Source organism: Tachysurus vachellii, chromosome 13, assembly GCF_030014155.1.
Source record: "Tachysurus vachellii isolate PV-2020 chromosome 13, HZAU_Pvac_v1, whole genome shotgun sequence".
NCBI classification, from domain to species: domain Eukaryota; kingdom Metazoa; phylum Chordata; class Actinopteri; order Siluriformes; family Bagridae; genus Tachysurus; species Tachysurus vachellii.
In genome coordinates this window covers 6260915-6405093 of record NC_083472.1, presented here as the reverse complement: position 1 = coordinate 6405093, position 144179 = coordinate 6260915, and the positions used below count along the sequence as shown (strand labels likewise).

Genomic DNA, 144179 nt, shown 5'->3' with positions numbered 1-144179 from the left:
GTGTGTTTGCGAGAGAGAGAAAAGTGTGTGTGTGTGTTTGCGAGAGAGAGAAAAGTGTGTGTGTGTTTGCGAGAGAGAGGAGAGAAGTGTGATTGTGTGTGTTTGCGAGAGAGAGGAGAGAAGTGTGATTGTGTGTGTGTGAGACAGAGAAATGTGATTGTGTCTGCGAGAGAGAGAGAGAGAAGTGTGATTGTGTCTGAGAGAGAGAGAGAGAAGTGTGATTGTGTCTGCGAGAGAGAGAGGTGTGATTGTGTCTGCGAGAGAGAGAGAGGTGTGATTGTGTCTGAGAGAGAGAGAGGTGTGATTGTGTCTGAGAGAGAGAGAGAGAGGTGTGATTGTGTCTGCGAGAGAGAGAGAGAAAACGAGAGAGAGAGAGAAGTGTGATTGTGTCTGCGAGAGAGAGAGAGAGAAGTGTGATTGTGTCTGCGAGAGAGAGAACGAGAGAGAGAGAGAGGTGTGATTGTGTCTGCGAGAGAGAGAACGAGAGAGAGAGGTGTGATTGTGTCTGCGAGAGAGAGAACGAGAGAGAGAGAGAGAGAGAGAGGTGTGATTGTGTCTGCGAGAGAGAGAAAGAGAGAGAGAGAGAGAGAGAGAGAGAGAGAGAGAGAGAGGTGTGATTGTGTCTGCGAGAGAGAGAGAGAGAGAGAGAGAGAGGTGTGATTGTGTCTGCGAGAGAGAGAGAGAGAGAGAAGTGTGATTGTGTCTGCGAGAGAGAGAGGTGTGATTGTGTCTGCGAGAGAGAGAGGTGTGATTGTGTCGGCGAGAGAGAGAGGTGTGATTGTGTCTGCGAGAGAGAGAGGTGTGATTGTGTCTGCGAGAGAGAGAGGTGTGATTGTGTCTGCGAGAGAGAGAGGTGTGATTGTGTCTGCGAGAGAGAGAGGTGTGATTGTGTCTGCGAGAGAGAGAGGTGTGATTGTGTCTGCGAGAGAGAGAGAAGTGTGATTGTGTCTGCAAGAGAGAGAGAAGTGTGATTGTGTCTGCAAGAGAGAGAGAAGTGTGATTGTGTCTGCGAGAGAGAGAAGTGTGATTGTGTCTGCGAGAGAGAGAGAGAAGTGTGATTGTGTCTGCGAGAGAGAGAGAAGTGTGATTGTGTCTGCGAGAGAGAGAGAGAGAGAGAGAGGTGTGATTGTGTCTGCGAGAGAGAGAGAGAGGTGTGATTGTGTCTGCGAGAGAGAGAGAGAGGTGTGATTGTGTCTGCGAGAGAGAGAGAGAGAGGTGTGATTGTGTCTGCGAGAGAGAGAGAGAAGTGTGATTGTGTCTGCGAGAGAGAGAGAAGTGTGATTGTGTCTGCGAGAGAGAGAGAGAAGTGTGATTGTGTCTGCGAGAGAGAGAGAAGTGTGATTGTGTCTGTGAGAGAGAGAGAGAGAAGTGTGATTGTGTCTGCGAGAGAGAGAGGTGTGATTGTGTCTGCGAGAGAGAGAGAAGTGTGATTGTGTCTGCGAGAGAGAGAGGTGTGATTGTGTCTGCGAGAGAGAGAGGTGTGATTGTGTCTGCGAGAAAGAGAGAAGTGTGATTGTGTCTGCGAGAGAGAGAGAGAAGTGTGATTGTGTCTGCGAGAGAGAGAGAGAGAGGTGTGATTGTGTCTGCAAGAGAGAGAGAGAAGTGTGATTGTGTCTGCGAGAGAGAGAGAGAGAGAGAGGTGTGATTGTGTCTGCGAGAGAGAGAGAGGTGTGATTGTGTCTGCGAGAGAGAGAGAACGAGAGAGAGAGAGAGGTGTGATTGTGTCTGAGAGAGAGAGAGAGGTGTGATTGTGTCTGAGAGAGAGAGAGGTGTGATTGTGTCTGAGAGAGAGAGAACGAGACAGAGAGAGAGAGGTGTGATTGTGTCTGCGAGAACGAGAGAGAGAGAGAGGTGTGATTGTGTCTGAGAGAGAGAGAGAGAGAGAGGTGTGATTGTGTCTGAGAGAGAGAGAACGAGAGAGAGAGAGGTGTGATTGTGTCTGAGAGAGAGAGAACGAGAGAGAGAGAGAGGTGTGATTGTGTCTGCGAGAGAGAGAACAAGAGAGAGAGGTGTGATTGTGTCTGCGAGAGAGAGAGAGAGAGGTGTGATTGTGTCTGCGAGAGAGAGAGAAGTGTGATTGTGTCTGCGAGAGAGAGAGAGGTGTGATTGTGTCTGCGAGAGAGAGAGAAGTGTGATTGTGTCTGCGAGAGAGAGAGAGGTGTGATTGTGTCTGCGAGAGAGAGAGAGAGAGAGAGAGGTGTGATTGTGTCTGCGAGAGAGAGAACGAGAGAGAGAGAGAGAGAGAGAGAGGTGTGATTGTGTCTGCGAGAGAGAGAACGAGAGAGAGAGAGAGAGAGAGAGAGGTGTGATTGTGTCTGCGAGAGAGAGAACGAGAGAGAGAGAGAGAGGTGTGATTGTGTCTGCGAGAGCGCGAGAAGTGCGCGTGTGAGAGCGCGAGAAGTGCGCGTGTGAGAGCGCGAGAAGTGCGCGTGTGAGAGCGCGAGAAGTGCGCGTGTGAGAGCGCGAGAAGTGCGCGTGTGAGAGCGCGAGAAGTGCGCGTGTGTGAAGCCTGTGTAGTGTAATAATAACCGCAGAACTGATATTTATTTTATTTATTTACTTTTTTATTTATTTAGCTCCTGCTGCTTCTTGTTTTTATTATTGTTGAGCAACTCAGTGAACAGTTTAGTTTTTATCACCTGCTCTCTACACAGATATGTTGTGATTTAAAATAAAATAAAGAGTTCAGGTTTCACTCATGTGCACAAGAGCTTAAAGGGGAAGTGTGTAATAAAAAAAAAGGTTTCACATGCTTTGAGATTCAGGCTCATGTGAGCCGTTTTCCTGTGAGCGATTCAACGAACTAGAATTGATTCATTTCTTCCTGTTTGTAGTCTGAGCATCATGTGAGTGTGTGACTGTCAGAATTCACAAAGTAGACGTTTGTGCATGTTTATTTACCAAATACATGCAAAAGTTTCTGGCTGTGACTGGAACAATGATCATCTCTCATTAAAGAGGCCAAACGAAGCCCAAAGTTTCTGTTAAATGTAGTTGTTATGATGGTGGCCACTAGAGGGCAGCACGTCTCTAAAAAGTGTTTTTCTGCAGCGTAGTGAAGTTCGAAATCAAAAAGCAGACACATCTATTGTCTTGACTGAATCGTTTCAGGGATAAGAAACTTATTTTCAGATATCTGATTAAACAGACTGGAGTTCATTTATGAGGATGGTTTATGAGGATCCACCCAGATGAGGATGGTTTCCTCTCAAGGTTTCTTCCTCATATCATCTCAAGGAGATTTTCCTCAACTGTCACCTCAGGCTTGATCAATTAGAACAAATCATTTCTATCCTGAATTGACCTGTTCATGTAAAGCTGCTTGGTGACAATATCCATGCTTTACAGCACTATGTGAATAAAATAAAATAAAATAGAATTGAATTTCATTGAATTGAATTTACCCAGACATTTATTCCTGTTTATTCAGAGTTCTTCATTCAGATTGTAGCTTTATTTGCATTAAGCTGTGACTTCAGGCAATGTAAAGGCTCCCACATGTTGTGTGTTTCAGGGACGATGACGACATCAACGACGTGGCGTCCATGGCAGGCGTGAACCTGAATGAAGAGAATGCTCGTATATTAGCCACAGGCTCTGAGCTGGTGGGTACGCAGATCCGCTCCTGCAAAGACGAGGCATTTCTGCCAGCGAATCTGCTCCACAAGCGCATCCTCGAGATCGGTAGGGAACCCCAAAGTGCACACACTCATTAATATCCAATAATTAGAGTACGCAGTGCATGAATATATACATTTATACATCATAGCAGCTGAAGCCTGGAGCTGCTGATACACAGGTGAAACAATAAGACTGGATCACTGAGCATTAAGAGCGAATGAAATCATTTTAACTGAGCCTGAGGTGAAGCGTTTGTAAACAGCACAGCATCTGTCAGATCTCACACAAAAGCTCGATCAATGGTGACGTGTGCTTTGAAAGAGAACCTTATTGATGCACATCCAGAGTATTTAACCCCTGTCTAAAACAAGACATTGCTGTTTTGAGCCATAGTAATGTATAGGGCATGTTTGTACTGTGTCTAAAATGGAGATTTACTTCCCTGTTTAGTTTGTATCCTGTCTGTGTTGCTGCAGTTCAGTGCTTTATTGCTTCCAAAGCTAAGCCCTCCAGGATTTGGCAGTTTTGCACAAAATTACTCAAGCTCTGCAATATTTGGAGGAATACTTTACATTTCTGCAGGTTTGGGCCGAGACATATAGATTTTCATGATCACAACACGCATCCAGTCAAAACCCTCTTCGATTCATGGGTGTAGAACATGACTACAGCTATCATAGAAAATAATTCAACAGTCATAAAATCTTAGAAGGACTGAATAACGTTTTGCTACAGTTCCTCTCTTAAACTCTGTCAGGTATTAAAAATTTCTTAGCATATAACAAGGTTATATTGTTGACGTTCACTTGTACTGCTGCTTTCTTGATCCTGAGTGGTCAGAAGTTGCCAAATAATTGTCTGAACATTTGTTTTTCCTGTAAGTCAAATTACAGGTTTTTATTAATGAACTTGTTCTAGCAGGCTGTTGTACATTTCAATTGTAGCCGCTATTACACACACACACACACACACACACACATATATATAATTTTTTATATTAAATAGCGATATATAGAGAATGTTGATTCAGCATTAAATAGATAAGTTGTATGATATGATTCATTAATAAATATTAACAGTAGTCCCTTGCAGATTGCTGTGGAGTGTTGTGCTGTTAATGAAGAATAAGTCCACTTTGGGGTGTTAACAGTAAAACTGCTTTGCCCCTTCCTGATTTTTTTATATTTTTGCATGTTTGTCACATTTTAATGTTTCAGATCATCAAACAAATTTACATATTAGTCAAAGATAACACAAGTAAACACAACATGCAGTTTTTAAATTAAGGTTTTTATTATTACGGGAAACCAAAATCCAAACCCACATGTGTGTGAAAAAGTGCCCCCTAAACCTAATAACTGGTTGGTCCACCCTTAGCAGCAAGAACTGCAAAGTTGTTTGCGATAACTTTCTAATGAGTTTGTTACAGCACTGTGGAGGAATTTTAAAAACATTAAAGTGTGACAAACGTGCAAAAAGAAAATCAGGAAGGTGGCAAACACTTTTTCACACCACAGTAGGCAGTATGAGAATTATATAGGAATACAGAATATGTGACAGATCAGTAATGTAAACATAAAGTGAGAGTGTGTGGTAGTGCAAACAAGAACTTCTTTAGAACTTCTGTGCAATATACAGCAGCAGTAGTGTGTAACATACGGATGCTGTGATGACTAACAGTTCCGATAATGCAGTACTTATAGATATGAAGCAGGGAATATAATTATGGTGAGTTGTTAATCAGGGTGATTGTCTGGGGAAAGAAACTGTTCCTGTGTCTGGAAAGAATTAGTGTTAGTGCAAATAATGTTGCATCTGTCATATTTACTGTATCAACAGCATTAACGCATCACACACTACAAGTACTGACAGTCTACATGAACACAGAATGCTCCCTGTTTACCTGTGTTTAGCCTCTCTTGAGTCCACTACGCTTCTAGTGCACTTGTGCTGGCCTTGTGCTCCCTCTCTGAGTCTAATGAGTGCTTGGTGTAGTGGCATCCTCAGGCTGTGTATGAATACTTTATGGGCCTCCCTCTGATGCCTCTCTGTCAGTTTGTCATGTGTGCCGGACCAAGAGAAAGCCTCTGGCCGTCTTCCCGACAAGGTCGCCTCCAAAACGTGCCCTACATGCCAGCGAGCGAAGAAGAAAACGGATTACTGTGAATTTACAAACAAGACAAAACACACGTTGCCAGAATTACACATTCACACGTTACCTGTTTGCCTACAAGGCCTACAGTAATGTGTGAGAGAAGTCTTGTTTATGATTATATGAATTATATCTATATTCTAGTTCTCAGTTCTCATCATTGGGCTTACATGGTTTTATAACTACTTGATTGATAATTAATTTTATAATCTTGTTTTTAAACATGTCCATATTACATGTGTACTCGCAGTAATGGAGGGCTGTGTTGTGTAAGTGCCTAGCTCACATGATCCTCCACAAGGGGGAGCTGTTTCTCAAGTAGCATTTAGCACTGGGCAGTGTGCCGAAATAATAGAAGAGCCTCCAAACTTTCCACAGTACACAACAGGTAGCATGATGTATCTTTTTTCTCAGGGCAAAGCATGAAAATAGCACAAGATGTACAGAACAACAAAACAAGGAAGAGAAATTAGATCCCTAAAGCCACTTTGTAACACTTTACCCATGTCATAGGCACGTCATAACACTTTACCCGTGTCATAGGCATGTCATAACACTTGACCAATGTTTTATAGCCATGTTATAACGTTGTACCATGCTATAGCCTTATAGACATGATATAAACCTGTACATATGTTAGAATGCTATACTCACCTTATAGCCCTTAACCACATTAGAACCCCACAGCAAAAACTCTCTAGAATTTAACAATGTCTCCATCCAGGTTGTTTTCAACCACAAAATACACTTGTGCTGAGCTCATGGCTTAAATAATGTTTTTTTTTTTTAATGAAATACATTTTCGAATCAATTTGTAAGTTTGTGTATTTAATGTGCTTTAATAACAACTGAGTGCTTTAATGGTTTAACCGTCACTATACAAATGAAAAGGCCAAATGTGTTCATCTTTTCAGCTGCTTGCTAGGTTGAGGTGTAACAGGGAGCGGTGGAAACTTGTGTTGTTCAGAAATAACACTGATTTCCCTCTTTTATGCCCACTATTTTTTAAAATTTAAAAAAAAAAAAGGGTTTTATATCTGTTTGTTTATGCCCTCTCTCTCTCTCTCTCTCTCTCTCTCTCTCTCTCTCTCTCTCTCTCTAGCACGTAGCTTCGGTGTGAACGAGGTGATGGCAGATGTGGTGAGTTTGGTGTCCCACGCCACCGAGGTCAGACTCCGTTCCACGCTGGAAAACGTGTCTGCTCTCGCACGGCACCGCACAGAAGCCAGCAAGGTAGGAACCAATCACGGTCCAGCCATTGGTGGGCGTGTCCCTCTGGGCAAGATAGGCAGGATCTGAACACAATTCTCACACTGTTTAAGCTACTATGTGGATCAAAATTGTGCATATATATGCAATCTGGTACCCTTCTTTAGTTTCTCTTGCCCCTGGGTCTTAAAATGCTCAATTTCAAAAGTACTTGCAGAAACAAAAGGGCGAATTAAATAAAACATTGTGGAAAATCAGGCAGATGTGGCAGTTTAAATGCATTTGTTACAGATTAAATGCATTTGATAATACATGATTTCGTTTTGGACAGCACTTTGTCATCCTGAAAAGAAAAAAAAAAGAAGAAAGAATGGAGAAGCTTCTGGAAGTCATGGAATTTCATTTTGATTTTATGTTTGAACTCCAAGCCTGATAATAGCCAGGAGTCGAGTCGGCTTCATTATTGTTAAATGAATGCAGTGAAAATGTCCTGTGTTTATTCTGGTGTTTTTCCTCTCAGCATATACAGTAGCTACTTAGCTTGTGCTGAAGCAACTCTTCCTGAAAAAGCTCTGCTTAGCGTTTAAACACTTTCTAAACTTCCTACAGTAAACACTCTTACCTCTTCATCCTAGTGACACTTTTAATGATCTCACCTGAAGTAGCAATTCATCTGTCTATATAGGAAAACTAGGAAAATGATTTAAATGAGGTTATAGTCACTCACAAACAAGTAAAAAACTTCTCCCTTATGTGTGTGTGTGTGTGTGTGTGTGTGTGATGAATGGAGCGTGTTTTCTAGTTTATGGTTTTGTAGTTGACTGAAAGGAAAGTGCCGAGAGAGTTGAGTCATTTACCTGTGCTTCAAAAGCAGGGCGCACTCGAGCAGTGACTGGAAAACTTGCCCTAGTAGCGAGGCACAGCCACCACACACACACACACACACACACACACACACACACAGAAGCAGATGAGAGGAAGAGAGAAGCAATGTTACTGCTGCTAACGGGCTACAGCCTCAGAAGTGTGTATGTGTGCGTTCATCTGTGTGCCGCCTGGCTTTGGTCCTTATACTGATTTAAGTGGGAAGAAAGAACAGAGCCTTGGCAGCGAGCGTGTCAGGGGCTGCCTCCGAGATGCTCTGCGAAACAAACAATTATCCCATTAACTCAGGGTGACCTACTAACTTCTCCTCACTTCAGTCGCACGACAGAGAAAAATCAGTGCTAAGTTTGGAGCAGAAGTTAAGGCGTTAGATGAAAGCGTATGCGATGTGGAGGTGGAGTGTGTGCGTGATGATAAGGAGCTCTTTGTCGTGTCTCCCCACCCCACCCCACCCCACCCCCCTTTCCCCTGCTCCAGGATGAAGAGCACCACGAGCAGACGTCGGATGTGAGGGCGCAGCTGAAGTTCTTCGAGCAGCTGGAGAGGCTGGAGAAACAACGCAAAGACGACGAGGAGAGAGAGATCCTGCTGAAAGTGGCCAAAGTAGGTCCAGTGTTTGTTTGTTTTTGTTTTATTTATTTATTTTTTTATTTTTTTATTTTTTTAAATAAATAACAAAAGAGGCCATTCTGAGGTCATGGAATAATAGACATTATAGTGTTTAGATTCTTTTAAACAATACTTCAGCATTTTTCAACAGATCTCAATATAACACCTACTTGTTGAATGCACTTTTAAGCATAACGCAAATTCACATCAGTGACCATGTAACAACAAACTCTAACCCATGCTGAAATCCTGACTGTAATTCAGGTCACAGTGCAGTCACTGTAGCTAATGCTACTGTTTCTATAGTAACCACGCTAATTGGGGTTTTAGACAGGTCTTATTATTATTTTTATTGTTATATTATTACTATTATTATTATTTTTGAAGGAGTCTCCAGTCTCAATGCTTTGTAACCATCAGAGGTAAAGCTCTAACAGAACAGGAACATCTATGGACTCCTGACCTTTGCAACCATATGTGGGCCTTCATCTAAGCACAAAGTTTGACGTTTTATATGCTAAAGCGTTATTATTTCCCTTCACTTAACTTAAGATTCCAGCTTGACAATGAACCTGTGAACAAAGCACAGAGCTCTATGAAGACACAGTGTGATAAGATTTGAGTGGAAGATCTCGAGTGTCATGCACGGAGCCCTGACTCTGACTCAACCCCACTGAACACCTTTTTGATGAACTGGAACAATGACCGTACCCCAGAACTCCTCACTCAACATCAGTGCCTGATCTCAGTAATACTCTTACAGCTCACCTTTCACAAATCTTCAGACACGCTCCAAAATCTAGAGAAATCCCTCCCAGAAGACTGGAGGATATTATAACTGCAAAGGGGATTCAATCTGGATTTGGATCCTCAACAAGCTCATATGGATGTAGAGGTCAAGTGTGTCACATGAGTGAAAAGTGATCATGATATTCAACAACAGTAAATATAGATTTAAAAAAAATCTATACACAATGTAAGTTGTAATATTTACTGAACTGTTGTAGATTAGAGGATTAATGGCATTGGGATGTGCTGTTATTAGCAAATCTTCCACTTCAGGTTGATAAAGCCACAGTGACTTCACTTCACTTCACACCATACAACTTACAAATGCTGGAATGGACAACAAAAAGCATCCACATCTGTAAATACCAACTAAAAATCTCAAAAGTTTTTGAAATTCATTTACAAATACCTTTTGGATGAATCACACAGCTAGCTGCAAGTTTCCCAGCATGCATTTCAAATCAGCAAGCAGCTAGCATTAAATCTCCCAGCATGCCTTCCTCCACTTAGGTTTTGCTCCATAAACTATGTCAGGGGGTGGTCTGGGATTCTCCACAGGAGAAGGCGTGCGGCATGAACGAGAAAGCAATTAGTCGACTTAAACAGCAGTGACGACGAGGACGTGAGGACGCTGGCGTCCCGATCCTCAGCCTCCTTCATAACACCCCCAGCTCTCGTCCCTCTTCTAATTAAGCAGTCGGCTAATTAAGCTGTCAGGCTGGAAAAAATTGCTCTTGTGTTGCACTTTGCTGTTTGTTTGGGAGTTCAGCTGACCTATACCCACACAACAGACTTAATTATAGCAAGGTTTCTTCTGAAGTCAGACTTCCTGACGGGTTCGAGTCACTCAACTTCAGACCTAGAAGACTCGTAACAACAGTGTCAAAATGTTAGATCAGCTCCCGAAGACCTGAATCAGAATAATAAATCCGTGCCTCTAATGCAAACGTTGTTTTCCGCAGAGTCGCTCCCGGCAAGAAGACCCTGAGCAGGCTCGGCTAAAGCAGAAAGCTAAAGAGGTGAGTGTGTGCTGTATAGACTGTCTGTGTAAATATAGCATGTGTGGGGGGGCAGTGTGGGAAAAATCACTGGATTAAAAAAAATAATAAAATAAAATAAAAAACTAGATGCCTTAATCTGGTTTTGTACAGAAATTGAATTTGGGAAAATAGGTTGACGGGCTAAAGTGCTCCCAAATGAACTGGAAAATACCATTTAGAAACCTGAAGATGCCTTTGGAATCGCCAACAAATCTTTTTGCTCCCAAATCTCCATCAGTGAGCAGTTGATAACTTCATGTTCAAAATAGAGTGAATTTCCTGGTGACACGGTCACATTCATTGACCATATAGTCCACAGTTAGAGAAGGAAAATAATTTATCACACTTTCCGGTGTCGCACTTATCAGCTCGGCTTCCCTTTTGCATATGGATCCTCTTAAATTTTCCTCCTCGTAATTGTCTCAGGGAGATTTTTTCTCATCACCGTCACCACCTGACTTGCTCAATAGGGATAAGTTAACAAATGTATTATTTATATGATGCTTTGCGATCAAGTCCAATGTTAAAATCACTTTACAAATGTGAACATTTTAAATATTACTATTTAATCCCTGCATTATCAGCAAGTTCATCTATATAATATCATAATTCTATCACTAGGAAAGCAAGCTATGATCAGATTTTACGCTCGTATCCGATCGGTCAGACATTGCTCGTTTTCGTATTTCAGGTATCTCTTAATGCACTAGATGGCTTTTATAGAGTAGACGGTAGAAACACATTAAAACAAACCTGACACTCATAAATAAATTAAAATAGAAATCCTACCATTGGAGAGCTGTGCCATTATTCACCAGTAACACTTAATTAAGCTGATTTTACAGTTTCAGGGTTTTTTTTTTTTATTCCAGTCTGATCTTATTTCCTTCTTCAGTGAACATAATTACTATGTTGTGAGCATAATTTCAGAAAAACAAGGCACATGAAATGAGTTGTCTAATATTTGACTGTTTGGTCTGCTGCCCACAGAGATTATGGTGTCCTCAGACACGTTTCTGATAACAGTTTTAAAATAAATAAATAGAATTTTCTCAGGATTTTTGTGTGAAGCCTTTGTAGGGCTGGAAACATGGTGCACGTGGTGAGAGTGTGGGCTGATATGTGCTTCAGCTGATGCTACATTCGCACACAGCGACTTGCACCGACAGATCATTCATTTTCAGTAATAGCTCCTGACTTACTGTGGCTTGAGCAACAGCTACTGTTGATGTCTGGATTTGGGCGTGGGAAAAGTTGCGATGTGGAAAGTTGATCTTTATGCAAATACAGAGCGACTCAGCGCAAGCAATTATAAACGGGAATGAAGACAATAGAGCACACACCACTCCTCCCTCATCTCCTATCATATGATCCTGATATATACACACACTGCTGAATTTTATATACAAACATCAAATGTTTCATTTCAGTGACAAGTTACGTGTCATCCAATGATAAACATTATTAACTGTTACTATGGCAACCAGTAGTAGCAACTAGAGACACCACAGTAGAGCGACTGGTGACTTGCAGCAATAAAACCACTGTATGTGTGAACGTAGCTTGAAACGCATCGTCGGTTATCACATCTGTTTAAATTTGCCCTCTTCCTCATTCTTCAGCTCACACATGGCCACGACTGTTATTCTGATTGACAGCAAAGAAAGCACAATGTCCCCACAAAAGGTCATAGGCTTTCATGAATCCTCCATATTGACTGATATTTATTCAAAAACGTATTTCAAATAATTGACAGTTGTGTTTATTGTCTGACTAGTTGTGGATAAACGGCCTAGTTTTATTAATGTGCTTCTCAGTTGCCTCTTTCTCGGTTGTACTGATGGTTTCGGCACTCTGTCTCGTCTTCGACTTGAGGCCATGCTGTGATGGAAAAAGAGTCGAACGCTTCATGAAGCCTCCTTGGCTCTTTTTGTTCTTTGGTGGTGTTTTTTTGTTTTGTTGTTGCAGATCTGAGCATGAGCTGGAACTAGCTCATAGCTAACTAGAATAATGAGACATTAAAGTGTTAAATCTTCTAGCCTAGACCAGGGCTCGCTACCTGGCAAACTGCCGGCCAGCTGCAGATCCTGAGTCTCATCCCTTGTCTGAACTGAGCGCTGGAAAAAATTGTTTAACAAAACCAATAAACATATAAATTGGTCCCTGAAAGAATTTAGATTTTTTTTTGTTTTTTTTTTCTGTGGAATTGAATTGGTGAAATCGCACAGGATTTCCACTTTTAATCTCCTACCAGTTAAGACATATGTCCTTTTGAATATGAATACCTTTTGTGATAGCTGTACTATGTTTGAGTTAGTTTGCATAACATTGCAGAAATTCCTTAATTTTGTGAGAATTTCTGCATTCACAAAACCATGAAATTTTGGCAGAGTGAATTCCTGGACTCAAAAAAAAACACTCAAAACCCAGCACCAGCATGATTATGACAAATTTTTAAAGGATCTCTGTGATCCTTTTTGGTTCACAAGGCAAATACAAGGTTATAAAAACACTAGTAGCCTGGACATAAGCTCTGCTTGTTCCAGGCATCCGGTCCCAGGTATTTGTTTGTCTAGTCCCTGGCTCAGAACGAAATCGCTGTCAAACTGACTGAAATCAATTTTTTGAGGTTGGTCCATCTCTACTTTGCTGGCAGAGAAAAGCATACCCGTATTGAATTCTGCTACCTTTGTGTAATGGTGGCTCATTTGGGAGTCACCTTGCTAATCAGAAAAAGACAGACAACCCCTAAAGGTCCCTAAAGTGCCCCGAAGCAAGCACTTCCCACACTAATATCAGCCGCACACCCAACAATCCCAGACCGATGTCGGCGTTGCCATCGGACACACAGCTCTTCAGTCTTCATGTCCTTGACTTCAGTCAGCCGTCCTAATTGAAGTGCTGCGTTCAGCGCTCTCCTGCACGTTTATTAAGCTCTCGCTCTGGGGCCAGTCATTGTGGAGAGCTGGACAGCAGATAAGGATCAATAAGGGTAGAGAGCAGCGCTGGCGGCGTCGCTCTCTCCCTCCACTGACCTTTTGGAAATGATTAGAGATTACAAGCATTTCTCTCTCTGTCTGCATCTGTTACTCTCACTCTCGCTTCCTGTCCCTTCTCCTCCTCCTCCTACTCTCTCTGTCTTTCCATCCGTTAATGATGTACGTTCTCTTATTCCGAGTAGGAAACCTTGGCGTTTACGTTCAATCGGTCGCATGCAGGGATGAGAGGAGACTGAAAATTGAGCTTTGTGATTGAGGTCGGTCATTAAAATGAGCTTCAGAACGTAGGGTTGGAGGAAGCAGAGCTCTGGATTACAGATGGCGTGACTAGGTTCCCCTTTCACTCCTCATCAAATAAATGAATATGAAAGCAATGCGCCACTCTGGCTGCGGGAGCTGAGGAGATCGGCTCTGACACCAAGCAGTCTCTCAGCTTCCAGAACCTTCTGTTTAGCGTTAATAGAGCCGCTGAAATGTTTGTGTGGCGAGACTTCATACTCCACCACCTCAGGCAGCATCATCCTTACTGTAGCTATCAGAGACGTCTCGGAGTTCAGTCACGCAGCCAGCAAAGTCACGTATAATCTGCGTGTGTTGTCTGATTCCTTCAGGGCAGCCATGCATGTGCATGCATTGTGCATGACTTCCCCTTAGATTAGCATAACCCCTGAGTTAATTAGCATGCAAACGTTGCCTTGAATTAGCTTTTAGTCAGTTCCTAGACTTAACGGTAGCTCTGTGTTTTGGAGAGGAAGAAAGGGGCAAATATTTTGAGAAATGTCTGCAGTTTAATTGTCTGCAGGTGTGTTTTTATTATAAGGTTTATTATTATTATTATTAGTGGGTGATGTGTAGGACAAGAATACAGTGTCTGGATATTAAAAACTCCAATCAGAAACTAATATCAATATACTAAGCCTAGGGTTTGACTGTGAGTTGAAGTTACTGATTGAGTTCCACATCTCCTCCTTGTGTCTGTGTTTGGGTGCCTTTATTTTCTATCATTGTCAGCTCCTCTCTGAATTGGTTGCTTTATATTCCCTTCTCTTTTTTTCCATTTCATTTTAAACACACACACACACACACACACACACACACACACACACACACACACACACACACAGTTATTGGGAGGTCATAGCCACTGTAGTGTTGGTATGACCGTAAGTTTCTGTCAGCTGTATGTACTCATCAGTAGCTGAGCTGAGTGAGGATCGTCCTCTGGTTTGGCTGTCTGTCAACGGCTGCTAGAGCAAGATGGCTTCACCTGCAGGCTGTGCTTTTAAACCTCTGTTTTTCTCTCTCTCCTATTCTTATTCTCTCTCTCTCTCTTCTCATTCTCTCTCTCTCTCTTTCCTTCTTTCTCTCTATCATGCTCTCTCCTCTCTCTTTCCTTCTTTCTCTCCATGTCCCTCTCTCCTTCATTATCATTTTATTTAGATATATATATATCCCCTTCTGGTGCATGTATGTATGTATGTATGTAATTTTAAATTTTTTAATCTACACTCATGTGTATAATGTTGACTCTTGATGCACATGTTTCTCCCAGACCTGTATTTGTGCTGTATACAACAGACAGTATTTGCACTAATGTTGTTTCTCTAGTGATGGACATTTTTTGTTTTTTTGTTTTTTTAAATGCTCCATTCAGATGCAGCAACAGGAATTGGCACAGATGAGACAGCGTGACGCTAACCTCACTGCGCTCGCCGCTATAGGGCCACGCAAAAAACGCAAACTGGACTCTCCCGGGGCTCCCGAGGTAAGTGTATTTACCTAATGACTGATGGTTTGGATTTAGGATTTGGGGAATATTGCAGAGATAACACATTAGAGAAAAGGCCCAATTATCAGCACTAATTAATCGACACATTTTCTCATTAGAGCAGTATAGACATGTTACTGCACGTCAGAACGCCAGGGAGAAATTTGCAATTGCCACAAAGAGTTTAGTGCTCAGTATATAGTATACACCACACGGTACACAGTTATAGAAGGGAACTGATTTATAATCACATTATTTAGTGTAACACAGATGAGCTTGGATTTCCTTTTGAGTCTGGTTCCTCTCAGGATTTGTTCCTCATATCGTCTCAGGGAGTTTTCCCCTCTATAATTTCTATTCTGAATGTATATGTTTTTGTTAAGCTGCTTTGTGAAAAGGTTCAGTGTTCTAGGTTCAGGTATAGTGCACTATACAAATCAACTGGGATGTGACCCCTTACAATGCCTCATTAACACACATGAGCTGCAGTATTAATGAGTTTATCTATATAATATCACTCTGTCACTAGGAAGCAAGCAAAGATCGCATAAGTCTAACAAAATAAAACAAAAAACAGGACATTGTTATACGGATCAGTGCTTTATTAATGTGAAACAGTTTCAGAGGTTAGGCAGTAGGGGGCATAAATTCAAATTGAAGTTCATTTCAGTTTGTTTTAATGAGTCACTTAAACTGCATCAGATGCTTTCATATCTCCAGTGCAGTGTCAGTGTGGCACTACCGTGCGTATCCTTTCCACTGACAGACAAAGTAGACGAGACTGATAGAGAGCAATAAAAGGGTTCAACACAGTGGCAACACAGTGTTTCATAGTTTATCAAGTTCATTTTCAGTTTTGCTCTGTTGTGTACTGGAATGTTTTAATACCTGAATGTTTCCATATAATGCAGACCTACAACCTGAACCTGAATCTGGACAAGAATAGTTTATACTATTCAAGTGAGAGGGGGATCAATATATAATCCAAAATGATTTAAAAATAAAAAAAAGTCTTCAGTTTAAAAATGGTCCCCATTGAGGCCCTGCATAAAGACAAGGGACAACTTTAAACTGGTCAGAATAAAATAAAGATGGTCATTTAATCCAATTGGGAGCTGCATTTCAGATGACTGACATTTCAGCTACATAAAGTTCTCTTTTGAAAGAGAAAAAAGGCTCCAGATTTTAAATTAGTCCGCTATACGATCAAACGCATGTGGACGCCTGACTGTGAGCCCTTAACTGTCAGCCTTCCCTAAACCTTTGCCACAAAGTGTAGAGCACATTGTCTCTGTATGCTGTACGTTTCCCTTCAGTGGAACTAAGAGGCTCAAACCTGTTCCAGCATGACAGTGCCTCTGTGCACAATGTGAGCTCCATGAAGATATAATTTGCCATGTTTAGAGTGGAGAAACTTAAGTGTTCTACACAGAGTCCTGACCTTAACTCTACTGAACACCTTTGGATGGGTGGTATTCTTTCAGGACATCAGCGCTTGATGTCACTAATGCTCTTGTAGCTGAATGAACACCAATCCCCACAGCCATGCTTCAGAATCTAGTAGCGTGGAGGCTGTTATACCAGTGAAATGGGCACTCCTTAGAAATGCAATGCCTGTAAAAAAGGATGTTCAATTGGTGTAGAAGGTTGTGCCATTTGCTGACAAATATTTCAACCGTTGCTTTTATGGATAAAAAGAAGTTAGGATGTTGTTTACAGGGTGCCATCCTAACCGTCTGTTAGCAGTGCCAATCTGTACCCATGTACACACATGTACACATTCAAACGCATACAAATATAGCCAAAGCATTTTAACAATAATTTGAGGCGATAAACAGGTTCTGTAGTATGTCTGTCATCATTTCAACTTTTCTTTAAATGGAGCAATCAGCCATATTTGCATTTACACCAACTTGTGGAAAATGGTCTGATTTCCTATGCAAATTACACTGGAAATACTAAAAACCTATGGCTCTGAGTCACTAAGTAGATTACAGTCCATATCTAAACAATAATTATTCCAACACTAACAAGCCTGTGCATATTTATTCACTTAGCCACCATTTGTCGTCTAACCGACACAGTTAGGGTTTAAGTCTGCAAGGACCTTTAATTGCTCTCCTAATGTTTTGGGTGTAAATAGTAATAAAAGCAGTGAGATAGTGACTCAGAAGGTAGTGTTGGTGTAAGTGTCTTAGAGGAGAAATAATGCCTTTATTTAGTTATTCATACTTTTTATACCCGAGTGCGCTGCTTAACGATTTAAAACAAACAAAAAAAAAACAAAGAAATGCAATTATATAAAGCTGCATCTACAGTTCTGGTCTTTTTCTGATGTTCTAGTTTCACTTGGACTTTTTGCGAATGACGCATGAACATGTATCAGAAGCGAAGGCAACGAAGCAATCTTTCTCTTCATTTTCGCCTCACCACGTTTCAGTCTTTCACATCCGCCTCAAAAGTGCCTTCGGCAATTCTTTTTTTTCCCTTCCATCTCTGGCTCTCCATTCTGTCTCCATCCCCCCTGTGGAGTTAGGTGAATGTGACTTTTCTAAAGGGGTCAGCACTGGCCTTGAGGGCTGTAGCTCAGGCCGCTCTGAAGGGGCCAGTCAGACATTTCATCTCCACAGTTATGTGCCTGAGGCCCTGTGCGGCCTGGAGCGCCAGCTACCCTGCCAGGTGGCCAGCTGCGCTATGAAGGCTCCACTGTTCTTCTACTGCAGCTTCCTGAAAAAGGAAAAAAAAAACACTAATTCTTTGGAACAACAATTCTTTGGAAATGCGGATTACAGTGTCATTGTCGGGATATGTGCTGAGCAATAGCTTTGATCTACAGCCTTGTGTAGTGTCAAGTGAAGGTGACTGAACTCCTTGTCATGATCCTGGTCATTGGAACACCAATTCTTAACTTGCCAGGAATTTAAAATGATCTGCAGGACTAAAATCGCCGTGAACAAAATCCTCTTGGTTGCGTGTGTATTCAAAAGAAGGTGGTATTTTTTTGCCATGCCCTTTGTTCAAGCCCCAAGCCCTCTGGGCATTTTCTATCTGATTGCCAGTCAGGAACAGAGCTGCTATCTCAGACTTGATGAGCCGTTGAGGCTGAAGGCCAGGCCTGAAGCAGAGCCTGTGGAAAGATTAGTCATAGAGCAGGTGATGAGGGCGTTCCTCAGAGGTGAGTTCTAGGCCCAACTTTAATAAAAGCTGCCGAATGGCCGTGGGCACGCATACCAGACTGAGCCTACGGCGTGACAGCACACAGAGCCACATATTAACATGTCCTTTCCACTTTGGAGGCCAGAGGGGCTGCGGTAAGGAAGGATTGAGATGAGAGGAGGAAAAAAGACTCTGGAAAGAAAAGAATAGGGTATGACAGAAAAAAGAAGGGAGGAGGACTTAGTGAATATGCTGTCTGGTACACGCTCGGATCGCACCCTTTTATCTTTAATGACTGTAGAATAATAGACGCTGGTATGTGTCAACTTTTTTTTTTTAAACCCAGATCCTTTTAGAGCATTGCTTTTTGCCATTAACTTTGATTTAGTCAGCACAGATGATCAACAAGAAGTGGAAAAATCGAGGGATCGAGAAGACAGCAAAGCGATAGGGTAGAGAAAGGGAAAGAGAGGGAGAGCTATACACTTGCCCTTCCCTGCAGCAGAATTAACAAGGCATCACATGGAAAACTATCTGAGGCTGGCAATGAAAGGGAGGGGGGAGAGAGGAGCCATTAAAAGCAGCCTGGAGGGATGGACTGCACCCAATATCACTAAAGCAAGTTCTCTCAGCCACCGAAGCAAGGGCTCGCTTACAGGCAAAAAAGCACGCCGAGTTCTATAGCCACAATTAAAACCTCCCCTTCTGCCAGATGAGCCTGAGGCAAGGGAGATGGCAGTGGGGGAAGGGACAGCCACGGAATACCAAAGGCACACTGAAACAGCCAGTAATGAGCTCTACCAAAGCCGTGTTTTTCCCAAACAGGAGCGCAGTTACGTCACCAGTCACGACTTTTACAAACAACGTCACCAGTCACGACTTTTAGAAGCCAGCGCGTATGCTGCATGTTCTTTCCCAAGCATGCTTGACTTTATACATTAAAACAACTTGCATGTTGTTATTGAAGCTTACTTGTTGCCTTTTTTGTATAAAGACTTTAGTCGAGTCTCTGTGACCTTTGAAGTTCCAGCGCTTGAAGTTCCTTTGTTTTGTAACTGGTTTTCAGCTGGCAGGCTTGTACGGTCATTATTGTCGCATCAATAAAATTTTAGCTGAATTCTATAACTCAGCTGTTTGAGAGCATGTTCTCAGTGACCGTTTATAGGACGAAAGTCCCCTAACGAAAGACCTGCGATTACAGAAAGCTACGCGTTAATCAACGTGATTCAGGATCATTCTGAAAATGCAGTCACAGAAACGAGCCCACAGCGTGGCAGCAAAGTTATGAGAAGATAAAACATGTTTAGAGGAGTTTGGAGGCATTTAGGAATTGGTGAAAGAAGACATTTTTCTCCCAGCATCCACAACTCAAACACCTATTTCTTACATTTCTCCAGGTTTTGCTGGTGATTAGCTGTTCCCATATTTGTAGCTATTTTGATTTTCATAGTTCTCCTATGCCATTCAGTTTGCAGCGTTTAATAAAGGGTCATAACTGTACAGCCTCAAAACCTTCGACTGTTTTTCATCTCAACGCCATTGTACTCACCTATTGCATTATAAGACAGCCAAACTCAGCTCATTAATAATAAAAGCATTTTAGGATGTCCACTTATTGGGCAAAAATTGTCCAGTATAGTCTCACATACCCAGACCTTCAGACTGACAGCAGAAGGTCTTTACTACATAACAGCTTTGATTGACCAAAGACTTGGCAAGAGGGTGTCTGACATGTAAAGCAGCCAATCACAGCTTGTTTTGTTCAGTGTCATGAAAATATGCAATCATAGATCGTTCTCAGGCAAATGAATGAGTTTGTGCCATGCACCTCAGATCATTTGGAAACTCCGGTGTTTAGCCGATCCTCATAGGCTCTGAGTCGCAGCTGTAAACACGATAGCTAACTTCTGTGTGAGAAGTACAGCGTCACGATGGCTTCGTTTCCAGGACCATTAAAACACGTCACACACTTCTCCCGATATTTGAGTAGAATCCAACCAATCCGATGACGACTTTGAAACTCCTGAAGCGTTTCCAATTTTGTTTGCCGTATACTTCATATGTTCAGCCAGTGGTTCGTGGGCATGATGTCTGAGGCTGAAACTATGTCCAGTGTGAATGCAGCTGAACATTGTGCATATTATTGTAATTGTACAATGCTATTGTATTTTGTGCAGGCACATAACTTGTGTTACTGCAAATAAAAAAATACCTAGAATTAGAGTTGTGTATAGTAACTGAAAATAACAAATCAGCTACAGAGACGAGTAAACATTTAACTCTAACAACTTCTTCAGCTCCTGATGTTTCTTCCACCGTTTTCTTACTGACTCGCCCCTAATTCAGAAACACAGAGCTCAAAAAAAAAATTCCCACTCGTAATTCCAACACCATGGTGATGTTCAAACGCATTCAGTTTCCAAATACGATCTCCAGCCTGACTTGAATGAACCGTCTGACATGGCATTTGTTAAAGCCTGAACAAATTCTTCCTTACTCTGAGCCACTTTCAGCTACATTATTTTCACACGTACATGCGAATGGCCCCAACGGATAAGCCAAAAGTCACCTGGTGTTGCTGATCTACACAGTTTTCATGTTTTAGCTCCAGATCTGGCCAGTCCACCTGTTGACGAGGTCAAATTTATACCTCTGACATACTTTACCTGATAATTTGTGAAGGTTCAGTTTAATTTGTTTTTCACTGGCACACCATTTTAGCTCATGCACTCGATAAAACCATGGCTCAATGACTCCTTTATGGAGGCATCCAGTGGAGGCAGGTGCATGTTATTAGCATATAAACAGGAAGGTAGTTCATTAACTGGCCAGTGTAGAAGAGGAAGGAAAAAATATAGCACATTGTGCTTCAATTTTTGTAAACATGCATGTTTGTTTCTCGTTTTAACCCCAGGATAGTGCAATGTTGGAGGAAGAGAAAGAATTTTTTGTAGGACAGACACATTAGAGGGACACATGGTTACCTGTAGTTTTCCTTCATCATCTTTCCTTTGTGAAGATGTGCCTCAGATTGTACCTTCATACCCCAGTCAGATGTGTTGCATGGCTGTAAATATAGTTTCTTCTCCATGTCTAACGTTGCCCCTCAGTACTCACCTACATCGATGAACAACACTTTCAGCTCCAGCAACAAAGTCGGCCCTTCGGCGCTTTTAAGATGCCCATCTCAAGGAAATTAATTGCCTCCCTTGTTAATCTTGGCTAATTAAGAAACATTTGTGAGCAATTGTGAATTATTTTTAGTCTCTTTCCTGGAAAAAAATGATGATAATTAAACCGAAAACTACCCTTTTTTTTCCGAGAGAAGCTTTTGTAATCAGTCAGACAGCCAAGACACTTTAAACCCCGATTGAAACAATACTGCCTTGTACTACAGCTCCTCTTATCCGGCCAGGTTTAATCACACTGTTGTATTCCTCCTGTTTCCAGAGCGTTTGATCCTTTGGGAGTCGCTCTAGTCGGAGTCATAATTTGCTACAGACCTTGTGTACATGTAGTCTAATCCATTAGTGTTGAGAGGTTATTGGCTTCCTTTCTGCAGCTGAAATAGAAGCCCATTAAGAGAGGTAATGTGTGCCTGCAGCATGGCCAGCAGCCCAGGCAGCCAATGGAGGGTGTATTTCACACAGCACAGCACACACTCGGCTTAAATAGACCGAGAGTGTCGAGAAACTACAGATCGCTTTCATTTGCTCTCTTCCTTTTGTTCTCCTGCTTCTTCTTCTCGCTGATCTAACATTTAGTCCTTGCTCATTCTGTCATTGTCTTCATCACTTTCACACACACACTTCTCTCTCTCTCTCTTTAGCTTGCTTTCTGGCACAGGCTTGGGCACAGTTTCACATTGATCTGTGAAATGCCCTGCAGGTGATTTTATAAAATATTAAATCCAAGTCACACACTAGCACTTCACTCTCTTCCTTCCAATCTCACGCTCTCAAACTCTCTCTCAATCTCGTTCTTTTTCTTAACTTCACGCCCCTCACTGCTCTGTTCCTTACACTTTCACTAATACTTTTACTCATCGCACTCATCCTTTTGAACACCGAAGCAACTCACTCACTTCATGAAGAAGATAAACTCCAGGTTTCATGAAACATCTGAGATCTTTTAGACCTTTTCTAGACGTGACTCAAAGGAAAACTTCACACTGTTTGTCTGTACCTCTTTGTGGTGTGTTTAATTATTGCGCTGTTCCTGTGAGAAATTAGCTGTTGCGTGTCACACTGCTGGCACGAAGGAGGACAATTTCACAGATCACAAAATCTGATTATCCCTTATCGGCTCCTCCCAAAAAAAAAAAAAACAGCTACATTCAGTATTAGTGAGAAATTAAACAGAATTAGAGACACAACTACATCCAAGACTTACAAAATATTCACAGTTTTGATAGAGATGCTTATTTCTGGGTTTATTTTTTCCAAATCTGAAAGAAAATAGCATGAAATGGCAGAGAAAGTGGTGAACGTTTTTCTGATGATTTCAGCCTTAAGGACTAAAGTGCTGCTGCAACGCTCACAATAAGTCCTTAAGCAATGACTGAAATCCCATGACATACCCCAAATAGTGTGTAGTAGAACAGCATTGTGGGTACTATAAGCGAATAGTCATGCCGTCATGTCGATGAAAGAACTAAAAAAGTGAGCTCAGAATTTCAAAATAAAACTTTGACTCCATTTAAGATCACGTTACCTTTCAAGATTAACACACTAGTAGTTCAGGGTGGATTTTTTTTCTTTTAAGACGAACCCTTATCATATTTCGAGACACGAGGCTTTAAGGCGTCGCAGTTTATTTGTTGACGGTTGAGCGAAAAAGCTAGTTAACGCGTTGTTAAGAAGATAATGACTGCTTTTGGATCTTTTGTGTTTCTGGTGAAGCATGATCGAGGTGTCACCACTATGGGCAGTTGTGTAAGTGATTCCATCTGATATTACCACCACAGTCCTCAGGGTGTGTGTGTGTGTTTGGGGAGAGAAAGAGAGAGACTGTGCCAGGGGGCATTTGGCTACATTTCAGCCTGCCTGACTAATATTACGGCTTCTTGTGCTGGTTTTACAGCATATGCTGCTTCTTCGTTGAAATGGAGACGCGATTAGCGCTCGTGGTTTTGCTGAAGGCCGACATGAAGATCGTTTACATCAATCTATTTTAAACATCAGAAATTAAGCTAAGCGCTCACTGCATGGTTTGTCTTCATGCATGCTTTTGTTTTGTATTCTGAAGACTTTTTTTTTTTCCCCCAAAATGCAGGGGATTTTATTCTTCACTTTTTTAAATGCTAACATCTGAGTGGATGCATTTGTGTTCCACTATCACTGTCTTTCCTTTTGTGTTTGTACAGCATGGCCCTGGAGCTGAGTGCATAGCCTATAGCCATGTGCTACACACACACACACACACACACACACACACACACGTACACACACATGCACATTTTAGTGAACATAGAGTGGGAAAGCTGTTTGAGTTGCAGATGGAGTCGGAGTGTGTGTTCACCTTGAGGCCCAGCTTCCAGCAGCCGAGCTTTTTGTGCTAAAAAAGTGAGAAAAGCCAGAGAGAGAAAAAAGAGAAAAAAAAAGAGAGAGAGGGAGAGCAAGAGCTAAGGTTCTTCTAAAAGGCTTTGACTGTTAACAGACTTGAACAGAAATACTATAATCATGCTCTTGTGTAGAACAAGCAAACATCTTGCTTTCAAGTCCATGTGGAGGCAGTGATTGCTGCACTATATAAAAAAAGGTGTTTGCTCTTTCTGATTAATCAGACTTTTTTATTTTTGGGCTGTCTGGAGGAGATGCTGGAACTCCCACGGCCGAGTGCTGCATGAATCACCCTGTATGTTTGATCCTCTCACTTTTACCTTCTCTGACCTCTGGGTTTGATAAACAGTCGGCTGTGACGATCGCTGGAGCGGCTCTGGCCTGAGGATTTATTATCGCTGTTGAGCTTGCATAAGAGAAAAAGCATGTGATTAGCACTGATACTCTGTGTCTGTTTTGGTGCTTATAAGCTTTTTTGCCCAGCTCCCATTTTTTTGGAGGTGGGGGGGCCCACAATTGCTTAGAGGTTTCATGTTTGACTCGCACCTCCGAGGTTGGGGGATTGATTCCCTCTGGGTACTCCGGTTTCCTCCTCTCCTCTAAAGACATGCGTTATACTGTGATCGTCATCGCTAAATTGTCTCTAGCGTGATATGCCCTTGGTCCCCAGGGTTGGTCCCCTGTCCAGGGTGTCCCCCATGCTTCATGTGCCTCAAATCCCCTGGGAGTGACTGTGTTGATGGTTCACATTCGTTATTGTAAGTGACCCGTATCTGTCATTAAGTCCCAGGAAATACCACAGTTCCCCCTTAACATTTAACATTAGCTACCTCACCAATCTTGCCATTCTTCAATAGAATATAGTCTCTCTCTCTCTCTCTCTCTCTCTCTGAAGGTAGAAAGTTGGCTTTGTGTCACTTCTGTTGTTAACGAGAATGTAGCTGTACTTTTGTTGCTCCTCACCAAGTTTAATAGTGACGAAATCATTGTACTACAGTGATTGCTAAGCAAATAATGTACATTTATAACATTAGGCAGATTCCTGTATCCAAGATGTTAAGCAAATATGCTACTACATGCGTTGAGTAGTAATGAACTACTGAATAGTGCCGAATAAACACATAGCCAAACAGTGACACTTTCCACTTCTGACTTGTCTTCACACATTGATAATTATTTGTGTCTGAATCTGAAAGAGGATTTGATCAACTATATCATACATTAGCAGAGATATTGTCCACTGCCTCTGTCTGAATGATAAAGCAGTTTTTTTTTATGCTTTGTATCTCCAAACACCACTCTGAGCTGTCATTGAGTTGGAGGCCTGACTTTCATCATAGTTCTTTAGCACAGCCTCTCGGCTCTGACTGCAAGCCAGGGAACTTCAGCTTAGTCAATACCGCACTAATTAGAAAATCCTCCAGCCTTAAGCAAGACATTTTAATTAGTCCTTGTGTCAACTAGTTACAGATTGGGTCCATGGTTAAAGCAACAAACCAAACTGTGAGCCAGGATTGTATTTGGACTGAGCGATCGTACCTGTCTCCTCCAGCTTTCACCGCTTAATTCATATTCCACTTCTCAAAGGGGACTGGGCTTATGTTCTTATTGACATTTAGTGTGATGGGAGTCAAGAGTCAAGACCAGTCTCACATCAACCTTCATAGGTCCAGGGCTGTATTTCCTAAATGTAGAACACCTGAACACATTTCATTAACATTTACATTTATGGCATATGGAAAATGCCCTATCCAGAGTGACTTACATTTATCTCAATCACACAGCTGAGCAATTGAGGGTTAAGAGCCTTGATAAGAGGCCCAGAAGTGGCTCAAGCTCGAGCTCACAACCCGGGGATCGAGCTCACAACCTTCCGATTAGTAGTCCAACAACTTAGCCACTGAGCTACCAGGCTTCGTTGGGCCTGTCATGAATGACTTTGGGACAGGAATAGTAATTTACTAATGCACTGCATGGCCCTAGCTTTGTAGACACCTGACTGTCACACCCATATGTGGTTCTTTCACAAACTGTTGCTACAAAGATAAAAGCACACAATTAGAAATATAGTCTTTATATGCTGCAGCTTTAGAAATTTCCTTTTACTGGATCTATGGTTGGAGTGGAAGAACTGGAGTGTCCTTAAAGGCAGGGTCTCCGATTTCTGAAAGCCAATGTCGACATTTGAAATCACCAAAACAAACACACCCCTAACCCAAATGGGTCCCACCCCTGTATTGATAGCTCCGCCCAAACATGCATACGTAACCCAGGCAACTAATGGAAAGAAATGTGTCTTTATCATAGCTGAAGGGAAGAACAATACGATTGCAGATAAACAAAAAAGGAAAAAAAAAGACACACAAGCATAATCATGCAAAAGACGGCATATATTAGTTCTGTGTAACAAAGCAAAACCAACGTTACTCACCTATCGAGAAGGAAAAAAGCGCCTCGGCGTCTTAAGTAAAGTTGAGTTTCCCGAGTCAATAATTCCTGAGCTAAACGCTGTTACTACACAAAACGCAGTTGTAGCTGCGTCTCTACATTACTACGATAGAAAAGAGGTGTTATTTGTGTAGTAACAGCGTTTAGCTCAGGAGTTATTGACTCAGGAAACTCCAATCTGTGAATATGCGCCAACTTCCCGCTCCTTCAGTTCTCTCCAGCGCTGGAAAGCTGATCCTATATTAACACGTCCTACTTCTTGTCTTATCATAAGTCTTTCTTCGCTTTCTTTCTTTGTTTTGCTCATTGTTTTGCTCATTTCGCTCCTGTCTGCTCATTGGCTACACGTTTGTTTTGAATTTTGTTTTTGATTTTTTTTGTTATTCGGCCCGACTCAGTTTTCTGAAGCATTTCTCAAAAATCTGAGACCCTGCCTTTAACAGAGCCCTGCCTCTGACTCAACACCACTGAACACCGTTGTTCAAATTATAAATTAGGTCTCTGACTGTGTAACGTAACTTCTCACCTTACATTGTTGTTAATGCCCTCGTGGCTGAAGCATTTCTAAAATCTAGTGCAAATCCTTTCCTTAAAGAGTGGAAATAGAAAACTTTAGAGAAGAACTTTGAGGACTAAGAACTTTAGAGTTATTTTCTATCAAGAAAAAGACCTGTGCAATGCATTTAAAGTGTTCTTTTATCGATGCTTATTAACTGCCTGGTCAGAGTCATGATGATTTAAATTAGCCTGCTAGTTTTTTATATTTTGTGTAATAGAACCAATCAGTAAAATTGGAGACTAGTCATGAACCTGAGATGTCAGAGCTAGACATCACACTTCTTGGCGTTTGTTTTTATCTCCGGTGTTTGGAGTCGTCATGGTGATGGGCTCCATATTCAACTTTGGTTTAAGCCACACACACTTGTAATTCAAATCCGGATGTTTGGAGCATATAGTAGCACTGTGTTACACCGCTAGGGCTCTTTAACCTTTCTTTGAATGATTTGAAGCTTTTTTCCATCCTTATGTCATTTGTAATCCAACCATCTGGACCAATTTTTGTTACTGTGCTAAAAATGGGAGACGGCATGACGTCGGGATCGGCCATTTGCCGTTTATCCGGCGACAGTTACCTGCACATGTTGAGCTTTATAGTTAATATGGCAAAATAAGAGAGGAGAGAAAAACAGGAGTTTTCAGTTACTGCCCCGGGTGTAGAAATGCTCACATCGGTAATGTATTCATCCACATCTTAACACATTTATGCAAGCTTAACAAGCCCGTTCGGAGCGCAGTGGTAGGATGGTGGCAAAAAGCCTCCAGCATGTTCACCCACACATGTTAACTGTGAAACGGCATCTTTCAACCTTTCAGTGTTTGAAACAGTTTTCAGTGCTAACTAAACGATAGTGTTGGGCTTACTTTGCATGTGGGATTTGTGTAATGAGGATGATATTTTAATGACGGTATCAACACATGTTCTGTAAATAAGTGATCCTTTGTAGACACTCGCTCTGCTGTTCCTCAGTGCAGAACGATAACAAAGCAAGCATTTAGTTACCGTTTAAATTGATTGCTCCTTAAACGTCTCTTCTTCCAAACATCAGGATTGTGGAAGACTAAGCAGATAGAGCTTTCAAAAGATTGTAGAAGGTAAATGTTTAATTTCCAGTATGTTTATTCCATTTTAGCCCCATTTATTCCTCACTGTACTCATCCCTAAGTCAGCAGAACATCTGGACTCTTAGGGTGTAAGGCAGTAGCGCTCACTGGAACGGTTTAATTCTCCAAAATATCTGTATCTGTATTCGGATTTATCTGTATCTGTATTCACCTTATGCACATTTTGCGTATTTGTACTCATCTAAAACATAATTGCAACCTAGTTCATCCCCACATTGTGTCAGCAATTCTCTTGAGGCATTGAGGCACATGGTGAACGTTTAATTTGTCACACTCAGGTCTAGGTGTGTTTTATCTAAAAATCCAACCACTACAAGTTGATAAGATAATAATCCAGGCCCCACTGAGTCTGTCTGTGTGTTGTCTGTAAGCAGAAGCCAAACAACAGGTAGAGCACGACGTCCAATCCTAAACCTATTCATATAAATGAGTCTTGTCTCTCTTCAAATAATAGCGTCATTTTGCCAGAACAGATGCGATCCGAAGACCACGCACTAACATGCCTGAATAAACACATCAGAGAATATGATTCGTGTCAAGAGAGACTTCATGGGAATTTGGGGAGTGTTTGGGTGTGTATAAGAACCCTTGTTGCTGTAGGGTGTTCCTGTAGGGTGTGGTGTGTGTTGTGTGCCCAGAGGCTGTCTGGCACTTCTATCACACACTCCTCTCGCTCCCTCTCTCTCACTCTCTCTCTGTCCTTTGGAAAAAAAATCTTCTAATGGCCCTCATTATCTGAGTAACATTACAACAATGATACAAGGATGACACGCATTTCTCGTTCTGATGATGTGTAGTTTGAGGACCAGGAGTTTTCTCATCCTTGTTCTTTCTTCTTCTGGTTTAAAAGAACCTGTGTTAGTCTATTAATGGCTGTTAGGCTGCAGGCACAGGTATGGCTCTGTAGCCCAGGGCAGTCTTTCATTAATAGGTGTGGACATAAATTCACAAACTTATACACACACACACACACACACACACACACACACACACACACAAGCCTCAGCTGGCTCGATTTTTCACACTGTAAATCTCCATAAGTCCACTACAGGCTTGCTTAAAGCTGTAGCATGTTTTAAAAGGTTTGAAAACTCAAAATGTCCCACACATCATCATCATCATCATCATCATCATCATCATCATCACAGTCTATCAGATATCATGAAGGCAATGAGGAGTGAAACTGGTTAAGTAGAATTGCAGCGTGTCTCACAGCTAGAGAAAGCGACCGTAGGATTTATACACTATACAGCCACCAAGCGAGCTTCATGAAGACATGGTTGGCCGTGAGTGGAAACACTGTCATGTCCTGCACTGAGCCCTGACATCAACCACAATGAACACCCTTGGGATGAACTGGAACGTTGACCTCACATACCTCTGAACCTTCTATTTCATTCAGGGGAGGATGAGGAATTGTGCTAAATAAAATCATTGCATCACCTGTTTGGTTTGGATTTTGATGTGCTGACGTATTTTGGTGGATGCCAGACAGTAGTAGGAGCAGTGATGGCACAATCTCCTCACGTTAACATCCTCGTGTTAACATTTCTATGTAGATTAAGAAAGCGTCCTGTGATTAAAGCAACATTATAATGAGTGCAGCTCGCTACTTCTCAAACAGTAACGGACAGGAAATGCTAAAGGTGCATGAGTTCATCCTGTTTCTCAGTTCGTAGCAGCTGGTATCAAGTAAAATGTGATTAAACTTTCTTTGGCTTTGTTTAGGAATGTTATAATAGAGCAGTTACTGCAATGTTGTTTCACACACAATCAGAAAAGAAGCCAAAGGAGCAAAATCAGCCGTTCTGTCTGGGTAAGAGTGTGTGTGACAATGAGAGAGCGCAAGTATGTGTAAGATGGCTGAGAACACTCTCGTCTTGGAAGCACTTAATAAAAGCACCCGAGAGGTTCTGGTGACAAATGGAAAATAAGTATGTAAAAACATGTAAAGCTGAGAATTGATGATGATGATGATGATTTTAAAGCGGTCACTTCTTAGTGTTGCCACTTCTTAAACACCAGAAATCTGCTCCTGTGTTCAGGAGTGCTGAGATAGGATGGGATGAGACGTGGGTAGTTGTGGATTTGTATTTGTAGTGAAACAATGCTGTTATCATTGAGCCTAGTGTACTGGTGATGGATCAAAAGCTTCCTGCAGTTTCCTTTGTGATTGATGCATCATGAACATGAAAATGTTGATTTTTTTTTTCGTCTATGCAGTAATTGTTCTTTGCATGGTCTTATGTTCCAGGCTTCAGGAAGCTCCTCGGGCTCAGCCAGCGCCTCCTCATCCTCCACTCGACAAGTGAGGCAGCGGATCACGCGTGTTAACCTCAGGGACTTGATCTTCTGCCTGGAGCAGGAGCGCTCCACGGCCCGCTCGCTGCTGCTCTACAAGGCTCTGCTCAAGTAGGACCTGGTCCAGGCTGGAACTGCACCTCCATTTCTCCTCATCCTTTGCGCAGGGGGTGAACGTTGGTCCGTCTAGGAGTTCAAAACCCAACCTCTCTCTCCCTCCTCCTCCTCCTCTTCCTCCTCCCACCATCATTTGATTTGCAAGGTCTTTTTCTTCCCATGCCTCATGCATCTTTCTTTGTGCCTTCAGGCAAAGCTGGGACATAATCAGTAAGATCCTGTCTTTGCTTTAAGAGGAATGCATGAGGTTTTCATGCTCTAAACACACCTATATATTCAGGAAGTGAATGAAAGCCATGAAGAAAGAGAAAGTCGTGCATAAACGCAGCATTTGTTTCCTGTTACCGTTCAATGCCGTCTGGGCCTTTGGAACAGGAGCCAGCATATAGGAAAAAAAACTCATTTTGACTTCATTTTGTGAAATATTTGAATCTGTTTTGATTTTTACATTGGAGGATGACTTTCCTATGGTGGCATCAAGCGTGACGGGACTCAAAGCTCAGTTTTTAACTTAAATGCCTCATTTGCAATATGGACACTGGAAGTGTGAATGTATAGTTTTTGGGGATTTTTTTTTTTTTTAACAGTCTAACAAATTCTTAAATATTTTAATAACTTATGACTTTTATACCTCCAGTACATACATGGTTTGTTTAGATCTGGATTTTGTTTCAGTAAAATTATGCAAATGAAGGATCCGTGCTGTCCTTCATCATGTCACATGCCATTTTGTAATTCAGAGACAGTATTTTCTCATGCTCGTGTGTGTGTGTGTGTGTGTGTGTGTGTGTGTGTGTGTGGGAAGAATGGGGAGGTAATAGTTAAATGTGCTGTGAAGAATTATGGTGTAGGAGGTGGCACGATGCCATCTGTACTGAGAAAGCTGCCGTAAATTCACCCTAAACGATGACGCATGAAAAAGATTTTTTAGTTTTTTTTTCCCCTTCATGTTTCCCTCATCAAATAAACTGTAGACTAAGATCACATCATAGAAACCGATAACGTTTTGATCTCCTTTAATCAGCCTTGCACTGTAATTTTAAAATTCATGTTATTGATCAGCTCTGAGAAATAAGGCCATGTAGATAAAAAATATTTCTCAGACTGCTTTTGATTTCTTTTGGAGCAATTTTTGAGTGTGGTTTTAAGCCCCCCAGCAGGACCTGTAGTGGACATGAAGTTTTTATTAGCCTTGTCTTTGCCTTTCAAGAACAGTACACCGTTATGCAGACATTGGTTCAGACGAACATGGCCTCAGATTCGGCTCAGTGGTCTGCTGCGAGGCTGACTGTCGTATCGAATGATGTACCTGCACACGACGGAGCTCAGACAAGCCAGCGCTTCTGGTGAGAGGGTCAGGGCTTTTGATTATTTCTATGTTGTATTGTCTACAAAGACCATATATCTATTGTAAACTCTATATTTTTTTGGTAAATTTAACAATTTTTAAATGTTTGGCTGGTTTGAAAAAGTGTTCATCTCTATCAAATTTGTACTATTTTGTAAAAGAATAAAGTTGCTTACTTACATGTTCCACTGTTTCATGAAATGCCTTTCATTATCTTTTAACTCACTGCAACATCTGAATTGCGACATTATCCATCGTCATGTTGCTCCCAGTTTGTTTTTCCTGAACATTGTGGTTCCTGCTACCATTGTTCTTGTAAATTTGTTTTTTTTTTTTGTCCCTTTGTGGATAATACCAGCGTTTCCCGTTATCACACCTCGCTCAACTGAACTTGTGCCTTAAGCAAGATCTCATTTGCATGATGATCTGCCAGCACACTTTCAGGTGTGTGTGGGCAATGTTTTTATATCGCAGTAAGGGAAAAAAATTGTCCACAAGACAAAGAATGTCTGGCAGTTTTGACCTTGTGGGAACATTTGCCTTCTTTCCAAGAGGGACAACAAAAATATCCAAAAGTTAATGAACTGATAAACGCTCCTCAGAAGGATGTTCAACTAAAGTTAATGTAAATTTACTCCGAGTTTCGATCTAGATATTACATTTTGTTTCAAATGTGTAAAACTTTTGTAAAAGTTATTATATTTAATTAAAAATGAAATAAAATTGTTAATTAGATAAAATTACATTTACATAAAATTCATTTATTGAAAGAACACGTCTGCAACAGTCCGATGATTGTCCGTTAACAAAAAGTTGATTTTATTTAAATAATGTACATAAATTTTCACCTTACTGTAATTATACATTTGACACAACACCGATTAAAAGAGCGTTTAAATAGAATTTCGTTTTCCCGCAGTTGGAAGTCCGAGGGTGAGCTCCCAGATCCGCTTCTGAGGCTGTGGTTAAGAACTGTACAGCTGGAGTAAAGATTTATTTTGTGTATTTGCTAAAGGGCTTCATCAAGCCGCCAAAACATCCCACACGATCGCAGAGATAGAACAATTTTGAAGAATAACAAAGCATAACGAGCTCCCCGGTCTCAGCAGTTCATTCTGTCTTTCTGCTCTAACACTCAGCGTGTGATCGTGTAGTGTGTGTTGGCATTTCGCTGACCTTCGCCCCCGCCGTCCGTTTCTGTGGAGAACGCCCTGAAAAACATTCTGTTTATTAAATGTGTACTTTTACAACACATTAAGCATCATCCGGTGTTTTCCTGCCACATAAGTAACCTTTCCTGATTATTCTTCCCCCACATCGTGACTGGGCCTTTGTTAGCCTGGGGAGGATTGGCTGACTAAATGGATTGTGGGAAAGTGACCTCGGCTCCTGGGGGGTGTTCGGAAGAGGAGGTTGGCTTCTCTCTGACCCGTGGTTTTTCTCCCGGAGCCCTAAAGAAGCCTTGAGCTGCACACTAATCCCTGTACTGCTGCAGTAGAGTCAAGCATTTGTTTAGTGAACAGAATTATCCACCTAAAGCTGCCTCCATCAGGAGAACGTACAGGCAAGTGCGTCTCCAGAGGATGTTTGGTTGTGGTCTCGCCAAGCAGCATGAGCATGTTGTTCCTTTCTTTGTTTGAATACACAAAGCTGAAAGAGGGAATTTGAATTTCAGGGAGCCACCTGATTGAAACGGCTGTTATCATCGTAGTTACGTTGACTCATGGCTTTTATCATGTTCTGGGCCGTAGAAAGTAGCCAAACTTGCCAAAATAAATAATCCTGGGTTACTGATTTCATAGCCAGAGTACTGACAATCTAGACTACTTGCAATAATTCTTGCATACTCTGGGACCTTTAGGGCAGCAATGAAGAGATCCATCATGCATATTTTTCTATGGATCATTAAAAGCTAATTTTATGCCATTGTCAAGTCCTACATGCTATATTCATGAAGCCAGCGCATCTTTTCATAATTGCTGGGTGGCTGAACACACTCGGAGATCACTAACTGCCCTCTGATGCGTACAAGATGGCTCACTATTGGCTAGTATGGCTCTGATTGACGTGGCTGAGAGTAATTCTATCCCTTCCACCCAGAGAGAGACCATGCAATTTGTTGGTCTCTCGATATTAGAATGCCTGGGAACCATAATCATCTATGTTTTTAATATGAAATCATTAAATATGATGGAATATGAAACGTGCAACAACTACTATAAGTAAGATTTGAAATCGCTTAAACCACATAAAAAATGTTGGGTAAATCTGATTGGACCAAATCGTTGTGTTTTTCAGACGGCTAACACACTTTCCTGCAGGATCGATGTTTGCTGTTGGATGTAAGCTGTTGCTCTGGGCGTAGGTTTAGACACACTTTCCTGTGGCTGTGTTGTAAGCAGTCCCTCTCCTACCTCTGAACTACAGATGTACCAATACACATGGCTTGGATGATTATTGAATTGGATTTCTGTAAAGTGTAGATCTGTGTGACGTGACACACACATCTAGAACACTTCAGGTAAAGCATTCAGGAACTATTCCTGTCATGGTGAAGGTCACTAAGCAGCAGGAGATTAGAAGGAAACGCTCCATCGCAGTGAGGATGTCGCTATTGCAGCATCAGAGGATAAAGAAAAAAAATATGACTATGGAATATGGCTTTGCCCACAATACCAGCCAGCCAGAAAGCACTTCTCCACTCCACAATCATCATAAAAATGCCTCTGCTCTTGGAAAAACATGCAAGGATCTGATTTACAGAAGACTGGAGCAGGAGATGGTCCACAGTGGAGATGGAAAAACTGGAACGTGGATTATTGTGTAAAAAGATTTTTGTTTTAAACACAAACAAGGTCATGACTGAATATTATACCAACAGTGTTAATGGGAGTGGAAGACCAAATTATACAGTATGCAATCTTGGCCTTTTAAACATGTCCCTCTACTGAGGCTTGAGTTCAGTCAAGTCGAGTTGTATCGAGTTCCATCACAATGGGCTCCTAAAAGTAGTCCACTGAGCCAGCGGAGAAGAACACACCCAGCTCCCAGTCCACAGCAGATCTTCTGACGGAGGAGTTAGTTCTAGTCCAACGGCTCCTGTTTTATCCGGATGGGTGTGTGGATGCTCTGACAGCGTCTGTCCTCCCGACTGAGGATGTACTCGCTGAACTGAGACGAGTCCACACCTCCGCCACACGATGCCACCATGGTGAAGCCTTTCTGGAACAATCTCTCCAGCACCTGAATAAAAACAGTGAGGCTAATATCAGCGAGGATAATTCAGTCAATCCATCCATAAGTTTCATGTTCTCCAGAACATTTAGATCAATTAATGGATTATGAGGTTATTTTAACTAATAAATGACTCAATATTATCTTGAAATGTGTGACTTAGGAACATTTCTGATGTTTGAGATCATTGATGTGATTTTTGTACCCAATATGTGCAAAAAAGAGAATGATGTGCTACCAGTAAACTTTTAGCTGCAGCCAGTTATTAGCTAGCTAACTTAATATTAGTGATTAATTCAATACAGCAGTTTTTTATTGTTGGTGTATATTTAACTTATTTGTTAATAGGAAATGACTAAAGTAGTAACTAGGAACATCTATATACCTTTACACAGATTCCACAAATACAAGCGTTCAAACTATTTAGTTTTCTAGCAAACTAGTAATGCTTTCATGGTGGTGTTTTTGGTAGGAGTTTTCATTAGCTGTGTTTCAGCTTGTATCATGATGTTTCCAGTGAGTTAGTTAACAGTACACAAAGCAGCAAATAGTGTGTTCATCACTAGCATTAGCTAACTTAAATAGCTAGCTGGCTAACTAGCCTCTGGTACTCTCTCTGTCTCGCACCTTTATTACAGATGCAAGCTGGATTTCATATTCTGGGTCTAATTTTACAGTTTTATCAGAGTGATTTACTTAATCTGCCAAAATATACCACAACAATCCGAATTCTTGTGTTTAATTTATAGTTATAAGTGAGCTAAATGAATGCGCATGACCTATAGATAGCAGTTTACAGGTAGGTACATCATTCTCTTATTTTGGACTTGATGTTAAGCTCCTTTTATGTTACTCTGCTCATAAGTAACGCACACAATCTGTATTTCTAAGAAAGTCTTTGTTACAAGTAGAAAAGGGATCATTTTGTGCTTGACCCAAATGCTTCAGTCTGCTCTCCAGTTTCTCTGTAACATGTCAAGCTGAATTTCTTTGTTATCGTCTTGACAAAAGCAGCCTGGTGAGGGAACAACCATGTAATAGTCATATAATGCCAGTGATTAACAGGATGATCTAATGTTGTGGACATTTAAATGTAAGCAAAAATGGATAAAAATTGCGTTCTGTTCATTAAAAAGCAGATTGCTGTGGTATAAGAGCAATAAAACCTTTTTTCAGAATGGATTAAAAGGATGCATTACAGCAGCCTGTTCTTGACTGTTTTCCTATAATGACATGCCGCCATATATTTTATTTTGTTCCTTATTTATAAAAGGTTATATATATTTTATTATTAATATATCAAGCTTTTTTTTTTTTGCCTGCAACATTTCCCTCTTCAGACAGTCCAGTAAAGATGAGAGCTCAGACTCTCCCTGGAGCTGTTTACTGGAGTTTGATGAGGAGTCAAAAGCGAACCGTTTCCCCGTCTGACAACCGAAACCAAATCAGCCGCTTCTTTTCCTGCAACCTTGACAACACAATCGCACTCCGCCAACGTCAGAGATCCACAGGCAGGCGAGCTCTCTGCAAACCCTGTCACTTGCTCGTCCACAGATCACTGACATGTTTTATCTGGCACAGTACTTGTAGATTTTTTTGAAATTCAACACATGCAGTCTGGAGTATTCACTCACTCCTCCACTTCTTTCAAGTATGCTTCACATGAAAATGAAAGTTCTGCCTCAAGGCAAGTAAGCCAGATAAAAGTTCCTCCAACGAAAAAAAATAACACACAGTCGAATCATGGGGCTGCGAGTAAAATGTCCACCCTTCTCCTCTCTCTAGAATCCTCTAGCAGAATTTCAGTAAGTAGTAGAGGGGAAATGAATTCATCTGCTGGTCCTCAGTGAGAGGAGAAGAACAGATGAATAGGTGACGCAATCAGTGTATGCGACTTTCTAAACTTTACTGAATGACAACAGCACCAAAATGAACACGTGCTTTACAGAAAAAAAAAATGAACAGACTGAAACCTTTGAAACACTCACAGCCATGACTCAGAAACCTGCATCACTGTGTACTCGCTTCTACGAATCTATAGCTCTCTCCCTCTCCTTCTCTCTTTCGCTCTCTGTATCTCTGACTCTGTAACTCTAATTCTGTCTGTCTCTCCTTCTTTCCCTCTCTCCGGCTCTGTATACAGTATCTCTTACACTCTAATTCTCTTTGTCTTTGCCCCTCTTCTGTTTGTTTCTCTCTATATGTCTCTCATGTTCTATTTCTTTCTGTCTCTCTCTTTCTCTCCATCTCTCTCTCTAACCCACTCTTTCATTTTGTTTTGGTCTCTGGCTCTGACTCTTAGTCTCTCTGTCTGAATCCGTCTCTCTCTCGCTGTCTCCTTAGTTAATTCATCTGTTATTTATTTATTTATTGCTTTCTTGTGTTCCTCATGACAGGTTGGGCTTCAGAGCACCTGACCTGGCAAGCAAGGAAGAAAGATCTGCACCTCTAGCGTGATACGAACAGTCGGGTCTGCAAGGGCAGGAAAGCGGAGTTAGCAGATGCAGCGATTAGTTATACTGTAAGTCAATTAAGCGTGTGTAAAAAGGAGCGTAAACCAGTTTAGGTTGTTTAAAGAAACCAAAGTAGGTATTAAAAATGTAATATGTGTGTTTAAACCGCTGCAGGCACATACGCTGGAGCGCTTTTTAAAAAAGAAGGGATTTGTCTTGAGGATGAGTTAAAAATAAATTATGCATATCATTTTCCCCTCGATTTCTCCCTTCATTTACGACTCTCTGTATCCCTACGTTTAGAGGCGCCCTACATTACTGCGTGCGTGCGCGTGCACTCACACTAAAAGGTAATAGCACTTCATGAACAGGTACATGCTGGCGATTAGGGACAAGCAGATTGATCCTGAATTTACCAAATTTCTGTTCATTTTTTTAAATTAAATGCTAATATACATATATTTTTTAAATCTCACCAGGATATTGTAGCACTGTAACTCAGAACTGCTGTAATCATAGAAATCTATAATGCTTACTCTGAATGTGCATCGTTTTAATACCTAGTGCTGTCTGACTTTATAACATGCAGCTGTGGATGTGTAATAAATAGTTTGTTACTATCGGTTGTCACTCAGAAACCAGGCTATTGTGTTCCTTAGAGTCAAGATTCATGATGTGTCAAGGAGTTTTTCCTTGTCTGTCACATCTGGCTTGCTCATTTAGGATCGAAATCAACATCTGGATTTATGCAATGCTTCTATTGCAATGTCTATAGTTTAAAGCAATATACAAATAAATAGCATCAAATTGGAATTGTATAATGAGGTAAAAGCAAGGAATAATGTTTCAGAGGGGGATTAACTGCTAATTCTACAGTATCCATCTGTCTGCTGACAGAACAGAAAAGCAGGACAATGTATTTATACACTATATTTATATGGTTGATTTCTGGAATTAATTTAAACCCACACATTCAAACAATCATATCATTAATATCCATGTATGAAAATTCTGCCTGAAGACATTTCCTGTTTTTCTCTGCACAAGAGCACTTCTCTGAGTTTTAGCACCAGGATTCTAATGTTCTACTTGGTACTGGGTCGAAAATAAAGTGAGTGGTAATTAATGGTATTGTCTGTCCCTATGGGGGCTGTAATAACATCTCATGGGGCAGAACTGCACCTTTGCAGCTGTGTATCTACACCTTTATCAACACCTGCCAGCATCATCCTCTCTCCCTCACACCGTTTATCTCCGTCTACTTCTTCCTGTGCGACACTCTTGCCCCAATCCTGCTTTCTAACATTCTTTCAGCATCTCAAACTTTTCAGTGAACACAGTTTGCTTCCTGATCACGCATCTCATCTACACATATCATGATGTGCAGTGAATAAAGACAGGGACATAAAGAGTAAAGGGTGTGTGTGTGTGTGTGTGTAAACCAGCACGCCTGACATTACCCTGTATGGCTGTACTACTGTGCTTCTGCACTTTAACCATAAATGGATGAAATGAAACAAAGAATACTCAGTACAGCAATCATTTTTAGTGGTGAAAATGATTGATAGTGTTCTGGTGGATAATAATGCTAGCTTGTGCTAGTTACCTTCTTACACTGGTATTTTTATCTGGTAACTGTGTAAATCTGAAGATGTAGACATTGGATAGGCAAGTTAGCCAACTGCTTGAGATCCCTGAGATTTAAGTATTTGTAAATATTTAAATAAAGTGCAGAACTCCTCAAAGCCTTAGATGGGGACATTAATGAGGGCTAATCATTAATCATTTTTTAAAAATGAAGACAACTTACATGACTGGAAAACAATAAATCTGTGGTAGAAAGAATCTAATAACCAAATAATGATGGATTATGGATTTCTATAGGCTAAGGCATAAAGCTAAATAATGCTAGTCAAGCAAACAAACAAGCAGCTAGCTAGATAGGAGCTGGAGTGTGGTTTGGAGCAAGTAATGCTAACCCTTTAACTAAATCTTTAACTTTTTAAAGATAGCTTGGTCATATTGAATTGTATACAGTGTATAAAAGCCAACATTTTACCTCAGGTTTTCTATTGCAGCCTACGTTATCTAATGATGATAGTTACTGTAATCTAATTGCAAAGCTTGATCTCGCACATCTACATCTAGCATATATAAAACACTGTTAATACTCAGACAGTTATCCTATAGCTGATAATAAAGCACATTATAAATCTGATACATTCCAACCATTTAGATAAGTTCACTTCAATTTTTTTTACTTATATCTTGCCATTGCTGCTTGTATAATTAGAGATCGATTAAATACACAGGGAAATATACACTTGCATTCGTCTGTCTTTGGGCCTACAGAGTCAGTCACACATTAGTACATTTCTGTTTTCTCCCAGATAAGTCAGTCAGATGTTGGGAAGCTGTTGTACGCTTCATTAACTATTTACATGATCAGCAAAAGTCTGATATTGATACTGTAGAATCTGATCAAACCACACAAAAGTACAAAATACACAGAAAACCAGACTGCATTGGGATATCACCTCCTGATGCTTTCTGTGAAAAATAAAAATCAGTATTTGTGATATCAGAAACCATCCCTGGACATACAACTTCCACTTGCAGTACTACCCCCATGTGCTTTAAATCAGTTTTACTGAATTAATTTTTATAGCAGCGTACTCACTAGAGTGAAACTCTTCAGGATGAAACTGTAGGGACTCTGAGTGGATGACTAAAGAACGATTTATTCATGGCAGGGAAGGCTGGGTGTGAAACGTGGAACTCTACATGAGGAACTGTACCTGTACGGAATTGAGTCTGCAGTATCCGTTCAGGGGAAAGCGAATAACGTGAGTCGGGTCCTGGTTCCAGCCAGCGTTGACAGAGTTGCACATGACATCGCCCGTCTCAGGGAAGATCTCCTCGATGAGAGCTTTGTCTCCACTCAGCGCGATCCTCTCGCCAAGATCAGGGGTCACACGCACCACCAGGCATTCACAGGGCTGACCCTTACGCCGCTGCTCTCGCTCCTGCTTCCAGCGCTCCAGCTCTTTCACCATAGGACTCAGCTGGTAATAACGTGCCTCCTCATACAGCAGCTGGAACTCCTACACAACCCACAGAGCAGCTTTCAGGGAGTATACAGACAATGTACAATCGTGTCTGGATAAAGAAATGTATGCTAACATCAGGAAGGTGCCTTTAATAGCAAATACATGGTGGTGCTGCTCAAGCAAAGAAATCTCTTAAATCATCTTCCTGATCTGTTCCAATTATTTGTTCAGTTAAAGTTAAGGCCTATATATCATGCTGGTTAACTAGATACGGTTAGCTAACTTGAGCAGCGGCTCCTGCAAACAATGCAGCATAGCTTATAGATTAGCTGATGACTAACATTTTATTAGGTCTCATTAGATTGCATTAAAATTTGGAGTCAAACCACATGATGTTCTAAACAGTAAATAAGTTAGCATATCATCATTAAGGTCAAGCATTGTGAAACTTTGCTGTGTCAGATTTGTTGAAACTGTTATTTATTTACTCTTTAACGTAATTTGGCATTTGTTATCTTTGTTGCCTGCCTCAGTATTACTGCCCTAAAGGTTGCCAGGTCTTGAAAATACAACCAGACATTATAAAAACCAATCTAAAGCCAATTCCAAATGTTAAAAATTTCCAAAAACATGCCAAATATATTATATAATTTACAAAACAACATTGATACATTTTCATGTAGTACAAAAAACGTATGACTCTTTTATAAACATCAATCTCCTACAATGATTTTTTGTTTCTTATTATTTTATACATACTGTATGTGGTGATGTTCTAAAACTTCACATAGTAAAATTTTAGATATGTACTTTTGTATGTATTTCAACCACAACAAAGTTCTAGCATTTTTAAATCTGTTTGCTCTCGAAAGTGTAAGTTGTAAATTTTGTGGATTTGGCCACAATTTTGCAGCCAGAATTAACATCAATGCTAAATGACACATGAAACACACAACATCAATAACAACATGTGGCTGTTCACAGGTTTAATTATTACTTTACTTTATTGTACTTTACTTTAATTATTAATTATTAATTCATTATTACTTTATCATTATTAATTATTACTTTATTAATGAATTAATAATGAAGGAGTTCTGTGGGTGTAAATATGTCCAAGACTACTATTATTGGAATTTTTTGTTTTTCATCACTGTTATTAATGTCTGAGCCATAGTTTAAAACATTCTACCATCAAGTCATATTGATCTATCGATACTAATGTAGCCCTAGTGAGTATTTATGATGTTATATCTGACAATGAGAAAACACATGAGAAGCATCCTGGTCCCAGTCATAGGTCTGACCTACACATTACACCTTAGATGGAATATACTTGCAAGAAAGCCACAGGTTCTTCCCTGAGATTCAAAATGGTACCAATGAAATCAGTAGTTTTCCAATCACTGCACTGCTCAAGCCATACTAACTCATAGCACCATGTAGGTCTGCAAAATTGCTCATACTGTGGTACACACACACACACACACACACACACACACACACACAAACTCTCTGGTTTGGCAGCACAGATTGTCTGTGTTGCCCTGAGGGTCTTTGTGCCCTAAAGCCACTTCACCCCAGCACTCTTACCCATACTATCTTCCACTAGACCAGATGGCACTGCCACTGACTTATAGCATTAAAACAACATAGTCGAAAACCCACTCATTTAACAATAGAGAGATCGGTTTCATATGAATATCAGAGGAATAGATGGAGAAAAACAACATGGCTATAAGCAAGCATCCTTATTAAGACCATTTTCTAGTATTAAACTAATACTACTGCTGCTACTGCTAATTCTTTTGCTACTACTATTACTTCTGCTGCTAATATTTCTACTTCTACTGCTGTCGCTACTATTACTACTATTAATACTGTTGCATTTACTACTACTACCTCTGCCACTATTCTACTGTTAACTCTTCTACCATTACTACTGTTACCTCTGCTACTATAACTACTGTTACTACTGTTATCTCTACTACTACTGCTACTATTACTACTATTATCTCTAGTACTACTGTTGCTGCTACTGCTACTTCTATTACTATATACTGTGTATATATATATATAAATCGTTCTTTAGTCATCCATTCAGAGTCCCTACAGTTTCATCCTGAAAAATTTCACTCTAGTGAGTACACTATAAAAATTATTAATTATTATTATTATAATTATTATATAAAAATTAATTTGAAATTAATTTTAAACTGATTTAAAGCACATGGGGGTAGTACTGCAAGTGGAAGTTGTATGTCCAGGGATGGTTTCTGATATCACAAATACTGATTTTTATTTTTCACAGAAAGCATCAGGAGGTGATATCCCAATGCAGTCTGGTTTTCTGTGTATTTTGTACTTTTGTGTGGTTTGATCAGATTCTACAGTATCAATATCAGACTTTTGCTGATCATGTAAATAGTTAATGAAGCGTACAACAGCTTCCCAACATCTGACTGACTTATCTGGGAGAAAACAGAAATGTACTAATGTGTGACTGACTCTGTAGGCCCAAAGACAGAAGAATGCAAGTGTATATTTCCCTGTGTATTTAATCGATCTCTAATTATACAAGCAGCAATGGCAAGATATAAGTAAAAAAAATTGAAGTGAACTTATCTAAATGGTTGGAATGTATCAGATTTATAATGTGCTTGATTATCAGCTATAGGATAACTGTCTGAGTATTAACAGTGTTTTATATATGCTAGATGTAGATGTGCGAGATCAAGCTTTGCAATTAGATTACAGTAACTATCATCATTAGATAACGTAGGCTGCAATAGAAAACCTGAGGTAAAATGTTGTCTTTTATACACTGTATACAATTCAATATGACCAAGCTATCTTTAAAAAGTTAAAGATTTAGTTAAAGGGTTAGCATTACTTGCTCCAAACCACACTCCAGCTCCTATCTAGCTAGCTGCTTGTTTGTTTGCTTGACTAGCATTATTTAGCTTTATGCCTTAGCCTATAGAAATCCATAATCCATCATTATTTGGTTATTAGATTCTTTCTACCACAGATTTATTGTTTTCCAGTCATGTAAGTTGTCTTCATTTTTAAAAAATGATTAATGATTAGCCCTCATTAATGTCCCCATCTAAGGCTTTGAGGAGTTCTGCACTTTATTTAAATATTTACAAAGACTTAAATCTCAGGGATCTCAAGCAGTTGGCTAACTTGCCTATCCAATGTCTACATCTTCAGATTTACACAGTTACCAGATAAAAATACCAGTGTAAGAAGGTAACTAGCACAAGCTAGCATTAGCTATTATCCACCAGAACACTATCAATCATTTTCACCACCAAAAATGATTGCTGTACTGAGTATTCCTTGTTTCATTTCATCCATTTATGGTTAAAGTGCAGAAGCACAGTAGTACAGCCATACAGGGTAATGTCAGGCGTGCTGGTTTGTTCACACACACACACACACACACACACACACACACACACACACACACACACACACATATATATATATATATATATATATATATATATATATATATATATATATACTATTACTGCTACTCTTCTACTATATATATATATATATATATATATATATATATATATATATATATATATATATATAATTAATTTACACACACCTGCAGAGATGATGTTGGATAAGGAGCCAGTTTAATAAGGTGCTAAAATGTCTAAAACTCTTGCCAGATAAGTGTGATATCCACACACAGTGTCAGGAATGTCAGGATTTTATAAAGTTGCTGGAAAGCAAAACAGACATTTTTAAACAGAGTCTAATAAACTCAGTTTGTAATCAGACACTGGCTATGAAAATGTGTGCAGTACTCTTGTGAAACCACCAGAAAAACCTTTAAGAACCTGAAAACCTGGCAACCTTTAAGACACTAATACTGAGGTACTGAAGGTAGGGAACAGTCAGAAATTCTTCTGTTTTTAGTCTTCTCTCTCTGTCGCTTTGTCATTAAACTCTGTGATCTGTTTCCAGTTGAGTTGCTTGTGTAACACCAAGCTCTTTCCACCCTGCATCTCCTAAAAGTTAGCTCTTCATCTCCACCCTGTATGAACTACTTGTTTTCCTGCAGGCTACGCCACAGTGAACAATAACATCCAGCGTCTAAGTCGCCATACCTTCAATGTGCACACAAAAAGAAGCTGCATTTGCTTGCCTCTTGCCCCACCCCGTCTGCCTATTTCTCTCTCTCTCTCTTTCTCTCTCTCTCTCTCTCTCTCTCTCTCTCTCACTCACTCTATGTCAGCATGCATGCTAAGACTTCAGGCCTTGAGGCTTGGAGTAATTCAAAGGGAAATATAAGTCTTAAGGTGCTATTCATCCTGGCTCTGTAGCAAGGGTTAGATATGTCGAGACTTCCACAAGGCAACTTTCTGAAAACCTAATCCAGTAAATACAGAGAACTATAAAGGAAGACTACTGAATAGCTTCTCGTGATAGCTGCAGCGCTTTGAAGCTGGTCCTAGACAAAGAAATTGATAAAAGCGCTGTGAATTGAATTTCCATTAGCAGAAATAGTCAGAATTGTGTTTGACACTTTACAAAATTCCCCTCAAGCGACAAGCAACTAAGTATATATCTGAAGTAACAAGTTCCTCAGTCGGGGAATGAATTACAGCTTTCACTGTCGTAAATTTGCAAACATTTTCAAAGAGTGAAAGAGCTGATGTGTGAGTCGGTGCCATTTGGATACGCTATGAAGGCAAACAGATTGATCTTGTGAACCCAGCATGTCAGTCACGTGCCTGGCACAATTAAAGCCCTCCAGCATTTCGAAGGGGCTGCAAATGATGATCAATTCAGTCAGTCACTGTTATTTGCATATTTCCCAGCTTGCAGTGGGTGAAGTGTGTGATGGCAGAACTGTGAGGCTTGACTGTAATGAGATGTAATGATTTGAGCTGCTGTCTATGCATCGTTTCCAGAAAAATCCAGAAGGAGCCGGGGATTCTGGTGGAGACGGTCCTGACTGGCCTTAATGATGAGGACGTGTCAAATGTTGGGGAAAAAGCTGCTGAAATTTCACTACACAATTCTGTCCAGTCTGATTCATGTTGTTTGCTGGATGCTAGTTTGAACCTAAAGCTTGGCTGGCTGGGTAACTGTAACGTTTTTTAAAACAGGCCTAGGAGCAACTCTACGAATATTCAACTCTATATTCAATATTCATGATTTCGCATTTTAGAAAATACCACCTTCTTTTAATTCAACTAGCTAGTGGCTAGCAAACAGTAGATTCACCTGTATTTGCCTAGATACTGAGATTTCTGATTAATCCTATCCTCAGTACTTAGCAGTAGTCAAAACTGAAAAAACATACGGTAACATAACACCTAGCAAACTAACATTAGCTAAGTTAGTAAACTAGCTTGTCACATATAGACAATTTTTGTGTGTCAAATATACTGGTAGCTAATTCTGTAAAAATATAGCAAAGATATTTATTAATTCAGTAACCTTAACTAAGTTGTATAGCCACTAGGGTCAGTGATAGTAAGCTAGTTTCAATCATACAGTCCTGAATGAACTTTCAGTAAATAACTCCAAAGGCTACTTTGTTAGACACTAATATTAGTTAAGATATCTAGCTGAATTAGTGCACAGCGATTATGTTATGAATTATATTATTTATTTGTGTTATAATGTTATTATATTATGATGTTATTATATTATATTTATAATGTTATTATATTATGAATTAGTGCACAGCTAATCTGACTTTTGTGGAACACCAATCTGTATAATTATGTAGAAAGAGATCTTTTATCTTTTATGATGTGGTACAGTAATCAGTTATAGCCTTCAAACTCTTGAAAAATGCAGATCTTTAAAATAATATAAATTTAGTTCCTTTTTTAATTTTTATTATTTAGGATTTTAGAGATTTTCCTTGAAAGAAAATCTTGCAAAGTACTTGTATGAGCTGTAGTATTGTAATACATGAGCTGTATAGATCTATATATTCCGATAATAATTATATATTTGTATCTTATTTATTACGGTAGATTATTAATGTAATATTTTTATAATAATTATTTTTTTTTTATATTGAAATTTTTGGTATTTACATTTTTTCTTTTATTTTAAGGGGTTGGACTTTTATATTTTAATAATTACTCTGAAAATCTCAGTATTGAATTTTCTTATTTTGAAAATCAATTCAAGTGATCTTCAAATAAATGAATAAATAAATATCCTCTTAATTGTGAAATAAACAATCATCATGTTTGAATTCTTGGGCACCATATTTACCTTGAAGTCTTCAGGAAGGAGCAGTTTGCTGGTGCGAAGGTAGCTGAGAATGTAACGGAAAATCTCTCCATCCCGGTCAATAAAGTAGTGCTGTTTCAGACTGTCCAACACGATCGGCTCGGTGCCGTTAAACAGCCGACTGATTCTGACGAGGACAGAACAATAAACAGCACATGAATTCAACCTTGATGCGGAGGCAGACTAATAATCACAATCCTGTAACAAAACTGCAGAAAAATGACAATTGGAAATGCAGTAAGAATAATCGAGTTTTATTGTTTAACCTGGTTTGAAGAATGAGGTCGAACATTTGGTTTCATGTCTTATACTATTTCTGCTCTTGTGTTAAATCAACTTAAATCTTGTCATTGCAAAGATGTTCCCATTTCATTTCATGTTCTCTCTCTCTCTCTCTCTCTCTCTCTCTCTCTCTCTCTCTCTTTCTCTCTCCCTCTCTCTCTCTCTCTCCCTCCCATTCTGGAAACTGATGCAAAACACTTAATAAGAAAACCAATTCCCCCTTTTGTGCCTGCGGTGCTTCTTTTCTCATATGGTCTTGCAGTTCCCCCAGTTAGAATTTCACCATATAGCTTCAGGCAATCTTAGTTTTTCATCTCAGTTTCTTTTTTTTCTTTTTTTTTCTCTAAAAAGCAATTAAAATGCTGCCTGCTTTCCCCCCGCTTCCCCTATGCTGCTCTCCTCCTCCTCCCTGTCTCTCTATCTACATTATTAAATCAGAGGAGGCCATGGCATGTGTTAAGCTGAGCAGATGTGAGGGTGTGCTCTCCTCATGCTCTCCTCATCCTCTCCTTTTTCTAACAGGTGGTGCACTTTTCCACCTGCCTCTCGTGGGGGACTGAATGATCAGCAGGACCTCTGAGGATTGAGGTTGAGAAGCAGCAGGTAGGAATTTCACCACACCACAAGTGGGAACTCTGCTCCTTTTTATTTGTCTGATCAACCCAGACTTTTTTTTATTTACAATGCAGAAAACAAGAATATCAAGAATATAAGATAATATAACAAGAATATAACAAGATATCAAGAAACTATAGACAACCTCCGAATTAACTGAAGCATGTATTTCCCTGAAATTAACAAGATGCACCGCAGCCATGACGTGGTATCATTAAACACTCATCGGCTTTTCTACGGAATAGTGATTTTTGTCTCAGTGAGTTCAGCATTTCTGCTAATAGCTCTGTTAGTCAGGGGCAGATACTGAGACAAATATACTGAGGATGAGAATGAGAGGAAGAATTTTAGAGATGCACTCCTGAACCGTCTTCATAGCTACTTGTATTTACAGCAAGACTGCAGTGAACCATGAGGTCTTAATTGACAAAACCCCCAAACACCCACCAGTTCAAACCTTCACCAGACTTTAAATCTCAAAAATAATCTCACAACAACACAGACAACATCCAAAGAACTCATTGTCATTAAAGTTCTGTGGTCATTAAAGGAATGCAAGAATTTACAACCCAATATCTTATACAGGTCTGGTCTATATATGATTACCACAAACAAGAGGTTTCCCTGTAATTAAAAAAAAAGTAAACCCTCTCTCTTGAAACTCATTTATTAATAAATCTTTTTTTTTTGTCAAATGTCTTCATGCATGCTTACTCAAATCACATTTAATGTATATATAATGTATGTATGTTTAATGTTGGTTTAAATCATCCAATCAGACTTATGGATAGCCAAGTGGAGCTGACAGGAAGTGCAACATTTTTTTTTTACTTTACTACTTTACTCTTTTAAAATTCCATGAGTTGAATTTGATATGTATAGTTAGATATTTGAAACTTTTTGTTCATTCATTCATTTATTCATTTATTCATCTTCAATAAGTACCTTATCCTGGTCAGGTTCACACTAAATCCCAGGAATACTGTGTGATGCAGGAATACAGAGTAAAGTCCATTGCAGGACGAGCAGCACACACATCTACACTTTAAACATTGCCAGACCACCTACAGGCTTGTTTCTGTAAGTTGGGAGGAAATCTGGGAATCACGAGGAACCCACGTGGACAGGACCCAAACTCAAGCTCAGGATTAAACTGAGTATCCTGGAGTTTTGAGCTGGCAATGCTATCTGCTTCACCACCCAGGAAAATGTATAGAAATACATGTTAGTCTTAAACACACAAGTTATGTGTGAGATTTGTTTGAATATCACTGGACTATTCCTTTAAGAACCAAAAAAGTCAGATTTATTTATAGACAAATGCTTGAAGAGAATTGTGTGTAGGCAAACCATGATAGTGGGAACATCACATTCTCTCCAAGTTCTCACTCTCTTCCAGCACAGATGATAAAAGCATCCTACCTTGAATCTGGATACTTTGTGAGTGTAGCCAAGCTGCTGGTGTACATGTGTCCTCCTACATCGATGTGGACGGGGGCATTGGCTTTAGTCAGCTGAGCAGGAAGAGGGATGCCCTGTGCAGCCAGAGGAGACACTGGAGAGCGGGTCAGAGACAGGCGAGACATGCTTCTTCCCTCCTGCAGATCAGCGCACACAAAACACACTCTCAGTAGAGCACACAGAACACACACACACACACACCTGCAGCACTGCTGCTCCGAATCTCCCTCCTGATTCCATGAGCGTAAATACATACTCCGGGCCTGTCAACACCTATGAGATTACTCTTACATCCACCTCGTTCCACATTTCGATCAAGAATTAGTAGCACACCTCTAATTAAGAGAATTTGCATTGCGTTTCTTTTCCCCCAGAACCGGAGGGCAGGAAAGGATGAGGCTTATTAACGAGCACCAGAGAGGGAGAGAGACAGAGAGGGGTAGATTGTACTGTAGGTGTCTACCTTCAGGGAACACTGAGAAAGTGTAAACTTCTAATTAAAGGTAGTGGGAGCGAGTGTGAGTGTGAGATGTGAAAGGTTTGCTGACATCCAACTATTTAGTTTGGAGCCTAATATATCTGCATCTGTGGGTGATGTGGAAAAGTAAGTAAGTAAGAAAATTCCTAATCAGAAAAGACTTTCTTATTGGCTCCGAAGTTCTTGTGCATTGCTCACTGTGGTGTGGGTCAGGATTTAATGTAATGTTATTGTTAAAGGATGAAAGTCTAAGAAGTTGTTAACACCTGGATGGATAAATCAGGATTAAATCAAAGAGAAAGTAATTCAGAATGAACAGAACTGGTACTGAGACTGAAACTCTGGATCAGATGTATTTCATTAAACGTTGACTAACTCAATACAGAGGTTGCATTAAACACAGGAAATAAACCGTCTTAAAGCCGGTCACCATTATGCCTCTGATGTATCACATCATAAAATTGGATCAGTATCAGATATCAGCTCACAGCTCGGATATCATTATTGTATTTAAAATGGAAAATGTGTGAACAGTGCCGTCTGACAAATAATGATAGCTCTTCAGCTGGTAGCAAATCAGCATTAGAGTGAACACTGTAAGTCTTCATTAAAGCACAGTGTGAATCCAGTACAGTAGATGTTCATTCAACATGGTAGATCTTTTTTTGGAAAGATGTCTGTCATTTACAGTTGCACCCTTTCAGAAATGCCATTGTGGGGTTAAAAATTGCTGTTATATGAGACGACTGTAAACGTTAAGCAGATGGTTTAAGGCTGCTTTGCTCGGGGCACAGTGCTGTAGGCAGATCGTGTTCATTCATTTTCATCTGCATGCTGTACTTAGATAACAACACAAATACAAACATGGGAAGATTCAGATTTGGAGGTTTTGGACAGCTCACCTCAAAGACATCCAAATAAATGCTGGGTCAGAGGTAAAGCAGGCTAATCTGAGAGCTAGACTAAAATCTTTACACACTTGTTCATGCTCTATTAAAATTATATAACACTACACAATGAAAATGACTGGTTTTTAAGAACTACAGATACTGCAAAAAAAAAAAAAAAAAAGTCATTTTAACTCAAAGGACCGTTCAAATCTTCAAGGAATCTTTTTCCCCATTACAGTTAGATTAATACAGTGATAAAAAGCTGACTGTTTTTTACATTACAATTCTAACTCCAGTTCCACTAGACAACAAGCCAAAGGTGAATGAGTGAATTAGTGAATGAATGGTTCATCTCCTGTACTATACTATTAAAGTCTGAAATACTTTCAAAAACACATATTACACTACTGAAGGGTCAAAATAGGAACTACACCAAATTGCGCATTTAGGGATCTTACATTTGGACACATTAGTCTTTAGAGAAGGCTGGAACTGCTTATGTCGCGCTTCCTGTAATGCCATCAAATCACACATAAATCACTACTTAGTATATCAGTGTACTATTTAAACTATGAAATAATGCCACATCCACCATATCTAGTGCACTAAATATCCAGTATTCAGTCGTTTGCATTGCGGCCAGAGCAGCTCACGACGCGGTGATGACAAACTAATAATATAGATTCACGTGTTTATAAACAAATCTATATAACATTAATAGAGTTAAAGGTTACCGTCTCAAACATTTTAGGATGTCCGATGCAATCTGATCAGGAACTCTCTCTCTCTCTCTCTCTCTCTCTCTCTCTCCCTGTGTGTGTGTGTGTGTGTGTGCGCGCGTGTGTGTGTGTTCGAGGAGATCTCTATTCCTTTAGAAATAACTTTCCGAAAATGTTCAATGCTTCCCGGATTTCACAAGAAAACTAACACGCCGAATTCCGCAAGACGTTTAAATCCGCAAGAAGTAAAAGCATCTCCGCGCACACATCAGCGGCGGCGTGTGTGTGTGTGTGTGTGTGTGTGTGTGTGCGTGAGGTCGCTGTGGCTTTGAAAGTCGCTTTATACAGAGAGGAGATACAGAGAGTTTGCACAAAAAGCAGCTCCATGGGGAACGAGGCGCGCGCTTACCTTGGAAGTCATGGCTCAATCGGCGTCGCTCTCTTTACAACATCAGATCGATCGTGTCTCGGCCTCGGTTGTTTTTTTATATGTATCTTTTTTATTTTGCTTCACAGACCGTTTTTAGTTGGAGTGAGACACAGGAAGAGAATGCACTGAAGCCAGAGATCCTTCCCGAATAACAGTGGAGGAGACTGAACAGGAATTCTGGCTCGGGGCTCTGAAAACGGCCCCGGGGGGAAAAGGATTAGGGCTCCAATCAGCTCCTCTCTGCCCGCCTCACCACATTAACATCTCATCCTGTGGGGCACGTGTGCAAAAGCTCTGTCATTCTTTATGCTCGGATTTATTTCAATTTATTTTTATTTTTGTTTCAGCAAGCAGTATGTGTGTGCGCAGCGCTGGCGCAAAATCTCAGTGTGTGTGTGTGTGTGTGTGTGTGTGTGTGTGAGAGAGAGAGAGAGAGAGAGAGAGAGAGAGAGAGATGGACATAACGGTTTAGATGGTTACAATAACTAACTTCACCTCGGTCGCCCACCTGAGACGACTATTTAGAGTTAGTTTAATCTATGATGATGATGGTGGGATGGTGATAAAAGAGCACCATGAGGAAGGCTGATGATCTTTCCGATGATGCATCTATTCTAAATAAAGCTAAAAGTCTGAACATTACATCGTATCCTTTTTCTCAGCATCTCTCCTACGTTTTGTCGCTATATGTCTCCTGTTCTGTTCCTTTAGACCGGAGTGACGCGGATCGGCTCGCGCCGCACGACAGAGCACTAAGCGCTCCAGGCCACGCGCGCCATTTCAATTACAGTGCGCGTCTGGATGGACGCGACCGACTTTAATGGCATGTGTTCGGGAAGAGAGAGAGAGAGAGAGAGAGAGAGAGAGAGAGAGAGAGAGAGAGAGAGAGAGAGATTTTTCTCGAGGGAGACAGACAGGTCCATCCCGAACAGCAGGTTCAGCCCGCAGTGGAAAATAAGCAGATTTTAGACAACACAGAAGGCGAAAGTGAGCTTTGACAGAACGCGCGCGCACTTTGAACTCAACACTTGACCCACGTGTTAACAATTTCCCCCAAAGTGGAGACGTGGCGCCTACCAGTGACCACAGCACAGCAACAGCCTGTTTATACGGTTACAGCATCTGAACTGTTCGGACAAGTAAAGCAGATAAAGGCTTATTTGTTTGGTGGAGTGTTTTTGCACCAGAGATGTCCTGCTTCTTTTATAGGCATCACTGATAGGTGTCACGTGATAAAGACAGTGATCCCTAGAATATGTGAACATCACTGCAACTGAAGCCCAGCAACTAAACTTAACTAAAAAAATATATAGAACTTTGAAATGAAATCATGGACAGGAATGTGTAGGTTTTACACCATCATTATAGGCAGCTGTCATGGTGCACTTTGGGTTAAACGTTCTAGACAAAATAATGTAGTCAAGGTCACGTGACATTGTTGATTGATTTATGTAGCGCAATTAACCAAATGTCAGTCAGTGCGATTTATTGCATGGAATAGTTTAACTGGAAAGATTAACCTACTAATGATTTCCATTTCCCTTTAAAAATGACGTGAATCAAAGGTGTCAGAGTGCCAGGTTTTATAGTTTAAACTCTACATGCGTGTGTTTTAAGGAAAGTTCTACATCTTAGTCCATTTCTCTACCCCCAAAGTTTCCCAAAACATAAAGCAAACACAATACTTTGCATTTGCATTAAAAATTAGGCTGTGTTTCAAATGATTTGGACTAAACGATATTGCAAACTGATTCCCTTTTTTTCCCCCTCGCCTTTGGCTCAAATTAGTTTCCCTCGTCAGAGCAAAGCAGCAGGAAGACAAGATATTTTTGCTCAATTAAAGCAGCAAGCCCGGAGTTAGTTCAATTACTTGAGGCAAGAGAAAGATGTAAATTTAAAGATTTAAATAGCTTAGGATGTCGCCTCGAGCGCCCGCACTTAATTTCCTTCATTTACGGGGGATGTGAGAAAGAGATGGGAATAAACGTGTTATCCAAATGATGTGCATCCCAGTAACATAGCCTCTGTGTAGATAGAACACTATCTATAGCCCCATGTTGCAGCTTCCATTCAAGTTCATGGAAATTGCCTGGGGAAAAAAACCCAAACCAAACAGCATCCCTCTTGCTGAGATTTTGGAACAGCATAAGTGTTTTAAGAGATCTTTGTAAACCTGTATGAAAACTAGGTTGCATGCTCTACATACACATGATCACATTTCTTCCCCCAAAATTAAGCTTGTAGTTTACAAGGCATAACGTTTAATTAAAATATGGTCTAAATATGGGAGAATTATTGCAACATAAGGAATTCTTTATTTTAATGGCATATCTTTAAATGTTTGGTTTTTTTATTTAAAGTACGATTTTAGGAACGAAATCTATGCCATTAATAAATGCAATATTCATATATATATATATATATAAATATATATATATATATATATATATATATATATATATATATATATATATATATATAATCCAGGTCATATATATTTATATATATTTTTTATATATAAAAAAGAATACAAAAATGAATGATCACATATTTGATTGCGCCCTCCGACATCTTCACGACATACGGTGACATCTGCTGGAGGTTATTGGTATTACACATCTTGATATTATTTATATCGCCAGCTCACGTGAATCTGCACCTGTTCCGGAAGTACCACAAACTGGCCAGAGTGACACAGGAAGTACACACGTGCCTGAATATATCTTATGATATCAATTAGCAATACTTTATTATATAATACACTCTACTACAGTGATATCTAATCAGAGCTTTGGTGATTATATGAGCATAAACCTCCCTAAATATTTTTTTTTGTTTAGTCAAATCAACTGATAATTGTAGATGCAAATACAATTTAAACCATAATGCATTAGTGCATTATGCATTACTTCAACAGTGTCCTGTCAGTCCATGCTTGTGTACGGTTGGGTCACATCGTCACTTCCTACCTTTCTTATTCAACAGTCTGTGGTGTGGTGTGTGATTCTTTAGATAGATATCTGGCCCACTGGCTTACTCGCTGTGTTTAACTACAAACACCACGCAGACCGAGAGGCATTTCTGTATTGTAAGATTCTAAGAAACAGAAGAGTTTTACATTTCTTTGTTCTGTAACCTTGATGACAAATAGCAGCTGATTTGATGTGCCCTTTGAGTGCCACAATCTGAGATGTCAGAGCCTGAGGCTGTCCCTCAGAGAGAGACAGAGGCAGCGAGATGGAGATTGAGGAAGGGGAAATAAGAGGGGTGTGGGGTGAAAATGCCCTGAATGCCCCAGGCAAGGGGAGAGGGGACAGGCAACTGTATCGGAAAGGGGGAGGGAGTGAAGCAGATCTCTGCTGATGTAGAGAAACAACAATAACTTTGCAAAAAGAGGCTTTCACATACATTCATAATTATTAAAATATAGCTTTAGTTATAGTTGTTGGAATTGATCTTATAACATATTATTCTGGGTGGGAGTTTAAGGGGTTAAAATGACTATGGGCCATAAATGAGATAACAGTAAAAACATTAAAACACTGAGCAGTTGTTACAATGCAGCACAATCTATAACAGAAGCCAAACAAATCTGTTGGATTACACCATCTTAAAACCAGTTTATTTGGTTAAAATTTGGTAATCCACCTCCCTGTTATAATTTAAATAATCTAATCCGAATACATTATAATCAACAGTAAAAAAAAAAAAATTCAATGGCACATAGATATTATACATTCAACTTTGAAATTAAGACAGCGTCATTAACTTTGTGAGGTACACACGCTTTTTTTTTTATACATTATGTTTTCCTTTAAACTGAAACATTCCCAACAAGTAAAAATGGAGATAAGTGCTGACCGGCAGTATGCTGTAAGGCTAAAGGCATGCTACACTGTGTTTTATGGGCTGAATAGAACACCAAATCACACCAGACATCCACATCATACACTTCAAACATCATCATTCATCTATGGCTCAATAACAGTGTGTGTTTAAGCTACTAGTGGCATCAAGACACAAAAACTGTGCAAACTGAGAAACATTCAAGGCAATAAATTAAAGGTGAAATGAATGATCAATGTTTAGTACTTCATTGACATCCTAAAAATTGTAAAGGTTCATTTGAACCTAAATAAAGTCAGGCTTGTGTAATATTGATTTATCCCTGTGTGTAATTTTTGCCATTTATTTAAAAAAAAAAATCACAATAATTTATTCATGCAAAACAAAAAAGGTCAGGAAAATGAACATTTCTACAATTTCATGTTTAAGGAGAGTAGAGACAGCTTTGAAACGTCAGCTGGTGAAAAAAAAAAAATCCAAGGGACATGACCGGATTATTCCTAATGTATTTCTGAGGAGCAAAAATATGCTCTTTTGGTTGTATTTTCAGATGATACTAAAATATAATATTTAAATGGAACAAGTGTTGTTTAACTGCTGAGCTCTTAGTGTAAAGGTAAAATGTAATATAATAAAATTGAGTAAACATCACTGTGTTCATTGTGGCAGTGTAATATCATGTGGCACTGAAGAAATCATTATATTACACAAGAATGCTTAATAATTGTGAGCAAATATTTGGAAAAAAATTATATTTTTATATATACTGACTGAATATATATATATTTCAGTCAGTTGTTTATTCATCATTTATGATAGAAGACTTCATTCAGTCTGAGTGCTCTGAGTCAAAACTTAAGATTTAAGTCTAAGTTTGTTTTCCGTTGTTGGAAAGTCTTTGACACAGAGGGTTTTGTGCTTTTTTTTGTTTGTTTGTTTCTTACTAATTTCAACTGGGATTAAAATAGAGGTTAGATTAGGGATCAACTGCCATTCTAATGAAAGTGATAACAGCAGCGATCCTGCTTCGCAGACATTACACCTTAAGTGTATACTGTATACTGTATACTGTAAGAGGAACACTTTGAAACGTGTTGTTTAAAAAATCACACAGCACGTGACCCAATTGTAAACTGTTTTTCTATAAAAGCACACCTCATTACAATGCTTTATTCCTTCATAATATCACGTTTAAGCTCTGAGATGATTAGCATTTCATCCAAGATGTATTTCCTGACACATTCCCATTGTTCTCAGGATATGCTCTGGATTCACAGCGACCCTGATCTGGATAAAGCGGTCACTGAAATTGAGTGAGAGAGAGTGAGTCATAATGAGCATATTTATGAGATCTGACAGAGTTGTGTACGCTCGTACAAACCTTAATAGGTATGCCTAAGCCAGATAAAATAGGCTGATGAATTACAGTAAAAAGAGAAATAAAAAAACAATTAGACTGAAAAACACAAACAATAGACCAGCGATTGAAAAGGTTCTCAGTCTATACATTCATAAACTTCTCAGTGCAAATCAGGGAATGGCGTGGAATAGTTGAACAATAGATAATCCATATAGAAAAAGTCGTAGGTTTTCTGTCTCTCGTTTAAAGTCAGCTGAGAAAAATACTCCTGTGTAATGCGTGAAGTCGTTCTGGCTGCATTCGGGTTCCTGTCTTTAAAGCTGGGGAAAGTCAGGTTAGCAGGTGCACCGATTTGCCTGAGGAGGAAATTGGCTTCCTCTTCAATTGTCTCAAACTTGCCAATGAAGTTGTAGTCTATAAGGCAGGGGCTGCAGAGCTGCACCACACGCTCCCAGTGAATATCCATCCCCACAGGACGCCGAACATCCAGCAGGTACTGTATGAACTCTTTGAAGGTCACACCTTCTCCGGTGAGCAGGGCTGACCTTGACGCGTTAGCACGGTACTTGGCGATGATGGGCTTCCCAAACACTGGGTGATAGTATGAGTTCGGGCTCTCAAACTTGTCCCGGAAAGCTGAGACAAGCCTCTCGAAGGGCTCCCTCAGAAAGAGCACTTTGGTGTAGGTTTTCAGGCGATGGGCAATCTGTTTGACGTCGAAGGAGTCCAGTCGCTTTAAGTGGTTTGCATAATGCACCTGTTTAAAGAACAGTAAGAAAATAAAGAGCAGAGAAATGTAAAATGAAATAAAGAGAAATATGAAATGAAGTATAACCACTGACATAAAAACCAATTCCAGACAAGTACATTAGTAGGTCTTTACAAAAACGAAGACTAAACTATAATTGATGAATGCACCTGTTCATGCCGAAGTTCCTTCGTGGAGGACGCCTGGCCCTGTAGGACCATCAGCACACGCTTCCAGTTGGAGCAGCCCGCCTTGGGCACCTCACAGTACAGGAGCTTGTGTGTGTCCTCTACGTAGATGCGGGACACCTGCCTGCGGGTTATGGTCCTCGTGAGGCTTCTGTATTTGGCACACATGTCTCTCATCAGCTTGCGGCGGGACTGCTGTATTTGGGTCAACCGGTGGATGTGTTTGGATCCCTGGCCAGCAGGAGTGCTGTTGAGCTGCCGGAGCAGGGCCGAGTTCTTCAGGAGGAGCTTGCGATAGTTCTTGGTGATATGAGGTGCGTTGCGTTTGGGGTGATAGACAGGAGCACGAGGATTCCAGAGAATTACTGGGCGAACACTACTCAGCTTTTGGCTATCTTTTGGACTAGAGGTGTGTGTGTTATTGTCTTGACAATAAGGGCACTGATCCTGCAAAGAAAATGATGGTTTAATTAGTGAAGTGTTATAAAGTAGCAGAAAACCAGAATGAGTACTTGAGCAGTAACTGAAACAATCACATGTTTAATAATTATAATAATCATCTCCATTTCAGATGTAGATGATGGTGTGGAGAAACAAAACATTACTAAAATGATCAGAAATGTTTACACAGAGATTCAGCAGACTTTTGAAGTCTATATAGTCGATTTATCATGTATTTATATATCTGTACAGCAAAGCACAGGGCGTATGTATGTTCATGGCTAAAATTATAATCAGGATCTTAAGCACAAACAAGTTTGATTACATTCATTCATTCACTCACTCATCTTCTACCGCTTATCCGAACTACCTCGGGTCACGGGGAGCCTGTGCCTATCTCAGGCGTCATCGGGCATCAAGGCAGGATACACCCTGGACGGAGTGCCAACCCATCGCAGGGCACACACACTCTCATTCACTCACGCAATCACACACTACGGACAATTTTCCAGAGATGCCAATCAACCTACCATGCATGTCTTTGGACCGGGGGAGGAAACCGGAGTACCCGGAGGAAACCCCCGAGGCACGGGGAGAACATGCAAACTCCACACACACAAGGCGGAGGTGGGAATTGAACCCCCAACCCTGGAGGTGTGAGGCAAACGTGCTAACCACTAAGCCACCGTGCCCCCTAGTTTGATTACACTTTTTCCTTATTTCATTATTATAATGCTTCTTTTGTATCCAAGGCAAATTTCTTACTTCTATAAAAGCTCTTGAATTTCATTCGATTATGTGATATTAATTGGAGAAGCTAAAATAAATTAACATATGAAATATGATACATATAAATTCTGGTGGCTGAAAGCCATAGAGTATAACTGACATCACTTTGGAGGGGGTAATCCTAAGAGACCACTAGGGTTTAAGGGTTAAGGTTATAAAGGTTTCATTATAGGATAAAGCTGATCATTTCCTTCTGTAGGAACAACTGGATTCAAAGCATGCTAGCAAAATAAATAAATGCCCCCCTTTAGCTCAGCATAAAAGAGAAAATGTTCCTCTTCTAATTTGATGTTTTATTTGTTTGAACACAACCACAATGTGGCGCTCTTGTGCAGGTTTTCGGTCTGCTAGTTCATTTAGAAGAAAAAGAACACTTTTAAACTGAGGTGATGGGATTATTACCTGAAATTTGATTCTAATAAGCAGAAAATGTGAGCTTAATTTACTCACCGGCTGCTGTTGTGGGAACATGAGCTTTCTACCTACACGAGAAGAGAAACAGAACAGTTTTTTAATTTAATACCTTTCTCACAGTGAATAAAAGACTCCAGCTTAAAGCAGTGAGGTGTATCTGAACCAAAGCTCTTAAAGAATACCAAACTCTCTCTCTCTCGCTCTCGCTCTCTCTCTCTCTCTCTCTCTCTCTCTCTCTCTCACACACACACACACACACACACATACATACACACAGGTATGCATTTGTACATGCATTTCCTGCTCTATATATCCTAGAGATATAGTGCAGGAAAATGGTAAGGTGACGTGGGCAAGTGTATGGAAGAGAGAGGCAGAAGGAGTCTGACTCCCACAGCCAGCACTAATGTTTATGCCATTGCTCACTGCAGCATCCAGATGGCAACTCAGCAGCGTCAGGAACATCATTAACACTAAGGTTTATATATGCAAAACATATAGGTGTGTGCAAGAAGAATAAGAATTTATCATAAGCAAAAAAAAAAGAAAAACAACCAAAAAACAACAACAACAAACTGCCCCAGTCAGCATCATACACTATAAATAATAGCAAAGCAAGCCCTATGAGAGTGATGCACCTATTAGTTACAGGCAAGCAGGGATTTAAAAAAATAATCTGTGCTGCTTTAAGGTTTTGCAAGTGTGCCTAAAAACTAGCGCAGAGTGATGTCTCACTAGTGCCGAGTTTGCAAATTATTGACAGCTGAGGTTTCTCCCCAGCTGCTCCTCACTAGCAGAAGCAGCTCCGGTCTCTCCAGCATACAGCAGAGATTAGACCAGGACATGAGTCACACTCAGACAGGCTTGGGCCTGGATGAGGTGTTTGAGCGCTTTGATACTGGACATACAGTGGGCTGGAAATGTCATATTACAGAGTAATCACCACGTTGAAGAGATTAGTAAGGAAACTGGATCTGGACCATAAACTTCATAATTATCTTTTCATCTGCTTATTCTTCTGATCTAATTACCTTCAGACTGCTTCTGAGCGACCTGGTTTACTGGATCTCAACAGACCTTCGTCAATAATAATAATGTCCTGCTCTAATATACATATAAAAAAGAAAGGCCCTCACCAGCCACTTTAATAACACTCGCTCAAGCATGCAAATTTATGATATTATGCAGTTAAGAGGTCAAAAGCTTCAGTTAATATTCACATCAAACATCGAAAAATGTGAACTGTGTAATCTCAGTGTCTCTTAGCGTGACATGGGGTGTTGGTGTCAGATGGGAAGGGTCGAGTATTTCAATTAGCATTTCATGCAAAACACAATAATGTGAAAGGCTACTACATGTAACCTGTACCATACTGACCATCCCATTTTATTGCCTCTTCTTACTTCTTCTTCTTATTATTTCTGTTCTTTTTTTTTGGCTTAAAAAAGATTCTTAAATTGAATTTATTAATATGCACATTCTAAGAGGAGTGGCCTGGTTTTTATTTCACTGCATGTTGTATACTGTATAACTGTGTGACAAATAAAAAGCTGAAAGGAGAAAAGTCAGGATTCATATTCAACCTGACCGGAAGGTTCCGGTAACTCAAATGATCACTTTTTTTTTAACTATGTCGAGCAGAATAGCATCTCAGAACGCACAAAACATCAAAGCATGAGGTGAAAGATCACATCGTCCTTCATGGACGGTTAAACTTATTACCAAAAAGATGAGTGAAAGGTAAATGTCTTCTTTACAAAGCTCTAAACCAGCATTAGATACTCCACTTATGATAATTAGGACACTGTAAATCTAAATACTGATGGAACCACAGCCATTTGAACCAAACGTTTCCCAAACGCATCATAAAATTAAGATCGTCACAACTTTTAAGTTTTATGTCATGCTTAAAAACTCTCGTCTAACAATGAACTCTGTGCTATGATGCCTTTGGGGAGCTCCACTCAGATCTGAGCGACACTAGCATCTGTGATTTCAGGAGCTAATCAGTACTGCTCTTCTTCTTGCCTACCGTTTAGCTAGCATTGAGGAATGTGTTGGATTGTAGATGGCACTTCATTACGGCAGTTTCCAGATTCTTACGTATAGTTAAAGGATGAAAGATAAAGAATTTAAGATATTTATAGTGAAAATAATCTTTACATCTTTGCATCATTTCTTAATATAATATAGATATAATTTATAAACAATTCTCTAACACCTTTACTCATTCTTAGTCCTTATGCATGCCTCTAATATTTTACAAAACTTTTAACAGCCTTTGTATTTCACTTTATTCTATAGAATGCTGGGAATGCAAAGTTTTGCACATTTATTTAATTAACCCTCATGGTGTCATCTACTACTGAGTGTGCTTGTACGGTTAACTGAACGAAATCACACAAGTCATGTCAGGCCTATCACAGATGTAAACGATATATAACTATCACTACATGCTGCAGTTACAAGTTCATGATCTTTCTAATAAGACGAAACAATAAAGATTAATAACACCAACGATAATGACCTTTTTGAGTTGAGCACATGTCTGTGATCTCTACTGAATACTTCTTCTGTGTGCATGATTGTTTAAGTTCCTTGATTATGATTTTAATGATTATATGTTTCTGCTCCTAAACAATTCAAAAGCATCTGCATGAAGCAGGCGCTTGAAGAGTTCATAAAGAAAAGAGATTCTGAATTGTAAACATATTCCACAACATATTCATTATGCCTCCTCTCTTTTTTTCATAGATGTGGAACCCTGCTGATGTGCCTGGGATTCAGCATAATATTTGTCCCCACATGGAGCTCAGCTTTAGGCTCATAAAGAAAGCAGAAAGCAGGATAATTGTTGCGTCTGCCGACTCCATGCGCCAAAATGATACGATATGCCAACACGACTGTCTGTAATGACCGCTACCTGAAACCGAAGCTTGAATCCTAACTGTTGTGCATTTTAATTTAGGTTATGAAAGCGAGAGAAATAAATGAGTTTTCTGCAGCCGTTACAGAGCAGTGTGAAAGGTTCCTCGACACTAAACTGCCATGTACAAGCAACATTAGGAAGAAATAAAGGAAAATGGAAGCAGAGAGGAAAAGTACAGATCATCTGCGTTAAATGGCTAAATGTTGTCAGTGAGCTCTCCTCCCTACAGGACCTGGCACATCTCTCAGGTCTATTAGATCAGAGTCATGGCACAGACAGGCAGAATAAACGACACGACTCGGAGCTGGAGAGCAGCACGTCAGCACAGTGGGAGCTGGCAAAGATAGAGCACTGCACACGATGCTCTGACTCAACTCGCCTTACAGCCTTCAGGATAACTAAGAGTTCTGTGTGGAAGAACCCGTGCCTTGGTAAAGGACTCTGTAAATCTAAAACAATAAGCAGTATGGCCTGGATATAAGGAATAAAGCATTTGGGGGTGTGCTATAATAGATAAATAATCATTAATGGGAAGGTGTGATAAGGGCAGGTTACTGTATCCACTCTAACGATGACCTTTTCCAATGAAAGTACACGCCAAATTGCTTATAAATACTACAATAATTTTCCAAAAAGTACAACTGTTTGTATTTTATGACACTGTAGTTTTTTAAACAATCGTTCCACAACCTGCATTTTCCTTACTTTTAAGAGCAAAGAAAAAATTCCATCATACTATGTTAAAATGAAAAAATAAAAAAAGTTAACTGAAGAATTTTTTTGTGCTGGAAAACATCAAGCTACAGCTTTAGATACTTCAGATTTGCTTCATCTTCATTTTCACGTTCATGCAGTTATCTAATCAGCCAATCATGTGGCAGCAGCATAATGCAAATAAAATTAAAAATAAATCCCGCTGATTCACGTCAAGATTGATTTTGACTGTGACATGGTTGATGGTGCCAGACGGGCTGGTTTATATATTTAAAAAACGTCTGAGATTTCTGTCACTGTACACTAAACGGTGTGAAACATCCAGTAAAAACATCCAGTAAAAAGAAATGAAAAAGATCAGAGGAGAATAGCCAGTATGCTTCAAGCTGAAAGGAAGGTTATTGTAAATCTAAATACCAGTCTTTACAAGTGTGCTAAGCAGAACAGCATCTCAGATGAGCTACAGCATGAGGATATGATATATCATGAGTGAATGAGCTACAGCAGCAGAAGTTCACATCAGGTTCCATTGCTGTCAGCCAAGAACAGGAATCCGAAGATCGGGAAAAAAAAGGACTGGTGTCAGGGTTTGTGTAACGCTGATATTCTCACTGCAGAGATCTGGGACAGGAAGGCATCAGACGCATCAAGCAACGAGCTCCTAAAAACAACACTCTAGTTAATTTTAGCTGTTATCATCTATCAGTGCCTAAGCTGACAGGTGTGTATAAGCCAAAGTAGGGCACAGACACAGGCGTATTCATGAGTGAAAAAAACCTGTCATTGTGGCACAGCTGATTTACATTCCAGTCCTGACATGGGAAGAATCAAGTGCTCACCAAAACAAGCAGACTTTAGTTAGCGAGTAATAACGTTAGACAGAACATTATCCAGTTCATGCACATGATCAAAATTAAATAAACCTCCAAATGTTAAATCAATATAAGGTCATATGTGGTATCGGTGGCTAATTGCACTCATAATTACCGAAGCAAAGCAGATGGTGTCATGGATTATTTCACACACACCATACTGCGACGGCTCCTGCGAAGACTGAGCCTAATCTTAGCTCCGACTGCCAGTTTCAGTGTCTCCGACTCGGCAGTGTGTGTGTCAGCATGGGGGCCGATCTCCATGTTCCTGAATCCAAGAATGTGTTTCAGAAAGTGTTGCTTCATGGATTGTGTGTGTGTGTGTGTGTGTGTGTGTGTGTGTGTGTCAGGTAGCTCTAAAAAAGGAAGCTGTAGGAAATAATCCAAATTGGTGTTATCTCAACAATACCAGCGATTGTATATTAAACTAGATTTGTAAAGTTTGTCGCGACAAACTTTGATGTTGGCTTTGACGAGGCAAGTATTCGCAAAGGCTGGTGCTTTTTGGAGGCAAGTGGACATAAGGGTCAGTGTTACTTTTGGAGGCAAGTGGACAGAAAGATAGGGTGCCAAAACATTTGGAGGCAAGTGGAGACGAGCATGTGACGTCATCCGAATACTCCTGAGGAAGTTCCCCTCATTGGGCTGAGTGTTTTGATATGTCACATGTCAATGTTGTAAAAAGTTTTTTGATTTTGCGTATTTTTTCGGGCGGGGCTGCAGGACAATCGAAAAGGCCAGTCGGTACACCAATTTAAACCTTTGTTCAGAGTATCACCCTAAAGGAGCTGGCCGTGTTTGCTGTAGATAGTTTAAAAGCTTGCCGAGTTACAAACCTCCAAATTTTATAATGGGAGTCTATGGGAAAAAAGGCCATTTTGAGACCCGGTACCGGGAGTACCGGTACTCGGATCGCTTAGAAAAGTAATAGCAACAAACTTCAGACCAGGGTCAACAACATATCCGAATTTGGTGCATGTGGCTCGAAAGCCCTAGGCCGCATTAAATTTTATAAATTTTTGTCTAAGCTTAAATAGGAAAACAGAATGTTGGCTTCTACAAAGCCAACATAAATATAAGAGAACAATAACTATAACTATAACTATAACTATAACTATAACTATAACTATAACTATAGTCCAGTTCTGGAAGAGTTTGTGCTTTGGTGTTGTGTGGTGTTAGTTTTCAGTTCATCCTCTGTACAAGACCAGATGCTCTTTCTATCACCTTATCTCACAGAAATCTTTAGATTTAAATCCCATCATTTAAATATCCTGTGTGCAGATGTGGACAAATTGATTACACGGGCAACTGGGAACAGCAACTTGCAACTATTCAGTTTTTCAGTGGAAAAGCAAAATGAGTAAACGGTTACCATAACAACCAATAAGATTTTTTAACTTCACATGTTCAACAACTGGATAAAGAAAAAGCTCTACCTCGTTGTCCTTTCTCATCGGTGCACATGTGAATAGGAACTATTTTTTGCTAAGAATATTAATTAGTTTGAATGGATTTTTTCCCCCCCAAAATTTGGAATACAGCTGGATCTAGAATACTCTGAGGAAACTACACCACAAAATCTGTAATAAACACACAGCCAGCTCACATTTCAAAAATGATGACATTAACTAGACGCAGTCTTTACTTTACAACAGCTAACAGACCTGACACAAACGAGACGCTTTATCACCAGAGACATCATCACGAGACATCGGAGACTATGGCTACATAAAACAAGTACTCGCTTATTGTCTCCAGTCTGTTTTAATGCATATAATGAGCTCATCATGCTTTGGAGTTACAGCTATAAAGCTATAGAGTACAGCTATAAACAGTTGTTCCTGCACCAGACTCTCTTAAAGTTAATCGGTTTATCAGGAGTGTCCACCATACAAGCTCCTGTGTCCCTGCTTTCTCTCTGACTTTATCTGATCTCAGCTATGCTATACATCAATATTTATATCTCTTAGACAGAAGACTGAGGAAAAGTAAACATGTCTAGGCACCAAAGCCGACGGTGGGGAAAAAAAGTTAATGTATGGTGATAAAAAGGCTTTTGTGTTTGTGTCACTAAATGAGTGAGTGGTTTAGGGGTGGATGGATGGATGGATAAATGCAAAGATAGATGGTTGGATAGAAAGCTGCCTCAGTGCTGTTCTCCTACCAGACGCCAGACTATTTACAACACAATTCAAAATGCAGGAGAATACAACACCTTTCCTCGCCCTTCACTTCTCCCCCCAAAAAAATCCTTTCAAATACACTTTGGGAGTGTGAAAGTCTGCAGCAGTCTGGTCTTTTATTTAGAGTCTGTCTCCTCATTTATTGTAAGGCACTTCACTTGTTTACTCCTGTTGTGTTAGCAGACCCCCTGATGCTGCCGCCGTCTGTTGTGTACTGCTGTGCTGAAAGTCAGAAAGTGTGTGTTTCCTCATCAGTGTGCTTCAGAGTGCTCTGCCCCCTACACACCCACGACGAGCCTGCATGCTCTCCAGCTCATCATTAACTTTATTAGCATGCATCTTTCTCCCTTACTTCAAAGTTTTCAAACTCTCTAAAGTGTAGAGGGTTGGTATTTACGTGATAGACACCTTGCAGCATTATGATTATGTAGAAGAAAAGCAAACATGATTACGATGATTAGGACACTGTATGGAAACCCTAGGACATGATAAATTGGTTAAAATCCAAAGATAAGCATTAGTGAGTAAGTTTATTACATCAGACCAAGACTAAAACATGTTCAATGAGGAATAAACACCTGCTATGGGGCTCATGCTACATGTTTATAGCTATCCAGTGTTTATCAGTCAGGTCATGTATGATGTACACCCAGATTTTTATACAGTCAAAACTTGACTCTTTCTATATACCGTACTGAACTGACTCAAAAAGACGAACACTCTAGTAGCACTGAAGACAGAAAACTGAACTCATTGCACGTGTATAAACAAGAACAAATATTAAGCAAATGATGTCATTTAAATACCTTGTTAAATCATGTTTCATGTATCATGATCATTTGTGTGTGTGCTTGTGTCCAACACTTTATAAATCTATACAGCAGCCCTTATGGCCCAAAAGAAAACATGGCCTAGATCAAATGACATACATTTATTTCTATTATGATCTGCAAAACCATCCATTACTGCAAAGCCATTAATTACTAACTACTGATTAGAGTAAAAACAAATTGTAGTAGGATATGTATACCCTGTCTCTCTGTTACAGGAGCGTCCGTTGTTCATGGACATATCAGCGGGAGCAATCACTCGCAGTCGGAAACCTGAACTGCAGGTGGCTTTGTTGTGTACGCTCTGTCCACACTTTCTTTTGTTGCTACACATCTCCTTCATTTGCATGGAAGTGGAGGAGATGCCGTTCTTTAACGTTCTGTCGAATCTTTTCACTCCGTTATTATCTTGTTTAGTGCAAGCGTAAGCTGTGCGTCATTAATTGTTATAATAGATATTCATGATAATGTACCCAGTGGGTGAGTTCCTGCTTCACTGTGGACAGACTTGTTGGCAAGACATGTGCTGGCTGGCTGGAGTAAATGGATTGGACAGGATTGGATCTCATCATCAAGGGAGATACCTGGCTGGAAAGGAAAATAGGAACAGATGGGGCTAGCCCTTAGAAAGCATGAGACACGGGTTCATGTAGCTCTGCCATGCATAAAGTCTACCTGGTAAATGAGGTGCTCTGACCAGTAATTGTGTCTCAGTCATTTCTGTCCAGAGCCTGTGGTTAATCTTTGGTGATCATGTTTAACCTCCAAAAAAGACTGAAGCTTAATATATATCACTGGTCTATAGTGGTTAGGCTACAGTATAAGTAAGTAGCAAAGACCTGCAGTTGCTCGGTATCATCCTGACACTGTCAGAAAACCACATCCATTGCTTTAGATAACATGCTGGCAGTAAAGAATGGTGGAAGCTGACAGATCAGGTATGTACAATCTTATCCAGAAAGGGCCAGTGTGGGTGCAGGTTTTCATTCCATCCAAGCTGAAGCCACAGAATCAGGTTTGGCTCCTGTTTGGAAAGAAAACCTGCACCCACACCAACCCCTTGCAGATAAGACTGGACACTCCTGTGACAGATGGAAGGCTTCGGCACGCTCTATGTAGTGAAAAAAATGGCATAGGCTATGGGGATTTGGAGAACGAAGCATGGGTAATATGCAGAATCCCAACAAGATAAAACAAACCTTATTAGCACAGATGGATTCTGATAAGAGTGCAGTTGTCAGGATCCAACCCAAACTTTTTGTGTAGGTTCTGTGTCACGTGTCTGCCCCGCCCTTGTTTATTCCTCCCCGCCTCTGCACACCTGTTCCTGACGTGTTGATTGTTGTGTATTTAAGCGTATTTGCATATAGTGGCGCGGAATCCTCGCCTTGTGTTACGTCCTTGTCATGGCGTCTTTTGTCCTGTCTTGTCCGGTCTGTGTTTCTTTTATTTAATATTTTAGCTATCCTGCATTTGGGTCTGTTTTTATCCCCACATCGCTGACAGCAGTGATGCCCTCAACTGACAGTCAGAGTGCATATAACATGTGCTACAATGTCATGGAGATATTTATCATTCTGACCCTGCCAGAAATAACTACAGACATCTCCTTCGGGAAGTAGCTGCAGGAGAGAGAAAAGGCACACCTGTATTTATAAAGTAGTACAGAGCAGCAAAAGAGGTCATGTAACAGAATGTTAACCTTGGCAATCTAGGGGACCCTTGGAAGACAAAAGAGGGCAAATGATGTGTACAGAGTAAGTCCATGACAAGTGACCAAAAAAGAGTATATGTTATAAGTATATTGACATTTAAGAGAGTCGTTAACTCTTTATAACAGAGGCCAAAAAAGAGACTTTGTGCCTGTATTTGGGTTGCCCATGTTTTTTATCACACCCCAAAGTGGTGCTTTAAGAATGTCTATGGCAAATGCTTCTATCTTCAAAGTAAATGGCGATATCAAACCCAATTCTGCTAAACGTGCTAGTTCATAAGCATTTAAAATGTGAAGGTGTTTATCTTCAACCACTAAAATTCTGTGTAAGTTTGTCCAACATCGGAAAAAACACACGTCTCACACTGAAAGCCAACAGACTCCTGACTCATTTTATATCAGACCTGTAGCCATAACATAATTCATTTGTTTATACTGATTGAAAATGTCTGTATTCATCCAGTCTGAACTGATACAGAAAGAGTTTCTAGTTTCTACCTACTCACTGATGTTCTGAAGATGCCTTCAAATGTAACCCACAGTCTCCATGCTTGTTCTTTGGCTGTTCTTTGCTTGTAACTATCATCTGCATTGGGGTAATGGTTCTTGTGCCACTGTATGGAGATGATATACAGTGCTGAATCAAGTTGTATGCATTTCAAGGAAGGTAGATCATTTAATGGCCAAATTGAGGAGGACAAAATTAAAATGACATTGCAAGTAGACTTGGTTGTTGAGTGCTCTGCATTTCTTACTAGGCAGGCATCACACACCAGAAGCAATTTCTCGCAGATTTTATTGCCCAGCGTGTCTTCAATGACCTGATCAAATATCACAGGGATCTGCAATCTTATAAGCAATGTGTTGGTTTGTACTGCAGGTTTTCATTCCAGCCAAATCTAAGCTACACCTCACGGTCTTTTAAAGACTCGATAGATTAAAGCAGTAGAATTAGGCTGACTTCTGCTTGAATGGAACGAAAACCTGCAGCCACACTGGTCCTTTATGGGTAAGTTTAAAGGCCACTTATATTGTGTATTGAAACGACACGGCTTGGCTAGAACGTGTAATTCAGCCATATAAGGTTGAATCAGTCCATTGGGTCTTTGATGGCGTTTTCTTTGATGGAGTCTGTAGTGCTGTAGTAACACTCTCTGCTCGCTAGCAAAGTGAGCCGTGAAAAGCTTGCAGCACTGAATGTTATAGCCTTGCTTAGTGCCCAAAAGATGCATTGCTCTTGTGCCCTGGGGAAGTCAGTGAGAATGGCAGTTTGTCAGGTTGCTGCTCTGCTGATATTTATATCAATGAACATTAAAACGGTTAATGCTCCAAGTATTGCATAATGCATCTGTTGTATTTAGTTTTAAAACCCATATAAGTATGGATAAAATTGGATTTTTTTAAGTAAATAAATATGAATCCTACCACTCGGCTCATAAACACTGGAAAGCACTAGGGTGGAAAAACCCAGACATGGAAATGCCAGCACTGTCAGTGTGATGTATGATATCGACTCTTGACACTTCCTCAACCTCATATCACTTGATATATGGGTCGAAAACCTTTAAAAAATAAAAAATAAAATAGAATAAAAAATGTAATCCCATTCATGAATTAAATTGGCTCTAGTTCCCAAAACATAAAACAAAAAAGTAGCCTAATTTAAACCACCATGACCCAGACTAACTTACCAAGGACATTAATGTTAATGAATATCTTCTATATAGTTAATGAATATAGTTTTTAACTTGCTCACAAATAACAGCTTCCTGCTCATGTGGAATTTTGTAGCATTACTCAGGTTTAACATACAAAGTGCAAAGGGATAGGGATATTTAAAAAAAGGCACTAGGCAATCTTAATTGGAAATTGTTTGCAGCTTTTAACAAGGTTTAAACATCTCCACACTTCTTTACATCTGTTTACACTTATATTCGTTTAACATGACCCTGAAGATGCAGCATGTGAATACGGCATGAATCTTTACAAAAGTGATTTTAAATAGTTCTCTGCCTGGCAAGTTATTGTGCTCACCTGTCTCATATCCCACCATGCATGCAGTACAGAGCTGTGTGCATGATTCATTGCTGAGTCACAAGCAGCTGGAAGTTGGTTCCCTCCTGGGACACCACTGAGAGCTCGGCCTGATTCTCACGCACTGGCTGAGATGAAGAGGTTCAGAGCGAGTGAGCTACTGCGTGCCAGAGGCTGTGAATTGTGTGAAAATATGCTGTATATCTCATGCACTGATACTGTTTATGCTGCCACATATTACAGCTCCTGGTATTTCTCTGTATTTGAATGCACAGTATTGCTATGAAATATGATATTGGGAAGAAATGAATGTAGAGATTTCTTTCGAATATTATTGTGGAGTGAAGCAAAAGGTCACTTGGCGCTTGGCACAGATCCTCAGAAGACATGATGTGCAGTAAGCTAATACTGAGGCTGAACAAACAATTTAAAAGCCATCACTTCTTTTAACTCCAGTAATAAGCTCCGATATTGTTTCCCGGATGCTTGACACGACCTTCTTCCTAAAGTAATGATGAGGCTGCCGTGTTCCACCTTTTGTTTGTGTAGATTCATCTTAAGATATAATGAAAATGGATTGCTCTTCAGAATGAAAATCCAGGTCAGCCCACAAACAAGATTGTGCGAGTGCTGTGCTGCAAGGGAGAGAGGATTTGAGCGTTTTTCAGTGTCTACAAGTGGAGCAGAAATGTGTGCCGATCTACCTGTATTGATCTTCAGAGCTTTCCTAGGGTAATAGAGCACTCTGTCCTGTAGCTTTGCCAAGCTTTTCTGTATTCTACACGGCTGCGTTGACATTGAAAGTCTTTTCCTTGCACAAAACTCTTTCACATTCTGTACTGAAAACCTTTGATAACTGAGGAATCTTTGTAATGAGATGAATGAAAAGAACTGAATCGGGAACACTCGTGCAGCAACAAATACCTTGGGAAAAAGAAACCGTTAGGTTTGCCAAAGCTGAGCCAAAGAGAATCAGAAATGAATCCAGAAAGTAGAATTACATTGGCTCAAGCAAACAAAATCTAAAAGCCTATAATTCTAAAAAGTTGTTTCTGAGCACCTTGCACACACCCTCACCTCAATGTCCTCTTCATAAAAAAAAAAAATATGATACAAGCTGTGGTAACAATTACATCCAGTTCTCCAGTTTTATAAAAACTCACCAAAGAAGTACATTTCTCTACAGCAGCCACAAGATTGTTCTGTTAACTGGACTCTTTATGGGTCTCCAGTCATTTCATTTGTGGGCACTCTACTGGAATAGCACATGCTGACCCAAAAAGAATGAGGCATATGAAGGTTTCATTGACAATATCTAGAGAAGGGAAGAAATCCAATACAATGAGACTTTTGTGAATTATTGTAAAGCAAGTAGAAACGGACAAAAACAGAAACTATACAACATACAATGAACTGAATTGATTTGTTTTGCCTGTGTGTCTAAATAACCTTCTAAGCTTCTTTGTTGTGTACTGAACTATGGTGTATATTTTTGAAGAACACAGAATCGACAGTGATTTCTACACACGGCATTTCTGAACCGTGCAAAAACCTATTCAAACAAAAAAATGTGTGTATAAAGATTTCACTGTAAAATATGTGATTAAGTCAAATCTAAGCTTAGATTTGTGCACATATTTTGACAATAGTTAAAAAGCCATAGGTGTAAAAAGCTCATCAAGGAGTGCTTTAAGTAAGTTAAATCATGGGCCAGGTATCATTGTTCAACATAAATAAGCTTGTGGTTATGCTCAAATCCCAGCAACGGCTAAAGGATATGTTAGGGCATGTTAATAAATGCAGAATGGCTTATCTCTTTCTGTTGGAGGATGTTACACACTGTGGCATTCGGAAAGGGATGACACATTTTTTTCAGATGAAAGCTCTGAGGTTTAGATTAGTACAACATGTACTGAGTCACAACACCAGTACTGATAAATGAATGCTATTAGCTAGGGTCTATTTTTTAAAGAGTTACCCAGGCACAAAAATTTGATACCTGTGCTATGTGAGTATTTAAGATTTTGGACCTTCATTGAGAAGAGGCCAACCATATGAGGATCCTGAGGCATCTAGAGATGTACCAGCTCCAGTTGGACTCCGTTTCATGAAGTATTCCGACATTCTAACAGGAGATGCCAACTCCACGTGGTCTTTGAGGACAACAACCTCCTAATCAATACACAATTGTCAGACTGTATATTTATAATAACACCCTCCAGTGTCACCCAAATGAGGATGAGGTTCCCTTTTGTGTCTGGTTCCTTTCAAGGTTTCTTCCTCTTCCATTTAAGGGAGTTTTTCCTCACCATAGAGGATTGAGGATAAATACAAACACGTTTAAATATAAGTATAATATTAATTTTTGTATTATATTAATCTTTGTATAATATTACATTTCTTGTATTATGTTTCTTATGTTCTGTAAAGCTGCTTTGAGACCATGCATTTTTAAAAACGCTATACAAATAAAAGCGCTATACAAATAAAATTTGAATTGAATTGATTTGAATGTGTCCTTTTAACCTTTTGTGTCCTTTTAACCTTTTTAAAGCTACAGTCACGTTCAACAGAGAAATAAGACATTTCGTGGTTATTTCCCAATCAGAGAGTAGGATTATACCTGCAGTTTTCAATGCAATCATTTTTTATCTAGTTCTTAAAAAGGCCCACCGAGGAAAGACTCACAATATCCCATCCTCGCACTCTGAACTTTTTTTTAGAGAAGGAGGAGCATTAGACTGACCAGGTTGCCAGTTAGAAAAAAGAAGCAAATAACCATAAATTAATTTTTTTTTTCATTCAAAAAGAAACAAACAAACAAACAAACAAATAAATAAATAAATGTCACGAATTTCCAGGACAATGTACAGGACAATTTCTACCATAAGGGAAGTGGAAAGCAGGAGGAGCATTAGACTGACCAGGTTGCCAGTTAGAAAAAAAGAAGCAAATAACCATAAATTAATTTTTTTTTCATTCAAAAAGAAAGAAAGAAACAAACAAACAAATAAATAAATAAATGTCACGAATTTCCAGGACAATGTACAGGACAATTTCTACCATAAGGGAAGTGGAAAGTAGTAAAAAGAAGAAGAACGTGTCTTCCTGTGTCACTTTTCCAGTGCCCAAATATTTTGTGCTAGTTTCGGGGTTTTGTATGATTTTTAAGAGGTTGTTTTAAGGGCTGAATCTAAATTTTTAATTCAGAAAAAAATAGATTTTTGCATATAAGCCTTCAAAGATTTATTCATAAGATGCTTTTCAAAACCTTTTCTACAAAAATGAGACAAATGGGAGCTCTGGTCTGAAGGGACAGTACAATGCTGCTTCTCCAGACCTTATCATATAATCGGCATGAGCCTTACGAGTCGAGTCAGGTTTGTGAATTCAGAGCCATGCTTAAGCCTGGCGGAATTCGGTGCTTTCTTCTGCATCTCATCTAAAGCTTTCACCTTTCTATCCACTCATATCAGCTTCTCTCGAGGTCAAGGCCATAAATAAGAGCCAGAATGTATGAGGAAGAGAGGATGACTCATTGTGACTCATTAGGTCACCGCTGCCACATAATCAAGGCCGAACTGATATATGACACATATTTGGGTCACACTGAGACGAATACCATTTTACAAAGTCACTCATTAAGACAGATTATTCAGGATGATTGATGGAGTAATTGGCATATTTATTTACCCTGATATCAGAATTGAAATGGACGTAATATCTCACTCTATATGTCCTGTCATTAACCAGCTGGCTCACAGAAGCCTGACAGTGTTAAATGCTCAAGAGACAAAATGATCAGCATCACATCAACATCTCAGTGAGGACAATTACTAGAAAAGACAGAGAGCAGTGTTGTTAGAAGATGTTGACCCATATATTCACTCATTTGTCCATCTGGTAGTATCTCTACTCTGCATGACATGTGGTCCCTTTCCAGAACTGTCTGTCCCTCAGTGGTGGTCTATCAAAATCAGACCTCGGTTACTGACAGCAAAATCCATCACTATCTTCAGGAAATGGTTGAAGACCCACCTCTTCTTTATATGAAAAAAACCCTGCACACTTACACCACTACTCTGTGCACCTCGGCCCTTTAGCGCTCAATAAAAAATCCTGCATGGCAGCCCTGCTTATATTGTCCTCTGCTTGATATATATCGCTTTGCTTCTTTTTCCTTATTTATAAGTCACTTAGGATCAAAGTGTCTGTTGAATGAAAAATGTAATATAACATAATGTAATTTAATGTTTAGAACTTCTCTCCTCTTTGAATAGACTAACAGAGTCATAAACAGTCTGATTCTGCTGTCACAGGGTTCAAAGACTTCAGTTGTATCTTGATATATAGTCATGTTTAGAGAATTAAAGACAGAATTGGTTAAAATAAAAATAAAGGTCATAAACTGATGTCTAGAAGAAGTGTGATATAGTAAATGTGTTTTAATACAGAGATTTGGATTAGAGAGAAAAAATAAGCAAACCTCTGCCGGCAAATTGTCAGGTGAAAAAATCCTAGTAAATGCAGCTGACAATTTGTATTGAGACATGTTCCATATTGCAGCGAGAAATCCATCTATTCCAGCTGGCCGGCTCTAGCACAGAGCAGCTGCATGCACCGAAAGACCTGCACTTGGATGCGTTAAAATAATTAGGTGCCTGTCATGAGAAAGTGGGCTGTGGTGCAATGCTCCTTGAATGCAAGCCCTACAGTAAATTAAATCCAGAAATGCCAAGTATCCAATTTCTTACCATTGCCATTATGGCCACCCAGCCATATCCATTTATCAATTTCACCCAGTGATAGCTAGCTGCAGTATATCAGCGCAGTGTCTGCAAGGAATCTGTAAACAGCCTCAGCTCAAAAAAACATGTAGTGAGATGGAATTCTTAACACACACACACACACACACACACAGCATCAAATAGCAGGCAGCAATATTTACAACAACACATTAATGAGGAAGTTAATGTTTACAGACCATGAAATCTTTCCGCATTAAGATGTCTGAGGTCTTGCTGTGGTTCCATCAAGTCCATGAGATGAATTAAACTCAGTCTGATCTATCAGAGACCTTTTTTATTGATTCTGTCTGCAGTTAAATTTAAAGCTGCTTTCCTTCTTTTTTGCTTTACTACATCAGGAAATCAGGAACAGGGTCTGTAAGTGCTTTTGCACCTATTAGTCTGTTTGCCTAGCTCAAGATAGAGTGAAATTTATACTGGTATTGTTTTGGTTATTGGACATTATTAGATACCTGGATATCTTTAAACAAACTAAAAAAAGGTTTCATTGATTAGTCAGAAATGTGAGGACAGAAAATCATAGTAATCAACTGGGAAATCAATTGAACAAACCATATATAAAACATCAGGTCTTTTTTTTTTTTTAATACAAATTGAATCAGGTGTAAATGAACAGGAATCAGGTTGGAATCGAGGTTGAATAGGACTGAATCATAGCTAAATAAGGGCTGAAATAAGATTAAGTCAGGATGAAATCAGGATTGAATCCAGATTGAATCAGAAAGAATTGGTTTTGATTCAGGAATAAACATCAAAATGAGAATTAGAAATGAATTAAGATAAACTTAAGATTGACATAATCAGTTGAATTAGGATCGAATCGTGTTTGCAGCATTCAATACCTTCACACAGAGGGGTAAAGAAAGTATGGCCTTCTGGGCTACATGATAAAAAAACAACGGCCAGAAATGAGGCTTTAACCGTGACTCCTAAAATATCCCAAAAGCACTAAAAGAATGTTTAAAGGAACTATTCTATAACACTAAGGCTATGTTTATACATGCAGTCATTTCATCACTGCGAGTCACTCTACTATGAGGTCCTCAGTAGGTGTCCCTACTACTGGTTGCCATAGAAATAGTGTTTCTCAGTGGGTTGCACAATGAGTATTAAAATCAGTTTCTTGCTGCTTAAAACAAAACATTCTAGAGGGAGATTTGGGGTTTGTATATAAAATTCACCAGTGAACACAGTACATGATACCAGATGAAGGAGAAGCAGTGTGTGCTCTTTGGATCATGTGCACAATCTACTAATCTACAATATACAGAGTACACACTGGTCAGTGCTTTTTTGTGTATTTGTTATGTAGTGTTTTGTATTGTCTTTTTGCACTGTATTTTGTCTCGCACTGTTTGCACTAGGTAGCAAACGATGTACTTTATTTGTCTAGAACAACTTACTTTACGGGGGGCACGGTGGCTAGTGGTTAGCACGTTTGCCTCACACCTCCAGGGTTGGGGGTTCGATTCCCGCCTCCACCTTGTGTGTGTGGAGTTTGCATGTTCTCCCCGTGCCTCGGGGGTTTCCTCCGGGTACTCCGGTTTCCTCCCCCGGTCCAAAGACATGCATGGTAGGTTGATTGGCATCTTTGGAAAATTGTCCGTAGTGTGTGATTGCGTGAGTGAATGAGAGTGTGTGTGTGCCCTGCGATGGGTTGGCACTCCGTCCAGGGTGTATCCTGCCTTGATGCCCGATGACGCCCGAGATAAGCACAGGCTCCCCGTGACCCGAGAATAGTTCGGATAAGCGGTAGAAAATGAATGAATAAATGAATGAACTTACTTTACGTCCTTAACTCTGTGTTGTTTTATGTAGCACCACGGTCACAGAGAAACGTTATCTCATTTCTCATAGTACATATCTGATGTACTGCATCAGATATATGGTTGAAATTACAATAGAAGCTTCTTGACTTGACTTGATTTCACATCCAGTGCTAATCGCTGCACCGATTCACTCCGAATTTGCATAAAGTTAAACTTTTCACAACTGTGAAACTCTGCCAGCGGTCGCTGACACTCAAGTCGCTGGAAATCCCCAGCACTCAATGAAAATGAACGATCTCTGGTTGCTTTGTCGCTGTATGTGTGAAAGTATCATTAAAAAAGCGATACAGACAGTAATGGGAAGCATCGGTTTCTGCAAACTACCTGCAATTGCTTGATTGGTACCACATGCATCAATGACAGAAATATTTGTACACGTAGAAGTGCCTCAGTAACACAGTTAAGACAGTTTGTCAAGTCTTGCGCCAAGGACAGCAAATTTATTACAGCCTGTAGAAGCATGGTGTGACCGGAATGACAGTTGAAGAATGAGGATCTAATGGATGGATGTATAATAAGACATTACATTATAATGCACCATCTTTCTTTGGAACAGCCAAAATTTATTTCAATTAGGAACATTATAGGCAGCAGCAATCTTCCTCTGAATTCATTTATCCCTCTGGAACATAATGCATGACATTTAAGTGACATTTACTTTAAATGGCTAAGGCTTAAGATAAATGTATGACAAATTAATTATTTAATTGAGACACTGTATTACCGTTTTCGGAAGATGTGCAGGGATTTCAATATTTTCGTATGCGAGTATAATTTGCATAATTATCTGAAAACGTGGAACAAGCAGCTTTTTGAGACTTGACAACAGTGAGTGCTGAACTTAGGTTGAACTGTATGAGCTGTGTGTTGTGTGTTGCAGGATGTCTCGTTGGCTGATGGTTCTGAATGCTGAGGATGGAATTCGACAAAAAGCCGTCACAGCCTGGTTTGTGAGAAAGCTAACAATTGAAAGACGACCGAAATGACTCCATCAACAGAAGAAAAAGCGCTATTTGGTATAATGTAGATAGATAGATAGATAGATAGATAGATAGATAGATAGATAGATAGATAGATAGAGTCGTATGGAAAAGTTTAGGAACCCCTGACAATTTCCATGATTGTCATTTATAAATATTTGGGTGTTTGGATCAGCAATTTAATTTTATCAAATATCTGAAGGACACAGTTATATTTCAGTAGTGAAATGAGGTTTATTGGATTAACAGAAATATGCATCAAAACCAAATTAAACAGGTGAATAAACTTGGGCACCCCAACAGAAAAATCACATTAATATTTAGTAGAGCCTCATTTAGCATAAAATTACAGCCTCTAGACCAGGGGTGGCCAACCTGCGGCTCTTACGTTCATACCGAAGTTTGTATTTGTGTCTTTTTAATATGCGCGTTCGCATCGCTTGAGTTCAATACGGTATTTTCATCAAACGCGCATGTGAGTGGGATGAAAATACCTCAAAGTTTCCCAGTAGGAACAAGATCATTTGAGTAAACAATTTGTGTCAAGTTCACTCTCAAAATGTGTATGATGTGGCTTTTGGTCTCTGACTGGTTGGCCACCCCTGCTCTAGACGCTTCCTATAGCCTGTAATAAGTGTCTGGATTCTGGATGAATTTTGGACCATTCCACCTTACAAAACATCTCCAGTTCAGTCAGGTTTGATGGTTGCTGAGCATGGACAGCCCGCTTCAAATCATCCCACAGATGTTCAATGATATTCAGGTCTGGGGACTGGGATGGCCATTGCAGAACATTGTACTTGCTCCTCTGCATAAATGCCCAAGTAGATTTTGAGCAGTGTTTTGGGTCGTTATCTTGTTGAAATATCCAGCCCTGTCGTAACTTCAACTTTGTGACTGATTCCTCAACATTATTCTCAAGAATCTGCTGATACTGAGTGGAATCCATCCATAACTCAATCTTTGTTTCATCACTCCACAGCATCTTATTCCAAAATGAAGCTGGATTGTCCAAATGTGCGTTTGCATACCTCAAGCGACTCAGTTTGTGTGTGCGTGTGTGCAGAAAAGGCTTCTTCCGCATCACTTTCCCGTACAGCTTCATCTTGTGCAAAGTGCGCTGAATTGTTGAACGATGCACAGTGACACCATCTGCAGCGAGTTGATGTTGTAGGTCTTTGGAGGTGGTCTGTGGGCTGTTTTTGACCATCGTTCTCACCATCGTTCGACTTTGCCTCTCCAATATTTTACGTGGCCTGCCACTTCTGGCCTTAACAAGAACTGTGCCTGTGGTCTTCCATTTCCTCACTATGTTCCTCAAAGTGGAAACTGACAGCTTATATCTCTGCAATAACTTTTTGTAGCCTTCCCCTAAACCATAATGTTGAACAATCCTTGTTTTCAGGTCATTTGGGAGTTGTTTTGAGGTGTTGCCACTCTTCAGAGGAGAGTCAAAGAGAACAACAAGTTGCAATTGGCCTTAACTACCTTTTCTCATGATCAGACGCACCTGTCTATGAAGTTCAAGGCTTAATGAGCTCACCAAACCAATTGTGTGTTCCAATTAATCAGTGCTAAGTAGTTACAGGTATACAAATCAACAAAATAGCAAGGGTGCCCAAATTTATGCACCTGTCTAATTACGTTTTGATGCATATTGCGCATTTTCTGTTAATCCAATAAACCTCATTTCACTACTGAAATATTACTGTGTCCTTCATTTATTTGATAGATCAAAATGAAATTGCTGATCCAAACACCCAAATATTTATAAATGACAATCATGGAATTTTCAGGGGTTCCCAAACTTTTCCATACGACTGTAGCTACTTGATTCATCCGAGTTGGAATCTGAGATGAAAAATTCCAACAGTATCCACAAACTTAGGCAATAATGCATACAATAAATAAAAAAAAAAAATGAAAGTAATACAATTTAATTTAAGTTAAAAAGTCTGTGCAAATCTGGGTGCAAACCCCAATAACTGATAAACAAACAGACCTACAAATAAAGTAAGCTTGGGTGATGAAAACCTCTAAACCTTTCTTTTGAAATAAACCTTTCTGACTTCAAAAAACCTAAATATTCATTCACTCATTCATTCATTTTCTACCGCTTATCTGAACTACCTCGGGTCACGGGGAGCCTGTGCCTATCCCAGGCGTCATCGGGCATCAAGGCAGGATACACCCTGGACTGAGTGCCAACCCATCACAAGGCACACACACACTCTCATTCACTCACGCAATCACACACTATGGACAATTTTCCAGAGATGCCAATCAACCTACCATGCATGTCTTTGGACCGGGGGAGGAAACCGGAGTACCCGGAGGAAACCCCCGAGGCACGGGGAGAACATGCAAACTCCACACACACAAGGTGGAGGCGGGAATCGAACCCCCAACCCTGGAGGTGTGAGGCGAACGTGCTAACCACTAAGCCACCATGCCCCCAAAACTAAATATTATTATACAAATTTAAATAACGAGCCTAACATCTGAACAGTAAATTGGAAGTTTAGATATAATCCTGCTTTAGAAATGATATACATGATTTAGAAATTTCCTGCTGTCCTTTCCCACACTAAAAAAGAGGAGTGTGTGGTGTATGAAGAGTAGCCAGTGGCCTCATTGTGTCAAAGTCTCGGCAGTTTGTAAGACCTCTGCTCTGGGCAGCAGTGGGTGGGACGGAGGTGGCCTTGAATAGGAATCAATTACGGCATGTGCGGTGGAAAAAGCTGGACACAAAGCCATAGCTATGTCTAGAGGGAGTGTGATAACCTTGACTTGTTCCTGATGCAAGCATTTTGGCCCCATATTATACAACGTGACCAGGTCTCTCATCATCGTCACCCTTCTTTAAAAAAAAAAAAACAGGAAAGCAATGATGGCCTATGCTACATCAGCATAATAGCCTCAATGTCATGAATATTTTAAGCTTCAGTAGAAGCTGAAACATGTTTTAAATTAGGTTACACAAGATCAAAAAAAGACTAAATTGCATGCTGTGCAATATGGAATGACATTACCATGAACCTTTTAGTAGGAGGGAGGGGTGATATGGTGCAAAACTGCTCGAAACACAAACAAAAAAGAGAATTAATGGTGACTCAGTGTGGTCATGCCATTTGTTTTATTAACAGACAGCTGCTACCTTGGCCTTAGATTAGTTTGGTTTGAAAGATTCCACCCACCGTTGTGTGGGTTCACAAATCCCTCTATTGCAGTAGGCTTAATTCAGAACAGGACTGTGCTTTTCTTTACAAATCCTCCAAAATCCTTCTGTCATATATATGTATGTATAAGTACATAGCCTTGCTGAATAAAATCCTGGCTCAGCACAAAACGATGGTTAGCATGACTAGCACAGTTTGGCACTTCACTTAAAATAACAACAACAGGGCACGCAGGACAGTAATCAGCAATGTGTTGATGTGATGCAGCCTGATACAAAACATCAACTACTGGTAGCATGCTAAAGAACATTTCCCAACAACAGCCCTTCTTAAATTTTTATTCCTGTTCTTTTACAGCAGTGTGCTGTAACAGATCCTGTTATCACTCCCTGTTTTCTTGTCTATTCTAAAGCTAATAAGAAAAAAAACAACTTATGTTTCCAGGAAGACTCAAAGTCTCATGTCCTGAACACAACATGTTGGCACTGGAGACTCCTTCCATAACATCTCCTTAGAGAAAGCTTCGCTAACAATTTTGAAAGGTTTGTGTATTATTAGCCTCATATTATGTTGACTATCTGAAACACACGTCTGTGTAGATGACCTGTTAGTATAGAAATGATAACATATTAGACTCATCATAACACATCAGCTCTTGGTACTGACAGAGAAAATTAATCAACACCTTCAGACAATGAGAAGCAAATATTCAACAGAACTGTAGTATAATATATGACATCTAATTCCCCTGCAGATCTCAGGCCCCTGCCCTCATAATAAACATTAATAACTCTCATTATTTTTTTTCCAAGCAGTCTGTAATCCTCCCCTCCTGCTGCTGTAGTGTAAAACTTTTCACTCACTATTACGTCCTCAGACTTGTATTCAGGTTCACCGTGCTGTGTCGTGACCCAGCCTGCTGACCTTGAATCAGAACCTGGTGTTACACTCAAATATCTTTGTGCTAAAGTGTGTTAGAGTGTTGACTTAAATAGTGCAATTTTTTTTTCCACACACTATACTTTCTTCCTCTGGGTTTGGAACCCAAGGGAGGAAAATGTAATCTTCAGCTTCACACCTCAGGGTAACCAGAGGCAGAAATGTTCTGCTGTGATATAATGGATCCCGTAGGTTCATCTCACCTTAATTAAGTAGCAGTCAATATGCTGTAAATAATCACTGATTTTCCACAGCTGCTGCATCGGGTCCTGTGTCATACTGGATGAGAAGTGGCTTTGGAATGGTAACCGATCATGTATCGATCGTTGATGCTCATCGTCTCAGCTACAGGGCATCTACTTTAACCACTCTTCAATGTATTGATTAGGATAGGGTATCGTGTACGGGTATAAACACTGTCCTGTGTGGACTGCAGATATGAGACGGTTGGGATACAGCCAACAAATCATGTTTTATGTTTACAGATTACACCCAGTTCATTACAATTTAGAATATGAATAAAATACATTGATGCAAGGTGAAGTTCCCCATCAAGCTTCACTATACTGTATGTCCAAGAGTTTCATGGACATCTGAACATCAGAGCAATATGTGCTTTCTGAACAGCTTAAATCAGATTCAGTCCCACCTTAACAGATGCAATAACCTCCACTCTTCTAGGAAGGCTTTCTACTAGATTTTGAAACGTAGCTCTGGGGATTTGTATCTATTGAGCTAGAAGAGCATTAATGAGGTCACTGATCAGGTCAGTGATGTCAGGTATGGGGGTCTGGGGCTAAGGTGGTGTTCCAGTTCATCCCAAAGGTGGTCAGTGGGGTTTGAGGTCAGGGCTCTGAGTTCTTCTACTCCAACCTTAACAATCCAAAGGAACACACTTTTTATACACTTTGTGCATTGTTATGCTGGAACAGGTTTGGGTAAACGTAAAGCTACAGGCTAAAATTGCTAAAATTGCACAGCTTGTGGATGACTCACATATGGGTGTGACAGTCAGGTGTCCACAAAGGTTTTACCATATTATGTATGTTACACAGGACATATATACATATATATGAAACTGGTTTAAATATATACTATGCAAATAAGATATCTTATTGTGTGATTAATATTTGTGACCTGCCAATATGCCCTAGTCACTAAACTACACATGGTATATGAGTACATAATATATAGCATGTAACTCTAAGTATTTGTGGATACATAACTAAAGACTTTTGCAGAAAGTATTGAATTTAATATTTAGGTGGCATAGTAGTGTAGTGAGTAATGTTGTACCTCTGTCAGTGTGAGTCATCACCCTGTATGTGTGGACTTCTTCTAGATTCTCTCCCCCTGTTCCACCCCAAAAAAACACGCAGGTACACAGATTACCAGTGCCAAATTGCCCCACTGTGCTATTTATTTGTTTGTTTGTTTGTTTATGTCCTGTATTACTACATTGTTGGGCAGATATAAATTGTGTGTGTGTGTGTGTGTGTGTGTGTGTGTGTGTGTGTGTGTGTGTGTGTATGTCCGCCCATGGTGCCCATCCAGAATACCCCGTGTGACCCTGACCAGGATAAAGATAAATAAATGAATGTGAACTTGTTATTCGCATCAGTGGCATGGATCATTTCACAGACATAAAATCGGTTCTGCCTGTGGTTTATGCAGTGTGTAAAGTGAGCTCCAAGGCAATTAAATTAAGAGTGGAGGCTGCTGGAAAAGCTTGCAATAATGTAGCTCTCTTTCACCCACTGAGTACAATATGCTACACAGAGACTGAGCTCAGTTTAGAATTCGAGAGCTCATCCTAAGAGCTGCACAAGCACTTTTGCAGAGACAAAATGATATCACTCTAGTCAGATAATCTCATTGTAATGGTGCTGTATCTGACTGTGAGCGGCTCCTGGAGAGCTGATAAATCATTCTCTCTGTGTTAATTACTGAGCTCTGGGGCGTGGCACATCTGTCCCCTACTTTACAGTAAGCACCATGGGATCTTTTTGAAAATTCAAGAGTTATAATCAAGAGCTGTGTGATTTTCTTTCTTTTTTCCTGTAGTGATCTAACAATGGGCTTCCGCTTTTTTCTGTCTATTTAGTCTAATGGAGAAATAGAGCAGGTTCCCAGTCTCCACTTAGGCAAGATTTACCATTTTTTTCCACTTTACATAAACAATTAATTAACCCTTTCTGGGGCAATTTCCTGTCTAATCTTACAAATAGACTAAATTACAGTACCAGCTGTGATAGCACTTTTTAGTATCCTAATTTACAAACAGCACGAAACACAGTTCGTTCACCGAGGTCCTAGAAAGGTAAATGAAAATGAGCCCAATTCTGCAGGAAACGCTCTCATCTGGCAACACTGTGTTTGTGGCTCTGAGCAACACAGCTAATTAACACCCAGTTTCGAGAAGTGGACAGAGTCGTATGCAACACTGGCCGCCATTAAATGTCCATTAAAAGTTTTGCATATCTAAATTCTGTGTTATACTGTGCCATTACAGATGCCTTTACAGTTTCTTACTCACCACAGTGGTAGCAGCAATCAAGATTTATTAAAACTGTCAGAACAGTTTCTAAAGTTATAAACATTATTTAAACAATAGCGATTTTTTCTGCATTATAAAAACCAGACAGAATCTGCACGGCATATAGACTGAAACCTTAAAAGAAAACATAATTAGCCACAGATTTTGCATATGCATATGTTTGAGGTGTAGACTAGCACCCAGTGTGTTGCCACATGGCATTTATGTTCATGTACCAATCAGGGAAGGTAGTTTACACAGAATTCAGCCTAATTATACCTGAAAATAAGCAAGAGCAGCTTAATACATCTGCGCTATTATGTTCAGGATTGTGTATGAAGTTTGTTATACAGTATTGGCATCCATTTATTTATTCTCTTATATAATTGCTTATTTATGAATATAAGCCGCAGCAGACACAGCTAAAACAGCCGAAGACTAAATTAATAAACCGTGAGAAACATATTTTATTGGGCATGTTTCATTATTTCCAATCAGAGTATTTTGCATTGCACTTATTGAAGTAAACCGCTGAAACAGATGACCAGTTAAACTGTCAGTGTGCACTATGGACTATGGCTCTGATTGTTGCTTTGTTTTTCTTTTCATTAAAAAATTTGATGTGCTATGTACACACAGATATAGAAGAGTGCTTTTTTGACCAAAAAATTTACGTTGTCTGATCTTTTTAAATTTTCACGTCAGTGCTAATAGTCATGCAGATAAAAGATTCAGATAAAATGATTTAAAATTTGTATCAAATGCTCATAGTAAATATTGTAGTAAAGAGAACATGGCCCTTTGTTACGGTTCAGCCCGGACTTTTGCCCATGTGCTTCTGTTTATGTCACGTGTCTGCCCCGCCCTTGTTTACTCCTCCCCGTCTCTGCACACCTGCTCCCTATGTTTTCATTGTCTTGTCTATTTAAGACTGATGGAATGGTCGTCAGTTTACACTCGTCCTTTGTCCTGTTCAGTTTTCGTCTTTGTTCCTGGTTAGTGTGTTTTAAGTTATTAAACCCTATTTATTCGAAGCTATTCTGTATCTAGGTCAGTCTTCCTCCTCCCGGTGTGACACCCTTTAAGTATTTTAGCCCCGTACTGTGTTGTAGTTTCTTATTGGTTATCAGCTACATGCTCTTTAGTATAGAACATAAGATTGTGCTTCTGTACTAGTCTTTTTGTGGTTTTCTGTCGTTACTCGCACACTCATCGCTCGTTCAGTGCCAGAGCCTGTTAGCTGTCCCAACTGCATATAAAGGGGTGTTCATGCATAATTTTCTGTTGCTAAGTGCGCTGTGAACTGATATTCCAAAGAAGTTTAGTAAACTCTGTTAACAACACCTTCTTGTTGTGGCTCATTCCACCTGCATTTCCATGTGTATTACTCCAAAACAATAGAATGGCAATATCAGAATAATGGCATTTGGCAGACACTTTTCTCCAGAGCAACTTACATTTTATCTCATTTATACAGGATTCCATCAGTGGCAGCTTTGTGGACCTGGGATATAAACCCCATAACATTCTGATCAGTAGTCCAAAACCTTAACCAGTAGGCTACAACATCCTCATGGTATGGGTGTGTAAGAAATAAAGGTCTGAGTATTTCTGCTAATACTGCTGATTTTCCAGGTATTTGTAATCACAAAATTCTCACAAGATGATGGGATAAACTGGAAACATCGTACTGATGACAGCTCAGAGGAGAACGTCTTTCCAGCCTGGATAAGCAAAGAAAGCTTCTCGGAGTGCACTAGTTTTACCATAAGGACTAACATCTGCAGAGGAAAACCACACTGGGTTCCAGTATTGAACAGGAAAAGGAGTCTATAGTTGCCACAAATTCACCAACCTGACAGGTGAAGAGTAGAAAAGCACCAGGTGATTTTTCACTGAATCTGAATCAAAAGTGTCCACTTTTAATGAGCCTCCTGTCCTCAGACACATGAAAGGAAGGTCACATCCATCGATACAGTAGTCCATTACCTTTAACTGTTAATGACTATCCAGTATGAACATATAATTAGGAGACAGCTTCAGATAGACAAATGCACTTCTATACATTTTATACTTGGTGCTGTTGCATATTAATAACCGCTAACAGCTAAGAGATTGGGCTCAGTCTGTGTATACACTCTTTGGTTTAGTGGAACTCGTGTACATTTTTGAAAGAATGAAAGAATTTTGAGCAATATAGACACAATTATACTGTTTATAGGGATCTCTCAGATGTATCTGATGTGTTATTACGCGCAGTATCCGCTTATATAAACCATACGCAAGGGTTATACTCTATATTATAGTAAATGCCTATTTTAACATAGATGCCTATTTTTAACATAGTTTTATAGAAGTTTTAAGAAGACATTTGTCATGTCAAATGCACACACACACACACACACACACACACACATATATATATGGCAATCTGAACAGAATACACACACACACACACACGCAGCAGGCATAGGACAGACTCAGTAATGAAAACCACTTTGTTTAAGACATCAAGAGGTCATATAAAAATAAACTGTAGATGTTTTTGTTGCATAAACAATTGCATTATCTGGACTTTATGGTCAAAGTTTATAACAAAATTCAAATGCAAGACAAGTTTACAGTAGTAGTTTAACACAAAACTGAACCAGGAAAAGCTTATGTGGCTACAAAACCAAAACGAAAACAGTATAAAAACAGATTTTACCTATTAGTAGAGCACTGCTCATCTGTTAGCAGTCATACCGTCACAGTAATAAAGCCATTTTGAAGATGATCAAATGTCTGTTTATTCATTCAGAGCACCTAATTTAACCTACAGCAACATATAAGTGAGATTAAAGTTTATTCAGGCTTTATGAATTAAAACAAACCCAGAACATTCCTGTGATCATGGAAGCATCGATCCTTAGAAGAAAGAGTTGAAACTATAGACAAGGAGAAACCACACAGATGGAGGAGAAGCCCTCCAGACATTATTGAGTTGTTTCTTTAGTTCCCTTCCACTGAGTGCTTACACAGGTTCAGTCAATAGTAATTGATTTGACTCCTCATCACTGGTCCAGCTATTCAGTAATAGAGAGAACAATGCTTCTCATGAGTTTGCAGCTCCTTTTACCATTCATACAAATGGAAATTGCCATTTTCGAGTAAAGAAATGCATTATTGCACTTTAAATAAGACTTTCCATCAATGGTGCTAGATTTCCCGGTATACAGGATGCCGTGGGTGCTGTGAATGATGGTGGTGGTACTGTAGGTGTTGTGCTTCTTATAACAGCATACAATGGAGACTTAAATTGTGTCTGCGAAATCCTGCTGATTCCATTTCAGCTTTAAGACATTTTTTTTTAATGCTTTGGTAATTGGAGAGTTCAAGATGACAGGAAGACTAGGGTAATAAACTTAATAACTAAAAAATCAACTGTAGTGGGCAGAAACGCATCTCAGAATGCACAAGTCATCAAGCATAGAGGCCGACGGGACACGAGAGTAGACGAGCACCTCAAGGTAGGAAGATTTTTTTATTTTATTAGTTCTGTTGATTATTAGAAAGAAAAGTTTAAGTTCTCAGTTGTTTATGACGTAGATTCACCAAGATGTTGGAAACATATTCTGGTCCATGTTGATATGACTGCATCACGGAGTTCCTACAGATTATTCAGCTGAATCTTCTGGTGCATTATCATCCTGGAAGTAGCCATTATAAGATGTTCAGTTGTGGCCATGTAGAAATGCTCATTATAACCAGTATTACTCAAATAGACTGCATTCAAGCAATGATTGATTGGTAATGATGGCCCAAACTGAGCCAAGAAACCAATCACCACACTTTTACACCAGCTTCACCAGCCTGGACTGTTGGGTGCAAGGATTCATGCCCGTGGTGCCAAATTCTGACCATGCTGTGATTGTGAGTCAGCAGAAATCAAGAATCATCACACCAGGCTTCTTTTTTTTCAGTCTTCAGTTCAATTTTGGTGAATCTGTGCCCACATCTTCCTCAACGTTCTTGGCTGCTGTAATCAATCCAACTAAAGGTTTGGTACTGGTGTGTATTCTGAAATGATTTTCTGCTTACCACACCTATAGATCGGTTCCAACCAGTCTAACCATTCTTCATTGAGATTGCTAAGAATGTTTCCCTATCCTCATGGTAGATATGAACATTAACCACAATTTTATGCATGGCATTGCTTCCACATGACTGGCTGTTAAGATCATTACATGAATGTGTAAGTGCTTGGTTTGTGTACATATTTTGAGAAATACAGAGAGATACAGGGACCAATAGCATCCTAACATAACTAACTGCATGTGCATGTCTCCCACGTGTAGCTCAAAATTAGCGTAATATTTTCTTATAACACTCCACTTGCAGTTACTGCTTTCTCAGTGTGAAAATGTTCAACCCAGAGCTCGTATCTGCTACTTCTAACGGCCCGGCAGGGAAGACGTAGTGTAATATAGCCCACGAGACATGCTGCTACACGTTGCTGCTTCTATCAACCTAAACATTTACAGAAATATTTCTATAAGCCCTAACACTATGCAGGATGAGCTGTGGATTTTGTTCCATTTCATTTAATTATTGAAGACCATTCTGCAAAAAAGCAGCATATGGTGTTGCTGCACTGGGAGTCACCTGCACAATAAGTAGTGGTGTGAAACTCATTAGTTAGAGAGGCAAGAAGCAAAAAAAAGACATACAGCTTATATAAAGTAATGCTCGGTGAAAGTCAGACAAACCTGGAGTTTGTTCGTGGAGTGTTTCTGTGAGGTACTGTAAGTGCAGAAGGAGCAGCAAACCTCCGGCGCTGAACAGCAGCAGGAACATGAAGATGTACGGCAGCCTCATGGTGGCCAGGCGCAGACACCTTCTGCCTTGGTCTATCACCTTACAGTCCATGGCCTACTGAGTATGGCCCTAAACCTGGAGCCTACAAACGCACACACAAAGACACATAAACATGAACATTTTCCACTAACTCTCAGGAGATGTAAATAAGTACGAGCTAACATAAATTATCTCCATGACAATTCATTAATATCAAGGGTACACAAAACAATGCGTTCTCAAAATATACACGCTATCTATAAAAATACAAATTGAGCAAAATTCAAACATGAGACAAATTTTGTCCGTGTGCCCCGGACTCGCAAACACTAAACCTGTCAGCGAACGCGGGATAAAAACGGACCCAAACGCAGGACAGCTTAACAAAAATGGGGATTTAATAAATTAAAGAAACACGAAACAGGACACAGACATAACCAGACATGACGACGACAGGAGACAATAACAGGAGACAATAGGATTACGCGCTGCACGAAGCAACGCGGCTCAATTAAATAATACAAATAATCATTATACACAAGGGACAGGTGTGCAGAGGCGGGGCAGAAAAGACAAGGGCGGGGCAGACACGTGAACATGAAACATAAACAAAAGGCACATGGCCAAAGTCCAGGCAGAGTCCTGACAAAACCGATCAGCAACAAAAATGATAAACAACCTAAACGCTTTACATGGACTTATATTTAAACATTTGACACTGAAATATTTCCCCATGTTGGGGATGTAAGAGGAAAAAAGTACATTATTTCAAATGAACATAATGTGAATACAAATACAGAAAGCATTTGTTTTTCGTTTTTTTTTTAGCTTGTCAGAAAGTTTCATCTGGTTGAGATTAGAGGTGTGTATCAGCACGGAAATCCGACAGGACACAACAGAAATATGTGAGAGACAATTGCATAATTGCATACTTTTAAACTTTATAGTCATGTTTACACTAAGGGCATTAACGTGAAGCTATATTCATTTAAGAATACAAGGCACACTATTATTTCTTTCTTTCTTTCTTTCTTTTTTTCTAACTAATGGTTTGCTTCAATAGCTCAACCTAAACACTACTGAGCTTCAAAATAAAACAAGAATTCGATCATATTTTGTACAAACTAGGCTGAAATTCACAAGAGAAATATGGAGCCGCCACACAATTACTCATGTAAGTCCATGCTGTGTACAGGTCAGGTCTCTACTGGGCTCCAGAAATGTAATAACTTTAAGGAAAATGAACTTGTTCATGTTCAATGTTCTTGTTCATTATTCATTTTAATTGCATGTGATTTTCATGTTTTTTCGAACTTCCCGCCATCAGTATAAAAAATATCTTCCTGGATAATCATATGGTCATTAGGACGGAATCCAGCCTAAAGGACCCTGGGGGAGGTGGAGGCATGGTTTAGTCTCATGGGGTTGAGTGTGCAGCAGGAGTATGGGGGAGAGTGAGCAAATTAATGTGACACACCTGTCTCTCATTTATAAATGCATATTTATCATGCATCTCTCTCTCTCTCTCTCTCTCTCTCTCTCTCTCTCTCTTACTCATTCACTCAGGGCTGAGGTATGTGTGTGTGACAGCAGAAGTGAAATGAACCATACCAAACCACTGGGAAACAACTAATTTTCTGTGTGTGTGTGTGTGTGTGTGTGTGTGAGAGAGAGAGAGAGAGAGAGAGAGAGAGAGAGAGAGAGTGATGAAGAGAGAGTGGAACTGAAATTACTGAACCAAACTGGGCCCTGGAAAGCAGCTGACTTTGTGTGTGTGTGTGTGTGTGTGTGTGTGTGTGTGTGTGACAGTATAGCTGAACCGAGCCACTGGAAAGCAGTTCAAGTTCTGTCTGATTTCTTGAGGTATTCAGCTGGTTTTTGCAGGGACACAGAAGACAGTCATCAGTCATCTCACCTTGTGTGCTCTCCACTGTGTCCTTGAGTGGTGTCGTGTCACAGAACTTATTTTGACAAGCAGTCGTAGTTTGCAGCAGTGTCGAGTGACATTCCTGATCGAATTTTCTTATCTTTCTGGAATCTAACAAACCCAAGAACAAGCCACAAGCCAGCTTTCACCTATCATAGGACATTTAGCTATCAGGGAGGGTGAAGACTAACACGTGCTTCCTCCAAGACACATGATGGGATCCAAAGGCATCTTTTTGTTGTAATGCTGCTCTGCTTTCCACATACACAAGCTTCTGCCTTCAAATAGGAAATGTCACTGTGATTGACAGGAGAGAGCAAGTAATACCATCACTCCCACTCAGAGAGCTTGACGTCTTGGACTTCTGCCCACAGATAGCTGTGGCATCTTCAGGATTTGAACTTGCGATCTTTAGACAGTGAGGTTTCTGTTGAGCCAGTTGGAAGCCCCAGATGGCTGTTGTTGGCAACTACAAATAAAAGTTCTTTGATTTGAAAAGACATCTCTCAGTCACATATGAAATCTATCCAGGAGTCTGGAGAACTATTACGCACTAAATTGAAGAAGATGATGAACTGTACGTGCAGTTGGAGAAAGTTATGTTCTACAGCGTACGAATTTGTTCTGTTCATTTGTGAAACATTTGTGAAAAACTGACTTCTTCTTTTTCTTTTTCCCCAGCAGCCTTGTTTATTTCAGTGGGTCTAGTGGAAGGTTCATTGTAGGGTTCATTAAAAAAAAAACAAAAAAACTATCTTCCAGTCTAGATCAATACAGATATTGACAGGAATATTTTGAGCAGTAAAAGAATACAGATAACAGCACTGTGTACAACCCCAGTACACATACAAATCAAATAAGCAAATAATAATAATAATAATAAGAAGAAGAAGAAGAAGAAGAAGAAGAAGAAGAAGAAGAAGAAGAAGAATGATGATGAGTGCTCATTATTTAAGGTCACAAAAACAATGTTTTTCATTTACATTGTTATATATTTCAATGTATGTGTGTGTGTGTGTGTGTGTGTGTGTGTGTGTGTGTGTGTGTGTGTGTGTGTGTGTGTGTGTGTGTGTGTGTGTGTGTGTTTGTGTGGCCTGTAATGGATTGGCACCCTGTTTGTAGGATAAGTGGTACAGAAAATTGATGGATGGTTTTTAGGTTCAAATCCTTTTATCCGATGTAACTTGTAATTGAGCTGCACAGGTAGATGCTATGAGCTGAAAAGTGACAGTTAGGTTTTGCCTTAATTTGAACTCGCAATCTTCTTCAACAGCTCTAAACAGCTCAGACCTCTGAGCCACAACTGTTTTTTTTGTACAATGCTTTTCTAACCAATCCTTTAACCAGTCCTTCCTGTACTTAATTAATGTCATTTTAAGGCAAGGCACTTACACAACCAGCTCAGTTATAAAAGGTGTAATTATTCAGAATGTGTGCAAGTACTTTCTTTGTGACAATTAAAGATCTGCTGAATTTTTATGAGGTGCGTTCGAATTTTTATTTGTTGTGATGGTGTCAGATTTGACTCTTGCTGAATTCTGTTCTAATTCACAGCATGTTTTATCCTTTTCATGTTGCTTTAATGTGTCAGTCGGTTTAGACACAGGATTATAATGTCATAATGTCATAATATGAGGAAGCTCTGAATGCTTCATATCAAGTTGTTGACGCGCTTGTTTGATTGGTAACGCTGTGTCCTAAGGACAACGCCACAGACAATGTGTCATGGGACACGTCATGAGAGTCACTATACATGATACCAGTTTTTGCTAAGAATGCTCTGTTTTATGACAAATATTATGATATAGAAATCATAAAATGATTACGTTTGGTAAAATGACATAAGAGTGTAAGCTCTCATAATAAATCATGACTTCTATCACTATGATAAATCTTTTTGGCTCTACTGCTATACAGCATGCTAACAGTGTTCAAAGGGTGACAAAATCCTTTAGGTTTGGTGTAGGTCTGGATTATACCATGGCCCTTGGTTGAAAGACAGCGCATATGTTTCCTATATTAAGGTATTTTCATAAAGATCTCAAAAAATGGAGCGAAAATGGGCATGGTCTACCTACTGGGTCTGGGAATACTGGGTTAGTTATATAAATAAGACAAATGTAAGCCACTCTGGATAAAAGCACCTGCCAAATGCTGTAAATGTAACGCAAATGCAAGATGTCATGGCATCAAACGATGCTAAACGGTGCTATTTATTAATTATTACCGTTAATGATAACATGACGTTCATCTGACGTGAAGTGTCATGGGAACAAGGTGTCAAATTCCATGACATCGTCTATGACATTAAATGTTAGCGAGTTTTAGGACTCAAGGATCCTTTAGAAAGAATAAAATGGGTGTCTGTGTCTAGAAGGAAACGTATTATCACCCAGTACATCCATAGAATTAATGCGCTGTTTTAATGGTTATCTAAATCTCCTTATAAAATGTGTAGCCAGCACTGGGAATTTGCTCAACACCAGAAGGACCTGGATCTTACACCATACACACGACCCTGCATACACACTGCGCTACCTCCACATTCCTTTCATAATACCACAATGATTATAATACCATGAATACCAAGTAGCACATAATGATGACAAAAGCTTAGCAAACAACTTGGCAGAATACAAAAATAGTGTTTGTGACATAATCACAACAAGAGAGCTGTGGTGATAACAAACATAACCTGAAATATTGCCTGGGACTCAGCTGCACTGTGATCACACCCAACACTCCAGATGCATAGGATACACTCTTTATTTACTCCGCGTTTAAAGCATGTCAGACTTTTTAAAGAATACTGTGAGAAATGGACAAATTAAAACTGTTTATTCTATTTTGCTTTATGTTATTGATCAACCTGCTAGCACCCTACCTACTACTTATAGCTAATCAGAGTTTCCTGTGTTTACTCTTAATCTTAAACTTAATCCCTTCAATTCTTGAGTCTGATTGGTCAGGTCAAGCTGATTGCTCGGAATGAAGCTTTTGTCTGGTGGACACATAACCTAAGACTGATAATATAGAGATTTTAAAAAGAAATGTTACTTAAGCACAGAAAAAATATCAAAGCTTTGTGAAGATTTCTATAAGGAGATGTTGATTTACCATTTACGGAAGGAGTCTCCGGTGTTCTATTTTTTTACAGACTCTGGAACGACTTCAGGAATGAGGACTTTTTGTGTTGTGAAAATTGTGTTGTTTTTTATTTGTCCGTTTTCAATAGAAAAATAAAAGACATGCTGGTGAGCAATGTTCCCTTTCACCTTTTGTGCTCGCAAAGAAAAACCTATTTCTAATGCACATTCCCTGATACCGCACAGGTATCAGGGAACAGGACAGACTGTGGCTTGGTTAACATTACAATAGCCAGTTATCCTGAAAAGATAACTCTTGACTAAGCATCGCTGTATGCTTAGGTTATATAACAGGTGATTGTTATAAATGCTGAATAATTAATGTGGCTTGATGGGAATTAATGTGGCTTTGTTATGAAAGGCAATTGTCCATGTTGCAGGTTCGAACCGTAATGCAATCATCTCTCAAATATGTCTGAGCCTTCTGAACAGATTCTTTCTTTCTGTTTTGAAGATTCATTAGCTGTGTGTGACCAGAACAGTCCTGCTAGCTGTTTACAACAGTTTAAAAAATAAGGGGAAGGTTTGTTCCACATCATTCTACATCAAATTTAACTATAAATAATAGACCTGACCTGTCATTCAATACTACATTAGTTAATTCATTAGTTATAAATTGTTATTAGAAAACAATCACCTCTGAAGTAGTGATAACTACACAATCATCGCACCGCCCTGTTGTTGATCGGGTTCCTTCAGCACCATGTCCCCGAACGGTTTATTCCTAATACATTGTGGTATTGTCAGCACCATTTCAATGTGAAATACTACTTCAGTGAGATACGAGAATTTCTCATAAGAAAATGCAGTATGAGATATGATCCATTTTTAAATATCAATACAAGCTATTTCTCTGCACCCGTTCAGTATGTTCTTTACCAGATGGGCCACACAGGTCCCGGAGGAAACAACCGAAATTGTTTTCTGGATGCATGCAGTTTTGCTTTTTTGCACACAATCATGGGAGAGGCGACGACGTTGGCTTTCTTTAACAACAGCTTTGAGCAAAAAATACCCAGCACACCTGCTCACATCTCTTCACCCACCATTCCTTTATCTTGGCTTGATTGCTTTCCTCTGGACCTGAGCATTTCCCTCATTACCTGCAGCCTGGTGGCATCGCTGCTCCCTGACCTGTAAGGTAGAGGGATTTTAAAGTGTTGACAGAGCCAGACAGACATCTGATGGATGTAATCTAGAATCCGGCGATCTCACGGGAACTGGAGGGTCTCTGTCTAATGAAGTTGTCGGACAGTAGAAATAGAGGCGGAGACCTAGGTGATGACCTAGTGTGCCTCAGACACAAGTGTAGAAACAGCTACTATGTCGTGACGGGTTTCATTCTGACACCTGTCCTCAACTCAGTCTGAACACGTTAAAAAATGTATAATGTTATTATATGGAGGGAGAAAAGAAAATTACACTGCTTGCATGTGACATATTGAAGATACTATCAGGATTAAAGTACTGTCACTTTCATGTCATGCTTGAAGTTCTGTAATGAAACGAATACACTCGTCACATCTCAAGCCATTATTCTTATTCCCCTAGCTGCTTTGCTCTTTTTGGTCCTTAGGTCTTCCGTCTAATTCTTGGATAGATAATACTGCTGGAATGTAATCAGAGAGCTGCCCATATTAATGATAATGAGTATATAATTCAGTGAGGGTGCTGTGGTCTGTCCCTGCCATAACTAATTATGTTGCTCACAGAGTGGAAATTTAATAATGGAATTTGATTCCACATCACAGGTTTGGGTGTTTAAATATGCTCAGAATAAATTCAATACACTTGATTTTCTCAGGCAAATAGATTTCATTTGCTTTAATTACAGAATAAAATCGGTGTGCTCGGTGGCATGATTTTGCATATGGTTTTCCGAAGCTGATGAATTAACATCAGGGATTTCGATGTCTAGTAGAAATGAGAAAGAAGGCCTATTTCTAAAAATTCACTTCGTATAAGTCTTAGGATAAATTCTATAAGTTTACTTTAGTGACTTATTAAACCAAAGAGTCTATTAAGACTGAGCTGCAAATTTAAAAGAACACATTTAGCTCACATTTATCTTTATCCTGGATATCCCCAACTCACCTAATGCAGTTAAGAGTCTAAATAAAACGTCAATCGTCAGTGAAGACCTTTCCGAAATTGATAAATTGTCACTACTGTGATCTCAAAGATGTCCTGCAAGCACAACATTCATTCATTCATTCATTCATCTTCTACCGCTTATCCAAACTACCTCGGGTCACGGGGAGCCTGTGCCTATCTCAGGCGTCATCGGGCATCAAGGCAGGATACACCCTGGACGGAGTGCCAACCCATCGCAGGACACACACACACACACACTCTCATTCACTCACACAATCACACACTAGGGACAATTTTTCCAGAGATGCCAATCAACCTACCATATGCATGTGTTTGGACCGGGGGAGAAAACCGGAGTACCCGGAGGAAACCCCCGAGACACGCACATGCAAACTCCACACACACAAGGTGGAGGCGGGAATCGAACCCCGACCCTGGAGGTGTGAGGCGAACGTGCTAACCACTAAGCCACCGTGCCCCCCCAAGCACAACATCATAATAATAATAATAATAATAATAATAATCTCATTATCATAATGTGTTCAAGCCAGTTCAGACTCTCAGCCACAGATAGCTGTGTCATTGCTGGGATTCAAACTCATAACTCATAAGAAAGACGTGACCTTTTGGTGACCTGGTGGACGATATTTCAAAGTCTGGGGTTATGACAGTAAAAGATCTGACCGTTCACTGACGTCAGTCTGGTCTTACAAACCACCAAAAGACTAATATTAGTGGAGCTGAGGGTCCGATCTGGTGTGTTGTTCTGTACGACCTGTACGAAAGGTGGTGTGAGAGCATACAGTGTTTTATGAGAAGTAGGAATGTAATGTGTGCTGAACCATTTGTATGAGTAAGGACTTTAGCACTACATTTGCATGCAATTGCAAACATCTGCACTTTATTCATAGCAGTCAGTCTGTTCTGCTACAGATTTGTATTCATGTACTGTTATATTTTCTCTCTAACACATTTTTCCATTTAGTACCTGTATAAGTAAATTCTATTTTATTTTAAATAAAAAAATAATAATAATTCTATTATTATTATTCTATTTTTATTCTATTGTTATTGTTCTATTGTTCTATTGATAGTCGAAAATAAAAAAAACATTTCATTGTGTAGGTGACATACAGTACCATGAAATTAGAGGGAATTACAGCAGTCCAAGCATGAGGTTGTGATGAGTCTCAGCATCTTTCAAACTAATCATGTCAGATAGTAATGTGTGCAGGTAAAAGAAAAAAAATGTGATGACCTAATAATAGGATCAGATGAAATTGTGTCGTCAAATACGTAGGATGAGATCGTTTGTAGGAGGACTGAATAAATAATGAATAAAAATTGTGAAAAGTAATATGCAGAAAGCCGTCTGGATGAGTACAAGGGGGAGTATTACGTTCCTCCTTATTTCATTCAATATCTCTCCAGATCTTCAGGTAAAACTGGATTACAGCATGTTTGACATTGTTCTTGTTCTCCGCCTTAATACCTTAATAATCAGATCAAATTCTGTATCAAATTCAGCAGAAAGGTAAAAGGGATTAAATGACCGTACATGCAGTGGAAAAGACATTTTTCCAGTGTTTACCCAGTTAAAGACAATTTAATATTTAAGCACAGTTGGAATTAATCTTCTTCAGATATAATATTACATAATTAATCTTCCCCTTTAGCAAAAGAAATTGCTTTTAAACCATATAATGTCTGAATTATGGATAATGCTTGGTCTTTTTTGTTAAACCTTGTTAGTAAAACATCCTAGTGAGTCTGTTCATTTGTTGGTTTATTCATTCATTCCTTCATGCAGGAATCATGTTTGTAGAAGGTGGAAAGGCAGAGGAAACCAGAGCACCAGAAGAAAGCCCACATGGACACAAGGAGACCACGAGTTCTGCAGGCAGAAATGCCTATTTGATGAGAGAATCCAGAGGAGATCTACCGATCACTAGATGAGTAGTGTAGATTTGTTTTGTTTTTGCACCATTCTCTGTAAACCCTACAGACATTCTGCATAGACTGGAGATCAGCAGTTTCTAAAATACTCTAACTAAACCATCTGGCACCAACAACCATGCCACAGTCAAACATCCTGAGATTTGCCTGAAGTTCTTGACCTGCATCTGCATGATTTTTGATATTTATGGTATTTGGCAGACTTCCTTATCCAGAGCTACTGTACCTACATTTTCATCTCATTTTATACAACTGAGCAATTGAGTGTTAAGGGCCTTTCTCAAAGCAACTTAGTGGACCTGGGGTTCAAACCAACAACCTTCCACACAATTGGCTGATTGGATAAATGCATGGACATGTATTTCATGTACAGCTGTTCCTGGTCAGGGAATGTATATTGTTGTTAACATGATCTACTGGGAAAAATACATTTGTCTAAAAATATCAATGATTACTTACATTTAAAAGCACAGAAACAGAAGAAATATGGTTTATCTGGCAGGTTATTACCAAAGATGTACACTTATCCTGAGCAATGCTCTTCCTCCTAAATGATCAGATAAAAACCGGTAGTGCCTTCCGGTAGCGCACAACGCTAATGCTAATTTGACTGTGTTTCATATTGATTTCTTCACCTTGAATAAGACATTGCTTAGAAGTGAAGAGAGTGCCCGGACATGACCTATAGTTTTCCCTCGCTGTCTTAACTTTAATATTGATGGATGTACAAGTCAGACCCTTGCTTTGATTCTTAAGCCTGTGGGTGTGTGACATTTACTGTGAGGATAAAGGAATTAGAACATTTCCATTAAATTAATTAGAATGACTCAGATTACTTGGAAACGAATGGAAAAATGGAGAAGAAAAGTATAAAACAGCTTGTACTTTATAATGTAGAACATTGTAGTGTAAATGTAAATGAATTTTTGCCTGATTATAAGTGTTGAAGTGTGAAAGAAATTTACAAAAAAAAACACTATATGGAGTACCAGTCAAGTGTAGTTTTAATTCAGTCATCATTCACTCAGCTTCATCATGAGTGTATATCTAATCTATCCAGTAGATCTGTATGGAGTTTTGCATGTTCTCTCCATGGGTTTCCTCTTTCATTCTCGTTTCCTCCACATGCTATTAGATGGAACTGTAAATTTCCCAACATGTGAATATACAGTGTGTCTGAAATCGTGTGGTCATGATGCCTATCCTGGGTGTATTCCTGCCTCATGCCCGGTGTGACCCTGACCAGGTCAAAGCACTTACTGAAAATGAGCAAATGTTTTAATGCTCACAAAGTAAAATGTCATATGAATATCTAAATTCCCTCATGAAGAGTGCAATTGTACATGATTTTGAATAAACGTTCAACTGTGGATCCCTAAGGGTTTTTTGGTTGACCTTTAAGTTTCTTCCAGAACCCTTTAAGAAAATTTAAAATCCTTAACCCTTAACTAAACATATAAAGAATCCCTGAAGAATCCTTGAAGAATCCTTGAAGAACCATAAGGATTAATATGGAAATTGAAATGCAAAATGCCTACATGTTTTCCTGCCATCACATCCCCACCCTTTGCCCCACAATACCAAGATTATCTGTGGCCAAGTACATTAGTTCGGTAATGAAACTAGGCTAAAGTTTGGTTAGAAGCAGACTGAGACCACCTTGTGCTGTGTCAGATCAGCTGAAAAACTAAGTAAAAGAATAAAAAACACCAGGATTCAAATGGCTTAATGAAAGCACCCTGATAGATCCTCATCTCTCACGCATCGCACTACAGAATAATTAACAGTATCCTCAGACTGACAGAGAAGCCTGTTGATTAGACATGTACACTACATGCATCACAACAGTAAAGACTCACAAACACAGATAACACCACAACACCCTGTCCTTCACCTCATGAGTCGATATGTGTGTTTGTATGTGTTCAGAATTCCATTCAGACATCCACAGAGGTGCATGCTTTCTCTCTCTCTCTCTCTCTCTCTCTCTCTCTCTCTCTCTCGTTCACACACTGTTAGAAACGGACTTGGTGCCATATGTTGACCTCGCTTACACATGAGGTGTGCTTTCTCCTGAGGGAAATCAATCACGCTCTAATGCAGGCTGGGGCTCCTTCTGAAGCAGCTGTTCAGCCCGATGATCTTTAAACAAGAGACAGGAGCGGCTCTAACTGTCCCCGTGAACATACCCCTAACCCCCACCCCCCAAATCACCAACAACCCTCAACCTCCATCCCCCCCGCCACTCGTCTCTGCTCTGTACTCCAGCCTGGCATCCTACAGTGCGAGGGCTGAGCAGCTTACTGAATGTTAAAGCCTGCGTTCTCGTTGGGGCTTATTAATCATACAGAGTGAGAACTCATCCTGTTGCTTTCTCTGCTGGCTGCCTACCACTGTCCTTGACATTCATGCTCACAGGAAGTCTGACAAACGCAGTCTGAAATATTGTGTGGGCTTGTCAGAGTATGTGCCAGGTATTCTAAAGCATTTTGTTTGTTCATGTGTGCGTGTGCTTTTGAAGCTGTTAGTACTATCTTAAATGGCTATATTAACATAAACCAAAGCAAGACCACGAGTTAGGTGCTGACCACAGAATATTCAGCAGTAGGCCCTTGTCAGGAGAGCAGGAGCGCTTTCAAACACTGAGTACATGTATTGTACAGTATTTCATTCATCTGGTATGTCACAATTTACTGTCCTTTACCCCTTCAATTCTGTTGTCTGGATATTTTTGGTTGGTGAGCTTCTTTCTCACCTCACATTCACACTAGAATGCGATAATGCGACAGACAAGCATTCATTTACATTGTATGCGTATAACACAGAGCTTTGATTCCAGCTACAGCTCAGAGCAACAGAGATTTTCCCAATTCTATGCAAATTAGTTAACACTATAAAGAGATTAAACAACTAGCTCAAATCAGTACTCTGACGGATCATATGGTGCATGTGGTCTGAAGTTTCTTCAGTTTCACACTGTAGTTCTTCTCTGCAATTAGTTTCTCATTTGCTGTTTGACATACAAATATAGAAAAAAATTATAACCATGGTTTCATTTTATCTTGAAGAAAAATTAAGCTTGGAAGAAAGTAGCGGAGATCATCACTGGTGCCTGTGGTGAGTATACAGTACGCATGCTTTGCTAATTTTCCAAAGAAGCGTGTATTTGAATTGAATTTTTATCAATTCATAAAAAAAAGTTATATTTAATATATAGAAATGAACATGTAGAAAGAATTGATCAGACAGAAAGAAAAAAGCAGTGCACCAAGGCAAGGCCAGGCAAAGCATTGGCTGATTTTATTAAGTAGTTCTACCTCCTGCTTATGCAAATTAGAAGCAGGGTTAGTACAAGGTTAGAAAAAAGGCTTACCCAACTCTGAATGCAAACATCTCTTGATGGGTAGAGACAAAAAGCTCTCCCAAGAGCTTTGCTAAAAGATTGTTGTGTTACATAACAATATCACTGATTAGCAATGGAACTCCTAAATGATCCTGTAAGCACCATTGGGGCCATTATTCACAAATAGAAGGAACATCAATACATCATCAACTGGCCACACACAGGAACTTCATCTTCATCATGTGCGTATATCTAATCTATCCAGTGGACCTGTATGGAGTTTTGCATGTTCTCTCCATGGGTTTCCTCTTTCATTCTCGTCACAGGATTTTTGTTCAGGAAATCAGAAGGTTAGTCAGAAGAGTAGCTCAGGAGCCAACAGCCTCTCAGAAAGAGCTCCAGAAAGACAGCAGCATGTACAGTTGTCACAGAGAAAACACTAATCAATGTACTCCATTGGAAGACTCCATTCTTCCAGTAATTCACAGGTTTTTCCAAATGTTGTGAACTTCAAAGAAGCTCAGAATTTTCTTCAGTAACGGAGCCTTCTGTGGTGAGCATACATGGGGCAGAGGCAGTGGAGTGCATTGCCTAAAGTTTTCTCTGTGACAATAGTATCTGCTGTATCCAGCGTTTTCTGGAGCTCCTCACAAATGATCATTGGCTCTCGGGCTACTCTTCTGACAAGGCTTATGATAAGAAATCTTATGAGGAACTCCTGTGCCTGGCTGGTTCATGATGGAGTAATGTTGGAGTAGCCTCAACGGTGCTTATACTGTAGGAACATTTAGGAGTTCTTTTGTAATCACTGCCAGAGTTGTGAAATCCATCAGCCAATGGTTTGTAGCACAACAATCTTGGTAAAGTTCTTGGCAAAGTTCTTTGCCTCTACACCTCATGAGATGTTTGTATGCTTGCATTCAGAGTTGGGGTAAGCCTTTTTATAACCTTTGAACACGTACTAACCCAGATGAAAGGCAGGAGGTAGAACTACTTTGTGAAATCAGCTGCTGCCTTGCCTTGCTTTGGTGCACTGCTTTTTCTTAATTTTTTCCAGTGTCATTGCACTTTATTAAATATAACCTTCTTTTCAGATTGCAAATTTCTTGGGTTAATACCAATGTCTGGTCAAGATTTTATGTAAATTGCTGCATTGGAACTGTTTAATAAAAAAATATGAAGTGTTGAATACTTATTTCCCCCACTGTAGCTGTTGCTGTTTCTCAACAGAAGAAAAAAAATGCAATATAGTGAGCACACTCATAAGACACAAACTACAGTGTCAGGGCTGTCAAGTGTCACGCATTGAGAGTGACAGTCACGCATTTGGGTCTTTTGTCACGCTCTCCCACCACACATTGTATTTCTCACGCAGAAAAACTTTTTGACTATTTATCATATATCTAATAAGCCACAGCGCCCAAAATGTATCAGTCCGCACCGCTGTCTCTATGGAACCGGGCAGGAATCAATCGCGTCTTCCCTGGAGTTCTTAGTCGAGCCTGACACTTATCAGCCAATCAAAAAAAGAGGCTACACAATAGCCAATCAGAAAATAGCACTATTGTATATGGGTAAGATTTAACGCAACAACTAATGAAAATGCGAGGGGGTTGGAGATGTCACGCTTGCCTGTCTTCAAAACTTGAGAGCCCTGTAGTGTGAACTAACAGAAAACAACGGTGCTCAAGTTTGCTTACTAACTAACTTAAGTTAACTTAAAGCAAACTAAAAGTGAAAGAATCAAATTTAGCAAACAATCTCAACAACAAACTGTTTCTTAACAAGTATAGTAACAATAGTAACACAATCGTAACAAGTTAGCTAACAGCTACAATTTTGTCCATACTGACTCATCTTGTATAGCGCATGTAAATACCACCGCACATAAAGTCACATAAAGTTTGCATAAAGTCACTCATTTCTTAGTCAAGAATCACAGATTTGTTTCATATCCTGTCTGAATTATGAAGCAAAACAGAGAGCAAAACATTCTTTGAGAATGTCAAACAAAGTTATCTGATGGTAGCTGGATTTATATGATAACAGTCTCTCAGTGTCAAAACAATGTAGTAGGCTAAGTGTATTTGTATCTTTGTTCATGGTTCAGTAGCCATACTTGTTGTTCTGCTTTTGATTATACCAATGCTGGATGTTATACATGTATAGACATGTCTACTGATCACAATAGGGCTATGTTTGTTAATGTTTAAAGAATATTAAGGGTGTGGAAGTTTGCAAATTTAAGTACTTTATATGGAAAGATAGCATGAGGAGCCATCTGTAACTAATGGCATGAATACTCATCAGCATGAAAAATGTCTCACATTAAACCTTAAATGAGTCCTACACTAAAGGCCCCTGTCGTTATGAGGTTGTTTTAAAGCACACAAGGTTGCAGCCAGCAAACAGCCATTAGCATAGCGCTAAAACAGTATGAGGAACTCCCACAAGTGTTGTTTCATCAGAATTAAAGGAAGACATTATGAATGCTGCAGCAGTAGAAGTCAAAATCACTTTCAGCCAGTATGAGAGCTTTTATATAACAGATAACAGCACACTAACCAACCAAAGAAACTAAACCTCCATGTGGGTGGAGGAAGCTGTTTCTCTGTCATTCATAATTCACCGGCTGCACTCTGAATAACAGCCTTTGAGGAATAGTTTGACATCCCAGATGAATAATTAAAAGGTGCCCTTTCCCCCATTAAAAGAGACAGACAGATAGCATTTCCATCGTCTGATTGGCCAGACACCGGTCTCTGAAGGCTGCTACGGCTTTTATAAATGTCATGCTGTCAGTAACTTTGAATAACAAGGCATTACACTTTTCATCACACATGCATTTCATGCCAAAAACTTTTTTAATGAATTGTTATTACTGGTCATTAAGAAGCAGACTGCCGTTCAGTGACAGTTTTTATCTTGTCAAAAAGGATAAAAGGAACTTTCTGTCTGGATCCAGTTTACATATAAACTGTGAGTGTTGCTTGCAGACACTGGAATCTGAAATTAAACATGAATGATTATACGTCTTTAGATGCTTTGACTCCACGAGCAAATCCATGAGTCTTAATAGCTTCCTTGGCATCATCAATGGCACACAGAGATCGAGATAATGTTAATGAGATCAATGAAGTAATGAAGTGCATCTTTGATTATGGAAAACAGCCCTGTTCCATCCACTAAGCCCCTGTTCTTTAGTCTGCATCCATTTCCGATTGGACCAGTGGGAGGACGAACAGACTTGTACTATTCATAGTCTGGTGAGAAATAATTCAAAGCTATCTGAGAGAAGATCTCACAAATCTCTGACAGCAGGAGGAATAGCTGAGGAAATCTTTTGTCTGTCTCCATGATACTGTGAGATGATGTTATGTAATGTGCTTTGCCTGTCTGGGAATCAGTGATGGGAATGATCTGAATACAGGACAGGAGGGAAAAGTCAGTCTTAGTCATTAGTATTTAAAAATAAAAATATGCACGCGCTGGTGTAAGATTTACTCGCATAGTGTAACTAGGCATGATCTTTTTTTATTAGTTTGCATGTTGTATTGTGTTTGATTCTATTTTTAATTAACATGCAATAAAAAAATAAAACAAACACTGACCTTAACTGTCTTCATTGTGCACAGAAAGTCCTTCTACTCTGTAACTCAGAGAGTCGCCTTTCAATCTTCCTTAAAACCCAAGCATGGCTCAATTAAAAGTCTAACGCGCGTGAACGCGGACCCCGAACTTCAGTTGCACGCCAGGTGTCCGCGAGGAGCTCCGTGTCCGCCTGACGCTGCGCTCGTATACAGCTGAAGTGTGGAGCGCGTGTTGGCGCATGCCCGCTTCTATTCCTGCGCTCCCTCGAGACGCTGCGCGCGCACTGCCAAGCAACAGCTCCAGCCCCAAAGCACCGACACGACGACAACCTCCGCCAAGTTTGTTCTTCTTGTTATCGGTTCTGCACCTCGGTTTAATTCAATTACAACTCTTTGTACTGTCACGGTTTTAAATCCACAAAAACATATATACACCAACAGAATGGAATATATACGCAAAACATTACAATATTACGGATTAATAACAATATCAGGTGATTATTAAAAAAGGATTAATTCCTGAAAGAAATGATGATACTGAATCCTGGAGCACAAATCAACCAGACTGTTAAACCATCTGAGAAAACCTGCACAGGTCAGAGTCAAGTGGACAATCTGTCTAGGAACCTTCCATTAATGAAACAAACAAAGGAGAAATTATTAGAAATGCTGTAGATCTATTTATATATTGTGTCTTAGTAAAGGATCTATCTATACACTGTGGGATCTATCTACATACTGTTTGAGTAAGGGATCTATCTACATAATGTGTCTTAGTAAGTGATCTGTCTACATACTGTGTCTTAGTAAGGGATCTATCTACATACTGTGTCTTAGTAAGGGATCTATCTATACACTGTGTCTTAGTAAGGGATCTATCTATACACTGTGTCTTAGTAATGGATCTATCCATACACTGTGTCTTAGTAAGGGATCTATCTATACACTGTGTCTTAGTAAGGGATCTATCTATACACTGTGTCTTAGTAAGGGATCTATCTACATACTGTCTTAGTAAGGGATCTCTCTCTATCTACATGTGTCTTAGTAAGTGATCTGTCTACATACTGTGTCTTAGTAAGTGATCTATCTATACACTGTGTCTTAGTAAGGGATCTATCTATACACTGTGTCTTAGTAAGGGATCTATCTATCTACATAATGTGTCTTAGTAAGTGATCTGTCTACATACTGTGTCTTAGTAAGGGATCTATCTATAAACTGTGTCTTAGTAAGGGATCTATCTATACGCTGTGTCTTAGTAAGGGATCTATCTATACACTGTGTCTTAGTAAGGGATCTATCTATACACTGTGTCTTAGTAAGGGATCTATCTATACACTGTGTCTTAGTAAGGGATCTATCTATACACTGTGTCTTAGTAAGGGATCTATCCATACACTGTGTCTTAGTAAGGGATCTATCTATACACTGTGTCTTAGTAAGGGATCTATCTATACACTGTGTCTTAGTAAGGGATCTATCTACATACTGTCTTAGTAAGGGATCTATCTACCTACATAATGTGTCTTAGTAAGTGATCTGTCTACATACTGTGTCTTAGTAAGGGATCTATCTATACACTGTGTCTTAGTAAGGGATCTATCCATACACTGTGTCTTAGTAAGGGATCTATCTATACACTGTGTCTTAGTAAGGGATCTATCTATACACTGTGTCTTAGTAAGGGATCTATCTATACACTGTGTCTTAGTAAGGGATCTATCTACATAATGTGTCTTAGTAAGTGATCTGTCTACATACTGTGTCTTAGTAAGGGATCTATCTATACACTGTGTCTTAGTAAGGGATCTATCTATACACTGTGTCTTAGTAAGGGATCTATCTATACACTGTGTTTTAGTAAGGGATCTATCTACATACTGTCTTAGTAAGGGATCTATCTATACACTGTCTTAGTAAGGGATCTATCTATACACTGTGTCTTAGTAAGGGATCTATTTATATACTGTGTCTTAGTAAGGAATCTATCTATATACTGTGTCTTAGTAAGGGATCTATCTATACACTGTGTCCTAGTAAGGGGTCTATCTATATACTGTGTCTTAGTAAGGGATCTAACTGTGTCTTAGTAAGGGATCTATCTATCTACATAATGTGTCTTAGTAAGTGATCTGTCTACATACTGTGTCTTAGTAAGGGATCTATTCAAATACTGTGTCTTAGTAAGGGATCTATTTAAATACTGTGTCTTAGTAAGGAATCTATCTACATACTGTGTCTTAGTAAGGGCTCTATCTATATACTGTGTCTTAGTAAGGGATCTCTCTATATACTGTGTCTTAGTAAGGGATCTATCTATATACTGTGTCTTAGTAAGGGATCTATCTACATACTGTCTTAATAAGGGATCTATCTACTGTATACACTGTGTCTTAGTAAGGATCTATCTATATACTGTGTCTTAGTAAGGGATCTATCTACATACTGTGTCTTAGTAAGGGATCTATCTATACACTGTGTCTTAGTAAGGGATCTATCTATATACTGTGTCTTAGTAAGGGATCTATCTATATACTATGTCTTAGTAAGGGATCTATCTAAATAGTATTCGCTCCCATTGAACATTCCCACATTTTGTAGTGTTAACGCTACAGTCACATATGTAAATAAATTCTGCATCTCTAAATAAATTTGTCTCCCAAACAGGGCCGTTTCCAGCCAATTACATTAGGGTGGGCTGGTGCAAATAATAAGTGGGCAAACACTTACTCCATGTACATTTCCATTTCCAGCATTTGGCAAACCCTTATCCAGAGTGACTTATATTATCTCTTTTTTTATATACAACTCAGCAATTGAGGGTTAAGGGCCTTGCTCAGGGGCTCAACATTGGACCTGGGATTGAACTCACAACCTTTTGATTGGTAGCCCAACAGCTTAACCCAAATAATAAGAGGGCAAACACCTATTCCAGTTCTTCCAATAACCAATATTTACAGTGCCCTCTTACCCCCAACAAACCACCCCATACCCCCAAAACTATAAAAATTGCACAACAGAGTTCAAAAAGGGTAAATGCACAACACTGTTGATTCCTCAAAGACCAAAGAGAGATGTGGTGACAAAAGAACAAATGAAAGAAATAAAAGTAAGCATGGGTGGAAAGATGGGTAGAGAAATGAATCAAAGAAAGAAAGAAGAAAGCAAAATAATAAGATGTAAAAGAGAAAGCACTTGGACTAGGAATGGTCCAGGCCACCAGATATAATGGAGATATTAAGGAGAAAATTTAATATTAAGGAGAAAATTTGTATTATTTAATACAGAAAGAAATTTAGAAAGAGAAATGGGTGTCAAAAACATTAAGCAATTTCAAGCATAATATTTACGCTTCAAACACTTTAGCCTCATCTGTCCGGAGTCCATCATAGGGCAGCAACTCACAGCTAGGGGCAATTTATGTGCCTACATTCACACAAACCCAGTTTAGATTGTAGCCAGAGCTCAGGGTCCAACTTGGAGCCCTGGAGTGCTGAGGCACCAACACAACACCATCATGCTGCCCATTTCAGCCTCCTTCCATTCATCCATACATATAAACCAGTTACCCAATCAGTAAAATAATGAATTAAGAAAACTAAATTTAGATTATGCCACCTGTCATAAGAATAGAGATATTATGGCAAACAAATGATATTCAGTATAATTGAGTCCTACATTCATAAAAAAAACACTTCAGAAATCAAATAATCTTTGAGGACAGATGAAAATCTTTGAGCTACATGTAACACAGTTAGCATTTAACCTAAACACAGTGTATGGAGCAAGCTTAACATCTGCATAGAAAACAATTTGACAGTCAGCTGAATCGTCCCATGAATCGTCCCACACCCATCCTGAAAAAGGATATGAACAGGATATTTAAACTCCCTTAAGTCCCAGCAAATTATTCAGTTATTCATCTAAACACATTATTCTAATTCAGTAGCTACAGGAAAGTTACGTAGTTATAAGCAGGCAGTTTTCTAGGGATAAGCAGTATAAATAGATTCTCAGGGCCAGAGAGCTACCGAGTCAGCCAATGAGAATGCAATGAGCTAAATAATTTGTTGAATAAAGCGACCAGATTTTCCGACATTAGAATCTAAGTCTGACCTCATAAGTTTTGATTGAAATAAAAAGGGAAATATTGCATCGTGTTCAAGCTATAGATAAATCTCACTGATGATTACAGAGTAATCTGCACTGATGTAAAAATGAATGCCTGTGTTATAGTCTGTCAAAATGACCAGCAGGCTTTCTCACCACTAAAATTTTGTTCCAGCTGTGAAAATGATAACACAACTTTGTCGAAGTTGAATATTATATTTATTAGCCTCTTTGACATGTCACATAAAACTCAACAACAATTAGTCTTATAAATCATGTCAGCTTGGACATAATGTGTTTAATGAAGGGTAAGTTGAGAAAAAAAGTCTCTATAGTGTCAATAAATAGTCATATTATTATTGTACATATCACATGGCTTTTGCCTGTATAATGCAAATATCTTGATATATCTACAGAAAGCTTTTAGGTTCCTTTTGTAAAACATGTTTTTTTCTGGTTTGAGTTTAGGTCATATTTTATCCTTACAATGAATAAGCATTATATACTAATCTCTCCTCATCTGCAGTAACATGAATTTGTCTATTCTGTGCATTTGAGCTCAGTGGAGCCACAATAAGCAGGGTGACCACTTTCGCTTGTAGTGCTGTTGTGCTGTCCCTAAAGTCATTAGCTCAAGCAATACAATAGGACTGACTTACCTCCTCATATCAGCCTTTCCACCTCTGGACATCATGATTTCGTTTTACGAATGACATCTTGTTGCACTTATCAGAGATATCATCCTCTGCGGCTTAAAATATTTAACAACTTCAGCCGCCATAGTGGATATAAAATTACTAAGACAAAGTGCATTCTAATGCCCTTGGCAGAATCCGGTAAGCATGCCTATGTAATTCCCGTTAGCACTGATTTATAAAAGAATACAAATTAATCCCTTACTCCAGTCACTCTTTAGCTCAGCCAGGATATGCACATACTGTATGTAACCCATGCTTTCCAAATTTTTTCATATTATTCTAGATAAATTCACTTTCTCTTAACAAAACTCTTGTTATGGAAATTGCTTTCAAGCTCTTAAATAATCTGAAATGAGAAAAGAAGCAAGGACATGGTGGCTAATGGTTAGTGTTTGGTGTGTGTGGCGTTTGCAGGTTCTCCCTGATTCTTTGAGGTTTCCTCTAAGGACTCTGGCTTCCTCCTCCAGTCCAAAGACATGTTTTATCAATTGGCATCCATAGTATTTGTGCAAGAGTCCCCTGTCTGTCCAGTGTGTACCCAGCCTTGTGCCCTGAGTCTCTTTGGATAGGCTCTAGGTTACCTGTGACCCAGTAGAAGTGGTATAGATAACAGATAAAAAAACAAACAAAAACTTTATAAAGATAGACACTACAAATAAGGATTTGTAGATATAACAAATTCTGGAGGAATACAGACTTTGTAAGGATTTTGCCAGTTATATCAATGCAAAGAACAATGCAAACATGCACTGAATAAAAATTCAGTGCAACAGTAACAAGCTGATTTTCAATGTAAAAAGAAATCTGAAGTTGATAGGCTTAGCTTCCAGATTTGTATTAAAAATCTCCAGTTTCTCTAATAAGACAAACTATTTGCGTTTGAGGCCTGGTCAGTGTACACAACTACATTGATAACAGCATCAATCATGAAGATGGAGAAGCATTGCCGTACTTCATTGTCTCCCAGGACAGTCTTGTTCTCTGTATTTAAGACTGAGATGTGCATTACATTCTTATAGGGTTCTGCGGGACTCACAGATCGACTGTCACACTCTAATGAACTGATTGAAGTTTGCAAGCGCATGTGGGGCTGTTTCTTTGATTTGCAATAAATTACTCTCAGATTCCTCCAACACATTCCCACTGACTGTGAGATGGGTCAGAGTATTTATTATTCCAACCAACCTAGGATTAATGGGAATGGCAATGGGAATGTCAGTCCAACACTGGCTTTTTAAAAATGCAAAAGGAAGCATTTAATAATCCTCATATGTTTTGGAAAAGAAAATCAATGTTTGATTAAATTTGTCTGCAAGATTATAGATTTGTATAAATATTTAAAATTTGTTCACAATCTTAGCCAATTAAGACTGACTTACTGTCCATCCACATTGACTGACATGTTACAGCTAAACTATGAAGGTCAACATGTTTTGATTGTTCTTTACTTTAGGAATTTCCAAATGGTCACGGTACTACATCAAATGATCTTCCTGCAGCGTATTATAATGTTTAAATCACCACAATGCAAAAAAAAAAAAATCATATTACATCTTGAGAGAAGAAGTGTAGTCAGAACACAGGGTCAACGATGCATAATATTAAATGTGGTAAGATATTTGCACATTTGTAAAGCATGATCCTTATTGGTTCTGCATGTTCTTCTTGTGTTCTGTAGGTTTTGTTAGGGTTCTCCTGTTTCTTCCAGTAGGGGGACTGGCTATGCTAAACTGCTCCAAGTGTAAAGACCTGATGTCATCCAATGGACTGGTGTCCCGTTTAGTGTGAATTCAACATTCTCAGAACAGACTGTGGATCTTCTGTGACTCTGACCAAGTTAATGGAAGATGAAATGGAAACAACTCTCATGGTTGAGTCCCATGTCCTTCTGTACAAGCGATTACAAGTGCATTCATTTTTAATTCATTAATATTTTACATTTTAGACGAAACCACTGATATAGAAAAGGAATAAACACTTTCTAGCCAATCAGCATTGAGAATTATTCTTTTTGACATTATCAAAAATGTCCACTAAGTGTAAAATAGAAAACGCTTGTTTTGAGTTGAGGCAGAAACAAAATAAGGGAGTATTGATTGATTTGGTGATTCATGCACTTGCACTATGCCTTGAGTGCTCACATCAGTTTTCAGCTGACATGATGTCTGGGGGTCAGAGGATCTGGATTGTTTTAGTTTTTTAGTTTTCCTATAAGTTATTTTCTATGTTTATAAAGTACTGTATATAAAACATTATTATTACTGTAATATTATTATTATTATTATTATTATTATTATTATTATTATTATTATTATTATTATTATTATATCTAGTAACTTAGTATAGTTGTGTACAATAAAACTGCAGGCACTGAGTAAATAAACTACTCATAACAAGACCATATATTATATAATTTATAAACTAAAATATTAAGAGAGTGAGCTCGACATGGTCCTTGAGGTTCCCCTGTTTTTTCATCACACACTTACCACAAATTGCACACAAATCATGTACAGTGCATTTAGTATTTTCTGTTATTACAATAAAGCAAATATTTGATTATTAAACTGAAATAATCAGGTACTCATTTTAAAAAAAATTCAGATTCCAAATGTTTATTCCTAGAAACAAAGAAAAATAAAGAGAAAAAAACATTTAAAGCTTGAAATTTCTAAAACATTTTATTTATTCATAATAAACTCAAAAAATATTAGATCTATTTATTCTTATTTCATTTATTTGTACTTGCAAAGATCATTGTATATGTAGTGTATAAAAATGAAATGATTATTTACATGTGATGTTCATAAGACCTTGTGCGATGATCTTGAGCTTTACATATTTGTTAACAAAATGTCTCTCATGTAAAACTAAACTAAAAACAGCCACTAAACCTGTTTTGACTCGCTATGTATATTGAAGGTCAGGGGAAAAAAATCTAAATGTATTCAAACAGAAGTTTCCCTTTTCACCATTTTTTTTATTATCTATTATCTTTATAAAAGCTGATGAACCAAAGCAAATGAACCAAATAAATGAAAAGTAAGCAGGATCACACTGAGCAGGGTCATAAACACAGATCTGCATGCTGGGAGGTTGTGTTTTCTTTCTTTTTTTTTAGGAAAAATGATAAAGATGGAGCATGACAACATCCTCCTGATGTTAAGCAAACACAACATCGCGCTCTGCTGGTGGTGTGTGCTGCATTCTGCAGTGTCTCAGTGAGGTCATTTCAGTGGGACTTTAAACACATGAACACGTGGTCACTGGAGTGTTGTGTGTTGTGTGTTTATTTTGAACAGCACATTGTATTCTGAGCCTCTCTCTCTCTCTCTCTCTCGATCGACTTCACTCAGGATTCATCACCATAATGCGATTGTGATTGGACACACATTGTGGAGACATCCAAGACTGCAGAATTACACCATGTTTAGCAGAAGTAAATGTTTGCACGCAGCACAGACATCACCTTATTTACTGGTGTGTGTGTGTGTGTGTGTGTGTGTGTGTGTGTGTGTGTGTTCATATGAGAGGTCTGAAAAGGACCATCTGTTTGGAGATATTCCCCAGTTCCAGTTCTCCAGGTGACTCAGCCCCAGGCACATTGTACAATCCTCACCAGAGACCTGATCTCCCATGCTGCTCCAACACTACACCTCCCACTGCCACCCCATCACATGAATATCAACAACCGTTTTTTTTCTATGTTAAAAAAATCTTGCATGGTTTAAATTGAGTTCATTGTTTGTTTAATGATGTTCAAAACTACAATCCTGCAGAGCTCAGACTCCATGCCAATAACCCCAACCACCTTCTCAAAGTCTGTTATTGAATCATATGAATGAGTCATATAAAAGAATCAGAATTTAACATTGACTTAATAAATTGAATGTTGGTATAAATATGAACATGCACAAGAATGGATTGGCTGAAATAAACTTGTCCTTAAGTGTGGAGAGGTGCGTGAATGTGCAGGAAAACAGCATGGATGGGCTACATGTAAGAGAAAAACCCACAAGGATTCTAATTACAATTTAAAAGGAAATAGAAAATTTTGTGGGAAAACACGTGATTTGCAGTGAGATTTCCAGAGAGCCATCTCCATGGAAATTCTACACAGCTTATCGTCTGGGGATCCGGGATCTTATTCCCTATCCCATGGAACTCAAGGCACAAGTTGGACACACACACACCTACTCACACAGGACTACACAATTTACACAAGCCAATCAGACTACAATGCATGTCTAAACTAGGGAAGGAAACTGGAGTATCTGGAGGAAACCCCTGAAGCACGGGGAGAACCTCAACAGTCAAAAACAATACTGAGTAAAAGTAAAAAACTAAAACTAATTTGTTTCTCTTAGATATCTAGTTTACGACTTCTGAATCATTGCTTCAGTAAAAACAAGAATATATTCCAAAGAAAATGTAATGATATAAAAAAAAGCTTGCATGTCATTAAAGAAAGTAACATTATGCAATAGACCGTTTTTCAGACAAAAACTATAACGAAGGCTGCCAGGATTTACCTTCAGAAAAAGAAGTGTGTGTGACAGACAGAGTCTCCAGAAAAACTGCGACAGATTCTCAGCACTGCTCAGCAAAACAGCACAATATGTACCCAAGACCACTGATGCATTTTAATATGCTAAGGCTTATCACATCAAATATTGAATTTGATATATTTCTCACACTTTTCTTCTTTTCTATAGTATTATATTTTTATCAGGTGAAAACATTTTATGTGATATGTTTGATGTTATCTTTGAACCTTAGAAAAGAAACTATCCATTAGAAACATTATAGGGATAAGGATCATTGTTGATGTCAAGAAATGCTAATCCTCTGGCCTTCTTACGGTCTAAGGTTATTTTTGATCATTAAACTATACACTGATGATGATAAAATGTCCTACAGATAAAGAGTAATAGTTCTAGTATTTTTTGATTTTGTGTATGTGTGTGTGTGTGTGTGTGTGTGTGTGTGTGTGTGTGTGTGTGTGTGTGTGTGTGTGTGTGTATGAGAATGTAGATATACGGACGCCTGTAGAATATTACATAGCATGTATGTGTGCGCTGCAATCAAGGACATGACTCACTGAGTCAGTGAGAACTCTACTGCATAGAGCTGCATAGAGCTGCACAAAATGTTCATATTTCTTAGAGATATAAAGCAGTAATCCCTTCTTAAGGTTTATGTAACTTAATTATGTAAATTAATGTAACTAATATAAGACAAATCTATAAATTCTCTAAAAGGAATTATCCAAAAAAAGAGAACACGTGAAACTCCATACAGACTGTAAACCAAACTCCTCAATCAAACCCCATGAAGACCGTGCAGCCGTGAAGCCTCAATGATCTCCGCTGTGCCAGTATACTGCTGCAGTGTACATGAATTCTTGATTTAATAATAAATGATTGCAGAGTATAAAACAGAATGTAAGTAAATATAAAAGAGTTAAGTCAATTATTGTTGTATTAGGACAGGTCCTGTTTTATTTATCTTATTTTTTATCAAATTCTAATAAAACAGTCAATTAATAACGTCATATTTTGTATGAATTTATCAATTCACAGTGACATTTAATATAGCGGAACATCTGTGGAATGTGTTCTGCTGTATTATACGATATAGTAACTACAAAAAGTCACTCCTTCATCAGTCTCTCTTCATTCCTTCTCTTGGAGTTAATAATACAAAAACTTGCAATGTTACCAAGAAACCACAATATACAAAGCTCTCTGATACTGGAGACTCCTTCCATAAACGTTAAATAAGCATCTCTTCACAAAAGGCATCACCATATAAATGATTAGGAGTTTGTCCTTTGTCCTTGGGCAAGTCGCAAACCAGAGACGTGACTGCATAGAAAAAGCAAATTAATGTAAAGCTGCCTTACAATCAGCACTATTGTTAGAACCACTGATATATGGACATTAATGTAATTAATTCATCCATCCATCCATCCATCCATCCATCCATCCATTAATTCATTCATTTATCCATCCATCTATTAATTAATTAATTAATTCATTCATTCATTCGTTCATTCATTTGTCCATCCATCCCTTCATTCATTCATTTATCCATCCATTGATTCATTGCTTACCACTAAGACAGCATGGAAATTCTACCTATGCATTTATTTAAACTGATCCAGCTGTTATGTAGTAACTGGGAGAAGAAAAGATTATCCTTAGCACAATGGATTCTCAGAAACACACTCAGAATCCTAAATGCTGCACGATCTCCAAGTCTCAAAGACTTTCCTTGTTTTGCTTTCGTTCTGCTCTTCAAAATAATGAACGTCTGTGCTGCATCAGTAAATCCTAGTGCTGAGCTGAGCCTGTCACTAGAGTGCAGATACACACACTATAGCTGACAGCTGTCATTCACACAAACCCAGAGGGAGCACAGACACCTCACACTGCGTATCTGAAGCTGGCAGGTGGCAGCTGTCTCTGTTGTGGCAGGTGCTGAAACTTTTAATGCCATGTGCCTTTGTGGAGATCTGAACTGACATAATGCTTGCTAAATGCAGTTTCTTTAATGCTGCATGTCCTTAATGGTGAAGGGTATAAAGTGTAGACTTTGTGGGCTCTGACCTTCACACCTATACAGTACATGCGAGATTCTTCCATAAAATATTGCCACAATGTTGGGAGCACAGAATTATACAGGACATCTCTGTATGCTGTAGAGTTACAGCTTCCCTTCACTGGAACTAAGAGACTTAGACCTGTTCCAGCGTGACAATGCCTCTGTGCACAACACAAGCTTTATGAAGTTCCATGAATGTTGTCCAGAGCCCTGACTCTGACTCAAACCCACTGAACAGCTTTATGAATGAACTGGAACACTGACTGCACCCCAGACCTCCTTCACTCCCATCACCTGATCTCACTAATCCTTTTGTAGCTGAATGATCACTAATCCCCACAGCCACGCTCTAAAATCTAGTGGAAAGCCTTCCCTGAAGAGTGGAGCTTATTATAACAGCAAACGGGATTCAATCTGGTGTATAATGCTCAACAACTGTATGGACAGGTCTACACAATCTTTAGGCCATCTAGTGTATTAGCAGAAAATCTTGACTGACGTAAAGCACCAGTTTTAAAAAGGGGTAGTTCAGTGGTTAACCTGTTGGGCTACTGATTCGAAGGTTGTGAGTTTGAATCCGATCATCATTTATACATTTATGTCTTCTAGCAACAGCTGATCTAGTCTGTTTTTTTTCTTCCTCTTTCAATCAACAGCATTCGTTTCATTCTTCAGACGTGTTACTATTATGAAGCAGTTTTGTATCGTATATGTGTCGTATTTATTTGTTTAGATCCTGTACCTTTCATTAAGACTATGCATGCAGGTCAAACATAGCTCTACAAGCTAGAAACTGAATTGGACTTTTTTTTGACCATATATAATAATCTGTCCAACTCTGTATGCTTTATTTTTTAGTTCAGATCTTGACCAGTTTCACTAGCATGAGATGAAAGCAGGTTAATGGTTTGACAGCCATCACAGTCTTCTGTTAACTCCTGTGGGTTTTGTAACAGTTACTAATAGCTAGTCTGTTACAGTTACTAATAGTTTTCCAGTATGGCTGAAATAAACCTTTAAGATGCTTGTGACTCCTTCTAGATGCGTCTGATGGCTTTTCAAATAAGAAATAAGTATTGTGTCTGGTATAGTATTATACAAAACTACAATTACTTTGGTATTTACCACATATTTGTAAGATTTTAGGGGAAATGTTGGTTTGTGATGGTTGTCATGGAAACATATCAGGACAAATCCCATTAGCAAGTCAAAAAACGATAATAACTTTTAACATGGTGTTTAATTAAAGTCTCAAACTGTTTCAGTCTTTGTTGTCATGAACTCATTGGGATTTTTATTAATATTTATAAGCATATAGTGCTAGCACATGTTATGTGTGTAAATTTAAAGTTGATATACTGTAGTCTGGGGGGCACGGTGGCTTAGTGGTTAGCACGTTCGCCTCACACCTCCAGGGTTGGGGGTTCGATTCCCGCCTCCACCTTGTGTGTGTGGAGTTTGCATGTTCTCCCCGTGCCTCGGGGGTTTCCTCCGGGTACTCCGGTTTCCTCCCGGTCCAAAGACATGCATGGTAGGTTGATTGGCATCTCTGGAAAATTGTCCGTAGTGTGTGAGTGTGTGAGTGAATGAGAGTGTGTGTGTGTGTGCCCTGCAATGGGTAGGCACTCCGTCCAGGGTGTATCCTGCCTTGATGCCCGATGACGCCTGAGATAGGCACAGGCTCCCCGTGACCCGAGGTAGTTCGGATAAGCGGTAGATGATGAATGAATGAATACTGTAGTCTCTGGAAGTATATTAAATAATACAATAACTAAAATACTAAAATAATAAGTTTCGTCTTGGATCTGTCTGGCATGCCTTTGCACTGTGCTGCTGTGTACTGCATGTTGTACCTGTACTTATTATCTATTGTTATTTGCAGAGATGGGGGACTCGAGTCATATGACTTGACTCGAGTCGGACTTAAGTCGCAAGTTTGAGACTTGAGACTTGCTTGACAAATATTAAAAAAAGACTCGACTTGACTTTGACTTGACATTCATGACTTGAGACTTGACTCGGACTTGAGTTAAATGACTCGAAATAACTTGTTTTTTGTTTTTGTTTTATCTTTTTTTGTCTATTTTGTTGTTAAATCTGTTTTTAAACGCACGCAAGAGCGTAATCTAACCACGTGACGCAGCAGGCACGCAGAGGGAGCGCGCGCATTAACTAATAAACCTTAACAGTCGTGACGAAACATGGAAGGCGCTACACCAAAAATAATTAAGTTATTATAATACCGGGAGTTTGTGCAAGATGAGAAGAGAAGAACAGCATTATGCGACCACATCGCTCACATTTGAATGACAAAGTTCTATCAAAATTTTTTGCAAGCTCAATGTAATGTAAATGGTTGGTCACTGTTTATGTGGAAATGTCAGCTGTTTTGCAATAGCACTTATAATTGGTCTTCAGTGTTAGGCTTTGAGTGAAAAGCGTATGGATCGTTTTTGGGGATGCACATATATATATAAAAAACATAAATATAAATATAAAAAACCTCAGAGTTGCAAACAGAGCCATATTCTTGTCTAGCACGCACACGCACGCACACACACACACGCACACATTCAATTTAAAGGGATAGTTCACCCAAAAATAAAAAAAATCTTTTATAATTTTCTCACCCTCATGTTACAAACCTGTATAAATTTCTTTGTTCTGATGAACACGGAGGAAGATATTTTAAGGAATATTTATAACTAAACCATTCATGAGCCCCATTCACTTCCATAGTATTCTTTTTTCCCACTATGGAAGTGAATGGGGCTCGTGAATGGTTTGGTTATAAACAGTCCTCAAAATAACAGTCCTGTTCATCAAAACAAAGAAATTTATACAGGTTTGTAACATCATGAGGGCGAGATCAAGATAACAGAATTTTCATTTTTAGGTGAACTATCCCTTTAATTAATAAATTACACTAACTCCAATCTCTCTCTCTCTCTCTCTCTCTCTCTCTCTCTCTCTCTCTCTCTCTCACATAGTTAATTCACTTCAAGGTTTGTGGGATTCAATAATTTACGTTTTTTGATTGACGTGATTGATTGTTGTTGTTATTCTGTTGTTCAAAAGGAAGGATCTAATGTAAGGATGTGTTCATGTCCCATTAAAGGTGAATGCCTGCTCAAAAAATGCCATTTGGTTGCATAGAAACCATTGCACTTTTTTATACATACTTTTCCATGGTCTTCTGCCATGTTTGAGGCATATTGAAACTTTGCATGCTTTTATGTTGGCCTTATTTCAGTTACATTTACATCTTATTCTTTGTAGTTTTGATTTTTAGTCATTTTTAGATTTTTATTGTATTTACAACTCACCTGTATGTGGACACCTCTTAAAAATAAATGCATACTGTATAATCATTTTTGTTGCAAATAAAACTCTCATAGTCCATAAATACTGTAGATTTAACTTTGTTTAATATATACATTTAGTTAAATCATCAAACATATGTATGACTTGCCAGTGACTTGCTTGACTCAAGCTACGACTTGACTTGCTTGACATAAAGCAGTGACTTGACTTGACTTGACTTGACTCTCACAAAAAATGACTCGGACTTGCTTGAGACTTGAAGGTTAAGACTCGAGACTTACTTGTGACTTGCACATGTGTGACTTACTCCCACCTCTGGTTATTTGTAATTCTGTCATTTTTCTAACCTGAAAACTTCGGCTTGGGATGCTAGCAGCAGGATTCTGTTGTGTCTAAAAAAATGACAATTACACTCTTAATCTTTAGGTCTAATGAAAACAAAAATGTCTGAATACTTACTTAACCTTCCCGAAGTTCAGTTGTCTGTGTTCAGTCCAATCTGGTCAACTCTTAACTGGCAGTTATGAGGTTACTTTTGAAATGTAATTGGTATTAACTTTTTAAGCTAATTAATTTGAGGCTACGTCATTGTTACTGACATCCTGCCCTACCCAATATCTACACTCTTGATACACCCTTCTGTTTGTTTGTGCCTAATTACTTGTTAGTAATTGTAATATTTAGAAGAATCAGGATTGTACAACCAATAAAAATGCATACTGTAACCAAACTATTTCTAAACATGTTTTTTTTTTAACTTGTAGCCCATATCACAAGTGGCATTTTATACCACGATTTCAGCTGTGAGGTGAAACTGAGGTAAAAGCAGTTTGCAGTTTGCTCCCTCCATCACCCTCGGAGTAAATAACTCAACACTGCCATCAGCATCTCGGCTCTCCTGTGCAAAGCTTCTGTCAGGCATCACAAACCTTCAGCTTCTCACCTTCAGTGTCTCAATTTCTCCATCAGCTTATAATTATTCTAGCTTATAGTGTCACCTCGAGGTCCATCGTAATGAGGATGTGTTTGACTGCCAAGAGAATAAACTCAAAGCTGCTGCTCGAAGCTTGCCTTATTAGAATGAAAGTCTTTAACAAAATCATTTCCATGGTTCAGCGTACGAGGATTCACCTTTTAACGGCATGTATTAATTTGCATTGGAGATAAAAAGTTTAGCTCCTTGAGTAGAGCAATGCTCAAGAATAAAACATTAGCACTTAGAGATAGATCAGATAGTAGAAACCTACTTAAATTTGTTAACACAAGTCAAAAACGTTTCCAACAAGTCCAATGTTCATTCGATGTCAGTAACTTCGATCCAGGTCAGGATTCGGAGCCTGAACTGGGAACACACTTTACAGTTTTAAGCTTACATTTGGGAAAGTGTGTAATGGATGAATCAACCAGATTGAAGACTTTGTCGGAAGGCTACTGTAAATCTGACCTTGTTTAAACGTAATAGCTAATGAAGGAGAAGCAGAGATAGGAGCAGGCAAACAATCTAAATCCAAATCTATTACTATTAAATTATGCCACTGATATAAGATGTTTAAATGTCAAAGAAATTACAGATTGTATGCACCAAGAAACTAGAAACTCCAAAAAACACATCAGAAAGAGCTCATTCCCAAAAAAAGCTTAAATATCATAAAGCAATATGTTTAGAACTCTAAATGAATAACCTTGATCAATTGTTGATCTAGGACAGTCACTAAACAAGGGGTATACGTGAAACGTACGTCTTCCTCTAATCCTTATATCCCACATACAGTCAGGACTACAGCTATTCATCACTGAATAGATTAATAGGTTCTACAGAGATGACACACACACACACACACACACACAAACACACACACAAACAAACCCAGTGTTAAAGCGTCCTGTAAACATCACATGATTGTATCGGCTGCTTTCTCCCTCCAGTTCCAACACCTTAATCGTTGTACCTGACACACACTCACTCATCTGGAAAAAACATCAACAAGACCTCATGTTAAGACCTCAGTGTCACTGCGGCGTTCAGAGACACAGCAGTACCCAAGCAACCATAGCCATGAAACGTGGTCGGAAACGAACATGGCTGCAGGGCTAGAGAAGGATGAACACACTGTGTACAGGGGTAACAACCTGTAGGCTTTTCCTTCACACCGACACAGCTGAGCAGTAAAGCAGGTGCTCAGTGTATAAAAATGCCAGCGATGCTCGTTCGTACCTGATCTACTAAGACAATAATAAAACAAGAATAAAAAGCTCACTGATCTGTATAATAAGAATGTAAAGTGCTGGAATTTTATCATCAGAATTTTGTACCCAACCCTCACCTCACCTCTCAAAAGGAAACCTTTTGCCTATTTTCAGTGCTATAAATAGAAGCTACAGGTCTATTTAGCAGTTCTCAAGCTTCAAGCTTGAGAACTGATAAATGTTTCTATTCGTGTAGGGACCATGATATAACCTCATCCATTCTTAGTGAAATAAATAAATAAATAAATAAATAAACAAACAAACAAATAAACAAATAAACAAATAAACAAACAAATTCTTGTATTTGTTTCTTTGTTTGTAAGAAAGAAAGAAAGAAATTCAATACTTTTAAACTTTTCAATACTAAATAAACTACACTATGTGATGGAAAGTTTCTCATTACCCAGTGATCACTTGGTCTTGATAAGCCCAGATAACCTCGGAGCTGTTTGAGGACGTTCAGAGCCACGAGCTTCGGGATCTTGAAGCTTACAATCTGTCTACTGTCCTGTTTACTGAACGTGCCTCAGGACATTTGCATATCATGGTTTAATTTTGACTTATAAAATGCACCATCTACAAGCCTGCGTTTGAACAAGACACGTTCTATATGATGCGAAAAGTTGACATTTACCTGGACGATGATGTTTTCCCGGCTCGTGATGCCTCCTGAACGTCTACTCGCTTCTGTAAAATCCTGCAGACTGTGACGTGAGGCTCACAGGTGCTGACTCTGGCTAAGCAGGCCAGACTGGATACCGACTGCAAATTATATAGTACAGGCTGTACCAGTTTGACTGAAAAAGCGAGGGAAATCTGTTTTGTTTGGATTGCTGCTTATGATTCCACCTTTTCAATTCTGTAGCATGCTGACAAGACGTCATTGCAGACCGACTGCTGTCTCGTGGCTCTGGTGCAGGAGCTTCTCCAGGAGCTTCTCCAACAGCTTCTCTAGCAGCAAGATTAAAAATAAAGCTCCTGCACTTTTGCTCACCCTCCAGCGATTATTAATATATTCTTATTTACACAGATCAAGTTCTCAGCAGGTTTACACACTCAAAGAAAGGCTGTGATGATTCACTACTGAAATGACGTTCTATCAAACCGTAAGAAACCGACCGTCTTAACGGCTGCGTTACAACTTCTGTCTTGTTAACATGCCAGCTCTGTGTGCTGTGTTTTTGATGTGGGTGTATTTATCTTGTCTTTCAGGTCTAGCATGTCACGGCATGATTTCATCTCCCGAATTCATACCTCTCCTTCTTCTCCTCGTTAGCAAATATACTCTATCCTGGTTTTATTTAATGGCACAATATGTACAAAAGCTTGCTCAGGTTACAAATATGTCTTCCCTATCCAACATTCTTTTTTGTTTTATTTTAATAAATATGTGTTTTGGATTGAGGATATGCTTGCAAATTTTCAAAATGACCACAAGTCATGTGTTTTGAACATGAGCTGTCATAGAAAGTAATTACATATGAGTCTTCACTGAGAGGAGAGACCCCCAAAAACAGCAGGAACTTAAACGATAGACAGCAAGATAAGCAGTTTTCATGGAGTAAACATGTCTTTCCTAGTCATGAATCATGAAACTGTCCTTTAAGTGGATGATAACACTGTAAACATTTCTACACTCAGGACAGACCAGAGTGAGAGAAGCGAGCAGCAGACATCAGGTGGTCCACACCGAGCTCTGCACTGACTAAAGGCAGCTGTGGATTGGGAGCTATTTTGCCTTCAGCTAAGAGAAACTGACAGAGAGAAAAATCAATATAGGTTTAGATGCAAACAGGTGAAATGTCACACACACACACACACACACACACACACACACACACACACACACACACACACTGCTTTAAATCCTAGTTTTTTAAACCTATAGACCTATACTGCAGGTGCTCAGGGCATGTGGTAGCCTGGTGGTTAAGGTGTTGGGCTACCAATCGGAATGTTGTGAGTTCGATTCCAGGTCCAACAACCTGCCACTGTGCCACCAAGCTGCCACCCTTAACCCTCAATTGCTCAGTTGTACAATAAAAAATGAGATAATGTAAGTTGCTCTGGATAAAGGTGTCTGCCAAAATGCTGTAAATGTAAATGATAATTAATCAGTTTCAGGGGTACTGACATGATTACACTTCTTATCTAAAAGCTAGACTAGTTGCTTCGCTCTGGAGACTCTGGGCATCATTTCTCCACACCAACATGTGCAGTAGATTCAATTGTTATATATGATTGTGCAGGAGATAAGCAACAAATTATAGATGTACATCCAGAAGGATGATCCAGTAGGACGGGTGATACTAGTTCCGATGGTGGTCCTAGTTGATACTAGTTCTGATGGTGGCCCTGACTAGTTGGGAGTGTTTACCCAGCTTTAACACAAACACACTGGCTGAAAGAAAGGAAGAACAAACGAAAGAAAGAACGAAAGAAAGAAGGTTCTGATGGTTGGGTAATCCCGGCCTGGACATGTGGGAGTGGGAGTGTTTACCCAGCTTTAACACAAACACACTGGCTCAGTGAGAAAGAAAGAAAAGTCGAGACGAAGTTAGAAAGAAAGAAAGAAAGAAAGAAAGAAAGAAAGAAAGAAAGAAAGAAATGTTGAGACGAGACGAAGGAAGAAAGGAAGGAAAGAAAGAAAGGTTGGTGACCTGACGCAGCACTGTGCTTCGATCAAAACAAAAATCTTTCTAGTTGTTTCTGCCCCCTGCTGGTCATCTCATAAAACACAACAACCATGAGATAAATTTACATTACAAGCAGCATTATTGAATTAAAAGCTGCTCTAAAACGATGCACAAACGTTGTTTAAGTCCTAACAGAGTGAAGCACATCAGACATCACTGACCTCCCTTATTCAGGTCTCATAGGCTGCTAGATTGTAATTTCATCTAAAAACACTTTAGCGGCTGCACAGCAGAGATGCTTCATTAACACTCACTTTACCGTCTGTCTTTTGGAGTTAATTACACAGCTGTGTGCGTGAGTGTGTGTGTTTGTGTGTGAGTGAGAGAGAGAGAGAGAGAGAGAGAGAGAGAGAGAGAGAGAGAGAGAGAGAGAGAGAGAGAGCATGCAAAAGAGACAACAGCAGGCTAAACAAAATAACGTCAAAATCACAGGAATATTTATGACATCCAAAAATTAGGGTTGATACAGAAACAGGAAATCATGAACAGACCTAAACACTGAAGCAATTAAACCTGTATCCCTGACCTCCATGGTTATAGAGGTCAGGTCTGTGTTAGGTATATAGACAAACATTTGAAATGTGTTCAGTTACAAACATTCAAACAGCTAAATTCAAATACGTTCAGTATCTCGAGCATGTCGTATTACCCCGATAAAATACCACAGACATACAGAGCAGCTGAGAGAGTAAAGAGCATCATCCTCATCAGTGAAGGATGTGAGGTCTTAGCTCCGCCCACCTCTGCTCCAGCTTCTGCTTTACAGCCTCTGGGGCAAAACTGCATTGAATTGCTTGCTGGGAAAGAGACCACACAGCTTCCCGAGTGAGGCCGAACGTAGACGCAGCCAAGCTGTACTCCCGAGACAGATTGGTACAAAACACCCCCTTATCGTCCGTCTGAGTGGAGAAACAGGAGAATGAAGGATGATGAAGTTATGAGGTCATTTTAAACCAGTCAGCACGAGGCACCATAAGATGAGAAGAGACAGACACTCACACAAAGCACAGACGGGTGCTTGCACTCATACCAGTACTGGAAGTGGTGCTTTTCGTATGAAGGTACTGTCTGGCCTTTGACATTAGAGGTTAGGCACAGTTCTGAAAAACAAACGAGAGAAAGGTGGACCATGTTTTTACGGTACATGGAGAAATAAAAAGTGAAAACAACAGATCCTAATTCCAGATTACTCACCCAAAGGGATGTTTAGCTTACAAACTTTATCCACGAGGATGTCTGTACCTCCTGCTTCGGGGTGTAAAAAGGTTCCGTGGCCAATTCTGTCTGGAGGCAAATCCAACAGCAGCTCTGACTCCGCCTTCTGAGAAGGAACCTGCAACAACAACACGAGCAAATATTCCTATTATAATGCCAGAGTCCGATATGTTAAAATGTCGAATAGAGTTAATATGTACAAACCTCAGACATGTGCAACGCCAGCTTGAGGCCACAGTTCTTGGCCCTCTGAAGAGCAGGAAGAAAGTCTTTTCCATGCCCTACCTTTTAAAGACCAACACAAAAAAAGCCAGATACAATAAAACCAATAAAAATGTAATCGGCTGCTTGAAGCGAATTAAGTTTAAGACTTGTGACCTTTTTACATCATGGTTGTAATGCAATTGAAGGCCATTAGTGAAACAATGACAACTGACTGGTGCTGACGTTGGAACACTGCAGCTTCTCTGAGATCAGTCGAGGAACTGAAGAACATCTGACACTTGAAATGTGTAAAAGCATCGAAATATTTATTCGATTTAGAATAATCTTGTAATAAGAAATATGACACATTTGTTATTGTTACCCATATGCTAACTTGCCAAGATAGAATTTTTCTACCTTTTCTTAAATAAAAAAAAAAAAAGCTGCAATCTTAGCAACCAAGTTTTATTTAGTCTGCAGTTTAGTGCCTTTTTTGTACAGCTGGTAAAATGTGTACTTAAACAGACAGATAAAAATGATAATTAACAATAATATCAATAATAATGCTTTATCTGCGTTTATAATAATACGCTACCAATTATAGCAATAATATTAAGTTTATTATAGAAAAGTTGTGTACAATCAAGTCTGATCTAAAAACTCCAACATTGTTCATTTCATTTGTGCTGTTTCTGAATGATCAAACTGATGATTAGTTAGTAAGTGTGTGTGTGTGTGTGTGTGTGTGTGTGTGTGTGTGTGTGTGTGTGTAGTAATAGTTAAATATCCAGGGTGAAAAAAAGCTTGCAATAAAATCATCATCTCTTCTTCATCTTCATCATCATCATCATCATCATCATCATCAATCATCTCTTCTTCATCATCATTATCATCACTATCATCATCATCATCATCATCATCAATATCACTATAAACTGACTAGTATTAACATTAACAACAATACAAAAACAAATAATGTTAATAATCACATTTACACACTGAGCAACCTCACACTAACCTAAAGAACATGGTTTAGAGTCAACACATAGTTTGTAAATGTGAATGAGAGGTACAGAGGAAGGTGAACCTTCATCATCTCACCTTTAATGGAGTGTTAGGTGCATAACAGTACAAGACACCGCATGTTTTTTTTTCTTATTTAGTTGTTAGTTAAACTTATCCTGTCTATATGCCCAAATATTATGGATTTTGAATTTGCTTATTTATTTATTTATTTGCTGTTATTTAGTATGTTAAATAGTGTATTTTTGTGCCCAGTATTTTGTATTTGCTCCAATATTATGTAGCATTCCTTTAACACCTTAATCTTATTTTAAAAGGGAAATAAAAATATGTCCTGCTCTGTGTTACTGTTTAACTGGGAATTACGTCAACACGTTAAATAATGCGGAACGTTTCGAAGGCAATTTACAGAAACTTTAATTCATTTCTGTCCGCATTCTCTCTGATGTAATTCTAATATGAATAAAAAGCCAGCTATGATTAGACTTTAAATACCTGTGTACAGGTAAGGTTATAAAATGATTGTTTTTCACCTGATGATGGATTATATATGCTTTATATGGAAATGATATGTAAATAAGTATCTAGTTAGGAGGAAACTGTCATCCATGCAGCTGATTTCTTTGTACTCACATCACTGCTCATTATTCCTTCCTTCAGCATTGTTTCTACTGAACGCTGTTAAATACAAGCCAATGATCTCAGTTAATCTCTGTGTTAAGACTATCCAATCAGGTCGCTGTACTAACCGTAGGGTCACCGCTGAGGTCCAGTCCCACCACCACACCGTCACTGGACAACATGAAGTCCTCGGCTAGCTTCACCGTCTCCATAGCAACCTCAGGGCCATTTCTGCGATCCACAGCCACAAGAAACCTGTTCAACAGATACAAATATTTGTGACACAAATCAGAGAAATCTACAGAAAGATTTAGGAAGGACGTCCCAACCTGACATCTATGTCCACTTCGTCTTGCTTACACTGATGGATGGCTTCAAGGACTGTCTCAATATATCTTCTTTTGGAGAGACCTTGATCAAAAAGACATTATGAAGTATTTTATAATCACTTCACGATATTTTGATGTCCACTAATAAGCACCTGTTTTGGTTTCTTCCCGTGGAGTGCTGCGCAGTTCCAGGTACTTTACTCCATCCGCAGCAAACTCCTCAATAACAGATTTGGCAACCTGTTCAAATAATAAAAAAAACTTCAAAAAAAAATTTCACCATGGGTTTGACACTGAAAGTCAAAATCGCCATCAGTTTACCATCAAAATGTCTTCCTCGGAATCAACAAGCTGATGGATCACTTTGAAAACCTGGAAACATCTGTATAAGAGAACAATGTGGGTAAAATCGGTGAAAACACATCGGTGAAAGCAGCAAACAAGAAATCTCAAACCTCAAATGCCTTCTTTACTCGAACACACCAAGATTGTGAAAAATCACCCGCATAAAAGTGTAAAAAAATGACAAAAAGGACAAAAAAAAGAAATAAAACTGGCGTCGTTCATGGTTCATTTTCAACAACAAAGCGTGTGAACACGAAATACTCAATTATTACCACATAAGAAGGGGCAAGTAGGATCATTTTAATAGCAGATGAAGGCAGCCTTTAAATCACTGGACTACAAAAAGCTAATGACATCTTACCCTACTTCATTTTTGACGTATGAACACTCCCTAGTCGCCCCCCCCAACACAAACACACACACACACACACATTTAGTTGTGTACTAAACAACAAATAAACTTGTTCAGATTCTTATTTCTCCCCTCAGTGTATGTGTTTTACTCTGTCAGGTTATTTTAAGTACTTATGTTGATTTTGTTGCATGTTTTAGATGCAAACACAGTTGATTTTATTCTTTAGATTGATATAGTGAATTAGAAACTATTCATATTTCTATCATCGTTAGCGCATAAGCGCAAACAACCAAACTTATCTATAGTATTATTTGTCCTACAAGTAAAATGATGCTATTCAGTGACACTATTCAGGTTAGAGTGGAGTACGCACTCGTCCAGTGTGCGGCGCTGTCCGTTGTGGATGGCCGTCCTGCTGGACTCGATGTTCAGATGCGGCTTTCGGGCGATTAGTTTATTCATCGTCGTGAAGCCGACGGAGCCGTTAAGATGTGCATGGAGCTCCTGTAAACAAAAATAACAGCAGATTTGCAACCGTGGGTCCAATGTGCTGAAGAATGTAAGAACAACATGTAGAGAAGAAAACGAGAAGAATCAATGGGGCTGTGTGACCAGACATAAAGCAGAGTTACTGTTACCAAACTCAAACTAATTCTTTCCCATTAGCAGAATGTCCTCATGTGTTTTATTCCGCTTATGAACCAGTGATTTGACACATTTACATTTATTTGTACGTCTATATCTTCATGTATATGGCATTATATGGCATTGACTTTACAGAAATATATAAATTCAGGATATACATTTAAAATCTATAAATGAATGAATTTATCACGAATGAGCAAGCAGGATGCAACAGAAGCAAGGAATCACTCCCTGTGATGAAGAGGAAGAAACCTTGAGAGAAAAACACACTGCAGTTGTGTAGCCATAATGCTGGAATCGAGCTGCTGTCAATAGATCTTAGCCCCCTGTCTGTCATCTCAGCCACCCTAAAACTATAAGTATAATTTTTACTTTCATAAATAAACAATAAAAATTACGTTAAAATGCAGGACATGTCGTGGATGGGAAAGAAAATTATTTATCAGTTTGATCCAAGAGCGATTTTTTTTTACTTTGCTTTTACGCGCGTGCGTTGTAGTCTTTCAAAAGTGCGTTATTTGAACGGAGAAGCACAGGTACGCGCAGCGTGCACGCGCAGTCAGAGCTGGATACGTTTATCTATAATGTTAATCGCCGCAAAGACGGCAACCAAAAGCAGTGAAATTTCACTATTCTTATTACCAGAGTTGTCATATAATTAATGGTGCTTGCAAAGCATCATTATTGTTATTCTGCATACTTATTATTATTCTTCTTCTTCCGGACACTTTTTAGGCGCGTAACTTGTCCCGCAGCTTTTGTCCTAGACCCATGAATGAGGTGTCAAATCGACCGGCTCGTTGAGGACAGGTGTGCTATGACTTTTATAAACGATCGGAATTCCGGAATTCCCGCTACGGAAGCTCAAAGGGTTTTTTTTTCCCATAGACTTGAATGGGGAATTCTTAAAATTATTTTGTTCTCTCTGTAGATGTAAAGCACACTCTCAATACACTTAACTATCAGCTCCACACTATCAATCCAATGTTTCCACAAGTATTGGCCCCCAGTCAATACACTTTTGTCCAAAAGTATTGGCACCCCACTGGGTATTCACGTGACGTCACGTGTAGCCCCGCCCCCAAAATAAGCGAAATCAAAAATTTTGCACAACATGGACATGTCATATATCAAAACACTCAGCACGATGAGGGGAACTGAGGTCACGTGTAGCCCCGCCCCCCAAATGAGCGATATCAAAAAGTTAGCACAACATGGACATGTCATATATCAAAACACTCAGCACGATGAGGGGAACTTGCCACGTGCAAACACATTCACATTTTCTTCAGGAAATGTCCGTTCTAGTATATAATATAAAACTCTTCTTGTTTTAAATTCTCACTGAGGGCTAAAACCCTCTAAAGCCGCCTAAGCACTACTTCGCCTAATTATTGGATGGAAGTAAGCGGTTTCGGACGCAGCTGAAAGAAGGCCTCCTCCCCCAAACTAAAAACTCTTCGGATCTACACGATTCACACAAATGACATATTTTGATTAAAAACGGCGAATTTCGCCGAAAAGCGACTAGTTTGCAGGTATGTAGACTCCTAGCTGTAGTTGGCAATGTGCTAATTTCCTTACTGTCATCATTAAACAGATGCTAAATTACGAGCCTAGCTTTGTATTAGTCTACTTACAACTTTAGGTATCTGTCGATAGAAGAGCTCAGTTTCCCTGTCCATTATACTTTTTTATATAAGTACCCTGTACTTTTTATACATCTGATGCAGGACAGTGCAGAATATATATATTTTTTTGTAAACAATGAACACGGACTACTTTCCTAGTTGCACAATAAAGTGCGACACTAATATTATACCCATATACACACAAGCTCGCGCAGTTGGTTCCGGCGTTTATTTGAGCTAACAGTCTGCAATAATAGCACTATTCGGACGGGACTAGTTTTCCAAACGACGTTAGAGTTAGAATTTTTTTCAGCCGGCGTCTGTCATTTCATGTATGGATTCGGACGGGACTAACATCTCTGTTTATTACGGAGATAGGAGTGTATGTGTTTTACATGTGGGCGTTGCACAAGACCACATGTCCAGGATGCGTGGATTGTTGTATGGTCATCATATGGTTTTATATAGAACTTCTTATAAACCCACTGGAATAAATACGTTTTTATATAATTTTCACGTTATGTAATTGACTATAGAAATGAAAGTACTCTTACATGAAACTGATATTACAGTAGCCAGTCTTTTTTACGTGATTTACGTGATTTGGCTCTTCTTGTTGATTTCATTTTTTTATTTCTTCGCAAGGTAGCAAACACATTTACACCCATTATTGGTGTGCAGAAAGCAGAAACTTGAATACCGGTGCGCTAGGGTTAATACGGTAGTTCACGTTGACCAAAACAGACAAGAAAACGCGTTTTGGAAAAAACATTTTCGGCAATCACAGACATTCGCATTCGGACGGGATTAGATTTCTCAGAGAGAAATTAGATTTTTCTGCGTTTTTATTTCTACATGACTCGTAATGATTTTACAATCAGTTTAGACTCCTAGCTGTAGTTAGCAATCTGCTAATTTCCTTACTGTCATCATTAAACAGATGCTAAATTACCAGCCTTAGCTTTGTATTAGTCTACTTACAACTTTAGGTATCTGTCGATAGAAGAGCTCAGCTTCCCTGTCCATTAATATTTTATTATTTTTTATACGTCTGATGCAGGACAGTGCAGAATAGTTTTATGGGGTCAGAATTGTTTCGTTATTCGTGAATATACTATGATCCACAAATAAATATAAAGAGTTTCACAAATATTTTTTAAATCAACAAATGCACAATAAGCAAACCGTAAATATATGTTACACATTTTACAAAAAGAAATGAAATTCACACATAAATAAAATGGGATTTGCAAATAAAAAAATATTTATAAATATATATTTAGGGGGGCACGGTGGCTTAGTGGTTAGGACGTTCACCTCACACCTCCAGGGTTCGGGGTTCGATTCCCGCCTCCACCTTGTGTGTGTGGAGTTTGCATGTTCTCCCCGTGCCTCGGGGGTTTCCTCCGGGTACTCCGGTTTCCTCCCCAGGTCCAAAGACATGCATGGTAGGTTGATTGGCATCTCTGGAAAATTGTCCGTAGTGTGTGATTGCGTGAGTGAATGAGAGTGTGTGTGTGTGTGTGTGTGTGTGCCCTGTGATGGGTTGGCACTCCGTCCAGGGTGTATCCTGCCTCGATGCCCGATGACGCCTGAGATAGGCACAGGCTCCCCGTGACCCGAAGTAGTTCGGATAAGCGGTAGAAGATGAATGAATGAATGAAAATATATATTTAATTGTATTTATTTGTGAATGGCTTCCTGCTCATTTGTGAATCGCGTTCTGTGCATTTGTGGATTTGAAACATTTCTAACGTCAAGACGTGCACAAGAATCCACAAATAGGTGGACTCCGCCCACCGTCTTCTCCAGCCAATCGGACAACGGTCTCGTGGCGATGACCAATCGTGGCACGGTCTACCTCCAACCAATCACGTTCTGATTTACTCGCTCTGAGGCTGTTCTTCAATGCAGTGTCTAGTTTTTTCATCCAGTACGATTCTCTTGTTCTATTTTGTGTGCGCTTTCACATGTATTTACAGTCTCATGATTTTTTTTTTTTACTTTGCATTTTTCTCATACTGATGCTTTCACTTGCACGTACATGACTTAGCCCTGTGTGCCATCGTTCTACGTTATATAAAGCATTATGGTCGTGAAGAAATGACATTTTATTCTAATGTATACAAGCTGTATAGAGGAATTATGATACTTTGAATGATGAAACCTAAGAGTTATTGTAAGCATAATGCATCCTGCTTCCTTTAGCTTTTACTTTAATAAAGTCACACAGTACATTTTCAATCAGCAAAATGTGAGCCATGTTTACAGGTGTACAGTGTTTACTGATGTTTACAGGTGTACAGTGTTTACTGATGTTTACAGGTGTACAGTGTTTACTGATGTTTACAGGTGTACAGTGAGCTGACACTGAATGCTATTTCACATGAAACTTCTGTTTCTAAATGACCTGCACTTGACCGATTAGTAAGGATAGCATGCATGTTATCTCTATCAGGAGTTTACAATATTTGTCTGAAAAGGTTCATCTCTGTTTCTGGGCTTTTTATTTTTATTTTTAGTATTTCACATACAGTAGATAATGTCATGATTTCGAGTCATGAGATTGCGAGTAAATCAGAACGTGATTGGTTGGAGGTAGACCGTGCCACGATTGGTCAGCGCCACGAGACCGTTGTCCGATTGGCTGGAGAAGACGGTGGGCGGAGTCCACCTATTTGTGGATTCTTGTGCACGTCTTGACGTTAGAAATGTTTCAAATCCACAAATGCACAGAACGCGATCCACAAATGAGCAGGAAGCCATTCACAAATAAATACAATTAAATATATATTTATAAATATTTTTTTTATTTGCAAATCCCATTTTATTTATTTGTGAATTTCATTTCTTTTTGTAAAATGTGTAACATATATTTACGGTTTGCTTATTGTGCATTTGTTGATTTAAAAAATATTTGTGAAACTCTTTATATTTATTTGTGGATCATAGTATATTTATTCAGAATAACGAAACAATTCTGACCCCATATAGTTTTGTTCTTTTTTTGTAAACAATGAACACGGACTACTTTCCTAGTTGCACAATAAAGTGCGACAATAATATTATACCCATATACACACAAGCTCGCGCAGTTGGTTCCGGCGTTTATTTGAGCTAACAGTCTGCAGTAATGATACACTAACACAATACACTTTATTATTAAGAACAACAGCAACAACAAAATATTTGAATAATTATTTATAATCTATAAATCATATATAATAGAAATAATTCAACAATCTAACTTATGCAGAGATGTAACTCAAAAAGAAAGAGCATTTATCAGCATTGTGTAAGATAGAACAATACGTAGGATATTTGCATAGGCTAAGTGTAAGGAATGTGCTGTTTATGCTTAAATATGAGATTACTATATGGAGAGTTAATAGAAATAAGTCAGATTAGCTCTTTTATCCTGAGATTTAAAGTGTTTAAGAGCCTCAATCACATTACTTCACATTTTTCGGCTGTCTCTTTGAGGTCTACGAATGTGGCCTGTGCTTTGTCCTTCAGCTGGTCCATATCAACATCCTGTAAGCTTTTGAGCTGACCCAGGAAAGACTCTTTGTGCTCTTCCTCTTGGTTGTCCTCTGCGATCATTTTAGCCAGCTCTGAGGGCAGTTCCACATCCTTGCTTGCGCCCTGTATTTGTGTTTCATCCAGCTCACTCTAATGTGAGACAAACACAAGCAGTTAGGTCCAGGACACAGCGATTAACATTAAGTTCTATATGGACACTACACGAGGAGAGGCATGGTAAGCATATCATACTCTACTTGGAGTTTGTTATGTGATGCTACTTGCCTTGGGCAGTCGGTATTTTTCCCTAAAATGGCTCCTGACTGTGGCTCTCTCTGCTTTCTTCTGTGCAAAGTTGGCTTCTCGCTCCACCCTGAGTGAACATGATAAACAGAGTGATTGTAGCATTGTAGACCGAAATCACAGTATCTCTTGTGTAACATATTCATATTCATATTCATCTGACTGAGTTTATAGTTCTACAGTTTCCTGGTGAAATACATAATTAATCAATCAGCTGCTTTGATTAAATCTCACACAGCAACACAACTGTAGGTCTCCTTCCGCTTCTCTCCCTCTTTTCTCTTTAATTTCTTTATCTTCAGTTCCCCAATGTCCCTTTTTCCTTCCTCCCTTCCTTCCTTCCTTCCTTCCATCCATCCATCCATCCATCCATCCATCCATCCATCCAACAGTATTCTCACTCTGTCCTGCACTCAGCATTCCTAGGATAGCCTCCAGATTCCCTGTGACCTTGATGAGGATTATGTGCTTACTGAACATGAATGAGTGAATGTAGCAGCTTTTTATGTCTTAAAGTGTAGCAGAAATCTGCATAAGCATTTCTCTCAAAATGTGTGTCTCAAACAGATATAATTATAATGTGGTGTACTGTGTATACAGTGTGTCAGAAAAAAAACTGTCAGAGATTCTGGACAAGACAGATATGTTTCTAGGTCATTGTGGTATATTTTATTGATTGAAGGTAAACTGGTCTGTAATTTCAAACCCAATACCTTCTATTATTACTTGACATAGAGGTGGCGAGGCTATTTTTATAGTTCTGGATGATGGAAACTAAATACTGAGCTCAAATGTTTGCGCAAAATCTAGCTTTGAAGGTTAAGTAAACATGTATATCAACAGACATTTGTTGATTTTACAGGGAATGTTAAGACCTTATTGTCATGCATAAAAGATTATTGTAATTTTTATTATTTTTTAAAAATCTGTCACTCTAAATGAAGATGAAGATACACATAACTGTCCTAAAGTGCAGTCTGAAAACACTGAGCAAATTTTTCTCTGCAATAACTTCCAGAATAAGACTTGCAAGACTGACTTACTTCTCCTCTGCCAGCTGCTGCTGATACTCCTCAAACTCCTCCTGTGTCATCCCTATGGCCGACGCCTCTGACTTCTCCCCTTCAGCCTTCTCTTCTCCAAGACCCCCGGTGAGATCCTTCAGCTGTCCCCCTATCATGTGTTTCACCATGAACGACATCACTCAACCACACAAGGCTTTGCAACTCACAGGAATTAGAGCTGAACTGAAACAATAATCAATGCTCTGTGTCACATGAGCTAAAACTCAAACTAAAACAAATCAAGTGTCCATCTGTGTGGAGCTTTCAGAACATCGGCAGCTCAGCGCATGTGACTCTCTCTCTCTCTCTCTCTCTCTCTCTCTCTCTTTATATACGTCCATCCTGTTCTGTCTGTCTCCTGCTCTCTCTCTCTGTCTCTCTCTCTGTTTATATAAATCCATCCTGTTCTGTCTGTCTCCTGTTCTCTCTCTCTCTCTCTCTCTCTCTCTCTCTCTGTCTCTCTGTCTCTCTGTCTCTCTCCTTTGTAGTTTGCACTTCAATAGCTTGCGTATCACAACATCATAACTGAAATCAGCTTCTGAGACACGTAAACATTTGGTTTCAACAAATTTGCCATCAGCTACAGATGCTGCATCCATTGATTCCACCTTGTTTTTCTTACTGACTCATCACCAACTCAGAAACTCAGAGCTCAAAGAAGTGGGGAAACTCATAATTCTAACTTTGTGGTAATATTCATGTGCATGTAACTCATAAATGCAATCTTTCTGACATGGCTTGAACACATCATCATTTGTCCCAGCCTGGAGATAATGTGATTGCTGGATGGAAACGATTAAAAAGCATGACGATGGCTTTGGACTGCAATTGTCATGAACAGTTCAGTTTTGCACTCAAGTCTCTATCAATAAACAGCTGATACCTTCAACAAAATATAATAAATGTTATAACTTCCTGGTTATGCAATTGTTCTTTTTGATCATTTACTACAGTTAAAGTGAAATGATTTATAATCATTTACATTTACATTTACAGCATTTGGCAGACACCCTTATCCAGAGCGACGTACATAAGTGCTTAAATCTCTTATCACGATATCTGGTGTCAAATAGATGATGATGGCTTCCTTTTTTAGTTTGGCTCAATTGAATTACATTACATGTACACACATTCACACACACTGATCCATCTGGGGCAATTTAGAATAGCTAATCTAATTCACCTACTTGGGAGGTGGGAGGAAACCAAAGAACCCAGAGGAAACTCACACGGACACTTGGAGAAGATGTGAAACTCCATGCAGACAGAAACCTGAGCTCTGAATTGAATCTGGAAATCCCTGGAGCTTGGAGGCGTCTCAGAATGCTGAAAATCTCACATCGTAGCAACACAGGTGCACAGTGTAGATCTCTCCTCCACTCCATCACTTCGTCATCTTTATTACTTTCTCTTCTTTCTGTCTTTTTCTCTTATCCCTTCTCTTTTCTCCAAACTTGCTTTTTTCAACATTTTCTCTCTCCTTTCATTATTTCTTCTTCTTTATTTCTCTCACTCTTTTTAAGAAGTTTTTGATATAAAATCCAGACTGCTGCTCTGTTTCTGAATAGAAATATCTGAATAAAACTGCTGATACGTTCCCTCTTGTGTTACATGATTTCAACCTACACTACACCTAACATTAGAGACGATGGACAACTCTGAACTACTCTAATGTGTATTAGACAACAAATTTTCCATCGTGCCACTGCACATTCTTACAAAACACACTGGCACTTTATTTATGACTTTTTTAATGACTACTGTACGATTCTTAAACACACACTACCCCACCTGCTCATCACACATGTCTAATGTACAGTTTATTTAAGCCTACCAACCTGTAATATTTTAATTTAACAGAGTTAATCTGTTTGGGGACACGGTGGCTTAGTGGTTAGCACGTTTTCCTCACACCTCCAGGGTTGGGGGTTCGATTACCGCCTCCACCTTGTGTGTGTGGAGTTTGCATGTTCTCCCCGTGCCTCGGGGGTTTCCTCGGGGTACTCCGGTTTCCTCCCCCGGTCCAAAGACATGCATGGTAGGTTAATTGGCATCTCTGGAAAATTGTCCGTAGTGTGTGAGTGAATGAGAGTGTGTGTGTGTGTGCCCTGCGATGGGTTGGCACTCCGTCCAGGGTGTATCCTGCCTTGATGCCCGATGACGCCTGAGATAGGCACAGGCTCCCCGTGACCCGAGGTAGTTCGGATAAGCGGTAGAAAATGAGTGAGAGTTAATCTGTTCAAAAATCTCATACTCTGTCTGTAGATAACACAGTTTTACGTATATGTATATTCGTTCTTTCTTATTTGCGATATATTGTGAATTATTGTGCACTTTATTGCCCTGTGAACTGTTAAGTCTCAGTTCTTCCTGTTCTTGTGTTGTGGCTGTTGTTGTGACACTAAACATCCCCTTAGGGATTAATAAAATACTCTACTGTAGTGTATTTCTAAGACACGGATGTGGATGATATGAATATGAATTTATTGTTTTCTAAAGCAAATCTCTAAGCCCATATTTACTTCTGATGGATTTGCTGTGAAAGAGAAATGAGTCACTGTTCCGCCCTGAAGATTCTGTCCCAAGACTTACACAACATTTATTAAACGTATTAGATATTCTGCATTTGTGTTCATTTCACGTTTGTTGCATTCGCTTCCCTCAAGGCTTTCTTTAATAAGTATTTGTTTTGCAGTTACTTCGTTCAAAAGCATCTTGCTGACTAGATTCTACCTTTTTTTTTTTGCATTGTATTGGTTGTGTGTTTTCCTGTTGGATAGCTACATAGAAAACCGAGTGCTAATTTGCATTTAGTAGCTGTGCAAAACACAAACACTTCCCACTCGCAGCTATAATTCATGTCTCTATGAAGCTAATCATTACGCAATGCTCAGTCGATAAAAAACACGCAGGAATAGACACATTTACATAATGCAAGCCCGAACAACCCAAGAGTCGTTCATCGCTGAGGAGTGTTAAGGAGTGTTAAGGAGTGTTAATCGATGCAGATTCACGCCAACGCGTCCACACGAAGACACGCTGCCAACCGAATTAAAGCCGATCAGCACTGAGTGTTGCTCAGCATCGAATAATTAGCTTGTACTTAGTATGTAAATAGAATATTTGTTTGTCTTGAATATTCTTCATTAGATGGCAACTCTTATTCAGGAGAGAGAGAGAGAGCGTTTCCTGAACATTTATGAGTGTATTTAACAGCTTCATGATGTCTGTGTGAAGATTCTATGTAAATGAATCACTGTTGTATTCCTCTGGAATATCACTGGAAGAATTTATGAAATGTGCACAAGGTGTTGGTATAGATCACGTAGCAGCTGATGCTAAATGATATTCTGGTTGTATGGAGTATTTTCAGAGTAATTAACCAACACAACTGAGAGAAATATTGACATGTGCAATATTGTTGTCTAGTCATTCTTTCTTTACACTGTCTGGCTTTAGGTCTACATGCTAGCAACCTAAACTGTGCACCTAAAACACACACATGTCCTTTGTTTTTACGAGTTGAGAAGTCGTATTATTATTATTATTATTATTATTATTATTAATTGAAGAAACCGCTGTAAACTTTATCGTTCCATTGTATTTCAAGTAATTCCACTGTTTCCATACTGACTAGGAAACTCAGGGCTCATAAAAAAAACATTTCCATCGAGTTATTAATGAAAAGTTACTCATATTTATAACTTTACTAAAAAATAAAAATGGTAAAAGCTCCTCTTCAAGTTACTGTAATGTTAAAAAAGGTTTTCTAACCAAGAATTCTAAATTGAATTCTAATTTATTATTTTATATTTTTAATAAGTTAAACATTTTTAAAAACTGTAACCATATTTTAATTATTTTAGGAAGCAAATTATTGTCACAGTTTACATCAGTGTTGTTGATTAATCCAAAAGGTTTGATTAATTTGTACCATTTTACCATAATCTGAGGTGCAGATAGTCAGCATTTCATCACCAGGTCTAAGCACAAGTTTATACAATTTCATTTGGGTTCTACGGTTGGTTAAAAAGTCTGAATTTCTAAAATGGTTCCATGTGAAACCTTTTCTGAAAACAAGCCACTTTTGTGGTTTTAAATTCTTTTCCTCAGAGTGACAGACTAAAAAGTGCATTAAACCAGAACATCTACTTGAATTCAAGGCTAAAACCGTCAAAAATGAATATACATGAAAATGGAGTGTTTTTTGTGTGTTTCTTGCTTGGCAATAACTCCAGGATGTCACTGTTTAGCATGTTCCCTGACACACAGCTACAAACCCAGAGGCTGAGGTAAAAGCAGCACCGTTTACTCTGATGCACATCCTAGTGCTTGGCTCATTAAACAAAAACCTTATTCATGATTTGATTCTCCACCGTCCCAGACACTGATAATAAAACATGGATTCAAACCACACACAAGAGCTTGAGCCTGGAGAAGTGGATTACACAAAGATGACAAAATCTCACCAAAGCCTGACATCTCAAACACTTTAAAGCCACATGAGAAAGCTAGCGTAGGTGTACCATTCATAACAAAAAATAAATAAATAAATAATAAAAAAAAAATACTTATCCATTTCATACATCTTAGCATAGTAAACAAAAATGTGTATTTTATCTGGAACACATTTAACCGATCTAACATTTTGTTGTAGCCTTAGAGCAGAATCAGCGACAGATAAAGGTTATAAAAGGTTTATATTTCATCCAAACTGCAGCATCATCGCTTCTCTCCTTCTCCAGATATAGTTGCTGCAATGTCCTATCAGGTGTACGGTGTTCTATGCATAGCAGAGGAGAAAAGGAGGAAAACGAGAATTCATACAGAGTCAATTACAAAGATAACCATGACTTATTCAGTTCAATCTGTCCATCTCCCGTCGTACAAAAACAAACACTTGAAAACCATAGAAATGTCATCCAATGTGCATATATTCTCTGAAAAAAAAGTGTGACATCAATTTTTACAGCCACACAACAAATGATGATTAACAACAAGAGGTCCTAAACATCCTGTAAGTCAGTAGTTTATCCCAAAACTGAGGTCCCTGAATCATAGCCAGAGGATCTGTGATTTTTTATTATTATTATTTTTTTTTACAGCCTTGGTAATCCTGACTCACTATTATCATTTTACATTTATTATTTGTGACTACTAATAGTTGAGATCAGGTCCAACCTTTCTAAATAGGTTTAATGCAAATTGAATAAACTCCAAAACCAGTATAAACTTAGATAGATGTCATTTGTCCTTTCAGTGCAAAGCTCAACAATAGAACTCAATGGCTCTAATAAGTAGCCAAATAACACCCATAATAGTATTATGGTTATGAAATACATCTGTGTTGAGGGTTTGTGGAATTTATTTTAGTGCCTATGTACAAAATATTTGACAATAAAATATTCGTGACAATTAAAAAACAAAACAAAACAAAAAAAAAAAACGATTCAACAAAATGAAAAAAAATAAATAAATAAAATTAAACGAGTAAAAATGACTGAATCGTCTTAAATGATTATTCTCTCATTGTGAGGTATGTGAGGTCAATTATTATTTCTCCTTTTATTTTTTCACTGAACCAATTTCAGGTCATTTTTTTTAAAAAACGTTACTGGATCAGACTTGCCTTATCAGCTGAAGTCCCACCTCCCCGTTGGTTTTCATCGGCTGATATGATTAACCAATTACAGCAGGAGTTTCAGACCACCGTCTTGAGAATAAATAAATACAGAAATAAAAGAAATTGAAAAGGCAAACTCAGGTAAACATTAAAATCACCGCAACATCAGCAATTCTTACCTTTCACATGTACATACATGTGAAATAAAGAGAGTCATATTGTATCAGTCCAGATCTCCATACACAAGCTATATCTGCTATAACCATAATAAATAAAAAATATATTTATCTATAGTTTTGAATGATAATTTGATGGAACTTTGAATGTTCAGATGATGGCTCAGAGGTTAAATAATGCTGTTTCATGTGTTTCAGCCAAATCTCTATCTGCTAGGTTTATATTTGTGGACAGAAGACACAAGCTATTGTTCATTTAGAACCATGATGTTAACTCATTGCTCAAATCCTTCGTGAATTGTGACCATTTTTCTTCAGGACACTTCATATATTTACTTAATAATTATATTTATATTATAAAACAATATTAATTTACATTGTTCCTTTACCTGCTCAGTGCAGATCAAATGGAAGGTTAGGAGTTTAAATATATTACTAAAAACAAGTGCAACAAAATTTTCAACAAAATCAAAAACTTCAGACTCTTATACAGTGAGACAACTTTATATTTTCATCTTTATATTTTCTTTCCCCACTGTCTTCTTACATTTTACAAACAAAATGCTTTTTTTTCCCCAATGGATTCGAAAATGTAAATCAGCAAATCCCTTCCCGTTTTACCTCCCACCATGAGAATTCACACATGTTTCAAGTTCTGTCTTTCCCAAAGTTTAAGAATGAGACCTATATTTCAACCAAATGAACGACATTAAAAACATAAACACTGAATAATAAAAACTAATATTTAACAGCAACAGCTTAGGGACAGGGAAGAGTGTCCAGTGCTCTGGAAACACAGCATCCACAGAGGAATACACACACGTATGCTTGCACATCCACACAAACCCAGGGTCATGTGAACGTGCGGCTTAAAGGGGAATGGGTGTTTACGACACTGCACTGAGGGAGCATGACTTAGCAGAGTAAAAAAGTATTTAAGTATCAGGGGAGACTGTAAAAGATGGTGAAACGGTGAAATAAAAGATAAAGACAAACAGGTCATAAAAGGATAAAGACGGTTAAATTATTATAAATTAAAAAAAAAAAGAAAAAAAGTCAAATGAACAAGAGAAGGCCAGCCTCTCTGATTCTATAAAACAAATCATGAAGGCACAGCAAAAGAAAAGAAAAAAAAAAAGAAAAAAAAAAGGGGATCAGTAAAACAAATTGGCCATACTTATTATTTTTGATGTCTCTTCTTTTTCAAGTGTGTGATGACAGTGTGTTTGGGAGTGTGTGTGTTTGTATACAGTTCAGTACAGTCCCCCGTGCGCTCACTCTCTCACTCTGAGTTAGTCCGTCTCTGTGTCCTTGCTCTTACAGGAAAAGCTCTTTATCTAAGATGAGCTGCAGGTTCTCTCTCAACGCTTTGAAGCTTGGTCGCATCGCCGGCTCCAAAGTCCAGCACTGCTTCATGATGTCGTACACGGCGGGGGGACAGCCGTCTGGGGCGTCCATCTTGTAACCTTTTTCCACACGTGGCACCACGTCTTTCAGAGGCTGCGACAAGGCAGATACATTTTAATGTGTGTTCAAGCTGTGCAACTCTATTCTGTTTGAGGTTTAAAAAAAATATAAATAAGTCAATAAATAAATCATCAGCAGCAGAAGACAAACCTACAAATTGT

At 39.1% G+C, this 144179-nt stretch overlaps 6 protein-coding genes across 11 annotated transcripts in view; 1 reads left to right on the top strand and 5 right to left on the bottom strand.

Moving 5' to 3' along the window:
• si:dkey-219c3.2 (transcription initiation factor TFIID subunit 4) overlaps positions 1–31872 on the top strand; it is a 40104-nt gene extending 8232 nt beyond the window's left edge. The window contains exons 10-15 of the mRNA XM_060884831.1: positions 3515–3684; positions 6876–7006; positions 8345–8470; positions 10228–10284; positions 14959–15069; positions 30175–31872. Of these exons, the coding sequence (XP_060740814.1) occupies positions 3515–3684; positions 6876–7006; positions 8345–8470; positions 10228–10284; positions 14959–15069; positions 30175–30336 (757 nt within the window). The 3' untranslated portion in view covers positions 30337–31872. The remainder of the gene's footprint in view (positions 1–3514; positions 3685–6875; positions 7007–8344; positions 8471–10227; positions 10285–14958; positions 15070–30174) is intronic.
• A 609-nt stretch (positions 31873–32481) lies between these two features.
• kctd15a (potassium channel tetramerization domain containing 15a) lies at positions 32482–51732 on the bottom strand. 2 transcript variants are annotated; one of them, XM_060885718.1, is made up of 5 exons: positions 51563–51732; positions 49028–49203; positions 46691–46835; positions 40172–40477; positions 32482–34929 (listed from the first exon to the last, which is right to left on the bottom strand). In XM_060885718.1, exons 1-5 carry the CDS (start codon positions 51572–51574, stop codon positions 34771–34773), a joined length of 798 nt encoding a protein of 265 aa, XP_060741701.1. In that variant the 5' UTR covers positions 51575–51732; the 3' UTR covers positions 32482–34770. The 2 variants fall into 2 exon arrangements, with proteins under 2 accessions (XP_060741701.1, XP_060741702.1); XM_060885719.1 differs by lacking the exon at positions 51563–51732 and adding an exon at positions 51169–51226.
• A 3215-nt stretch (positions 51733–54947) lies between these two features.
• si:ch211-269c21.2 (carbohydrate sulfotransferase 8) lies at positions 54948–124241 on the bottom strand. Of its 2 annotated transcripts, none has more exons than XM_060885716.1 (5): positions 123434–124241; positions 89668–89858; positions 59406–59437; positions 57708–58172; positions 54948–57546 (listed from the first exon to the last, which is right to left on the bottom strand). In XM_060885716.1, the coding sequence occupies exons 2-5, from the start codon at positions 89825–89827 to the stop codon at positions 56950–56952; spliced, it is 1254 nt and encodes a 417-aa protein (XP_060741699.1). In that variant the 5' UTR covers positions 89828–89858; positions 123434–124241; the 3' UTR covers positions 54948–56949. The 2 variants fall into 2 exon arrangements, with proteins under 2 accessions (XP_060741699.1, XP_060741698.1); XM_060885715.1 differs by lacking the exon at positions 123434–124241 and adding an exon at positions 105833–106008.
• A 1669-nt stretch (positions 124242–125910) lies between these two features.
• On the bottom strand, positions 125911–132035 carry adal (adenosine deaminase-like). The gene is made up of 10 exons (XM_060885699.1): positions 131873–132035; positions 129961–130091; positions 129209–129269; positions 129040–129127; positions 128888–128969; positions 128687–128813; positions 126915–126995; positions 126690–126828; positions 126495–126595; positions 125911–126394 (listed from the first exon to the last, which is right to left on the bottom strand). Exons 1-10 carry the CDS (start codon positions 131915–131917, stop codon positions 126203–126205), a joined length of 1047 nt encoding a protein of 348 aa, XP_060741682.1. The 5' UTR covers positions 131918–132035; the 3' UTR covers positions 125911–126202.
• A 3147-nt stretch (positions 132036–135182) lies between these two features.
• On the bottom strand, positions 135183–136913 carry cplx3a (complexin 3a). Its single transcript, XM_060885700.1, has 3 exons — positions 136732–136913; positions 135671–135758; positions 135183–135535 (listed from the first exon to the last, which is right to left on the bottom strand). Exons 1-3 carry the CDS (start codon positions 136887–136889, stop codon positions 135311–135313), a joined length of 471 nt encoding a protein of 156 aa, XP_060741683.1. The 5' UTR covers positions 136890–136913; the 3' UTR covers positions 135183–135310.
• Positions 136914–143036: 6123 nt separating this feature from the next.
• The window catches only part of csk (C-terminal Src kinase), a 31677-nt gene continuing 30534 nt past the window's right edge, over positions 143037–144179 (bottom strand). For all 4 annotated transcript variants that reach the window (XM_060885077.1, XM_060885075.1, XM_060885074.1 and 1 more), the window contains one exon: positions 143037–144051. In XM_060885077.1, the coding sequence (XP_060741060.1) occupies positions 143869–144051 (183 nt within the window). In that variant the 3' untranslated portion in view covers positions 143037–143868. The remainder of the gene's footprint in view (positions 144052–144179) is intronic.

What these genes read in the sequence shown, in the direction of transcription:
- adal (XM_060885699.1), bottom strand. Translation starts at nt 131,917, where the DNA reads ATGGACAGGGAAACTGAGCTCTTCTATCGACAGATACCTAAAGTT. An exon ending in CAGCGCCGCACACTGGACGA is followed by an intron (nt 129,270 to 129,960) that starts GTGCGTACTCCA and finishes TCTCTTATACAG; the next exon opens with ATGTTTCCAGGTTTTCAAAG. An exon ending in GAAGTGGACATAGATGTCAG is followed by an intron (nt 128,814 to 128,887) that starts GTTGGGACGTCC and finishes TCTGTTGAACAG; the next exon opens with GTTTCTTGTGGCTGTGGATC.
- cplx3a (XM_060885700.1), bottom strand. Translation starts at nt 136,889, where the DNA reads ATGTCGTTCATGGTGAAACACATGATAGGGGGACAGCTGAAGGATCTC. An exon ending in CAGCAGCTGGCAGAGGAGAA is followed by an intron (nt 135,759 to 136,731) that starts GTAAGTCAGTCT and finishes ATGTTCACTCAG; the next exon opens with GGTGGAGCGAGAAGCCAACT. An exon ending in AAAAATACCGACTGCCCAAG is followed by an intron (nt 135,536 to 135,670) that starts GCAAGTAGCATC and finishes GTCTCACATTAG; the next exon opens with AGTGAGCTGGATGAAACACA.
- kctd15a (XM_060885718.1), bottom strand. An exon ending in ACAAAGTATCCAGATTCAAG is followed by an intron (nt 46,836 to 49,027) that starts GTAGGATGCTTT and finishes TGTCCTCGTCAG; the next exon opens with AATCAGTCGGCTGTTTAACG. An exon ending in TCCTTCCTGAAGACTTCAAG is followed by an intron (nt 40,478 to 46,690) that starts GTAAATATGGTG and finishes TGGGTTGTGTAG; the next exon opens with GAGTTCCAGCTGCTGTATGA.
- si:ch211-269c21.2 (XM_060885716.1), bottom strand. Translation starts at nt 89,827, where the DNA reads ATGGACTGTAAGGTGATAGACCAAGGCAGAAGGTGTCTGCGCCTGGCC. An exon ending in ACTCCACGAACAAACTCCAG is followed by an intron (nt 59,438 to 89,667) that starts GTTTGTCTGACT and finishes CTTCTCGTGTAG; the next exon opens with GTAGAAAGCTCATGTTCCCA. An exon ending in AGGAACTTCGGCATGAACAG is followed by an intron (nt 57,547 to 57,707) that starts GTGCATTCATCA and finishes TTCTTTAAACAG; the next exon opens with GTGCATTATGCAAACCACTT.